The 144,179-nt window shown below is 31.6% G+C and overlaps 3 protein-coding genes across 5 annotated transcripts; 2 read left to right on the top strand and 1 right to left on the bottom strand.

Annotated features, from left to right (window-relative positions):
* Nucleotides 1-30,917: 30,917 nt before the first annotated feature.
* LOC143083660 (sorting nexin lst-4-like) lies at nt 30,918-76,337 on the bottom strand. 3 transcript variants are annotated; one of them, XM_076259942.1, is made up of 16 exons: nt 76,278-76,337; nt 69,406-69,492; nt 62,437-62,511; nt 59,633-59,902; nt 58,667-58,788; nt 56,358-56,454; nt 53,578-53,700; nt 52,862-52,976; nt 50,758-50,778; nt 47,701-47,831; nt 45,782-45,885; nt 43,163-43,266; nt 41,962-42,039; nt 38,523-38,689; nt 37,596-37,802; nt 30,918-37,116 (listed from the first exon to the last, which is right to left on the bottom strand). In XM_076259942.1, exons 1-16 carry the CDS (start codon nt 76,290-76,292, stop codon nt 37,069-37,071), a joined length of 1,764 nt encoding a protein of 587 aa, XP_076116057.1. In that variant the 5' UTR covers nt 76,293-76,337; the 3' UTR covers nt 30,918-37,068. The 3 variants fall into 3 exon arrangements, with proteins under 3 accessions (XP_076116057.1, XP_076116056.1, XP_076116058.1); XM_076259941.1 differs by lacking the exon at nt 76,278-76,337 and adding an exon at nt 71,639-71,762; XM_076259943.1 differs by lacking the exons at nt 50,758-50,778; nt 76,278-76,337 and adding an exon at nt 71,639-71,761.
* A 1,638-nt stretch (nt 76,338-77,975) lies between these two features.
* On the top strand, nt 77,976-79,960 carry LOC143081958 (uncharacterized). Its single transcript, XM_076257582.1, has one exon. It carries the CDS (start codon nt 77,979-77,981, stop codon nt 79,662-79,664), a length of 1,686 nt encoding a protein of 561 aa, XP_076113697.1. The 5' UTR covers nt 77,976-77,978; the 3' UTR covers nt 79,665-79,960.
* A 3,441-nt stretch (nt 79,961-83,401) lies between these two features.
* LOC143083659 (phosphatidylinositol 4-phosphate 3-kinase C2 domain-containing subunit alpha-like) lies at nt 83,402-142,177 on the top strand. The gene is made up of 37 exons (XM_076259940.1): nt 83,402-83,491; nt 89,882-91,489; nt 92,096-92,172; nt 92,569-92,717; nt 93,360-93,483; nt 94,407-94,518; nt 95,467-95,537; nt 96,279-96,348; nt 96,689-96,823; nt 97,297-97,358; nt 98,249-98,263; nt 100,841-100,983; nt 101,521-101,605; nt 102,525-102,650; nt 103,075-103,245; nt 107,770-107,875; nt 108,985-109,046; nt 110,195-110,275; nt 114,156-114,344; nt 114,934-115,027; nt 115,531-115,625; nt 118,202-118,376; nt 120,409-120,516; nt 120,931-121,023; nt 121,742-121,871; nt 122,682-122,818; nt 123,482-123,651; nt 126,493-126,649; nt 127,235-127,341; nt 128,388-128,513; nt 130,824-130,899; nt 131,557-131,693; nt 132,181-132,286; nt 134,636-134,723; nt 138,869-138,978; nt 139,410-139,532; nt 140,840-142,177. The coding sequence occupies exons 2-37, from the start codon at nt 89,927-89,929 to the stop codon at nt 141,035-141,037; spliced, it is 5,571 nt and encodes a 1,856-aa protein (XP_076116055.1). The 5' UTR covers nt 83,402-83,491; nt 89,882-89,926; the 3' UTR covers nt 141,038-142,177.
* Nucleotides 142,178-144,179: the final 2,002 nt, after the last annotated feature.

Raw genomic sequence — 144,179 nt, 5'->3', positions numbered from 1 at the left:
TTAATAAGGCAAGTTAATAAAATGGAACAAGACCATCCCCTTCTTGAAATTAGACTGTCCTACATGATTTTTTAGTTTTATGGAATTGAAAAATTTAACATAAACTTAAAATTTGTTAAAATGCATAAAACTCATAACAGTAGACATCGTTTAAATGTAAATTACCAAAGAGAAGATATTTATACAGGCAGTCAGAGGTTTTCAAAGATACTTTCACACATTTATCCATAGTTTTTTCCCATTTTGGTAGATATTTTACCTTCAGATTATTCCTTACCTATTCTTATTTTATTTTTTTCTGTTTACTTCTATGTTATTTTAATTATTTTTTAAGCAATGCAATGAGATGAGACCACAGTATTTATCTTGTAGTCAGGAATTAACAGCTGGACACTGGTATCAACAGATTTTTGACATATTAACCCCTCCCAAATGCCCATATAATTAGATTCGTTACCATGTGCTTTAACTAACGTAAATTCATTATCAATTTAATCCCTACTGTGATATGATTATGACTTTAGGATTTTTTTCAAACTGTGCAGAATAATACTCACTTCAAAATTATGTGATAAAAAATATCTTCCAAAGTCATTTTTGGCCTGTAGTGCTTCCTGAAGGATGCATATGAACTGAGTGGTTGATTCTGGTATCAGATATTATAATTTGCCCATTTATAGGCTACTGAAATTCTGTTTTCGTAATTGATTTGCGTTAACCTCTGACAAAAAAGTCTTAGAAACGAACTTTTATTGTATCATACTTATTCTTTATATATTTACAGATGCAATGAAAAAAGTGTAAATATCCTTCTTGTTGGAAAGGCAGGCAGTGGTAAGAGCACCATAGGTAATATGATTTCAGGGGAAAATTTATTCCATGTTTCTTCCCAAGCACAATTAGTAACGACGGAATGCCAAATAGAAACTGTTCACCGAGATGGTGTTAAAATTACTATAGTTGATTCACCAGGATCATTTAGTCTCGAAATGGAATCTTCTACAGTTCAGGCTAAAATCAGAAAATGTCTGGAAGATCATCCTAACATATTTCCTTTAATTTGTGTATTGTGTATTCCAGCTGGAGTCCGGTTTACAAAGGAAGACAAAGCTATGATTAATAATATTGAAGAAAACTTTGGTACATGTGTACTTCAAAACTTGATGGTAGTTTATACTGGCAATCTTCCGATGATCAATGACGTCAAAAATAATCCAAAATGGTTTAACCGATTTCTAGATAATATAGGAAATAGAACATTTCATTTCAAAAGCGATTCCTCTGAGAGAGAAGTTCAAGAGAGTTCGTTCATTAAAGCATGTCAAATGTTACTTAAAAAAACAGAATACCTGAATTACAATTTTTCTGATTATCAAACAGCACAACGACTAATTTAAAAAAAAGAATTGTGTCAAAAACTCAAAGCTATTCATAATTCAAATTACGTTTTGACTCTGATGCGACCTGGGAAAAAATGACAAGAAAGTGGTCGATGTAATTACTTGAAAACAGAGCAATATTGACATTTGTTTTGGAAGTTTAAGATTGATTCTCAGCCATTTCATCTTTCATCAAAGGCATGATATTGAACATTAAGTTAATGCTTTAATAAATATCAACATTGATTGAAAAGTAAGGTAGCTGATAATTTCAAAACTTTAAACAAGTACAAAATTTAAAACAGTCACATTGAATGAAAGGCAATTAATTTGTATAGCTTTAGCTTTTAAATGTCAATATTGCAACAGCTTATTAACTATGATATGAAGATTTTTTGTATTGTGAATCGGACTTTTTTTATAATATGTAATGCATATTATTTTTTTAACATCCGTCCAAATCAACCCTAACTCTCGTTTACAAAATTAGCAAAAAGATTTTTTTAGCTGATCAATGCAAGTTACATGTAAAGGATTTACTGAATTTCAGAAGAAAAAAACTGTTACTTTTTATAAATGGTAGGTGCAGTATCTTATCCCTGATAATGCAGATGCAGGGCTGGTATTCAAAACACTGATGTTTTATCATAAGGGTTCTTTATGGCTCATCTTGATTTCCTCTCTTCTTCTAAATATATATCATGTATACGATATATTATTAATTTTTCAAAGTTCCTCTAAGTAAAAAAATCATCATAATAATAATATCCTCTTTATTGATTTATATTCCCACAGCATATTTTTCGTTGTCCTTGATCTCCTTGTTATGTCCATCTAACGCTCAAAGTATGATTTTGAATACTTATTAATATAAGCAACGGGTAAACAACATATAATGTTGGAAATAATGGTCATGTAACAATGTATGTCTGGATAGACGGACCTTGATAGAATATGTATATGTCTGTCTCTCATTTTCATTGTCAATAAACGTTATTGTCGGGTACAAGATGCGATAGTGAACATGTCATAACATGTTATAACATAAACAAAATATTGCCTGATGGTTTAAACGATTACAACATGTGTTTCTTTTTATTACAACACACGTCATTAACTACAATAATAGTTTTATCAAAATTTGTTTGATTGTTCATGATAAAAGAATAATGTAAATGTGTTTGGCTTTTTTAATTACCAAACTAACAGTTTTTATAATTACTTCATACCTTTTAAAACTCATATAAAATTCTAATCTGATGAATTATGAGATTGAGTTTCCATTCAGAAACCATAGGAAAATGCTTTCATTCTGTCTTGTAGCAACAAGTAAACAAGACAGAATAGTGTATGTTATACATGCTGTAATTATTATGCACCTATCTTTTGCTTTTGACTACTGTTCTTTATCATTTAACAAATTTCATATGTATATTCTGCAATCATTTAAATTTATTTTCAAAATTTGTGCAGGAAAAAACATTTTTAGCAATATTTCGTTATTTTTATGACATAAACACGTTACATTTGTGAACTAGAATATTATAACTTGAATTTTCGCATTTTGTAATTAATAACCTGTACAACAATAACATTTACAGAATTACTACTTAAACCACATGAATACCCGTAGCCAGGGGGTTCGGGGGGGAGGGGGTTCGGACAACCCCCCTTGAATACAAATAAGCACTGTTAAAGTCAATGTTCTGTTCGAACCCCCTTCGGAAATTCCTGGCTACGGGCCTGACATGTATACATGTATGTCATGCAGAGTATCTGAGTTTGACTTCATTTTAATTAGCCATGGGTAAAATTAAGAATGGAAATAGGGAATGTATCAACGAGACAACAACCCGACCATAGAAAAAAACGACAGCAGAAAGTCATTAACTGGTCTTCAATGTAATGAGAAATTCCCGCACCCAGAGGCGTCCTTCAGCTGGCCCCTAAACAAATATATACCAGTTCAGTGATAATGAACGCCATACTAATTTCCAAATTGTACACAAGAAACTAAAATTAAAAAGGTAACATATAGAATTGAAATGAGTCAACCATATTCTTTGGCAAAACTAACGTTGGGTCAAATAGGCTTGTATGCATGTTTTTTTTTTATCAATTGTTAGTGACATTGAACTAGCTGTTAACTGCTACTCTGTTATCTTATTAGATGTATTTCTATTTGTATCCATCTGATGAGTTACGCCTTGTTCAACTGATTTTTATAGTTTGTTATAATATTGAACTGTTGCACCATATAGCAGGGGAGCATTGGAATCATTTTAACATGGTTAACCCCTACTAAATTTGTATGTTTGTGCCTGTCCCAAGTCTATAGCATGTATCTACGTAGGCATTGTTTGCTGCTGTGTTAAATGTTTGGGGTTTTTTTCACACGAGTTGTTACGCTCACCTGGCCCATAGGACCAAGTGGGCTTTTCTCATCACTTGGCGTCCGTAGTCGGTCGTCGCCCGTCGTCGTCGTTAACTTTCCAAAAATCTTCTCTTCTGTAATTACTTGGACAAAATCATCGGGGTATCTAGTTTAAAAAGTGTGTCCGGTGACCTGGCCAACCAATCAAGATGGCCACCATGACTAAAAATAGAACATAGGGGTGAAATTTAGATTTGGCTTATGTCTATGAAACCAAAGCATTTCGAGCTAATCTGACTTGAGGTAAAAATTGTCTATCAGGTCAAGATCTATCTGCTCCGATATTTTCAGATGAATCTAACAACCCGTTGTTAGGTTTCTGTCCCTGAATTGGCAATGTTAAGGAAATTTTGCCGTTTTTGGTTATTATCTTGAATTTTATTATAGATAGGAATAAGCTGTAAACAGAAATAATGATCAGCAAAATAAGATCTACAAATAAGCCAACATAACTAACATGGTCAGTTGAACCTAAAGAAGTCATTGCTCTTTATAGTGAATTTTTAACAATTTTCCAGAAATATTTTTAATCTTTCACAAAAATCTTCTCATCAGAAACTACTTAGGTAAAATTAACCAAACTTGTCCACACACATCATTCGGGTATCTGATTTTAAAATTGTGTCCGATGACCCCGCACGTGAACTAAGATGTAAAAATAGAACATTGGGGTCAAATGCAGCTTTTTGCTCATATCTCTGTAACCAAAGCATTTAGAGCAAATCTGACAAGGACAAATTTGTTCAGGTTGTCAAAATCTGTCTGCCCTTAAATGTTCAGACCAATCAGGCAATCCGTTTTGGGTCAAGTCAACGTGATCGTAACAGTCATTTGGCCCCTTATGGAGTTATTGCAATTTATAGTAAATTTTTAACAATTTTCATAAATTCTGTAATTTTTTACAAAATATTTACCACTGTAACTACTGGGCCAAGTTCATTATAGATAGATGTAAGTAGCAAGAATTTTAGTAAAGTTAGATCTACAAACACATCACCATCACCAAAACACAATTGTGTAATAAATCCATCGCTGTCCTTTGTTTAATATGACTAAGGTGAGCAATACAGGCTCTTTAGAGACTCTAGTTTGTACATAAATTAGATCGTTTGAATTTTTTTATTTTTTTTAATTGTTGATTCTAGCCGATGGCATCATTACACTGCTTTCCCTATTGTTGAGACCGTACGGTGACCTAAATTTCTTAATTTGTGTGCCATTTGGTCTCTTGGGGAGAATTTTCTCATTGCAACACACCACATCTTTATATTGAACTGATTCTCAAATATCTTATATAATGTTAAGTTTATTACTAAGATGCTTAAATAAAAACATTGATCTCAAAGTCCTTCGAAATTATTTCTTGGAAAGCATCGAATACACATCAGCGTATTCATTATTGTCCTCCTTCCTGTGGTACAGAGTAAAGATAATTTAATATTTTTTAAACTAGATCCAAGTCAATTCAAAATTGGGAAGTTGATAAAAACTGACAAAATTGAATGTTATCAATCAGTAGCACAAAAGAAGCAAAACAAACTTAATTGATTATCATTTATCTTGAAAAAAAGACTTTGAACTTCTCTAAAAAAATATTTTTTATAATAGATAAAACTTACGCTGAAATCATAATCACCAATTTTCCATTGAAAATCTCCTTTTTGAAAATAAAAAAAAACCTGATCAGCAATGATTCATTTCATTTCCACCAAACATATGTATGAATTTGATGATTTTGTCATATTTTATATTTGAAAAATTAATATACTTGTCTTACCAAAGTTGTTGATACATAAGAGAAAAAGCGATGAAATTTAGGAAGATAGTTTCTCAGTATAACAGTTATTTTATGGCAAGATGTTTGCCTGACTCTGTATGTTAGGCATACTGCCTATAAATGAATATTTGTGAGAATAATGAATTGAACATCAGTATTTAAAATGTAGCCATTTATAAAAAAATATATATAAGATTATGTTATAATGTTGCAGCAATAAAATAACGATCTTGTTTTTTATTTGGCCTCAAAAATTTGTTTTGCGTTCGTATAATGCTATCATGCCGTCATCCGAAGACACATTTGGTTTCCAGACAACTACTTTAGTTTCAGCAATTTTGGTTGCTAAGCAAATTTTGAAGAAAGTGTAATACTACAAAATGGGCCCAAAACAATTATATTTTCTAGTTTCAGGATAATTACTTGTCTATAAGTATTTGGATTGCTCTGAAATTGTACCACAATGTTTAATACCACAAGTAGAAGGTTGGGATTCATGTTTGTACGTGGTTTTTTGTTGCAACAGTTTAGAAATTTAGGGCCGAAAAGGGGCCAAAAACAAGCATTGTTTGTGGTTTATTGAAAATAACTCGTATATAACTGTATGGATGTCTCTTAAGTTGTATGACAAGGTTCCATATCACAAAAGGGATGTTGGGATTTAGTTTGGTTGTATTTGACCTTGACCGAATTTTCAAGGTTCAAGGTCTGTCTTTCTTATACTTTAGCAATGAACATAATTTGTCAACTATATGTGTTGAATTAAAATAATTGTACGCTGTACGTCTGCCTGACATGTTTAATTTGACTTTGACCTCATTTGCATTGTTCATTGGTCAACGTTTAGATTTCTTGGTTAAATCTGTTTCTTAAACACTAAGCAACAAGTCATTTACATTTAGTGTATTGAATGATTGTGAGGTGTAAATGTATTTCTTGTTTGGCTTAAATGACTTTGACCTCATTTTCTTGGATCATTTTAAATCAACATAATATTACTCTTTAGTTAAGAAGGCGAGACATTTCAGTGTATGCACTCTTATTACTTTAAACTCCCATACCGCCTTAAGTGTATGGATCTCTCTAAAATTATACTACAAGGTCACCTTCTACAAAAGAAAGACTAGAATTGAGTTTGATCGTTACTGCTCCAAAGGGGGTTCAAAAACTTGGGGATAGATGGACAATGAACATCTGCCAAAATAGGTGATTTCTTTAAGATTTAAAATTTTTTTAAAGTTTCAATAAGTAATCTTCAATTGCACAATATTGCGCATTAGATTTGTAAGATCTATGTTCACATTCATTTTGTGCCAGAAGCATATATTTTGTCAAAAATATCACGATCCAAATTCAGATAGTATCAAGCTTGAATATTGTGTCCAAATTTTCCCCCACTGTTCAGGGTTCGAAGTCGTATCAGGCTGCGCTCAGATAAGCGTTTTGTTTATTGAAGTCACACACGAGTTTAGTATATATCAGAATCATCACTGGCATGACTGGCGCTGGAATAAAAATGACAAAGTTAACACAACGGTTGACACACTGTCAGTCTTTATTTTTAAACAAAATGTTATCAAATAAAGCTACTGATGTTTATATTAACCTTTTTGCAAATATGGCCGTATTTACACTTAACATTTCACTTTTTGTACTGAAAATCCTGTGCATCTTGGAAAGTTTTTGAGTATTGCTGGGTCTCATTTACACAGTTTAAATCACCTGTTGTCTGCAGATGTCAATTGTCCATCTATTGTCCATTTAAATCAATACTATTCACAACATGTATTATATAAGGGGAGATTCTCAAACCTCTTTCCCGACTTAGTTTATTTTTGCACCTTCTGCAGGAACGAAAAAAAAACTGGAAAACAAAATCTAGTAGAGTTTATAATTTTCTAAAACAAAAAATGCAGTTACAATTTATATATCTAGTTCCTGCCAGCCCTTAAAACTTTTGCAATAGGTTTGTCTGTACTCAGAGTAAAATGTGTAGTGTAAATACGGCCATATCAGCCAAAAGGTTATGATGAACCTTAAAACTATTGTCTGATTGGTTGTAAGGTTGAATTTTCGAAAATTCATAAACATTTAAAGACATTCTAATAAAATATTTCTTGGAAGGGCAGACTAGATGTTTTTAGTAGTTAAAAACTATAAACCCTAGTTATCACACACAAAAGATATAATTTTTTGAAGATATGCATTTTCATAATCCAACTTGAAAGACTTTCAAGTACGTTTAGTAAAAAAATAGCTATTCGAAAACACCTACAATGTACTCTGTTTTTTGTGATTCATTAGATGGGTATTTCACTTGACCCACATATTTCATCTTTTAGCGCTGTAATTTTTTTATGTGATAAAGTCAACCTGTAGCTTTGATATATAAAAATGATTTAGTCTGAAGCGAGACGATGTATGAAATATTCTTGCCTTGTACGATAGCAAGACAAAATATTCAACTCAAACACGCCCTAACATTAAAAGGTGCACTCGATTTTCTCTTTTCGATACAGTTGTTGCCCTTTTTTAATTTTTTTCTTGAGTCACAAAATGGAAAGACAGACACAAAAATTACTGGACCGATAGATTGATGTGTTTTCCGTCTGGGGTAATTTTTTTTTTGTTTTTGTTTAAATCGGAGGTTATGTATTTTTTACACCCAACTTGAAAGACACCCATGTCGTCGACTTGATACCTAGTTGTTCTGTTTAACGATGTTTTAGATAAATTGAAAACCTATATATATGCAAATGGTGTTTTTATTTAAATTAAACACTTCGTAATTGAAAAATAAATTGTCACTATATTTGTTTCTATTAACTTTTAACTATAGTAAAAATTACAGTCAGCATTTATCGCTTTCTCTAACAAAGAGCTTCCATTCTTATCTATTTCACCCGAGTTTCTGACTGACATGTTGCGAGTTGTATTGATTAAAATTGGCAATAGATGGACAATAAACATTTGCTAAAATAGGTGATTTTAACTGTGTAACTGAGTGGACCGTATCAAATGAAAATCTTGTGTTTTGTTTATTTTGCTATCTCTTGCAGACTGCATGGCAAAATCCAGGTAAGTTTTACATTTTCTGAAAAGAAGACTTCTAATGACTTTGATACATGTACATCTATGTCATGTCTTAAAATGTTCCTAGATGCATCTATTTGTCTGCATTTGTAGTAGATTTTGTGGTGTAAAAACGGAAGGATGATGGTAGTGTCGGATGGTGCTGATGATTCGTGGCTTACATGGCTTGGTAAGGCTGTCTACCATACGGGTTGATGACTACTTGTGGTTTCATATGTGGGAATACAGATGGTGGAGTTAGCTGATAAGTAGTATGTGGTGGTATTTCATACCAATTTGCTGAGCATTGTTCATTGGAAATACATATAATTTGATACTTTGTAAGTATTGTTGTTTGCCCCAACTTGAATTTTGCATAATTTGTTGCAATCTATTTATTTCAACTGGAGCTTGAATATCAGTTAATTATTTTTTAAAGTATGCTTAAGCTCTAAGGTCATAGTCTACATTTGATGTTGGAAGTCCACTCATAATTTTTCAATTTGCTGTACCATTTTATCTTCTAGAGCACTGATACCAGTAACATACATCGCTGTTGGATTTGTATAATTATATCTCACAGGCGAAGTTAGTACGCTTAGCTTGAGAGATAGCAGATCAAGGTTCTAGCATATTCTTTGTTAAGCTCTTCTAAATATGAGATTTTTGCTTTATTTCAGCGAGTTGTATTTCTACGATGTTTTGCTCCAGGACCATATCTCTTTTCTTTGCTTTTCTTCGGTGTGGCATCATCATTTGGAAGAGCCATATTTCGTTGTTCATAGTTAGATGTATTTCTGTGGTTATTTCTAGAAATCTTTGAAGCTGTTGATATTTCATCTTCTTGTAATATATGCTTTTCTTTGCTTTTCTTCGGTGTGGCATCATCATTTGGAAGAGCCATATTTCGTTGTTCATAGTTAGATGTATTTCTGTGGTTATTTCTAGAAATCTTTGAAGCTGTTGATATTTCATCTTCTTGTAATATATGCTATGGTGTTCAACCCTGTTACCCTACCCCCTCCCCCTCTCTTTTCCAGTTTATTTTCTTTATGAACGATGGTTTTGGAGGGTACCAAAATTAGGTTCCATTTGGCACTTCTATATGAGTGATGTTCATTACTTGTTTTGGTAGACTTTCTTCTTGGTATTGTCTATATTAAAACGGTATTGTTATATCGGGGTTTCCTGAGTAGAAGCATGTATATGAATCATATGTGGTGTTCCATGTGATATACACATTGACACAGTTAGCATGCTTAACATTCAATGTCTTATGTATTTATTGGTGATCGTTTTCCGACTTCTAATTAATTTCCTTTCATTTTTAATTACCAATTGCAATAAAAGTACTAGATAATTGATCTGTCAGATTAATTACCCCGATAATAATTCTTAAATAAAACAAAATATAAATTTTTGCAATACACATTTATTACAAATCTACTAAAATTTAAGAAAACGCACGGTTAACCGGATAGAGTTTTTGTTATTCGGTATTCGGTCCTTCCCACGGGTGTCATTCGGTTTATCGAGAGAAATGATCGTGAAAGAATATCCAAAGGCGGTCAAGTATTGAGAGACATTCGTGAAACTTCTGATAACGAATCGTGAAAGACATTTAATGCACATTCTAATTCAGAATCTTTGAAAACATCGTTTAATTTTCAAAAACCGGAACAAATCCGAACAAAAAAATATGTCTGTCAAAATGGTTCAACATCCTCAACATAACTGTGAAAGAGAATAAAGAAAATATGAAGTTCTTTTTGAAAAAACACAAAAGGCGCAATGCGTGTCTATGAAATTAATTACAAATAACACGCTTTTTGTACCTATAATGGTCATGTTTCAGAATATCATGATATATTTGAAATTTAATCTTTGGTGTATCTGATAGTACAGCAAAATGAAAGTAGTGTTCTTCCATTAAAAGCGTTAATTTGTTTATGAAAATCTTGAATTTGTTGAATTTCCATCAAACTTGATCGTGAAAGATCGGGCAACGTGTTATTTCGATCGTGAAAGAAAATGCGTGACCTGACTTCATACTAGTAATCAGATATCAGTATTTCTTTTACTATTTGATAAATCTGCAAGTGGTTGAAGCCTGTAACTATTTTGATAAGGATGAACATTTAAGCTATTATCTTTTTTTCTATTCAACACTTTACCTCGAAAGTTAAACTTAAAGCTCTTTACCTGTATCGCTCAACTTGGTCTATGTGAATATTAAACAAAGGACGCAGATGGATTCATGACAAAATTGTGTTTTGATGATGGTGATGTGTTACTTTACTGAACATTCTTGCTGCTTACATTTTTTCTATCTATAATGAACTTGGCCAAGTAGTTTCAGTGGAAAATGTTAGTATAAAAATTTACAAATTTTATGAAAATTGTTAAATAGACTATAAAGGACAATAACTCCTTAGGGGGGTCAATTGACCATTTTGGTCATGTAATTTATTTTTAGGTCTCACTTTGCTGTACATTATTGCTGTTTACAGTTTATCTCTATCTGTAACAGCATTCAAGATAATAACAAAAAACGGCAAAATTTCCTTAAAATAACCAATTCAGGGGCAGCAACATAACAACAGGTTAGATAAACCGAATGACACCCGTGAAATATGTAACCGGTAAAATCATTATTTGCTATGAGGGAGCTGATTCATAGTTTCACGGTTTCATACTAAAAGGTTCAAAGGCAAATTTCATGAATTATTTAAAAAATTAAAGTGTACTATCTCTATTATGTTCGCTCTGCAAATTCTATATGTTTTGACCAAGATTAATTGTATTCTTGAATTTCACAGCAATACAACAAAACACAAAATGACCTGGGATTTAGTAAGCTTAATATATATCTAAGAAAGCTGCATAGTTTGATGAAAATCCAAGTTGATTTGAAGAAGTTATAAAAAAAAATGCTTATCTAAATTTATATAATAATTTTTATTTTTACCTATTGTAACATAAAATTCTTTCATTTCACAGCAATAAATCAAACTACCTTATAAGCTCGAATTTTGTAAGATCAATTTTTAATTTACTTAGATGGGCTGATTTACAACAGTCAAAACTAAATTTGAAGGTCAAGATTAGTCGAGACTAGACGAGACAGGTAGAGACAAGTCAAAACAGGTCGAGACAGGTCAAGCCTTGGTCAAGACCATTTCAGACTACACAAAGATCATCAAGTACTGAATCAGACTAATTAAGTTAAGTCGAGACCTAGTCGAGTACACTTGAGTACAGTCGAGACAATGCCTAGACTAGTCGAGTAAAATGTGTGCTCGATTTTACTGGTCGAGCACAAAAACTGGTCAATTCAGACTATTTTGTTTACGGCCATAGTTGTTTTGTTCCTTTTCAAGTTTATAAAGGTACAAAATGAAATCATACATGTTTCGGAGAGGAAACGTGCTTGAAATCTACATTTCTTATGGCTACCTATGAACTTGAGAACGAATATAAATGTGTGACAAATGATTTGTAAAACTAGTGATTCTTCTATACAAATTACGGTTGTATATGCCAATGCAATTGCATAGATAATCAAAGCCTCAATTTAATGTCAACAATTAACGTTGCAGTTTAGATTTTTATTTCGGTAATAGTCGAGACCTTTCAGAAAAGTTGTATTTTGTGAGAACGTAATTGGATGGAATCATTTCTATCACACTTGAATACTTTAAAAGATTTTTAAGTAAACAAATCACCAAAATGTTACATTAAAATGACAATCTTTTTCTCTTCGTCGAGTAATTTGTGATAGCTTTCTTGTTTTGTGATGCTTTATTGAATAATGCCTTCAAGCGGATTTGTCTGTGACCCAGTTTGTTTTCAGCGTTTGTATTTAATTATCATTTTAACATTTTTTGTCATAGTACACACATATCACCCATAACAACATTCAATCATAAGATATGTAATATGATTTCGAGTTTAAAAAAATACTGATAATTATGTTAACAATGTTTGTTCAACGTAGGACTTCATGGCCAAAAACATTACCATCGGCCTAATGTAAAAAAGTCTTCCAAATCTAGATCACCATCTGGGAGCTTTGATGACCTACTTTCACATCTTACTTTAAACATATTTTATTTCAAAAAATCATGTACATGGCATACACATATAAATACAGTGATAACATAGTATGAAATTCAAAACAGTGTAGCTGTGGCCATTGATTGACCCATCAAAATCATCCATTGACTGGGACAATTTACGTGAACGTTTGTCTGTAACAACCACTGTTCATGACGTACCTACGATAGACATTTAAACTGTGGGGTCAACAAAGGTTTCTTAACGCCTTTAATTATAAAATAATTCGAAAAATTAATCAGGAATAACCTTTGTGTTTTGATTTATATAATTGATATAAATCAAAATATCGTGTTATTTCTGATTAATTTTTCGAATTACTTTATTTAGGTGTTGAGAACCTTTGGTGACCCCATAGTTTAAGTGTCTTTAAAAAGTACATAGTGAGCATTGGTCGTTACATACAAACGTTCACCTAAATTGTCCCAGTCAATGAATGATTTTAATGTGTCAATCAATGGCCACAGCTACACTGTTTTGAATTTCATACTATTACAAAAGGATTCGGAAACAAGGTTTCCCTTATATTAATCCGTCTCCCTGTAGAAAAAAGATAAAGGGAAATAACTGCAAATAAAAAAGTAGATTTTTTTTTCATCAGATCTTTCCTATATATATATATGTACCGGCGGCGGAGTGTGTTTACAGGACTTTGTCAAGACTGTCTCACCCAATTACGATCTTTGTCATGCACGAACGACGCTATTAGCCAAAACGCTTCGAATCTACCAAAAATTGTTGCACTTGTTTAAACACGAGTACATTTTCCTCTTGATTGAGGTTATTGCAGCCAAATAGGAGTGTTTCTATATTGTATGGGAAGGGGATTTTTTCTATCGTACGTTTTCGGACAAGGGAGTAATTATTACACTCGAGGAGAAAATGCTTACTGCTCTCGATTCTACCACAGGTACAGTTTTTACTTTCTACAAGATTTCTCTTAAATAAATGTTCGTTCAGATTGCTACAATCCATCCGAAGTCTGGCATGAAGTATTTGTCCTTTCCTGTCTCCATAAAAATAATAATTGGCATTTTTCTTACATTTTGATTAAGGTAACCTTTAAGTGTTAACTTAGATGGACTTAGTCTGATATCGTCCGGAATAGCATTCCAGGATCGAATAACTGAGGGGAGAAAAGATTTCTGGTAAAATGCAGTTCTACACTTTATATGTTGCGTGTCATTCGTTCGTCGTGTGTCATAATTATGAATATTGAACAATTGTTGAGGGATAATGTCGCTTAAATAATCAGGGGTCTTATTGTGAAACATTTCATGAAATTTTATAATTTTGTGTTTTTTACGTCTTTCTGATAGTAACTCCCATCCTGTTTCGTCGTATAATTTATTTATGGACGATAACTTAGTACCACCAGTAACTATCCTAGCCGCTTCAAGTTGCATATTTTCTAGTTTGTCACTTAAATAGTCTGGAATGTTGTCCCAAATGATATCTGTATATTCAAATAAAGGTCGGATAAAACTTAAATATATAGTTTGTAAATACTTTCTTTTCAATTTGAATTTCAAGGCACGAAATAAATTTAATCTAGGTGTTATCTTTTCAATTATTTTATTGACATGAGAATGCCATGAACCATCCTCATGAAAAATTAAACCAAGGTGTTTATGGCTTTCTACTTCTGAAATCATATCATCATTCATATAAAGAGGTGGATGATGGGGTTTAACTGATTTCTTGGAAACTGTCATAGCTTCAGTCTTTTTTGCATTAAAATTTACCAGCCATTGGACTGACCAATTGTTGATAGTCTCTATATCAGAATTAAGTTTGCTCGCTGCTGCATATTCATCTTCAACTTCTATGAAAAGGGAAGTATCATCAGCATATAGTTTTATGTTACAGTCTATTTCGTTTACAATGTCATTTATATATACTAAAAAAAGTAAGGGGCCTAATATTGATCCTTGAGGGACGCCAGCATTTACACCAAAAGTATCAGAGGATTGACCTGAAATAACAACTTTTTGTTTCCGATTTGATAAATAGCTCATAAACCACTTTAATAGGTTTCCTCTTATTCCAGTATTTTTAAGTTTATAAATAAGACCTTCATGCCAGACTCGATCGAAAGCACGACTTATATCAAAAAAGACAACACGAATCTCTTTTCCTGCGTCAAGAGCTTTGCCAAATAAATCTGTTATGTGTAAGAGTTGGTTAATTGTAGAATCTCCAGGCATGAAACCTGACTGGGCACTTGTTATTATTTTATGTTTTGTTAAAAAGTTAAAGAAGTGCTTAAAAACACAACGTTCCATACTCTTACCAATGATCGACAAAAGTGATATCGGTCTATAGTTTGATACCAGTTCTCTATCACCACTTTTGAAAACTGGTATAACGCTTGCTAATTTCCAGGTTTCTGGATACACAGCTTCACGTATAGATTTATTGAAAAGCTGAGCCAGGGGCCTACTTAACTCTCGAGCAGCATACTTCAGAAGCCTACCGCTAATTTCATCAAGGCCCGTCGCTTCAGTGACATCTAACAAAGACAAGTGATCAAACACTTCCTCTTCGGTTATTATAATATTGTTTAAAATTGGTATATCATCGGACATGGGGGTATTAGGAAAAGACGCTTTAGAATCATCCACGGTAGCTTGCTTACAAAAAAAGAGATTAAATGCGTTTGATTTTTCATTATCGTCTTCTATATATTCATTATTTACTAACAAAGGGGGGTAATTTGACGCTTTCGAAGGCTGTCCAGATAAATTTCTTAAAAGCTTCCACCAATTCTTAACATTGGTTTCTGGATTCTCTAATATATTTATTTGTTTGTTGAAAAAGTCAAGTTTAGCTGTTTTTATGAAATTTATGCATTGATTCCTAACATACCGAAATTGTCGCCAAGAATCAGCAGTATTTTTCTTTTTTGCCATTTTATGAAGTCTTTTTCGGCGCCGAATTAGTTTTTTTATATGACCAGTTAGCCATGGCGGGTCTTGAGATCTAAACTTGACAAATTTACAAGGTATATATGTTTTGCAGCTATTTTTAATATAGTTTCTGTAATTTTTTCGCGGCAACATTTACGTCATTATTATTAATAGTATCATCCCAATTAACTTCACTTAGATCAAATTTATATTTAGTTAGGTCTGCGTGGTCATAGTCCCAAATCTTCCTATTAAAAACTTTATTTGGTGTTTTTTTAATGTTTATTATGCCACTCACAGGACAGTGATATCTTACATTAGCTTCCAAAATATTATCACCGACTTCAGTATATAAAAGTATGTCAGGATCATTTACTAAAATTAAATCCAGTAAAGATGAACTGGTCTCGCAGAAGAATTAATGTCGGCTGATCAATTGCTTGGTTCAGGCCGTTTTGCAAAATAATATTTGTAAGTTTTGTGTTTCGATAATTCAACAAATTTTCGTTGAAATCGCCCGTTACTACTATTTTATCAATACCCGAATTGAAAGCATTTTCTATGGACAAATTCATATTATCCCAGTATTGCGCATTAGAATCAGGGGGTCTGTAAAATACTCCAAACAGACATTTACATTTTTGTGTGTTAATTTCTATCCAGAGACACTCAAGATTTTGTATTTCAAGATCATGACGTCGTTTACTTGGTATATTATCTTTTACATAAACTAAGACCCCACCACCGATTTTGTCTCCATCCCGATCCTTTCGATATGGATTTTTAAAATTATCTAATTTTAATTGGCTATCAGCTATGCCGGACTTGAGCCATGTTTCGGTAAGTAAGATTATGTCCCTGTCCCCCAGCTCAGCTTCGACTATAGATTTTTTAGGGAGCAGACTTTGTATATTTAGGCATGAAAAAGTCAAAAGATCTTTATAACGATAAAAATCTAACATATCAGTTGAACTATCGTTATGGTTATGCAGGTAGTTATTCGGTGAGTCGGCCCAGGATTTAGTTCGATATCACCTGCCGTATAAATAATAAGAAAAATATATAAAAATAACTGACAAATCGATAAACAAATGTCATTTGTATTTTCATATCTACCCATCAAAGGAGTTGCTTTTTTGGTGTCTAAAACCCATCTTGTACTTTTTAAATACGAATTCAAACTTGATAGCAAATAGGTAGAACAACTTTGATTTTTAAAATTTGTTTTTAATTCGAAGTATAAATATATTGTGAGAGCCTTTGTGCCAATTTTGGCAAACAAATTAACTAATATAACGGTATGTAAATCGATCGAGTGAGACAGTCGAGTAGACCTGACATAGTGTAGCCCAACACGTGCCCTATATGTATTTAGGTCACTTCCCATTGTTTACATTTAGTGTAGACGAATATATTACAGAACAAAACACATGTTGGGAGCACTACAATAAAAATAATATTAGTGGTAAGAAAATGATAAGTATAACACTGATTCACACATCCGACGCCGGGACAACAAAAAGGAAGCAAATAAACAGTAAGTAACAAAAATGTAATTATATAAACAAGTTTTAGCATTTTCTTTGGCTTGGGAGTTTTACCCATGACAGGAAAATAAATAAATTGTACACAGATCACAATGCACGATAGAGAAATATTAATGCACATTTTAATTTCAATTTGAAGTATCCAAAGAAAGAGTAACCCTTTGTTCATTTATATCTGAATTCATAAAGTGATTATCATTTAGAAAATACCGTCTCAATTAGTCACACACCTTCAAAAAAAGAAAAAAAAGGGGGGTGTTACAAAAGGACAAAAAAACATGATCACCTATACATGCACGCTCAACTCGTTCTCAAAGAATCACTGCATCACTTAATATAAAGTGGGGAAATCATTGGTTTGGTTTGATTTGATTTGTTTTTGTATGTATTCCCGCTCGCCAGTTTACATATTACTGCCAAAATAAAATAAGCTCACCCACACATCCACACACATTGTATAAACACATTCATTCCCAATTCAATATGTAAAGGTAAATATAGAATGATTAATACAACAGTATGATGTAGCAAATAACATTAAAAAAAAACCAAAAACAACAAAAACACAAAGTAAATTAGACAGAGTCAAACTGAACATGGTTAATTTTATTAGCGTCCACCGTTTCCAACATCTCCGGTAATGACAGACATAGCATCATCATCATGTGTTAATAATCGTTCTCTAGTAGCAGCTGGTGCTTCATCTGGTTGTTCGGACCATTCGGTTGGGGGTTCAATTTCAAGCTCATCTAACATTGCAATGAAATCATCATTATTTCGTACTATGTGTTTGTCATCTTTGTTGTCTACAATATATATTTTGCCGTCGACCACCTATGTTGATTTGAGCTTCTTGTTTCGTACCAGAAATCTTGCATAGTATGCAAGTTTACTTCTCAGCATTGTTAATTCTTGGTTAATGGATATATTAGCAAGTTGAGGGTTTTTTCTGTTAAATTTGCTCAATCGAAGTAGAGATTCCTTAACTCTATGACTGGATAAACGAATGATGATTGGGCGCGGACGATCAGAATGTTGCTTCCCAGTGCGGTGACTTATTACTATGTCACTCTGTGACATTTGGACATGCATTTGGCTTGCGATTTGGAGTATTTTGTTGTCGGTGTTTTCACCATAAGAGAAAGGAACCCCTGTAAAACGGAGCATATATTTCCTACTATGCTGCTCTAGGTCATCGCATTTGTTTTTAAGATATTTTATTTCTGCCTTTAAATTGTTGCTGACTTCAGAACTTTTATGAACAGTAATAATATCCTGAAAACTTTCCACTTTTTTGTCAAGATCATCATATTTGATTTTTAACTCTTTTAACTCGCGTAGAACAGGTTTTTGTTTTTCATCAATAAGGTTATGTAAGTCACCAATAAGAAATTCTTTCACAGTTTGTGCTATTCTTACAATGTCTTCCTGACTTATGCTTACTACAGGTGCAGCTGTGGAATTACTCATGCTAGTTTCAAATAAATGCTCATCAGATGAAGAGTGTAATATATCCACAGAGTCTGTATCAAACGTTTTTTGCTTTTTATCTGTTTGTAGATTTTGGGGGGATGGTTGAGAAGATGGGCGACGTCTTCGCTTTTTAAATTCACTGTTTGTAGTATTAGATTTCTGCATCAAGGATTAAAGATCCGTTTTACATAGTTAAATACACAGATGATCTAATAAGTTGCTGGCATTAATAAAAATAAAAGTTCTTGTAGAACAATGGTCACGTTGGCATTCGGTCCACTCGACTGAGTATCAGGTGTGCATTATGTTTTAACAAATTATATGTCTTTTGAAAGTCTCAAATTATATACAGTTTATACAGTTTGTTTGTGCATGACTTACTAATTCTTTCCTGTCATTGGATAATTCAAAACAAAATGCTTATTCACATTATTTTACTGAAGATTCGACCTGATATATAAACACGTCTTTCCCATCCGAGCATGTACATCTTCATCATCCACTAGGGTTACATTACATAAGAACTATTCTCTTTTCACTGCCAGTTAATTTTCTGAAACGTTTGAGAGATTATACACTTGACAAAGGAGGCACCAATGCATTTTCTGCAATATACAGACTAGTCAGTATTATGTAGCTCTTTTCCGTCTTTTCAAACCAGTAAGATCGGAACCTTTACATGAGGAAAAGAGGAGATTCCTTCCTGTTGATTTTGCCAATAGAGGAATCGATTCAATCAATATCTGCAACGTTCTACATCACAAGGAGGTCATCTAAAATTCCTATTTATTTTCAGAATCAGTCTGTTCCTATTGTATCCTACAGTTAATACACCAAAACCATTGCACCTACTAAAATATTAAACTATAAACAGGCATTGCAGGACCTTGACTTAGAACAATACCTTAAAAACCCTCCGACATGCGACTGTTCCCACTCGCCTTATAATTACAGCCCATCTGGTCATGTTATAACTGGGAATCTAAACATAATTCAACATGAAAATCTCCCAAAGGTGATTTCTCATGGTCCTAAGTTTAGAGAACCCCAACATATCAGTTGGAACCATAACTTCAAAATAATTATGGATTCTATTGAGGACTAACCAGAGCATGGGCTAAGCGAAAAGACGTTGAACTGGACACTTTGTCAGAATGGGTTAAAACTATCAGGTCTCTGATAAAACGTCGCATTCACAAGTTGAAAAACTGTGTGAACGATCGACCAAAGTCCGTTTTCAGAGACAAAGAGGCCATGAAATGTCTATCAACTCTTAGTGATAAGTATGTTGCTGTTCCTGCGGACAAAGCTTCAAATAATATTGTCTTTGTAAGTAAATCGTATTACTACGAATGTCTTGTAAAAGAATTGGGTATAACGGAGCACTCAGGTAATCCCACATACAAAGACATATCATTTGACAAGGATGAGATTTTAGCAAATCACAAGTCCTTCATGGCTTCAATAAACATTACATTGAACACCAAATCGGAGGGCTTACCTTGTTTGTATTGGATACCAAAGCTTCATAAAATTCCGTACAAACAACGGTATATTGCTGGCTCATCTTCATGTTCCACCAAAGAATTGTCCGTTAGATTGACTAAATTTCTGTCCGCAGTAAAAGAGGGTCTTCAGAAATACTGTGAAACTGTTTACTCGCGTAGTCATATTAACCATACTAGAACACACCCGCGAAATCGCGGGCATTCATTAATGACTTGAGAATTTCAGGAAAAGTATCAAAAGTCATAGGTACTTGGGGACAGGAAAATGTTTTTTTTTTAACCCTCCTCCTTTATTTCCAAAATTCCCATTTTTTGTTTTCTATTTATTTCATTATGAACATAAATTTAGTGTACCTGTATTATGAACATTCCAGTCAGGAGCTTGTAATTCAGTGGTTCAGTGATATTTGTTTTTCTTTCTTTTTTTGTACATAAATAAGGCTGTTTAAGTGTTAGTTTTCTCATTTGAATTGTTTTACATTGTCATTTCGGGGCCTTTTATATCAGACTATGCAGTATCGGCTTTTGCCTATTGTTGAAGGCCGTAAGGTGACCTTTAAATGTTAATTTCGGTGTCATTTTGGTCTCTTGTGGAGAGCTGTCTCATTGGCATTCATACCACATCTTCTTTTTTGTAAAACATTTAGAAGAGGTATAAAAAGTAATAGGTAATTTGGGACAGGATAATTGTTTTTCTAGCCCGGCTCCTCTTTTTTCCACAAAAAAAAATCCTTTTTTTTTTTTGGTTTGTTCTCTATTAATTTTAATGACATATGAATAATTCTATAGCGCTTATCTGTATATTATGAACATTCATAAAAGGGGGGTCGGGGCAGAGGCGGATTTAGGGGGCCCGCCCCCCTTTCTGGAAAATAATTGGTGGCTTATATAGGGAAACACTGAAGCATGACCGGAGCGGCCCCCTCTAAGGCAGTCAACGGGCCCTGCGTATGAAAATATCTGGATCCGCCACTACGGAGTGGCCCTGATCCCAATATCCCGGGCTTAAAAACATGAAATCCCGAGGTTCTGAATTTATTATACAAATTAAATATCTCGACATCCCGAATTTGAAAAAAGAAATCCCGGATCATGAAATGGTCAATCCTGAAATTTCGATCTTAAAAACACCCGTTCCAAACGTCCCGAAAGTGTATTTTCTTTTTACAGTCAATTCTCAGTTTAATAATTGATCCACAGCGGTCATTGATTTATTATTCAGACCCTCTCTATTAAATAAACCCTGTGACTGCCGTCACAGTGGGTAGTAAACTTGAAAATGATATCAGACAGAAAATACACTTTATTCGTAGTATATGTATTTGTTTCAAAGTAAAAAGAAAAACGCAAACCGGAGGTCTAATCTGACTTAAATTTCGTCCAATGACGGATAGAAGACGGAAAATACACTGTATTCGTAGTATTAATGTATGTTCAAAGTATACAGAAAAACGCAAACCGGAAGTCTACTCTGACTTAAAATTTAATCCAATGAAGGAAACATATCCGGACGTCTTTTTTCTCGTCTTCACCCAAAATAACTCAATCTGAATAATCATATGAATGGATGACAAATGCGTTTATGCACTGTACCCATAGGACACAGAGGCATGATGATTAATTTATTGTGGAAAGACGAGATGCGACACCCAAAATGAGGTCTTCTCGTTTAATAGTATAGATGTGAATTCTTGAAAATTCTAAAGAACTTCTAGACAATTTTAAATCTCGGTCTTTTTCTGAAATAAGTTCCATCAAAACTTTTGATTTTTCAACCCTGTATACCACCATTCCCAATGTAAAATTGAAAAATCGCCTAAAAGAAATTATCCACAATGCCTTTCAACATAAAAATGGTAGCATACGCTATAAATTTATTACTTTGGGATTTCATAAGGCATATTTCGTTAATAGTGACAAACAAAAAGGTAAAACATGCTACACAGAAGAAAAAGTGGTAAGTATGCTGGAGTTTCTTATCGACAACATATTTGTTGAGTTTGGAGGTAGACTTTTCCAACAAATTGTCGGCATTCCTATGGGAACAACTGTACGCCTCTTCTTGCCGACCTCTTCTTATTTTCATATGAATCGGAGTTCTTCCAGACACTTGTCAAAAACAAGAGGATCAAAGAAGCCAGATTATTTAATTTCACTTTCAGATATATTGATGATGTTCTTTCCATAAACAATCCGAACTTTTCTGATTGGGTTTTATTAATATATCCCCCAGAACTAGAGATTAAAGAAACAACAGACACGGCTTCCTCCGCCTCATTTTTAGACTTATATCTCGAATTTGACTTACACAGTCATCTCAGTACCAGAATCTATGACAAACGAGACGATTTTAATTTTGAAATTATAAATTTCCCCCACCTTAGAAGCAATATACCAACTTCACCCTCATATGGGATATATATTTCCCAACTTATTCGATATGCAAGAGCTTGCAGCTCCTACTCAGACTTTGTAAAACGTCATCAGTGTCTGAGTAGAAGGTTGATGAACCAGGGGTATGTCAAAGAACGTCTCATCCTTTTTCTAAAAAAGTTCATCGGAAGGTACCAAGACCTTGTTGATAAATATTCCGTATCAACTTCTCGAATAATGCACGATAGTCTTGATGTAAAGATTCTGCGTACTGATGTTGTTTATCATCTTAACAACATGTTTTATTGTTCTTTCATTTGTCTTTGTTCTATTATTAATATGACTTTTACTGTTGAATGGTTTTATGTGGTATCCGTTTGACGTGGCTCGGTACTTATACATCTCGTCAATGTGTTTGTATTGGCTTTAATTTTTTGGTGATTTGTTTTGTATATGCGACTCTTTGTATTTATTTTGTTCTTATTACGTGACTCTGTACTTTGAAAGATCCCGTCAGTATGATATTGGTCTATTATATGTCATTATGATATAGTTCTATTATGAATTACTGACACGTTGAACCACAAACGTCAAAATCATTCAATCGCGTAGAGGAATTAACTATTTTTGGATTCTCATAAATTCTATCTATAACTTTTGGACTAGTTTGAATCTCGGTCTATTTCTGTAATTTATTCTTACATACTTTTGATTTTTTAACCCTGTATGCTTACATTAATTGCCTATGTAAATTTCAAAAAAAAATTGTATGAATATTGAACGACAAATTTATGTGACGTATAAATAAATTTCTGACGTCAGGCACTCATATCAATCAATGTGTTTGTAGATAGTAAATGTTTTTGTGTTCTGTTAAATTGTTCCTTTTAAGATTGTTATACGATGATTACTGATGTACCCATAGTTTGATGGGCGTCAAGTTGGTTACTTATTCCCTATTCCCTATTCGTTACCTATTCCCTATTCCCTATTCGTTACCTATTCCCTCGTTACCTATTCGTTACCTATTCCCTATTCCCTATTCGTTACCTATTCGTTACCTACTCCCTATTCCCTATTCGTTACCTATTCGTTACCTATTCCCTATTCCCCATTCGTTACCTATTCGTTACTTATTTGATTTTTAATATCCTTCCCCCTTTTTAATTATGGCATAGAATGGTTTAATATGGCTGCCGTTACCATGTAAACGGCACAATTGTGAAAAAAATCAGTTTTTGGTTTTTGGTGAACTGTTTGGATATGCTTCAACTCAGAATCATCATATTTTAAAACCATGTAGGTGCCTACTATATACAGGTGTTGGATGATTTTGGCGATCATTGGAACTACTATGTTGCCATGGAAACTACACCAAAATTTTCAAAATTCTGAAAATGCTCAAAACTTCATGAAACTTCACAGTAATGATGAGCAACATTGGTAGATGTGGCATTTGGAGTTGGAATTTCCAAAATAGGTCTTGTTACCATGGAAACAATGCAAAAAGGTAAAAAAAAAATTCAAAAATAAGAATTTTGAGCAAACTGGATGAAACTTTACAGGAATGGTAACTGGCATAGGCAGAGTTGGATTTTGAAGTTAGAATTTTAAAAATGGCCGCCGTAACCATGGAAACAGCAAAAAAAATCCAAAATTTCAAAATGTTCAAACTTAATGAAACTTTGCAAAATGTTACTAGACATCTGTAGATGCTCTCTTTGACTTTGAAATTGTCAAAATGGCTGCCGCTCACCTGGCAATAGGGGGAAGGGTGTCATCCGTTATTGCTAGCTATTACAAATCTAGTTGTTAATACTCTTATATCTGGTAATAGTTCTAAATTTGTTGAGGTAAAATGATCTTTTTATGACCTATTTATATGTGTTTGTGCTCAACCGATCCTTTTACTTCATGTTCGATACGCATTTGTTCCTTACTTGTTTTTTATACGTTCTACCTTTTAACTGCTTTATGTCCGTATGTTTGAAGATGGATCTTGGTTCGACGGGATGAAATCACCGTGTTAGCGCTTGCATAAAAAAGAAGATGTGGTATGATTGGCAATGAGACAACACTCCACATTAGACCAAAATGCACACATAAATTATCAACTATAGTTCACTGTACGGCCTTCAACAATGAGCATAGCCCAAACCGTGTAGTCACCTATAAAAGGCCCAGACATGACAACCTCACACAATTCAAACAACAAAACTGACGGCCGTATTTCATATACAAAAAAATAAACAGAAATATGTAACACAAAAACAAACGATAACTACTTTATTTCAGGCTCTTGTTTAGGGACAGGCACATACTAACATAATGTGGTGGAGTTAAAGATGTAAGCAGGGTGTACATCGTTTCGGAGCATGCTATTACCTTGTTTAATTCGTTCCATCACTCGCTTATAATTCGCTTATAATACGTGTATCATACGTTGCACCTTTCTGGGTTCTGTTATATATTCGTTACTTATTCGCTTTTAAAACGTTTGTTGTACGTTGACCTTTTAGAAAAGGATTTTCAATTGTGTTCATATCTCTGGTGGTAATAATGTGTTCTTAGAGATGAAATACCCCTATTAGCGCGTATGTACCCGTTCCAGCGCTCAGATAATACCCTGTTACTTATTCGTTCCTTATTCGCTTTTAATGCGCGGGGTATACGTTGCACCTTGAAATAAATCGGTTTTTAATTGTGTTCATGTGTTCACTCGGTTAATACCCTGTTACCTATTCGTTACCTATTCGTTACCTATTCACTAATAATACGTTTGTTGTACGTTGCACCTTTAAAAAAGGATTTTTAATTGTGTCCATGTCTCTGGTGGTAACAATGTGTTCTTAGAGATGAAATGACCCTATTAGAGCGCATGTACCCGTTCCAGCGCTCGGTTTATACCCTGTTACCTATTCGTTACCTAATTTCATCTTTAAGAACACATTGTTACCACCAGAGACATGAACAAAATTGAAAATCCTTTTCTAAAAGGGGCAACGTTTAACAAACGTATTATAAGCGAATAAATAACGAATAGGTAACAGGGTATTAGCCAAGCGCTGGAACGGGTTCATACGCGCTTATAGGGTCATTTCATCTTTAAGAACACATTGTTACCACCACAGACATGAACACAATTGAAAATCCTATTCTTAATGGTGCAACGTATTCAAAACGTATTATAAGCGAATAAGTAACGAATAGGTAACAGGGTATTAACCGAGCACTGGAACGGGTGCATACGAGCTAATAGGGTTATTTCGTCTCTAAGAACACATTGTTACCACCAGAGACATGGACACAATTAAAAATCCTTTTCTAAAAGGTGTAACGTACAACAAACGTATTATAAGTGAATAGGTAACGAATAGGTAACAGGGTATTTACCGAGCGCTGGAACGGGTACATGCGCGCTAATAGGGTAATTTCATCTCTAAGAACACATTGTTACCACAAGAGACATGGACACAATTAAAAATCCTTTTCTAAAAGGTGCAACGTACAACAAACGTCTTATAGGTGAATAGGTAACGAATAGGTAACAGGGTATTAATCGAGCGCTGGAACGGGTACATGCGCGCTAAAAGGGTTATTTCATCTCTAAGAACACAGTGTTATCACCACAGACATGAATACAATTAAAAAACGATTTATTTCAAGGTGCAACGTTTACCCCGCGCATTAAAAGCGAATAAGAAACGAATAGGTAACAGGGTATTATCCGAGCGCTGGAACGAGTACATACGCGCTAATAGGGGTATTTCATCTATAAGAACACATTATTACCACCAGAGATATGAATTTGATTGAAAATCCTTTTCTAAAAGGTGCAACGTACAACAAACGTATTATATTTGAATAAGTAACGAATAGGTAAGAGGGTATAAACTGAGCGCTGGAGCGGGTACATGCGCGCTAATAGGGTCATTTCATCTCTAAGAAAACAGTGTTACCACCAGAGACATGAACACAATTAAAAAAACTATTTATTTCAAGGTGCAACGTTTACCCCGCGCATTAAAATCGAATAAGGAACGAATAAGTAACAGGGTATTATCCGAGCGCTGGAACGAGTTCATACGCGCTAATAGGGTAATTTCATCTCTAAGAACACATTGTTACCACAAGAGACATGGAGACAATTAAAAATCATTTCTAAAAGGTGCAACGTACAACAAACGTATTATAAGTGAAAAGGTAACGAATAGGTAACGAATATTAACCGAGCGCTGGAACGGGTACATGCGCCCTAATAGGGTCATGTCATCTCAAAGAACACATTTTTACCACCAGAGACATGAACACAAATAAAAAACGATTTATTTCAAGGTGCAACGTATACCCCGCGCATTAAAAGCGAATCAGGAACGAATAAGTAACAGGGTATTATCTGAGCGCTGGAACGGGTACATACGCGCTAATAGGGGTATTTCATCTAGAAGAACACATTATTACCACCAGAGATATGAACACAATTGAAAATCCTTTTCTAAAAGGTGCAACGTACAACAAACGTTTTAAAAGCGAATAAGTAACGAATATTTAACAGAACCCAGAAAGGTGCAACGTATGATACACGTATTATAAGCGAATTATAAGCGAGTGATGGAACGAATTAAACAAGGTAATAGCATGCTCCGAAACGATGTACACCCTGCTAACATGTTTAACACCACCACATTATGTTAGTATGTGCCTGTCCCTAAACAAGAGCCTGAAATAAAGTAGTTATCGTTTGTTTTTGTGTTACATATTTCCGTTTATTTTTTTGTATATGAAATACGGCCGTCAGTTTTGTTGTTTGAATTGTGTGAGGTTGTCATGTCTGGGCCTTTTATAGGTAACTACACGGTTTGGGCTATGCTCATTGTTAAAGGCCGTACAGTGAACTATAGTTGATAATTTCTGTGTGCATTTTGGTCTAATGTGGAGTGTTGTCTCATTGCCAATCATACCACATCTTCTTTTTTATGCAAGCGCTAACACGGTGATTTCATCCCGTCGAACCAAGATCCATCTTCAAACATACGGACATAAAGCAGTTAAAAGGTAGAACGTATAAAAAAACAAGTAAGGAACAAATGCGTATCGAACATGAAGTAAAAGGATCGGTTGAGCACAAACACATATAAATAGGTCATAAAAAGATCATTTTACCTCAACAAATTTAGAACTATTACCAGATATAAGAGTATTAACAACTAGATTTGTAATTGCTAGCAATAACGGATGACACCCTTCCCCCTATTGCCAGGTGAGCGGCAGCCATTTTGACAATTCCAAAGTTAAAGAGAGCATCTACAGATGTCTAGTAACATTTTTGCAAAGTTTCATTAACTTTGAACATTTTGAAATTTTGGATATTTTTGCTGTTTCCATGGTTACGGCGGCCATTTTGAAAATTCTAACTTCAAAATCCAACGCTGCCTATGCCAGTTACCATTCCTGTAAAGTTTCATCCAGTTTGCTCAAAATTCTTATTTTTGAAATTTTTGACATTTTTGCATTGTTTCCATGGTAACAAGACCTATTTTGGAAATTCCAACTCCAAATGCCACATCTACCAATTTTGCTCATCATTACTGTGAAGTTTCATGAAGTTTTGAGCATTTTGAGAATTTTGAAAATTTTGGTGTAGTTTCCATGGCAACATAGTAGTTCCAATGATCGCCAAAATCATCCAACACCTGTATATAGTGGGCACCTACATTGTTTTAAAATAAGATGATTCTGAGTTGAAGCATATCCAAACAGTTCACCAAAAACCAAAAACTGGTTTTTTTTCACAATTGTGCCGTTTACATGGTAACGGCAGCCATATTAAACCATTCTATGCCATGATTAAAAAGGTGGAAGGATATTAAAAGTCAAATAAGTAACGAATATGTAACGAATAGGGAATAGGTAACGAATAGGTAACGAATAGGGAATAGGGAATAGGTAACGAATAGGGAATAGGGAATACGTAACCAACTTGACGCCCATCATATATGCCGACTATTTTATTAATTGTGACTGTTTATTTAACGCATCATGTAAATATAGCGGAATTTGATGAGACTGTTATTTAAGTGAGAGGGTTATCGCTATAGAACCAGGTTTAATCCACCATTTTCTACATTTGAAAATGCCTGTACCAAGTCAGGTATATGACAGTTCTTGTCCATTCGTTTTTGATGCGTTTTGTTATTTGATTTTGCCATGTGATTATGGACTTTCCAAATTGATTTTCCTCTGAGATCAGTATTTTTGTGATTTTACTTTTCATTTTTCTAACGGCAATATAACTGCATGCTTTAATCTGTTTAACTCTCATCAGTCCTGTCTTTGCTCCTTGAGAAGACTACAAATTTGAATATATACACTGTGGCATTTTGGGGGAGGGAGTGGAGGTTGGGTATTTTTTGTTTAAATATTTCATAAATCCTTATAAGGAAAAATCAGAGGTTTAGCTATAAAACAAGGTTTAATATACCATTTTCTGTATAAGAAAATGCCTTTACCAAGTCAATAACATATGACAGTCTTTGTCCATTCGTTTGATGTGTTTGAGCTTTTGGTTTTGTCATAAGCTAAGAGACTTTCTGATTAGAATTATCCTCAATGCTCCATATTTGTTATATTACTTTTTCCTACAACATTTGGTTTCAATTCCGGTAATCTGTAATTATTTATTAAATGTTACTAACAGATGATGGACTTAGTGGAGATTGCAATAGCACATTCTAGCTTTTCTCAAGGATCCTATAGTATAGGAAAATATTGCTCCGACAATAACAAATTTCGAGCAGCAAGGGACCCAACTTTAAATCTCACTTTTAATATAAGCTTACAAACCTATAATTGAAACATTTGGTTTAAGCATTTCCAAACTGAAACTGAAGTGACAAAGATAGACAGATGGATGATCATGGATTGAGTCCGATTGACAGACCAAACGAAAACATATAAAGTCATGGTCTTTTAAAACACTTCACACATAACAAAGGTAACATTTCTTTGCTATTACTGTGCTTTAATCAGGATAATGCAATGCTAAGGTGTACATTAACTACTTCAGATATACTGCACAGTTCAAATGTACTCGTACCTTTAGGGGCTAATCCTAGACTTTGAAAGTGGTATTATTCCATAAAATAAAAATAAACAGCTGCACCATGTGTGTAACGGTTACGAAGGAAATAGTCTAAGTTCAAAGAATAAATTTCAAAAACTTCTCTATGTCATATCACAAATTCATGAAATGTAAAGGGAGGTTATGTTAATAGATAAAAACCCAACACCAAAGTTCGGCCGTTAGGTTTTCTTGTTTGAATTGTTTTAAATTGTCATTTCGAGGTCTTTTACAGCTGACCATGTGGCATGGGCTCTACTATTGTTGAAGGACGTCTGATAACCTACAGTTGTTCTGTGTCATGTTGGTCTTTTGTAGAGTTGTCTCAATAACAATTATGCCACATCTTGTTTTTTAAATTAACGGAAAAGATAAAAAAAAATCTACACGCAAGTCGGAAAATATAATATTGTTTTACTAAACAGCTGTTATGTCTCATATTTCTTGCTATTGAGCAATATTGTGCAATTAGATATTACTTCCATGTCAGATTTGCTCTAAAAGCCTTAGTTTTGGAGATATACTGTAAATTCAGAAATTATTGCGAGGTTATTACTATTGCGAAAAATGCGACCGAATTATTATCGCAATAATTAAAACTACCATTTTAAAATATTTTATATGAATTAAACAGGATTTTTCTCAAAATCGTAAAAATTAGAATCGCATTTAGGTCTAAAATGACAAAATCCCAATAATAAATGCACGAAATAATTTCTAAATTTACAGTATGCCAAAATCTACATTTTACCCCTATGTTCTATTTTTTCGACGACAGCCTCATTTTGACCCCTAATTCCTAAACTACAATGTATTAAGACCACAACCAAAATCAATCCCAATCTTCCTTTTGTGGTTATAAGACTTGTGTAAAAATTTCATAGATTGTTATTCACATATACTTAAGTTATTGTCTGGAAAGCAAGTGTCTTTGGTCCTTTTGCAGTCGTATAAAAATTTCCTTAATCATAATACATCAATTACTGTTGTGGTCTTGACCTTTACATAATGCATAGGGTTCTTTCTCATTCAATGGATCTTGAACCAATAAAGTTTACTCAAGTTATAGTGTATGATATTTCTCTGTAAACTGAAATGTTGACAACTAGATATCTAGATGGCATTCATCATATTGAAATGCCAAGTACAGACTTAGTAGAAACTTATTGAAAAGTTTCTAAAACAAAAAAAGTTCAAACAGACACTTCATTAATTCATATAAATTTCTTTATTCAAGATATCAATAAAATATTTCAAGAATGAAACAATCTATTCATTATTAAAGAGGCCTGTTCACAGGCACATTAACAAGAATGGTTACAAAATATAGCACAAATGTTTGTAGGGAGCATGTCGTAACAACCAAACCAAATAATTACATAGGCCTGCCTAATGTATTGGTTAGTGGTTCGTCTAGCAACAACTGAAAAGAGGTACTAGTAGAATTATATCACTGACATTTTTTAATCAAACTTTTTTGACATGAATTAAAAATTCTGTTTTTGATCAATTTTGTCCACGGACAATCAATTAAACTTGCTAATACATGTTCTAATATATTAAAAAGTTATGGTTTTTTTTTTTAATTTTTCTGGTCTAAAAGTTGATGATAATTGGATTTTATATTTAATGTGTATCTTAATGAATTAATCTCACTCTACTCTCATTTACTCTAACAATTTCCACACTTTTATCAAAATCAATCACACACTGGCATACATGTAAATATTGTAAATGTGGATATACGAGCACATGTAATTTATAACAAATTCCAGTTTGTTCAGAAAAAATCAGAAACACTTCATGTTTTTTAATGAAGAGTTAAATTTAAATCTTCAAATCTACAATTATTATAGGTATTCAAGAGAAGTGCAGTTACATATAAAATAACTAATCAGTAATCTTAATCAGTAACTAGTCCTCATTAATCAATATCATCAACTAGTACACATAAATCTCAATCAGTAGTTAGTGCTCATAAAAAAATTACCATAAAATATATGGGAGATTTGAGAATAGATGAAAATTCAATCATCTTGTGTTATGTACAATGATCATTAATGATGGTCTGCAGTTGCAGTTATAAGCTGTACCTATAGGGTCTTATTATTTTACGAAGGTGTTGAAACTATAAGCTACTTCCTTATGTAAAATTAGATATTAACAAAATAATTTGATAAATGTAATGTTTAAACTAGATTTTTTTAACAACCAATTACAATTTTGTTTGTTTTTTGTTTCCCCCTTTTGACTTTCACAGACATTCGGTCTCAGTGTTTTATGTAGATTAACATGCTTGCTTGACATACAGACACAAAACAAAACAAAAGTAAAAAAAATTTTCATTTTGAAATACATATACTTTGTTCAGCTATAACAGAAAGCATAAATAAAACAATATTTTATCACAATTAATCTTTTATTTGTTTTCAATTATTTTATTCATTGCTGTATTTCTTAATTCTTATGAAGAAAAATAATAAAAAATACAGTATTAATTATTTTACAAATAGTAATTGATTTTTACCTGACTGGGCATAATTTACACTGGTACCCAATGCAGACATGTCATATTTAAGAAAAGGTATTTGAGTAATACATTGTACCACAATTAGTGTGGATACATATAGATGTGTTTCATCTCAACAATTTAAGCGACTGAGCATTTTCCTATTGGCTGGATTTCTCTAACAATACAAACACAAAGGAGAAGGTATGGGCGATTCAGAAATTAAGAAAAAGGGGGATGTGTGTGTTGAAAGGTCTAAATCCCTTTTGATACAACTTTAAATTAGAAATGGAAGGTTCATTGTGAATAAACATGGTTTTGAAAACCAATATTTTCAAATTGTCTTTCACACTCACCATACACACAATTCATTCTAGGATAGGAATATCACAACACAACTTTTGAACCTTCGAATCTGAAAATCACAAAGTTTTATAATCTGTCATACATCATCCTTCACATATTCAGACATAAGTGATGATATTCAATAATTCTTAAGTTTAGCTGGAAACTGTATAGCTATACTGTAAAGATTTGTTGTGCATAAATGAAATAAATCTGTGAGGAGGTAAAGCGGATGATTTTTAAAAGAATAGACTTTGAAAATGCAACAAATGAAAACAGGACATACATTTCTGATCTTATATTCCAAATACATTTCTACAACATAGGATGACCTTGATTCTTACTTATAACATCAATATTTATCAAACTTTAACAATGTATTAACAAAGCACTAGTATACAGCTAATTATATCATAAATAAATTCTGTAAATTCAGAAATTTTTGCATGCTTTTTTAAAAATAAACCAAAATTGCAAGATAAAATATTGCAATTTCAAGAAATGCTGCATACACGCAAATAATGCTTTCATAATTTAAATTGTAAGTTTTAATTTTTCCAAAACCTTTCCCATTGCAAGTTTGGCCATAATAAAAACATTGCAAAAATTTATGGATTTACAGTATACAAATCTACAGGTATTGGTGATTTGACTAGTTTTAAAGACTTTGTTCTGTGCTTGGTTAATCAAATGTGAAAAAGGGTATTACATTAGTGCTAATATCATCTCAAAGAGCTTAGGCTATATAACATAGATTTAATATTTCAAGGTCAAATCAACAAAATTTATATGATGCAGAGAATCATTCCATATTGAGCTTACCACAATCTTTGCAAAGCAATAACAAGATATAGCAAATAAGGTTTTTATCTCAAAATTGAATTGACAAGCATATGTACAACTGCTGATTTGTATCATATAATAAATTGACAACCAGTCCAGGAATCAGCAGAAAGTACACATTTGTTTTATTTAAAATAAAAGATTTTTAGTCAGACGAGTGATTTTGACAACTGGAAATTGAGGCGATTTTTTTGTTGATATTTCAGTTGCTTTGACAATTGTGGGTTGAGGGTAAAAATAATTTTAATGGATACTTGAGTAGTTTGACAAAATTTTTTATAGAATAAGGGAGTTCGCTTGTCATGTTTTGGAATTTTTGTCAGATTTTCGGAATCTTCTGGTTTTATCCATTTGAATGCCTTTAAAAAATTTGCCCATTGACCCCCATTTTTCTTTTTATAAATCTTTTACACGTATAATGATAAGCCATCTGTAAAAGTCTTATAAAATTTTAATTATTTTTTAATTGTTTTTGAGAAATTTAACTTGTCAATAATAAAGTTATGAAAAGTCAAGAGAGAATATTTTCCCGCCAAAATTTCAATGGCTAATATCTCGAAAACAAGCACCTTGACCTTTATATTTGTTTTGCTCTTTTTATTCCTTTCTTAATCCCCTATCATTATAAACTAGTGTTTTGAAAAGCTAATTATTTTGAAACTGAGAAGCGAACTCCCTTAAGGAAAATATTATTTATGTTGATCCTCTAATGGTTTCAACAAATTCTCCCAATGGTTTTGTAGTAAATCTGCATCATATTCTGCAACATAATTTGTTATAGATCAATAAATATCAAAAAATATATCCATTGTAGAATGAAAAACTTTTGAGTTGCTTACTTGAATTCGCCGTTTCAAAATCTAATGCATTCTGGGTAATATTTCCAAAAGCATACATCAAAACGTTCTGATTGGTGAAATACGTGATAAACAATAGAAATTCAACCAATGACGTAACGTTATTTTCATTTTAGTGTACGAACAATGAGATCACCCATAGTCCTATAGATTCTGAAACGGCGAATTCATACCGTTATATGATTCCCAATCTTGTGTACAATAAAAAAAGTTAATTTCTCTGTCTTGTACACAAAAGATCTTGTGTACATTAAAACATGTTAATTCTTGTATTTATTCCTTGGTATTGTAATCTATAGCTACATGCTGTTTTTTCTAAAAAAAAATCTACACCAAATATGTTCTGCTAAACTTTAAAAAGACAGACATGTTTTCAACTTTAATAATAATAGTGTAAATAAAATCTCTTAAAATTCTGCATTAATTCCTGGATACTAGATTTTTTAACAGTACTAAACTTCTCTGAACAGTAAAAGATTATGGTTTCTGTTAGGACCTAAGTAATGTACATATAATCAACCAAATAAAGTAAACTACAAAAGAAAAGAAAACTATTTGTCTGAAAAGGGCAAGAATTAGAATCAAAGAACTGTTGACTTTTTGAATATTTCCTGGGTACCTTTTCAGTCAATTATTTTGTCATTTTACCTTACAAAAACTTCCAAGCTGACATTTTTCATGTTCCATTTTCTACAAAAAAAAATTACCTAGTATATAGTTTTATTAGGTTTTAAAAATCTCAGCATTTACTATATTTGTTCTGTATCTCTTATAAATCTAATTAATAAAACAATAAAAATATAAATTCTCCTTCTTTGTGATTGAAAAACAAAATTTCTTGACTCCAGACAGCACTAATTTAAACTTTCAAAATGAGAGCTTGAGAAAAAAACATTTATTCTAGACTTAAGAAATATTGTTTACAAGTTTGGAGGATGTGTTTCTTGCATGTTTTTTTTTCAAAAGAAACTCTGGTGTAACACTTCTAAAAACATTTAAAGCAAAAATGGAACTCTTCCAAAATTACCAACCAATAGCATGAGAGCAGAATGAAATAGCTTAAAATCACAGCATTTGAATTGAGTTAGTTACTCTTATCTTGAGCAAGACAATTTGACCCATATGAGTTCCAAAGTATTTTAATCCCAGTTCAAAGTATTGTATTAAATAAAGTGATTAAGAAATTGAACTATTTGTAAATCATTCTTTTATATTGCCTTATCATAAAGGCAAAAAAACTCATCATTTGTTCAAATTTTGAGCTGATCTATCCATAAATCAAGGGAGGAATGGCCAATCTGAATTTCGACTTGACAATCATAAAAAACTATTAATAATTTTCTCCTAAGGAATTTCATTTCATTTCAATGTCATACAGCAGGAGTATGTTAAGGATAATGAATCAAGAAAAACTATGTCAATGTAGTTACTGATCACGACACTAAGACATTGTATGTTCATGGTTTAGTAATAAAATCTTCAGACACTGTTAACAAAAATACATAATTTCATTTTTGTACAAAATGGCCGACCATCCCTTAAAACAGACAACAATAACAACAATCAACATGGTTAAGTAAATTTAACAAGAAAATATGTATTAAGGTGGTACCCAACACTTTCACTAAAATTAATTTGGCTCGTTTAATTTTCCTAAAATTTTGTCAAAGTTATTTACTTTGAGACTTTAATAAAAATATAAAAATTTAAAATTTTTTTAACCAACCGTTTTGTCAGAAAAATTACACTGGTTATATAGCAATTTGACAAACACCAATTTCGATCATTGAGAAGCTTAATATTCCTCTTACAACACAACGTAATTAAAACGTTTAGCTGACTTTACAGAGTAATCTCCCTGTAGTGTTAGGTACCACCCTAAGTAAATTTAACAAGAAAATATGTATTAAATAGTTTTAAGAAAATATTACAATTATATAATTTGTTTTCATACATGATAATTTATAAATATAATTTGTCCTGAGATTATATAGAATTTACAATAGATGCAGTGAATAAAAAGAAAATTTTCTAGTTATCTCCCTTGTTTCTAATTTTAGATTTATTCAGAAAGGGGAAACAACTCATAAATAAGTTTTATTCCTCCATATACAAACCATATGGAAAGAGTATTTATTGACATATTTGATTTGCAAAGGTCTAAGGGGAACAACTCCTACAAAAATGTATTCACCCACATTAAAAATTGAATGGAAAGAGCATTTTATTATGTATTTAACCTGTTATGAACTTTCCTTGAAAAATCATTGAGTTTGTAAACCAATTTATAACATAAATCTGCATTGCACTTTAATACACAAACTATGCTCTTTCTACTTGCTCTTTATAGACAGAGATACAGTTTGTCAACCTAAGAGATGTTCCCCTTCGCAAACAATTCTAAAATTAGATACAAAGTTGTCAACTGGAAAATGGACTATTGCTGTACTCATGGTACTATGAAATAAATCTTAAATCATACAAATATGACACTTATGAATAATTTACACAATTAAAAGTTCTTAACAGCAGAAATGAATGATATTGATGAGTTTCATCTGCAATAGAGGAAGATGTTCTTTTCTTGATTACTAATCAATCCACTTGTTTAATCACTGCTAACTTCACATAAAATCCAAGCCTTTATTAAATAAGCTTATTTACTATCCTGCCTGCTCATTATATCTCTAAGCTCACATCAAAAAAGGCCTTAAAGGAGTAGATGCAGATGATGCATCTGAGCCCGCAGCAAGTCGAGATAATGCAAATAGTGTAAGCTTGAAACACATTATAACACAGAGAATAGCTAAGAGCTGTCCACATGGGTAAGTGCGTCTTCTAACTTTTTGGTGATCTGAAAAAAAATTCTAATATTGAAGCTGCATTGTTATTCAATACAAATAGTCAACCTGTATGTAAAAGTCCTCCTTGGGACCAGAAAAATAGTTCACCTTTTAAAACCTTTGGTATAAGTACAGCTGGATGTGAATGACACTATATGTAATAAGGTATATGGGTGACAAACCATTTTCATAATATAGATACACGAATATAATTTGAGTTTAATTCTGAATCACGTCAAATATTTTATTTTGTGAATTTTTCTCAACTACCATGGATCAGATGCTCTTTTCACTACAAATCTTACAACAAAAATTGATCGTAAGTTTATACACTGAAATGTTTATAACTTATGAGTATTTTTAGTGGTTTGATTTATAGATAAATCTATATTTTCACAATAATAACTACAGATGCATGCATTGCTAATTATTGTTTATACTTAAACATGAAATTATCTATGTGTATAGCAAATGGGAAAATCATCATTACCTCTTTGTAGAATTCTATCTGTCCTGACAAATACACTTGCATAGTATGTTTAAAGTCTGCTACTCTTTGTCTCTGAAAGTTTTGAACTTCGGCCATAGTACCGTATGATATAATGTCACTTTGTTGTATCACATTTGTCACTTCATTCTCTTGCATTTTTCCATCTTCCTGTAGTTTGACACATTCCCTAGCTTTACTTAATGCTCCCTAAAATGTAAAGTAAAAGTTATGCAACTTGATATGGTCCAAAGCTGAACTTAATTTTCCCTGAAAAGTAAAGGTAATTTAGTTCGACACAGTCCCTAGCTTTGCTTTATGATCCTTGAAATGTAAAGTAAAAGTTATTTAGTTTGACATGGTCCCTAGCTTTATTCTATGCTCTGCGAGATGTAAAGTAAAAGTGTAAAGTTATAATTTAGGAACATGAAATGGTGCTCAGTCCTACCTTAGGCTCCCTAAAATGTAAAGTAAAAGTTTAGGAGCATGAAATGGTCCCTTGGTTTACTTAATAAACCCTGAAATGCATAAAATACCACTTTGATTATGATTCATTATAACTATAAAAGTGACTGAACTAGTACAGTAAAAAATGTAGCAATGCATATAACAAGCAGTTTCAGCAATATGTTATTTTACACCCACAGGAAGCTTTCAAAATTTTAAGTCCTTATTCTTTCAGTTTTCTGATGAACCTACCTCATGAACTTTTAAAACATCTGGAAACACCCCCAATATTCCTTTATACTCATATAACATGTCATCCATGAACCTACCTCATGAACTTTTAAAACATCTGGAAACACCCCCAATATTCCTTTATACTCATATAACATGTCATCCATGAACCTACCTCATGAACTTTTAAAACATCTGGAAACACCCCCAATATTCTTTTATACTCATATAACAAGTCATCCATGAACCTACCTCATGAACTTTTAAAACATCTGGAAACACCCCTAATATTCCTTTATATTCATATAACATGTCATGCATGGGATCAATGTCTTTTTCGGGTTGTTTAGCGTACATTTCACCTATCTGGTTGTATGTATCGCCTGTGTAATCTATTGCAGCTGTCAAATCTCGGGAATCTGAAATAAATAAAATGGATTAGTAAAGATTCTGAATTTATTAGTTCAAGCACAGGTACTTGTGGACAGGATACCCTTTGGGTGCTCCTGAGTTGGTGTACCTCGAATGACCTCAAAATAGTTGCATTTTGATTCAATTTTTATCAAACGTTTATTTAAATTGTTTTCACCTGGAATATATATGTCAAAGTTACTGACAAATAGCTTTTGAGATCTCTATATACATGATATACATATAATACGACTGGCAGAAATCTCAAATGCTATTTGTCAGTAACTTTGCCATATATTCTGAGTGAAAACATTTCAAATAAACGTTAAATAAAAAATTATTCCAATTCAAACTTCATGGGAGGTCTTTCAGGGTACTCCGACTCAGGGGCACCCAAAGGGTATCCTGCCCTCAAGTACCTGTGAGTTCAAGGGGAAAGAATTTCTGAGACTTTATACCCTCAAATTATAATCAATTCCTATTTCTCTGAAATACTTTAAACAATGTATTTTCTCAAGCTATTCAATTGGGTGACTCTCTGAGGTTAAAATACCAATAAAATTAAGCTGTTACGGTGATTTCAAACTTGGTTCTTATCCTAATCTCTATAAGTTTTCTAAAAGGGGCTGAGTGCAAAAAGTGTCAGAAATTTGGTCTACACTATTGCCTTGAAGATGTTGCTTCATACAACTGCGCAATAAAACACAATTAACAGGGATGAGGTTTTATTCTTAAGATGAATATAATATAATTGTGTCCTGAAAAGAAAGGGAAAAGGAATCTAAAATCAAAATTTCATTGCTGGTAATTTTTACTGTGAATTTTTTAAAATTTTTATAAAAATTGCTCTATAAAGTTACTTTGAAACTAACAAACCATTTTTTTTAGTTTGTCTGCATTGTACAAAATTATGTAGCATCACAGCTGAAAACATTCGAAGTTTAAAATCCAGCGTTATCATTTTGTAAACAGCAGTTAGATTTGCGATAAATTGTTAAGTCATTGTAAACCTCAAAAACAGTAAATTAGATGAAAGCTGAAGCATTTTATATCAATTAGTGTTATTCAACGACACATATTTCTCAAATTTCTTTAAGAGATTACAATTCCTAAACTACACTCTTTAACCACATTGTTTTCTTTCATAAGCCCAACATTTTAGAGCAAATATATCAAGTCACCATCACAAGTTATCTGAAAAGCATCCCAAAGGTTAGCTAATTATTAACGATGTCACCAAACTAATTTTACAATAATATCTGCGGTTTTGTTTCTTTAAATAAGCTTTAAACTGAAGGGACCAGGATTTTTTTTTATGGAAAAGCCCCATGTCCAAAATTAAGAAAAAAATCAAAAACTTGGAAAATAAAATTCAAAAAAGGGCCATGAATAATGTTAGCCAACTTATTTAATTGATTTTCAAATAGGTAAAAATAATCTTTCCATTCAATCTTTAGAAATATAAGTTAATCATTTTTAGATGCAAGGTTATAATTAGGGGTCTTCTTTTATTAAGGAAATACTTATTTTTTTTCTATCAGTTTTTGAATATAAGTGAACATGACCTACTATAAATATATATCAAAACAAATGACAAACCATTCATAAAGCTTTAACATAAAAACCCAACATATTTGACGAAACTTACAACTATTAAAGAAACCCACCATTGCATAACCCTTGAACCCTTACAACAATCGATTATATTCCCCATCTATTCCAGCGAATATAAAAATACTTTCACAAAAAAAGTGGGCGTTTTCCATTTAAATTTGACTGCTTCTTATCCATTCAGTTGACTTATAAGCTGAAAAAGGTCTTTCAACATTTTTATATACATTAAAACATCTCACAAAAAAATCCACAGGTATTCCAGTATGTTTTCACTAACCAATTTTTTTTTTATAAATCAAGCTGTCATTTACAAATAAATGACAAATTGTACCATATCTAAACTAAAGGGTATAATAAAATAAGGGTTTTGTTGTGTTAGGGACACTGTGTCATGTGTTTAGGTGTACATCAAATCTTACCCGTATTATCACCTGAAATGCAAATCTTTTACTTATTAAAATAAAATCATGACATTATTATTTCAATTTTAAACAGACCATAACAAGAATGTGTTCATAGTACACGGATGCCCCACTCGCATTATAATTTTCCATGTTCAGTGGACCGTGAAATTGGGGTCGAAACTTTAATTTGAAATTAAAATTAGAAAGATCATATCATAGGGAACATGTGTGCTAAGTTTCAAGTTGATGTGACTTCAACTTCATCAAAAACCACCTTGACCAAAAACTTTAACCAGAACGGACGCACGGACGAACGGACGCACGGACGAACGGACACACGGACGAACAGACGAACGGACGCACGAATGGAGGCACAGACCAGAAAACATAATGCCCCTCTACTATTGTAGCTGGGGCATAAAAAAAACTTTCATTTGACAAATGTTTAACATCTAGCAAATTTTCTTTCAACATTATTCAGGATTGGAAGGTATAAAAGTCATACATATGTACTTAAGGACCCTGCTTTGTACTGGACCAACAAAATGGTCAAATCTTCAAGTTATGTAATATATATGGTGACATCACAAATGCCGGAAACAGCATGCACAGGTATCTTTTCTGGGACTTCATACAGACTAAACAATGGATTTACAAGTTTACATCATAAAATTGGAAAAAAAAAAAAGGAAATGGGGAATGTGTCAAAGCGACAACAACCCGACCATAGAGCAGACAACAGCCGAAGGCCACCAATGGGTCTTCAATGTAGCCAGAAACTCCTGCACCCGTAACCTTTTTTATCTCATTGTTTTGGTTCAGGTGGGAAAACACTGGCTATCTATCAAAACAACCAGACTGAGAATCTGCAGTCCATATATCAAAATCAAAAAGTAAAATCAATTATACAAAAAATATATTCTTTTATTTTCATTATCAAATACTGAAGACCATTACAGGGACTGTACCTGTGTCCCTGCATTTAATTGTTTCATGTTGCATGTATTCTTGTACAATGAGTGTTGTGAAATTTCAAAGTATCGCCAAAAAGGAAATTGTTACTGGGCAGATATAAAAATTTCTAACATGCTTCAACTCATCTTTATCAAGCTGCACAACAAATGTAAAATCATTTTGGTTTTTAATACTAGACAAGAAAACTTTAACAGCAGTTTTTTCCCCAAGGTCTTTCTAACAGAAGGACCAGTTTCTAGAGCTGCTCTTGTCTTTGGTGACGCAGGTAAAAAAATTCATTCACTTACATGATCCTATATCCATGTTAAATGTTGTTGCGGCTTCTTTGAAAGCACCACCAATCCTGGAGAATTCTTTCTTGAAAGCTAAAATAAGATCAATAAAAAATGTTAGACTTGAACAAGTTGTGATCATTAATTTCTGTATTCACAAAAAGCTGTTCTGGAGTTAAATGCAAGCAAGGCACTATTTTCAGGCCTGACCACCCCAAAATTAACTATTTTTCTTGTATTTCTTACAAAACTTTTATGATAAATGCGACTTTCCATATTCAATTAAAATGAGTGCCTCATATCACCCTAACTGATAAAATTTAAACGGTCCAAATAAAAATAAATGTTTTCATATATTCAAAATGACACGAAGGAAAAGTCTACAATAATTAAGAGGTAAATAAATAACTTAAACTTTTCATCAATTGTACATAAAATCCAGAATATTTTAATATAAAAAATATAAAATTTAAAGAACTTAAATCAAACAAAACAAAATTATTGATTTATGTACTTCAACAATTTTTTAAGCAAAATTGCTTTATCCAGTACAGGCTTTATAAAATGTATAGTTATGTATAATTAAGACTCTACCATTCAACCAATGCACACAGCTTTAAACAGCTTGCATTTGTGATAATGTCTGCGATTTTAATATCTAATTGACATCTAATTGACATCTAAATTTGTGATAATGACATCTAAATTTGTGATAATGTCATCTTATTTTGTGATAATGTCTCATCTAAATTTGTGATAATGTCAACTAAATTTGTGATAATGTCATCTAGATTTGTGTTGTCATCAAAAATTTACCAGCTGTGTGAGAAATATATTTTTGGTTGAAATAGACCATAGACACAACTATTAAAACAGATTTCCTATGACTATGTCTAATGTTCCAAAAGAGGATACCTTCTAAAGCCTTGATGAAAAATTGATGGTATAACTCCTTTTTGTTGTTACTACAGACAATACCCGAGTGCTATGCCATTTCAAAGAATGGGGTAGGCAAGTCAGTTTGTTTATAGGTCATGGGTCATTTACTGTTGAATGTCTATTAGATGAATGTAAAACTACTCATGGAAAGTGTGTTGATTGTACAGGAATATCAAGGTCTTCCTACCCAACCCTATCCATTTTAATGTAAAACATTGAGGAAATTACAAGAATAAAAAAATAACTTAATTGGTTTGATATATCTCTTCATACTTACGCCCTGTGTGTCTTTTTCTGTTATCATGGAAAACAGATATTAAATTCTTAACATTATCATCCATGCCTTTAACAAACTTTTGAAAGGTTTCCATTTTACTTTCACTGAAAAATACAAAGGTAATAATTTCTGATACAGTGAATTCATTTATTTTCATAGGGAGTGAGGAATATTTATAATTTCTCTGACATCTCATTTTGATGTCTGCCAAAGCCTGCATTTTAGAATTCATGGTTTTCCTTCACTCAAGAAATTTGATATCCCACCAATAATAATGAACAAAGAGTATTTATATTTAGGATTTACATCTAATAATGAAATCTTTGCTAAAGTACTGACTACCGAGGCAGTATTAGTACATAAAAAGTAAAATCACAAAAATACTGATCTCAGAGGAAAATATAACTTTTTATTTATATTAAGGTGTAATTTTTTTAATTGATTGCTTGCATGACTTTTAATTTTTGCAAAATAATTCTAATGCTTGCATTTCCTATCATGTTTTCCTCAATGAGGGTTGCCTCTAACAAGGAAGTTATTGAAGTAAATGTTTTTAATGTTAAAGCTGAAAAGTTTTACAGACTCAAGACAATTTGGTAACCAATGACCATGGACATTGTCTAGTAGCTGTAGTAACAATCCAATCTTCATTTCCTTGAATATTTCATCACCAATTGCAACTTACCTGCAGAATTTCACTTGCAGTGGGCAACATAATAGGTGCAAATAGTGAAGCAGGAAACGTTTTCAACCTTCAACAGCATCTCAATTCACAGTTTTGGGATTGATCCATGTCGGTTTTATCTTAAATTTTCTCCGAGTTGAGTTGGTGTCTATTTTTTTTTTTTTTATTTTTTTTTCGCTATGATTATGTGTCTTTCAATGGATTACGTAACTTTATGATCAAATAGAATACACATCCATAGAACACAAAGTGCTAATTGAAATGTCACATTTTCATATTAAGTGGCTGAATGAACATAAGGAGAAACAGACTAGAAGACAAACAAAATGAAGTATAAAACAGAAAACAAAACACCCCTGTACCCGTGTAGGTGGTGCATAATATGAACCTGCATCATAAATTTTGTAAACTCAACATACAAAATGAATCTACTTACACATCTCTAACATCTAGTGGCTGTCGAGGTGTATCTAATGTATAGAAAAATTTAAAACCAACAAAAATGTATAAACTTACACATCTCTAACATCTAGTGGCTGTCGAGGTGAATCTAATGTATAGAAAAATTTAAAACCAACAAAAATGTATAAACTTACACATCTCTAACATCTAGTGGCTGTCGAGGTGTATCTAATGTATTAACTTACACATCTCTAACATCTAGTGGCTGTCGAGGTGTATCTAATGTATAGAAAAATTAAAAACCAACAAAAATGTATAAACTTACACATCTCTAACATCTAGTGGCTGTCGAGGTGTATCTAATGTATAGAAAAATTTAAAACCAACAAAAATGTATAAACTTACACATCTCTAACATCTAGTGGCTGTCGAGGTGTATCTAATGTATTAACTTACACATCTCTAACATCTAGTGGCTGTCGAGGTGTATCTAATGTATAAACTTACACATCTCTAACATCTAGTGGCTGTCGAGGTGTATCTAACATCAAGTGGCTGTCGAGGTGTATCTAATGTATAAACTTACACATCTTTAACATCAAGTGGCTGTCGAGGTGTATCTAATATATAAACTTACACATCTCTAACATCAAGTGGCTGTCGAGGTGTATCTAATGTATAAACTTACACATCTCTAACATCTAGTGGCTGTCGAGGTGTATCTAACATCAAGTGGCTGTCGAGGTGTATCTAATGTATAAACTTACACATCTCTAACATCTAGTGGCTGTCGAGGTGTATCTAATGTATAAACTTACACATCTCTAACATCTAGTGGCTGTCGAGGTGTATCTAATGTATAAACTTACACATCTCTAACATCTAGTGGCTGTCGAGGTGTATCTAATGTATAAACTTACACATCTCTAACATCTAGTGGCTGTCGAGGTGTATCTAATGTATAAACTTACACATCTCTAACATCAAGTGGCTGTCGAGGTGTATCTAATGTATAAACTTACACATCTCTAACATCTAGTGGCTGTCGAGGTGTATCTAATGTATAAACTTACACATCTCTAACATCTAGTGGCTGTCGAGGTGTATCTAATGTATAAACTTACACATCTCTAACATCTAGTGGCTGTCGAGGTGTATCTAATATATAAACTTACACATCTCTAACATCTAGTGGCTGTCGAGGTGTATCTAATTTATAAACTTACACATCTCTAACATCTAATGGCTGTCGAGGTGTATCTAATGTATAAACTTACACATCTCTAACATCTAGTGGCTGTCAAGGTGTATCTAATGTATAAACTTACACATCTCTAACATCTAGTGCCTGTCGAGGTGTATCTAATGTATAAACTTACACATCTCTAACATCTAGTGGCTGTCGAGGTGTATCTAATGGATAAACTTACACATCTCTAACATCTAGTGGCTGTCGAGGTGTATCTAATGTATAAACTTACACATCTCTAACATCTAGTGCCTGTCGAGGTGTATCTAATGTATAAACTTACACATCTCTAACATCTAGTGGCTGTCGAGGTGTATCTAATGTATAGAAAAATTTAAAACCAACAAATTCATCCTTTTCTGCCTTTCGTTTTCCAACTTTCCATTTCTGAAAAAATCAATATGAATTTTAAAAGTGTTTATAATAAATGTGTAGTAATTGGATAAAATCCTTGGGGTAAAAAAATCAAAACATTAGTCACTGGTTATTTTTAACCCTTTCGCTGGTTATGGGACAAATGTGTCCACAATACACCTTATTGCTAATCCTGGCTGACCCGGCCGCTTGAACTTTTGACGCATACAACAATCACTTTTCCATTGTGGCGTCAGATATTTTGTTTTGTGACGTCAAAATTTTACGGGAACCTGTGTGATATTAAGTAATGGCAGACAAATAGCAATAAGGCGTATGGCTATGATAAAGGCACAAAAACGTCCATATGTTTTATTCTTGCAAACAACTATTAATTCCTGTATCTCTATCACAAAAAAATATTGAAGAGTAAATAAACTCATCATAGATACCAGGATTAAATTTTGTATATACGCCAGACGCGCGTTTCGTCTACAAAAGACTCATCACTGACGCTCAAATCCAAAAAAGTTAAAAAGGTCAAATAAAATACAAAGTTGAAGAGCATTGAGGACCAAAATTCCTAAAGGTTTTGCCAAATACAGCTAAGGGCAGTCTATGCCTGAGGTAGAAAAGCTTTAGTATTTCCAAAAATTCAAAATTTTGTAAATGGGTAATGTTTTTCTTCAATAGGTCTGCAATGTTACATTATTAGGATGTGATGTCATATATGAAAGCAAAAGTTAAGAAAATAGCAATAACGAAGCTATTAAGTATTCGCATAGTAAATAATTATTGCTCACATATAAAAATACAATTAAATGGAAGATCTCAGTCATATAAACTTTATTCTAATTGACATAGTATATGTGAAAAAAGTGGCATGTTTTAATATGTCATTTTGAATACTAAAGGTACATTTTTCCTATGATAGAAATTTTCTTATACTTCGTCACAGTGTAGATTTTTGCAAAAGTATAATATAAAGTATGGATCACTGTGTTATTTTTCAAGCTACAAGTCATGCAAAGTTGCCGAAATTACAGAGATTATTCATGAAAAATCACTGAGATAGAATTTTTAAAAAAGATATGTTCTATAATATGCTATAAGATAATAAATAGAAATAAATGGTGTCACCGACCTTGTTGTCCTACAAGTAAAAAACAAAATTTTTTCTATCATTCCTTAATAAAATTTAATTGTTTGAGTTATCTCCCCTTTAAATACTAGGTTGATAATTTGATTCAAAAAAACATAAATATCTGGTATTTGATAATTCAGTCCTAATACAATGTAATACAAATAAAAATATATGTGTGGTTCCAGTAACCCTACCTTCCCTACGTTTTCGGCTTAAAAATAGCCTACCCTAAAGATTTTATTGTCATTTTTCATCAAGCACTGTTAAAGTCAGAATGTTGCTCCCATAGACTCAATGTTAAAAAAACCCATCAAATAAAAAAAAATCCCTATCTACCTATCCTAACTTTTTTTCAGATGTAACTGGAACCACACATACTTTTTTATTTGGCCTAATCACTTATTTTTCATAATTCCCAAAAAAACAGTCTAACCAATTTGTTATGAAGTTTGCAGATTTAAGAAAAGAATTAGACCTATTGTGAACTTCTATTTTAAAATCCAAGATGGCAGTATACAGTTAATCTATCATAATAACCTGACAGTGAGAGGGCTGTGTAGCTAGTTAAAGTCGTTAAATACTTCCATCATCATCTACCTTAATTTCATATAGTTTCTATTACAATTGTAGTCAAAAAAGTGTTAAGACTCAAATCATATCGGTCATAATGTGTGTTGTAATGCAAATGATATAAGTTTTATTACCTTTTCGTCTGTACAAGTAAGGAAATGGTTAAATGTGTCACAATGTGATATTACTGGATGTCGGACCATTCTATCCATCCAATACTGTAATTGTTTCATTCTCTCATTTATAAAATCATCTTCATATCGACCTGTGAAAAAAAAAAAAAAAAACATTTTTTTTATTTTTAGCATATACCACAAAACAATTTAAAATGCAACCAGAGCTCCAGATAAGAATTCACAAATTGGGTTTTTTACCCACCATTTTCTTATATAATTGGGTGATAAAGTTTTTTAATTGCATTATCAATTCCAATTCACCCCTCATGTTAATATCAAATTGGGTTTTTCACCACCAAGCTCCTTAATGTATTGGGTTTTTTCATCAACACAATATTGAATATTTAGGCAATATCAACCCCAGATTTTTTTCCATCTTAAATATGTTTCTTTCTTTTTTTAGCTGTTTTATTTGGTTTAGGGTTAGGGTTATTTGCTAGCTGTTTTATTTGGTTTATTGACTGAGAAGCAATTGTAGGTTTAATTTGTGTTCCGTTTCAAACCTTCTGCCAGTTTTGTATTTTCTCATATAAACTGTAAAAAAAACGGATATGTGTATTCACAGGCACTCGTCTTATACCTTTATATAATAAATTCTGAGACCAGTGTCTGTGTGTGTATTCATTAATTAACTGTAAAATGAAAAAAATAGTATATAAACTCTAATTATACTGTTTTATTCCAATTTTCATAAATCTGGGTTTAGTTGTCTTTTATTAGAACTTTTAGTTTCTGATTCTTTATCATGTCATAATCATGATAATTGATTTGGCCTTTCATCTTTCCAACTGATTTCGTTTTTGAGGAAACCCTGCTTTTATTAGCAATGTTCTTGTTAAGGTACGCACACACGCCTGTGTGTTCGATGGACGCTTCCTAAAAACATTGGCTGAGTCTTGTTATCATCATAACTTTCCCTAAATATAAGCTTTTCAAAAGAAGCAGAAAACATGCTTCTATTCAATATTTTTACCGGACATTCACTTTTGTTTTAATTCAATGTATGTTATGATAAATCCCGAGCAATGCGAAAAAAATATGACTTCATGACACACGCTAATTGGATAAACGCCGAGAAGATCGTAAAGTTTTCAAAAACACGTGTACCTATTGAGCAACGGAAAACTCACCTACTTGATGCAGGGATCTATTTTTAGAACGATAGGAAATTTCCAATTATAAATATTATAAAAATAGTTTACACGACGACTGTAAGCAGATAAGGGTAAATAACGCAAATGGTAGCCAATAAAAGGGTTGAGAACTCATGGTTTTGGAATATAATTGGGTTTTCCTTTGAATTAATTGGGTTATTGAACCCTGCAATGGGCAATTGCAATGGGTTTTTTATTATTTGTATTGCGTGATCACGCAAATACGCAGCTTATCTGGAGCTCTGATGCAACTATATGATGATCAAATTTTATTTAAAATTTATATTCCATCTTAATTCTGATGACTCATGGCCTCTTTTTTTATATATTTTCTAAAAGGAAATGAATCTGAACCTTTTTTCCATCCACTAATTGAGATAATAGGGGGAGGAGGGGGTGCTTAATTTCTCGCAGACGACATCAGAGTTTGGGATACTAAAATTCTAATGTTACAATGAATTAAATTTCTACTTTCAGTGAAAATGAGGGCCTAGATGGGGTTTTCCTTTTTTGAATTTTTTATATATTTCTAGTCATTTTTTTTTATACTTTTTGTCCATTATTTGCTATTTATTGTACTTTGTGTTTATTTTTCTCTATTCTTTCTATTTTTTGGTCCAATTTTCTCTATTCTTCATTTTTTTGCTCCATTTTTCTCTAAACTTGGCCCTTGTATATCTATCCTGTAAGCCCCTTCCAGATCCTCATGAATAATAAATGTTCAATATGCATTAATGAGACAGCATCCAACTTATGACCAAAAAATACATCTAGAGGTCGACAAAAGTTTTTCAAAAACTTGGAAATTGTCTTTATATTAAATATCAGACTCATTATAGTCCTGAATCCAGAAAATTGTTATCAGAATTAATGGACACCATTAAAGATCTCACAGCAACACCAGATTCCCTAAAATCGAAAACCATTAAAAAAATAAAACTGCAAGACTTTGTTAAAATAAATGTTAGTGAGGTATATTTGCATAGCCATGCTGTAAGTAAACGGTCATTTATCAATACCAATAGCTATGAAATATGAAAGGAATGAACAAAGTGTATTAATGTTTTATTTCAAGGTTTTTTTTTTTCAGGAAAAAAATCAGACATGTTTCATTCCAGACAAAGACATCATAACAGGTTTAAAAGAGTTTTGTTTAAATTTGATACTAAACTCTAGCTTTAAAAAACAAAAGGTCACAGTGATACAAGAATTTTTTTAAATTTTTCTTTTAAAGGGGTTGTGGGGGGGAGTTCTTGTCATTTTCTATGCTTTCAAATATGACGAAAAAATGCACATGAGTTTATAAATTCTTATCAATCAAGTTCATTGAACAGCCAAAAGCAATGAAATTCTCAGTGAAAAGTTGTTTTAGGGGAGATAACTTGTGACGAAATGATTTTTTTTTTCATCTATAAGAGTTTTTTAAAGTTCTAACAGTTCATTATTGTATAATATTTTTTATAGAAGTATTGTAATTTGAATGGTTGAACCACGATCATTATATTATTTTGAATGTGGCTAGTTACAATTTACTATGAATTCATGAATTCAAAAGCCTTCCTATTTACAGATGTGTTTTTAAGTGAAAGCAGCGGTTAGCGAGGGACAGCATACTACTTTTAGCTTGTGCTCATGGAAAAATGCTTCTTGAATGAAACTTTTTTCAACTGACGACTGAATTTCTTTGATTTTTTACCATGTTACACACTAGTTATCAAACTTAACACACACATTTCCCATTTGAAATCAATGAAAAGTAGTTACATTCTCCAATAGTTCTGAAATCCAAATAAACCCTGGCCTACAGACAAGTTATACAGAATGAGAAAAAGATGTCTGAAAGTCATATGAATAAACAAACCTGTAGATTTTCTATACGATGCTGAAATATGTAATGAAAAATGTGATGATTTGATAATTTGTCAATATTTGACAGAAATAATGTAAATTAAGAAATTATTGCAATGGTTTTATTATTATTTTGAAAAATCCAACAGGGTTATAATCGCAATAAATTAAACTCCAATTTTTTTTATATGAATTAAACACGATTTTTGTCAAAATTGTCAAAATTAAAATTGCATTGTAGTCCAAAATGACCAAATAGCAATAATAAATGCACGCAATAATTTCTGAATTCACAGCACTGTAAAATTATTGACTATTAATTACATAATTATTTATTTTCATGATTTTTACGAAAATAAACACAACTGCGAGTTAATTCATTTTATTGCAATTTCAGGAAAGCTAAATTATGATATCTTAATCTATAATGAATTAAATGCAAGTTTTTTATATTATCTGTGACATATATTACATATACCTTTGCAGTTTTTGCAAAAATTAAACCGTGCAAAAGCTTCCTTGAAGTCATTATACATGTTATAAGGTTAGGTAACCTTTAAGAGTAGACTAATCCAACAGATAACCAATCTATAAAATAAAATTAACAGTAACAATTTTCTTCCACCAGATGCGCATTTCGACAATACATGTCTCTTCAGTGATGCTCATGGCCAAAATATTTGAAATCCAAAGCTTATATAAAAGATGAAGAGCTATAATCCAATCTATCTGTCTTTAGGAAAAGACCACTCTGAAAGGAAGGTAGTTTACCTAATCTTATAATGACTTCAAGGTTCAGCTAGAAAGCAAGGTGCCCAAAGATTTCCTTAAAACCTACATCCTGAAATCATTTACCATTAAAATGTAGCTGTTTTAAAGTTAACAATGAGTAAAATAAATGTGTTTAATTTTAAAGCCAAAGGATTTTTTCTTCAGAATTTTTAATTAACATTTCAAATATTTAAACACTACCTCATGCTTATCTTAATAAAAATCAGTTGATCATAAAATATAAAATTCCCTTCTTCCCACATTGCTGTAAAAGAAACTTATTATACATGGTCTTATTACATGTAGCAAAGCAAATATATTTTTGCAAAAGCCAAACTTTTTCTTTTCCTGCTATAATTTACATTTAAATATTTAAATATTACCTCACACTAATCTTATATAAAATCAGTCAATCTTAAAAAAATACCCTTCCTCCTTCATTACAAGTACTAATTGTACAATGTATATGGGCTAATTGTTACATAATATATTTCTTCCTGATTTGTGGTTTAAGTACACATAATGATTTGTTTATTTACAGTAAAGTCAATGTGATTTAATCAAAAATGACTCTTGGTGGTGTCAAGATATTCAACATGAAACAGATCTAGAGTGACTGTTAGTGATTGTTAGTGATTGTTGGTGATTCATTGTGATACTTATACAAATCTGATTTAGCATCCTGTTATATCATATCGAAAACAAGATACATATACAGTGAAACCTGTCGAAACCGAACACCCACAGGACTTTGCGTTTTGTTCGGTTTTCACAGGTGTTGGGTGGAGAGTTAAACGGAAGTCGACACCAAAATAATTTTGAAATTTTGTGGGACTTTGAAAATTGTTAGGTTTAAACTGAAATTCAGTTTTATCAGGGTTCAGTTTACCCAGGTTTCACTGTATGTCTTTTTATGTAAATTACCAACAACCACTAACATTCACTGTGAATGATGACATCATGAGTGTATTTAATGAAAAATAAGGGAGATAACTCTATGAAGTAACTAAAAATAGGGGAAATAACAGTTTGTAGTTTTTTGTAAATTAACAATTTGTGGTTACCGGAAAAAAAAAGGAAGATAGCAATTTGTAGTTACTGTAAAATAAAGGAGATAACAATTTATAGTTACTGTAAAATAGGGGAGATAACTATTTGTAGTTACTGTAAATAAGGGAGATAACTATTTGTAGTTACTGTAAATAAGAGAGATAATTATTTGTAGTTACTGTAAAATAGGGGAGATAACTATTTGTAGTAATTGTAAAGTAGGGGAGATAACTATTTGTAGTTACTGTAAAATAAGAGAGATAACTATTTGTAGTTATTGTTAACTAGTAATTTACCTGCAATAGCTTTATCTGGTAATGGAGGCACTGGTATACATATAAACTTTTCTTTTAACATTTTATGTAACCAATCAAAATGTTTGTATCGTCGGCTAACTTGTATATTACTAAACTGAAAAAGAAATTACAATAAAATATTATTTTTTCATACTGCATTCTCAATTTGCTACATTTATATCATTTTTTAAATTTTCTGCAGCAAGCTACTATATATTGATGGGATTTAACTTGCTCAGTTTTTTAAGTTTTCTATGTTGTGTTTTGTGAATTTGTTTTTCTCTGTGTTTTTTTTTCTGTTCTTTGCAATGATATTTTCAGTTTGTCTTTGATTTATGAATTTTGAATGTCCCCTTAATATCTTCTGTGTCTTTTTTTGTTAAAACAGTAAGACACCCTTTTGCGATTCAAATTGTGAAAATCATGAGTAGACGTTTTTGCCAATAGTCATTGTTAATGTTGAACATAAACATCTCATATTTATAATAAATGGTAACTATGGAAAGTTTATTTTTCAAACTATGTTGTCAATAGTATATTAAGCCACATATTATACAGTAAAATGTGGTACCTTGACTATATTTTTAATCAGTTACCATCAGAGGAACATAACTTTTGATGGAGAGACAAACAGACCAAATAAAAAAAATGCCATCCTACTTTTGTATTCTGGGCATAAAATTTGCAGAAAATAGAGTGGAATCCTCAAGTCTTACTGATGGAATAACTTGGTATGCAATAAAACTTTTAAGTCCTTTAAGTTTGGATTCTTTCTTTGGAGATTTGATTTCACATGTGTAGGATTCTGTGGCTGCCCAGATAGGTCCATCTCTTGTCTCCTAAAATGAGAAAAATGGTAACAGTAAGAGAATGACAAAATACTGTTGATTCTTTATTGTTCATTGGATACTAATTTTCGTGGATTTTGTGGGTACAGGTAAACCACAAATTAAAGGTTTATTGCAATTGGAGACAACTTTTCTATAGGCTTGTATGCAGACTTCGGCCAAACCACAAAATTCAATATCCACGATCATGTAATTTTTCCTTAATTTACGAAAAATAAGTACCCATGAAAATAAATGAATCCACAGGAAAATAATATCCAAAAATAGAACATGTGTGTTTCCTAAAAGTGTGCAATAGATAACTGTTTAAAATACAATACACTAAAAGGTTATTGTGGATTCAAATAGTTTTGCCAGTTCCAAATTTCATGGATTAGAAAAATTGAAATATATGAGATATTAAATTTGATTTCATGGTTTTGCAAAAGTCTGCAGGGTTCTCACTAAGGCCAGTCCATGAGTCCTGGACTCATGAAAATCTGTCTGGACTCACCAATTTCAAAAACTGGTGAGTCCAAAGATGCATCAAGATTGAAATATTTGTTATAAATTGAACACACATATCATCATTTGATAGCAAAAGTTTAAAAGTAACCTGAATTTAATGTCATTTCATTGCTATATAAGGTCTGGGAGACTAAAACTATACATTATATTGCAAAAAAAATTCTTCTTACTATTATCATGGACAAAAATGATGAGTCTTTAGACTAGCCTTCAAAAATCCTTAGTGAGAACCCTGGTCTGCATACAAGCTTATAGAAAATGTATCATTGTTGATCAACTTATTTTGTATTCCAGAAACAATAACAAATCCACTGTATTACCTTATATATGTTACAGGCATTTTCTAAATTTAGGCATTTTGTAAAATGACTGAAATTTTTAGGCATTTTCTAAAATGCCTGGATGATTTAGGCATTTTACAAATTGACTATTTTTTTCAGGCATTTTATAAAATGCCTGAAAAAATTGTAAGGCATTTTACAAAATGCCTAAAAGACTAAAACTAAATGGAATACAAATTTTAACGACTAGAAATATCAAATAAATAATTTTATTCTATCATTAAATATTGCATGTTATTTAAACAGTAAAAGTTTTATAATTTTAATTAAATCAATCATTTACATAAACACTGAAGATGACAATTATTTGTTGATACATGTAATGTTTGGATGACAGCGACTGTTACACATTTGTCCTGACTTTTTGCAAAGGCAACGTTTAGTGTTACATCTAGTCTTACCACTAGCACTACAGCCACATTTTGTGTAACCCTGACCATCACACAAAGAAACTTTACTGACAGCTTTTCTAAAGGATATTTCATTATTATAATTCACACAATGAATAGCAATAAAATTACTGTCAGATAGTTCAAACTGATTCCTGGTGTAAAGCCCACGTAGTATTCCATCTTTAATTCCAAGTTTATAACCATGCTCTTCCTTACCAGTAACAACAGCCATAAGGTTACGCGGGTCGCCTTTACCTCGATCCACATGGGGAATTGCAATTAATACATTTGCTCCAACATCCACCTCTGTTAAAACTCTTTCCGATAGATTTCTCATCCTGACAGCTTGTTTTGTCATTGAGTCTGATGCATGCCTTCTCTCATTTCTGATGACCTCTTCGTTTGAACAAAGTGACAAGTAATAGTATCAGATATGTTTCCTTTTGAACACAGCTCATGTACGTACTGCGCACAAGTCAAACACTGGATATTCGAAAAACATAGATTTTCACACACGGCACACATATGAACATCTAATTCTGTTTCCTGAGTTTCAGATAGATTTAATGCTGCATTTAGCTGGTTTTCCTCGTCAAGTTCGTTTAGCTTATCAGAGCATAACTCATTTGGCCTGTCATTGCTTATCTCATCTGGCTTATCAGAGCTTTGAAAATGCTGAATCAGATCTTCCTCAGTCTGTAAAGAACCAAGAATCTCTTGAGGTAGTGATGATGACGATAGTCCTATCTTAGCATCACAGCCAAACATTGCCTTGTATGGTGATCTGTTAATACCAGAATGATGACTGTTGTTTTTTTCAAACTGAACAAATTTCAACCCTATATTCCACTTTTTACTGTTGTTCTCTCTCATCCAGATAACAAGCATGTCTTTGATATCTGCATTTCCTCTTTCAACACTTCCTTGTGATTGAGGATGTCGAGGTTTTCCATGAACTATTGTACAATCTGTCCACATGTCTTTCAGTTCTTTGATAATATTGGCCGTAAATTCACGTCCGTTATTCTAATTAAAGACACTAAAACTAGTAAAACATAAAAACTTAACCTGCAGGCTAGATTTATAAAGAATAATCTTAAATTTATTTTAATCAATACTTTTTTGTAGCTTTACAATATGTTTCTATCATCTAATTCGTGTATTGCATGTTTACACAATTTGCCTGAAACAGACCAGGCATTTTGTGTATTTTTCATTAAAATTTTCAGGCATTTTACAAAATGACTAGGGTTTTTTAGGCATTTTACAAAATGCCTGTCAACTTTAGGCATTTTAGAAAATGCCTAAAAATTCAGTCATTTTACAAAATGCCTAAATTTAGAAAATGCCTGTAACATATACAAAATATAATTGTAATTTTATTGTATATACTGAATTATATACTTACAATAATTTTTACTTTATCTCCTTCAGATATATGTACTGGAGGAGTTGCTTGACCCATTAAAAATGCCTCTCCACCTGCCTTGGCAAAATTTGAAAATCTGAAATTAAACGTCAAATTATAGAAATTATCAAATAATGGTTAGTAAAGTTTTCTGACTTCTAAATTTCTTGTTACTTTATATAGATCACCATGATCACAGTCTACTTATATTTCAGAGACAATTTTGATTTATGCATTCTTATATAATTTGACACAAAATGTAAAAGATTTTTTTTTTCATTCTTCTTTCATGCCAGTTAATAAAAAAAATTGAAAATGTTGGAATAATCAGATTGCAGAAGCTGTAAAATATTTTTTTTTGTAATGTCAATACTGATCGTCTTTGGTATTTATATAATCTATTATTTTGTAACCCGAATAATTCAGTCCCTCCCCGTAATCGATCTCTCCTACTTGCGAGGGCCTGAATTCCTTACACGATAAAAACTCTTCACGAATCCTGGATTTTGATTGGTGCCCTGTAAAAGAGGTGACCAATCAGCAATTAGCTCAATTTTATCGAGATAGGTAAATCCCAAGCTAATTCCGAATGGTTGATTGAAGATTTTTCATTGTCAAGCAGAATATAACGACTGAATTATTCGGGTTAATTATTTTGATGCTTTAAAGAATTTGGTTACAGATTTTGTCGGATTCATAAATCACTTATCTATGTTAGAGTGGGGTGCTCATTTTCGCCATATCTTTCCATGTTTTCTTCAGTTTATGTTCAGGTTTTTATGTTTTTGAAGTGTACTGATATTTCTAAATGAAGATAACTTCAAGTGCAAATTATTCTTAGCTTGAAAAAGTGTTTGTTTTGAGAAAAATCATCTGAAAAGGGTGTTTGAAATTTCCTGATTTTTTGTCAACGGGGGACACATATTCGCCGTTTTTACACATCTATTTAAAACCAAATAACTGCAGCTTTAAACAATATTTATCAAATAAATTTCATTATAGATGAATAGCAGACATTCGAAAGGTGTAAAAAACTGAAATTTAGAGCAATCAGTCTAAGAATTACTAAGAAAGACTTATTTGAATTTTTTTTTCATTCAGGAAATTTGCTGAAAATCGTTGTCCATTTTTCGGTCCTTTGCGGTTAGTGCTGAAATTTTCTCTCATTTTCAAAAATAACCATATTTGTTTTAAAAATATAATTTAACGGCATATTTCTTCCAAACCAACCATCCTTTGAAGTTTTTACACCTCAAAATCATAAAACGGCGAAATTGTGTCCACGGCGAATATGGGCGCCCTACTCTATATGAAATTGATATCATATATCAGAAACTTTGGTGTGTGTCTAGTTTTGTACTATCTTTGCCATAAGTATTTTTCACTGTCCATTTAAGTACAGCATACAATGTTGCAAAACAAGAACAATAAACAGTCACAAATTAAAGGTTTATCTTGCCCTTTTTAAACTGAAACATATCAAAATAAATGGAGAATGTGTTCATGAGACACAGAAGATGGCCCAGCTTGTATATCACATATGTTATCAAGGGAGATAATCAGAGAATTGTAAAAACGATGCCACTCAAATAGGAACTGTCTGTGCTCTAGAGTAATTAGCATAGAGAATAAGTTTCATAACATTTGGTTGAGGCAATCTATAGTTAGACAACAGAAACCTATTATGGGTCAGAAAACAAATGACCTAGGGTAGCACTGGCAGAGTTGACTTAAACCTCTTGAGATAACTGAACTGACTTGAATTTCAACAATCAAAGTTTACTTAAGGTGGTACCCAACACTTTCACTAAAATCAATTTGGCTCGTTTATTTTCCTAAAACTGTAACAAAGTATTTACTTTGACCCTCTGACAAAAATATAAAAAATTTCAAAATATTTGAACCAATCGTTTTATCAGAAAAATTACACTGGTTATATAGCAGTTTGACAAACACTAGTTTTGATCATTGAGAAGCTTAATATTCCCTTAACAACATAAATTAATTAAAATGTTTAGCAGATTTTACAGAGTTATCTCCCTGTAGTGTTAGGTACCACCTTAAACCTCTCAAGTATATCCCTCTTACCCAATTATCCATTCTCACTGAGCAAGGGTTAAACTCAAGTAACTCTTAAATGACGCAAAACCAATCAGGTTTTGTTATGCTTGGCCTTAGCTAGAGTTGTTCCAAAATATCAAGCGAGTTCACCTAATGCTCTTGAAACTCTAAAATCGACTAAGAGTTTCAAGTGAAATCAGCCATTTAATGCCACCTTTGCCTAGTGACTTGAGGCATAAAATACCCACCTACTGACTCTGACTGTACCGTATCTTGATAAGTTTTCACCACCACCGCCAGGACCACCGGTTGGTGATATTTTTTCTCGTTTAGCAACTGACAAACCAAAATTACCTTGACCTTGTAAATCCTGTAGAATAGAAAAACAATCAATTTAATGTATACAGTAAACACTCAAAGAAATCAATTACTATAAAGTACTGTAAACCAAATAATATACATGAACAATTTCTAGTGCAAATTTGTTTAAAGTAGAAAATGCTTCAAATATAAGTTGTTCCTTAGGGTTTGTTTAAACAAGGATCTTCTAACATATAATTACATCTAAATGGTTACAAGAATAAATCACCAAGAAAGTTCCTGGAAATAGATGAAAGAAGTTTCCATGAAAAATAAGTTAGTTTATATTATTAATGAAATCTATGACATTTCCCAGAAATATTCAATTTGACAGGAAGCAAAATTTCTTTTTGAAATTTCTTAGAATTCCAATTTCTATTCTAAAAATATGTCATTTGCAATCTGAAAATGTCCTAATCCTTTTGACCTTACTATTTTTCTACCCCCAATTTATAAGAGGGTCTCATTGGGGTCTAAGTGTGACGCAGGATTGCCGATTTTTTGTAGGCGTGACACGTGAAAGTCGAATTATTATGCCGTGAAAACGGGAAATGGAATCTAGCGGTACCCGGGAAATTACAAAAAATTGAGAATTGCTTAAGTACATAGTGTAAGTGGGATACAGGAATCTGTCAAAACAGTAAGCAGAATCCCCACTGAGACCCCCTTATAACAGTTTATGTCCCGTAAACACTAATGTAAAAGCAGAAATTTTTGGTGATGATTAATTTCATGGATAAGTTTTTTTTCCCAAAATTTAAACTCAAAGTTTTAACTTCAATGAAAAGTACTTTAACAAACCACCAAAAAAAAATCCAGGAAATAAGTTAAATGTTTTCTGTCCATTTACTTACGTGGTTGTCGTGACCTGCCGTACTAGTTGATGATTGGTCATCGAAATCATCCCAATCATCATCGTCCCATCCCTCCTGTGAAGACTGCTGTGGTAATGTCTGCCCATGATTATCATAACCATGATAACCTTGACCTCCATTATACTGGTTGTCAGGGTAACCATTCACATCATCAGACGACTCAGACGTAAAGTGAGGTGCTGCAGGAGGGGCAGTAGGACCTGGGGGAGGTGGAGGGGGTGGAAATGAGGGCTCAGGAGGTTCTGCCAACTGAAATTAGAAATAAAGAATTTTTTATATAACATCAAACAGATGTTTTTGTTAATGTTTCATTGTGCAAAATGACATATGGACCAGACAGATGCTATGGACCAGACAGATGCTTTAAAGGTAACCAATGTCTTCTTCAAAACAATAAGAAATAATTACACATTAATTAATGAACACATACAAATAATTTTAGCATTAAGACATAAAGATAAAAGGAAACTTAAAGGAAACAAATCAATTTCTACATGTTTTATGAATAATTTTAATCCAGTGCATCATTTTTTAGTTGGCAGTGTGTATAAAATACACACACTTATAAAATGTACAAATGTTATCTTGTGTAAATATTGCTCTGAAATTTAATATGCTTGTGGATGATGCAATTGTTGTCTCATTAATACATGTAATATATAAATGTTTCCTTAACAGGGGAAGTAACATAGGGTGGACAAACTTATAGGAGATCCCCTATACCATGATACTCACCTTATGTAGAGGACACACACTATGATTGTTCTTCACCAGAATAAAATTTGCCAAAAGAAATTGACGTCTGTATTCAGTTTTTTTTTTAAATCTTAGATTTAAATTTAGTTAACAATAGTGGGCAGCTGCCAATGATGGACAAAATGAAATAATTTTTCAATTCAGGTTCTATTTTTCTATAATTATAAGCAATTTTTTTGGTACTTGTAATTTCCTCTTTTTTTTTTTTATTGTGAACATAATTCATTGCTTATTTCCTATACACTTGAGGTGCAGATGACACTTTACATTTTGATAAAAAAAATGTTTTAGTGGGGTTTATTAACCACAGCTTTAACATTTGACCAAAAAAAATCATAACGTGAGGTGCTGCGAATATAAACAAAGGCTGCTTGATGCATCCCTCCTAAATAAATTTGATAAATATTTTTTTTAGTGTTTTTGTTACCACAGCTTTCATTTGACCCAAAAAAATAAATTGTATGTGTGGAGGTGCTGCAAATATGAACATGGACTGGGTAATGCATCTCCCTACCAAAAACAATTGAATCTGGCAAAACCCCAGGGGTGGAGAAAGTAGTAAATCCCAATGTCAAATATATATATATTTATGCCAAAACATTTTTAGTACCAAATATTTATAGACGGTGCAATTATTTTTCATAATAAACACGACATGCACTTGGCCTACTTCATCCTTCCTAAATTGGGTCATATTGATAAACAATTGTCAAATTATATATAAATATGACAATGTACTGTAATATATTTTTACCTTGAACTCTTAGGGTTGTAATTACTTCTAAGTAGGCTACTCTGGGAAATATGATGATAGGATGTGTTAGGTTAATTGAACTTGATTCCTAGTAATATTTGGCATTTGAAACAACTTTTAGGGGATGGCATGCTTTTGGGATGTGGGATTTAGGTGGTAAAATAAGTGGGGCTGTGGGATGTGGGGTAAGTAAGTGAGAATGTGAGAACAAAAATAACATAAACGGTTGATACAGAGATATGTCATGGCTGTTGGCAGAAAATTAAGAAAAAAAGATAATCTTACAGCAACATGTAATTAAGTCAAAAGTTGCCGGAAAATTTAGGGTGGGGTGGGGGGTGGCCTTGAAAGATTTATCTTTGTCTATTATTAGATGTTCCTATCAAACAAACTTATTCAAAGAATGAAATCTCTCAATAGAAAATAGGGAATTAATTGAAAGTCACTGGACCATGAGGCTGAAAACGCCACACATATGTTTCAGAAATGAACATTCCTATGTTACCCCTATGAAATATCAGGTTGAATGCAATTTTAGGTAAAAAAATGTTTCCAATTTGTAAATAAAGATATTTCATTGTAGACAAAAGTGACTATTTCATCCAAAAGACATATTTTGAGACTGATAAACTGATTATTTCCTTAATAAAAATGCTTTCATGGTGTCTTCTAGGTTAACAATGGTGGAACATGGCTGATTCATTGAATAAATGTTACCTTCTCAACATACTCAACATGTTCAACATGCTCAACATGCTCCACATGCTCAACATGTTCAACATGCTCAATATGTTCCACATGCTCAACATGTTCAACATGTCCAATGTCCAGCTGCAAATATTACAAGTATTTATTATAGATGTGCATATTCAGAACAATATCATACAAATTGATGAGACAACTTCTACTTCTAATATACTGGAGACATGTTCAGACAAAACTCATACCTCTTTCAAAATTTAAAATTTAAAATTTTAGTTTTGGTTTTATTTTAATTTTTGTACATCTTTTGTAATTAGAAAATCCTCATAAAAATTTCAAACTTCACAATCATGGCAGTATATATATATGCAATACAGGGTGACATACATGTATTAATGGTCTTTGATAAATTCATTCTTTTACTCAGAATAACATATATGATGTAGTTTGGTTTGTTTTTTTTTGGCAACCACCAGTTAATGTTAGTACACATTTAAAAAATCTTGTGAACATTATCATGTCCTTATGACATCCATGTCAAGAGGTCAGTGACCTTTGAGGTCCTTCTCACCTGTACATAAGCCTCAGGTATCAATCCTTGGTGTCCTAGGCTATTTCTTGCTTCCCACCAGCCATCTCCAATATCCTAAAAAAGAAGGTACATTTATTAATATAGACCATGATCATGTATAAAAAGTCAATGCTCTAATACTATTTACATATATAAACCATGTTTATGATGTATAAAAAGTCAATGTGCTAATAAATCAGACAAAATATAGTTTGGGTTTTTATATATATATATATATCTGTGGTATCGGGTTGAAAATAATTTTAGTATATATACATTGTAAATTACAAAATCTCCAATATCCTAAAAAAAAAGTACAATTAGGAGGGAAATATTTTATGTTTTCTGCTGATTTTGTTGTGTATAGAAAACATAAAACAGCGAATTATTGACCCTAAACGTAAATTAGTCCAATACAAATCATAAAACACTTCCGTAAAAATGTTTAAAATTACATAAAAGCTTTTAATTCAAAAACATGAAATTGATTTTTTTCTTTCCTCACCAGACAAAATCAATACGACATGATAAAAGGTTTTAGTCTTTAAAAAATGATTCTTTATTTTCCTTATGTCATGAGTGTTCTACAGGTGAACAAAAACTCTTATATAGATCATTGTCAAGAAAAGAATTTATTAAGTAAACCATGTAATAATCATTATGTAACTACATGTATGAGGGTCTAGAATCTCTAGAAAGTTAAGTTCAACATTTTTTTAAAAGCTGCATGTTAATATGGCCTTTTTTGAGTAACTTTCAATTTGATATTCTGTAAAACATTCTTAATTGTAATACTGCAGGTTCACGATTAGAGTCCTTCATTTCTGTGTTCTAAATTTTTAACTATTTTTTCTATATTTTTTTAATTATTTTGACCATTTCTCTCTATTCTTTATATTTGAGCACCCCATATTTCTCTTAGGCTTTATCATTTTTCTATTTTCTCTTGTTTCACCATTATTTTGAAACTTTTTGTCCAATAGATCTATCCTCTAATCTGTAAACCCAAAACTAAAACTCTTTAATATGTATTGCCTGACATGTAAGAAACAATAGCCTGAAATTTTAATTTCAATAAAAATTTGTCAAATTTCGGGAAAAAAACAAAATTAACATATTTCATGTTCTTTTTTGGTGATATTAATTCATGTCAAGTTTATCAACACATTTAATCATAACAACATTCCAATAAATGACCTTTACAATGATATCTGGTTTGATGTTGGGCCCCAGGCCCTGAATCTGGCTTTTCTCACACTTAATATGTTGTTTTTATCCAATCATGTGTGTGTGTCCTATAATCTGATACATTTGTATGTCAACAAAAGAAACAAACTTTTTCCCACATAGATAAAAAGTATATGTCCTGATTCTATTTTCATAAACTGGTAATTTTCTTCAATTCTTTTAAGATTTATAGCATTTCAGAACCTCTTTGAAATACAAATTATTCTTAAATCAATGCTAATACGTCCCACCCTATCACGATCAAATCAATGCCTAATTTTACAGAAATTAAAAGACTATGAAAAGTTGTCATTTGATTTCTATGCAGTAACAAATATAGCTTGAAGAAAGAGATCATTTGCATACTGTATAAACAAGCTATAATTTCAATATTTTTTTTTCTTTTTAAAACACGGATCCAAAGTCATTGAAGGTCGAGAAGGTGCAAAATTGAACAGTATTCTATGCCAATTAAACTGACCCCAGTGACCTCTCAAACTCATTGGCTGTTTCAGAATCTAATGCATTCTGGGTAGTATTTTCAAAAGTGTACACCAAAGTAGTGTGGTTGGCTAACAATGGCCTAAACAGTTGAAATTCAACCAATGATGTGATGTTATTATCATTTTGGGATACAACAATAAAATTACCCAGAGTCTATAATTCATGAAAGCCATAGATTTGTTGGAAATTTACACATGGCCTGGGCCGTCATATTCGAATTTTATCCTGAGCGTTAGTGAGAGATAAGGTTATCGAATATCACGGCCCATGCCATGTGTAAATTACAACAAATCTACGGCTTCATGATGAATTATTTCGATTCTAATAGGACAAATAAGTTCATTCAAATACTGAAGTGAGGGTGGGTATGCTGTGTGTGTAGCTGTTATTTTTTACTCCTTGTTAGATAAATCTCAAATATTCTCACAAATCTTTAGCTTGCACTGATTATTTCGTTGATAACCGTTAGAAAAAAATATGTTTAATTCTCAAACCCAATATTTGCGATTTTTGATTTACATGTTTTCTCGTAAGCTATCGTGAAATCCAAAATTGACATTTCGTAATGAAGAAATAATCACCTTAGCATTTGACAAAGCCAGAATAAAACATTTTGGTGTATACAAACATTGTTACGTTTTAATAATTTGAACTTGATAGATAACATTATGAGTTATTGAGTATGCATTTTCATTTTAAGGTTTGAAAATTGTGTCTTTGAAACGAAGTCAAAATTAGTTCGATTTGGACAGCCAAATAAGCCAGATAAACCACAAAAAATGACCAACTTTAGGGGGCTTTCATTTTAAGTCTTTGCAAAATTTTCCCTAAACTTAAGTAAAAATAGCTTGTAAAGAGTCATAAAGGACACGTAATCTAACTCTCATGGTTTATAACTATTTTTAATTTATTCCAGGTGCATATTTATTGAAATGTAACAAAAAATTAACAAGTCGTGTATTCTTGGGAGGTACATTGCATACTAGGAAAAGGCCCGAAAAATATCCTTTTCTGCATGGAATGGGTCCAAAATATTTTTGCCGAGCGGAGCGAGGCTATAATAAACTGCCTCCTCTTACAGGGCAGGCAATTTACAGCCCTGTTATACGAACTTTAATGGTTACAAAAAAGTTTATATTTTTGTGACATTGACTTAATATTGTTTTTATACTGCAACTTAAATTAGTATATTGATAGCTTTTAAAATCTTAACATAAATGTCAAGCTTATTTTCATCCCTTAATGAACCCCTGATTGTGGAGAAAGTGTTCCATGATGAAATTGACATTGCACAAAATATAGCTGTGTTACTATATTTAGGAAATAAACACAACTAGTTGCAGTATATTAATTTCTTTTTATTATGCATCAGAATAAGAATAAAAGTTCTTTTGAAATTTTGTTTTATTATAATTTCTAATACAATAAAATTGGCATTTTAGCGTTTGCAAATAGGTTCAAATACATGTGGATTTACGTGGGAGGTATATTGTAACATCCATTATTATGTATATCTCTCTGATTCTGCGCTAAGTATAGATATATTGAGAATTTTCACACGGTGTTGTTTACAAAGCGAAAGAAGCACGTCATATTAGCATCTACAACATTCACAGCCTGTTGAATGCCATATATTCACGAGTTCTTTTATTACCTAAGACCACCAAGACCACAAATCAGGTGGTCTCAAATAAATTTGGTGGTCATACTTTCATGAAGTTATCAAAAATAAAATTAAGCAAATTTACTTTATAATTATATACTTCCATTTTCAAAAATTGATATAAAACTGTTATTGTAATTAAGAGCTTTACTAATCCCCCAAAAGGAACAAAACCACCACAAACATTCAGTTGTACACTACAATCTTAGTGGTAGACCAAACTGACTTTTGGTGGTCAGGACTGACATGACATGACATAGTTATTTCACCCTATAACCATGATAACTGTCATTTATAACATGGATGCTATGATCTGAGATATTTTTTTTCCTGCCATGCAGGTGTTAATTAATACATGAACTTGTACTGTAAATTCAGAAATTATTATTTTAGCAAGCGTATATTATTACGATTTTTGGAGAATTACGAAAACTGCGATATTGATTATTGTGATTTCTTGAAAATCGGCAATTTGCAAACAGATATTTGTACAGTAAGGGAGCTACCATTTGATTTTTATGGGGGGGCTAGGATGAAAAATGTTGTCCTGCATTTTTTTTTAGCTGTAATCTCTGTCCTACCTTTTTATTTTTCACTCTATTCGGTCCTGCCTTTTTTTTTTAGTTTATCCTGACTTTTTTTTACCTAAATTGTCATCCTGCCTTTTTTTTTACTCAAAACTCCTGTCCTGCCTATTTTTTTCAAATTTCATCCTAGCCCCCCCCCCATAAAAATCAAATGGTAGCTCCCTAACAGTAACAGTATCAAATATCAAAATGTGAGTTCTTATTATTGAGATACTCACACACTGTTGCATTATTCGCATTAATAAAAACCTCATAATAATTTCTGAGATTTCGATGTTTCAAAGTTACCTGAGTCTGTGTTTTATCTGACACTTTAGCAACACAATTAGCTAATGTAAGTAAAGTTACATGTAGCAATTTTATAGTAACATAATCAACTTTTAGGCTACATGACACTCAGTCCAATATATAATCCTTTTTAGGAAACATTTTTTATTCTATAAATAGTTTATTGTATATTATTTTTTTTCTTTATTTTAGAAAGATTATTACACTTTGATTTACATTATTCCAAATTTCATTGATTCAATGATTAATTTATTGATAATCCTGATAATGGCCAATACAAATCACTTGAAGATAATATCTATTAAGTCTGTTAAGTGTCATCCTTTAATTTGACCCTTCCAAACATTGGAAAATGAAATCCCTATTTTGATAAAATTTTAGTAAATAATAAAGCTACTAAAATCAATTATAAAACAATATAACATCAAATTCATTTGAACTTTAGTGTATAGTTGTCTTAATGGCAATATGTTGCAATTATAAGAAGGCTATTATAATTTTTAGGATAAAAGGCAAAAACACAAAAAAATGGTAAAAATCATCATTAAAGGGCAATAACTCTATGGACAATCTAGGCATGCTAGGGAAGGGGAGGGTTCTACTGATGATTTCAATCATGAGACTTTATTGTTTAAGATAATAGGCAAAGGTACAAAAAGAGTAAATTTTTAAGTGGCAAGATTAATAAGCGTGGATAGTACCAGTACATGTACTAAGAGACTGTCAACTGTCATCTTCAATATTTCAAGTACTTCAGTCTATACTTAATCAGAACAAAAGTGTTTTATTCCTGTTCTGAACAGGAAACTACGAATCTGTATTGCTACTTATCTATAAAGATATAATTTAAACACTCTATAATGACATATAGATATATATATTATACTTGGTAAAAATATTGATGAATATATTTTCCGTGAAATAAGGAACTTAAACTTATAAAGCTTTAACTCATTAAGGAAACCCTTATATCACACTCTGTTTTAGCCAAGAGATTAATTCAATAAGCATGTATATGAAATAAATTCTAATCTTTCCAATTTCTGTTTAATGTGTTGTCTCTAAAGTTCAAAGGAAATCTTCATCTATTTTCAGTGAATGCATGTTATTATCTTATTCTTGAATTAGATCATGACTGCCATTTGATTTTTCCTTTTGAATTTTCTTCAGAGTTCAGTATTTTTGTGATTTTACTTTTCAGCCATTTCTTTAGCTGATGTCAGGGACTTTCTATTTTGCAATTTCTTTAGAGTTCAGTATTTTTGTGATCTTATGTTTTTTGTCTATATCAAAATCTGGTTAATACATTCAGGGGATAAATATATACATGATATAAGTACAATTGGGTAATGTAAGATCATAGAGAATAAAATTTGATTTTCTAATTTTTTATTTTTTATTATTATTGCCTTTTCATATCTTACTGAATGTCATATTTTTTTTACATCCATGTTTAAATTCAAACTTTCCTAAAAAAAAAAAAAGGATAAGCCAGCTTCCTGTTACATAATTATAAAAGTACTTTTCTTCATATCAAAAACATAACTGTTCCTGGGGCAAAAGGTCTATATGATATATAAAATATTATATATAAAATCAATATACATTGAAGGAAATGTGGGGTATAGTATAAAGTCAATGAGGACACATGTATATCATGTATACTAAATAAGATATGTCTAACGTGAAAATATTGACTACGTGCATCTGTAAAATAACTATGTACTGTATTCTGGAAAGAAAAATAGTTTAATACTTTTCCTTTTTTCAGGGAACGGTTGACAACAATTTTAAGTACAGCTTTTAAAATTTCATAGTTCAACTTATATAGTTGGAAACTTAAAGAAGGAGAAGACTGTAATATAATACCACTTTCAATGTAGAATAAATTTTAATATCTTAAGCACAACATTAAATGATCTTCTTTATATATCATAGTTGCCGGTTTTAATAGACAACTTTCGAGTTTGATGCATTTCCGTCAAAAACTCTGGTTTTAGTGAACGTCATTTGTGCGTTTAGAGGCGTCGTCACTTCTGTTCCAATGTCGAGCGAGTGGTTTGAAAACTATAATTCTATATTGTACGAATTATTCAGCAAATTGAATTCTCAAAATTGACAATCAGCCTTGCTGTCATTAGGGAATTGTCATTAAGTACCTACAGAACAACCATTATTTCTAGTTTATCCTGCACAATGACGATCACTAAGACGCTTGATGAACGTAAATAGTGCAGGGATACAGGCGACCCCCTCTATCTGGTAAATGACGTCATAAAGGCACGTATAATTGACGAGTTTTTTCGAGTGATGGATGAACTCGAAAGTGGTCTATTGGTTGATAAAGCAAGAGTACCAAGAGAAAACCATGATAATTGATAGGAAAAATTTGTCAATTAAGATTGAAGTTAAACATATCCACGAAAGGAGCTGGTTTCAAACTACACTGACTATGGCTGAGGGAGCCCAGTGTTGAATGTTCGGTGATCACTGTAAATTAACTAATTAGACCACTCAGCCACTGATGTCCATGGTAACTTTAAAACACTGTACTTTACAAGAATAATCACCAAAAACAGTTTTTGAGACTCCCTCATCCAACGTTTAAGTCTCCCCAACTTTAAAGAGTAGAAAGTCAGATTTCACACTTCCCACTCCTGGTCAATCCACTCCTCTACCCTATTTCTTCAATCTACTCACCTGTGCTGTAACTGTTAATTCTTCTCCTGCTCTGACAGACAATTCTCCATTATCTGGATCACCATCAAAATCATATAAAACTTTAACCTGAAAATAGAAAATAATATAGATATCAAAACTGTTGCATATATATAGTCTTAATGTAGAAGAAAGCAGTTGGGACCAGTAGGATAACTCTTCTTTTTGATTGACATTTGAAGCCAACATTTTGACATTTTTGATTTTATATAGGTGTTAAAATAATATACATCTTCATCATAGATCCAGAGCATATTCACTGATTGAAACCTAATAAACTAATACCTCTGATGGATTAAATATTTTGTAAAAAAAAGAGTGGAGCTTAATTATACCATATGCATACCAGATAATTTCCTAATATTGATAGAAGACTGATATATATTTTAAACTGGTTTTAGTTATAGGTTTCACCGATTTTGATGGAATGCAAGTAAGTTAGGCTGTTTGCAGTATATTATTGTCAAATATATACAATAAAATTGAGAAGGGAAATTGGGTTGTCAAAGAGACAACAACTCTACCAAAGGACAGAAAACAACAGAAGGCCACCACAATGGGTCTTCATTGCAGTGATAACATATGTTTCACTGTAGATTGAAGAAAAGCAAGTTTAGTGGGCTGTTCCAGTATACAATGTAGGTTTCACTGTAGTTTGATGAAATGTGAGTTAATCATGTTTTAATTAGGCAATCATTCTAAAATATCAATCACTCAATATCAATCATCCAATATTGATTACGGGGCATTTTTTTTTAATTTCAATCTAAAATTCTCGCCTGAGTCATTAATTCATTTCCTTTTAAAAGACGATTAAGATTTTTTTTTCAATTTGTAAAATGTTTAAATCCCTAAAAATAGCAATGAAAAAAGCAATTTATCTTTAAACATGTGTTAAATATAACTAGTACTGTGTATCTTGGATTTAATGTTTCATTGATTCAATACAAAAGTTCTGTTTCCGCTAATAAACCTTTCAAATGTTCTATTTCTTTCGAATTAATCGAATAAAAAGGGGTGGAGTACATATAACATAATTGATTTCATTCATACGACAAAACAAACTAACTCTGATACAGATTGTTTCTTATGACATGTGAGGTGTCATTGTAAAAGTTGTCCATGATGATTATAAGAATATATGTTGGAATAGGTCTTTTTAAAGCTGTTGTTTTAGAAAATTTCAGCTGAATTTATATAATGAATTGTCATATGAGCGTTTGTTTTTTTAAATTACCAGAGATGGATTTAGAGTTTTTTTCAGGCCCCCCAGTGGGAAAAAATTTGGTTGATTATACAGGGAATTACTGAAGCATGACTGGAGTTGGCCCCCTCTTAAGCAGACAGTGGGCCCCATCATATGAAAAATTCTGGATCGTCCACGGATTATCATGAACAGGCTATTATTTGAACTTGGAATTATTTTTAATTATGGAATTAGCATAATTTCTTGTTCTTGAAATTTTTAATAAATTCCATGTTTATTCTGTACTTTAAAGTTCTGTGCTGCGCACAACAATTTTTATTTCAAAGAAGATAGTACAATTTCAATAGAATGTACTGTGCCGCGCACAACACTATCTCATATACAAAATACATTGTATGGAAAGTGTTATGAACCGCCTAAATCATGTTAATACCAAATAAACATGGAATTTATTAAAAATTTCAATCACAAGCAATTATGCAAATTCCACAATTAAAAATAATTCCAAGTTCAAATAATAGTCTGTTCATTACATATTTAAAGAATATAAAATTGAAATCTTATATTTTCAACATCTGCTTTTCAGAAAGGCAATAAAATGTAATTGTCAATTTGCATGTTACATATATATATATACATAATATATAAATGTAAATTATTAACTTATTATTTTCTGTATGGTTCATCTAAACATAGATACATCTGTTGGATCCATGGTATTTCATTGGTAATATGCATTGGCATACAGTTCTTTTCTTATAAATGCCTAGAACAAGTCAATTTATCATATATATTAATACAGAAATAGTCTCTCTTTTTCTTGCCAAAATACTGTCCTTGTTTACAAATACATGTACTCTCACATAAATATATTAATTAACATAATATATAAACCTGCATCTTTAAATTCAATATGTTCGATACTTATAATTGTTATACATACAAATATCATTGTCTATAATCGATCAATTCGGAATATCGATATTTTTCACACAAATAATATTTTACCTTCATTCCTTTCTGAATCATTTTCCAATAAAAATCTCTCTTCCTATTTTCGTGTAAAATTGAATAATAATAACAAATTTAAAATCACCCCAATTGAACTGATCAAAACATGAGTCACAAATTATACTAAATGATTAAAACAGAACCACCTTATTAGTAATAAATACACTGAGGTGATATTTAAATGACTCAAATTAACGTCTCGGTCAGTAACAAGGGTTTATTTACCCGATTATTAAAGATGTTCTTATCGTAATTCATCAGAATTAATCATTTCATTTTTTTGTCTGTTTACCTGTTGGTTGATGAAGCATTAGTAATATTTATTCAGGTTTATAACAACCTTAGGCTAGAGACGTGTTGAGAAAAGTATACTGAAAGATGTGAAATAAGAGTTTCAAGGTTTTACCTAGACCTGCTAATTAGGGACATAAATCCTGATACATAATGTATTATCTATGTAATTGTCAGAGATTCAAAAATGCAATGTTAAAGTCTTACAAGTTAGCATTTGGTTAACTTAAACCAGGAACTTCAGAAATATATTTATAAGGTTCTGGAGTCTGGACATGGGGTCCTATATTCATGTCATTCAGAACTGTAATTTCTTATGTCATTTTTCTCTATTCTTTATATTTATCATGTTTATCCCCCCTGTTTTAATTCTCTTTTCATGCTTTTGTTTATTTTAATGGCCTACTAGCTCTTAGTCTTTTAATTTGTTAGCCTAGGCCTAAAATAAAATATTGTTTGTTTCCCCAATCCCGACCGACCCTGCAAAAATGGTGCTACTCATAAAATTTTATTGTCAAAACTAAGTCAAATATTATTTTATTCATTTCTGATTTACAGGCTTGCTGGATCGTCTGATAATGTTCAAGCTTTTTGGAAAAATAAAATTATTTCCCTACCTACCTACCCACACCTGGCTTGGCAGGGTCGGGATTGGGGAAACAAACAATATATATTAATTTACATGATTTAGGCCCTACTTATAATTCTTTTCTTTATTTTTTAGCCCTTTTTTATCATTGGTAGGTTACTATCTAATATATGTACATGTATACTCTATCCAGACACTCATATAAGGGGGAATTCATCACATCCTCATTTCAACCATACAGCACTTAATATAATGATTTTTTAAATTAATGAACTGTTATGGATGCTTTATATGGCACTTGTAGAAATGACTAGAATTACAACAAAAGGACTTTTTTTCTAAATAAAGTATTGATTTAAATTTACATGATTTGTGTTAACATGATCATGATGATTAAGACAAACAAATAAAATCACCTTTTGCACTTTGTGAAGCATCAAACTTTAAAAAATTTAAAAAAAATTCTGTCACCTGAGCATGATGAGAAAACATGTCATATTGCATAAAATTAAGTGGATTTAAAACATTGTAAAATGTGATTAATATTTTAAACATAATTATGTGACTGTCTATTTATTTAGCAAAATAGATTTAAGAAGCTAGACATGAAATATTCAACTTTATAAGACATGTAAGAACTGGACAATTCTGACACCAGAATAACGACAAATGAACTAGGAATAAAACCAATTTTTCCATCAATTCATGCCTAATCAAAATTTAAAGAATTCTTCTTTTATCATGTTGATCTTGGACTGAACATATATACATACACATGCATGTATACATTTAAATGTAACCATGATAAGAATAGATTCTACCACTCAGCATCAAGTGTGATGCAATTATATTTACATGTATCCCCTCAAACATGTCAAACAGACAAATTTTAAAATTTAAAAAGTGAAGTTCAACGAGATATTTATCTGTCGAGATTGGATAAATATCGTATTGCATGAGATTTGTTGGTGCCAGGAATCAGTTTCTCTATTGATATTTATACGATAAACAGACAATCTTCATCCTTCTTTTGAATGATATATAAGTATCATCATTATAACATGATATCACTATAGGAAATTTAGAGAAAAGTAAAAACAATTGAAGCCATAATTAAATTTTTACCAATGAAGAACAGTGGTCTAACAATCACACATTGTTTAAATGAAAATAATCAACAGGTCAGGAAAAAGTTGAATTTAGTAGATAAATAACAATATTGCTAAGATTCATCAGATGATGGGATTTAAACCTTTCACCTTTTTAGTCAAGTCATGATTTTTGTTTACATTGTTGTGTATGTATATATATAATCTGATAATATATAAAAATTGGAAACTAAATATACATGTATCATGACTGACATGAATATATTGATGTAATTGTATGTACTGATCATGATCAATGTTTTTTATATATATCATAGTTTTCATGGTTTTTGTGCTGAAATGTTGTGTAAATTACTTTTACATCAAAACTAACTCTGATTTTTCACACAAGTTTAGTTTACTGGTTGAGACGTCTGTGAACACATTTTTGAATAAATGGGGAATGTGTACATTATCACACATGATGCCGTGGTGTAGTGGTTAGTGCATCGGACTGCACTAACACAATGGTTCGTGGTTTGATCCTCGCTTAAGTTAGTAACTTGATGCTCCCTCAAATACGTCTGCATAATAAGAGATATTTTCCCTCATTTTCACATTTTTAAAACAATTTCCCTATATTTATGACTGCAAATTTCATGAAAACAATATCCATACAATATCTGTATAGCATGTATAGACATGATTAATAACATTACCCTTTTACAAAATATATGTTCAATTAAACAATTAAATTAACACAACTTTCTGTAAGAAGGGACATAAAAAATTGTGTATTTCAAGTATACATGTATACAATGACATAAGGGCACAATAATCATGATAATAACTGTGGGATTTTAATTGATTAAATAAACTAATAGTAAGTGTTCCATGTACCATGTGTACTACATGTATGAGAGCCGTGGTGCAGTGGTTAGTGCATCGGACTACTAACACAAAGGTTCCTGGTTCGATTCCCGTTTGGGATGAAAATTTCAGGGACTGAATTTTCGGCTCTCCCTTGACACCATCTGCGAGTATGGTCTTGAGGAAACGATGATAGTCCGTCGGAAGGGGATGATAAATGGCTGACCCGTGTTAAGAGAGAGCCATATCTCTTGCACGTTAAAGACACCCTTGTAGATTTCGAAAAAGTGCAGGCTAATGCCGCTACAAGGCAGCACTCGCACCCGCAAAGTGGAAAGGGATTAATATAAGTTGCAAAACTTGTTTCCCAATCCACTATAAATAAAAATGTTTAAACTAAACTACATGTACTATCATGACTATGAAGTATGAAATTCCTTCCTGATTAGTTCTTTTAATTGTTTCTTTTTTATTGTATGAATCTTAAGTTAAAGTCCTCATACAGAACTGTCAGACTACTATACTACCAGCATTTTGAAGACTGTTTATGTACATGTAGAATAGATAATATATGGTCTCTAGAGAAAGTTGGTTAGAAATCAGGTAAACAAAAATTTAAAACTCAGTCAGTCAGTGTCAATTGTGTGTTTTTATACTTATATGTACATTTTGAGATACCAAAAACTGCTTGAGGTTTACAGCGATTTTAATATTTCCTTGTAACTACAATGTACATGCAAAAATGACATGTATTAGAACCAAATTATCAAGAATGGAAAACATTATCTAGCTTAATCCTTATGGGAGATAACTATGTCATCATGGCCTTGTGTGTATTAAGTGCATACATATAAGGATTTTTTTTTAGACCAGGGCGTATCATGTCATTGCATGTAAGATTAAGGTTTAAGTTAGGCACAAGTAAGGGTTAGTTTAGAGGCTAGGGTTAATTTTGTATCGTCATACTACCCATGTTCATTTGTTAACGAGTTACTGTCTTTACAATGCATTCCCTTGATTAATCATGTTAATACTAATCAGGAACATATATATATAGTTAAATATACTGTTCCCAGTACTAATAGAGTATAATTCTATGGTTATTTAGAGTAAAGTCCATAGACAAATGATAGAGATACATTGTATATATAAAGGTTTTTAGATTCCGATTAATTCCAACCGTGTGGCAGTCTATATTCAGACACAGGGGCTTATTTAGTGTGCAGACGAGGTTTTACTGTAAATGGTGGTAGTGACCCCCTTTGACAGTAAAAACCTCATCCGACCCATGACTGCCATTGACAGTAAAACCTTAACTGACCCACAACCGCCATTGACAGTAATATCTTGTCTGACACATGACTGCCATGGACAGTAAAACCTCTTCTGATCTACCAAACAAGCTTCTGTGATTCAGAGAAAAAAAGTTATTGGTCTCTAAGAGAAAATCTAAATATTTTTTTAATCATGGATATGATGGAAATATGTTTCAGATTAGGACAACATAACTGCCAAATTAAAGTTCTTTAAAATATATTCATAACCATTGATTTTATTCAAACTTAAGTGTTTATACAATTTCATAATAATCACATGAACTGTCATGTCAATTAAATATTTTGAAATCGGACGGGGGCGGGTTCAGCTATCAATTTTGGCGAAAAAATATATTTCCTGTTGACTTTTAAAATTGACAATTAATTCCAAAGGATTATAGTGACTTTCTTCTCACAGAGATCATAAAAATAATCTTAAAAAATGATTTTATCCCTAAATGATTGGCTTAAAAGTGACTTACAGTGCTCTCTGCCATGACAAATTGCAAATTTTAATACGCCATCTATAAATATTGAGAAATTGTACAAGAGAGATAACTCTACTGCAATATGGGGGTCTAAAAGGAGTTTCAATTTGTTGAAAACATAAACCTTTTTTTTTTCGATATGTTTAAGTAAATATATGACTCATGTATATGAAACATATGGATCTCTACAAACGAAGATTTCGAAATAAAAGCCAAAAGAAGTCAGCAAATAATCCTATCGTAGATAGACGGAACCTATGAAAACTGGTATCGGGTCTGTTCGCCGTAAATACATGTTCGCCCTATGTTCTTTCGCCCTATTTTTTTTTTTTTGTATTCTTTTTGTATTCCTTTCGCCTTAGCTTTTATGATTTATTTAACAATAATTTAATTTTGGAAGTATAACGCGTCTTCTGATTGGCTGACGACAGACGTTATTTAATTATAAGAAATAACATAAAAAATGTGGTGCACTTTTTTATGTTATTTCTTCATAGACAGAAAAAATATTACAGTCATTCCTTAAAAGATTTGTATACTGTTGTATTTTAATATCAAATAATTAAATATCTAAAAATATATCTATATAAAAGACCTACCAACTCGCACAACTAATGAAAAGCAGTTTAATCCTGCTGAATAAAAACTGTGACTCGCTTCACAAAGTGAGAATTTATTTTTCAGTATCAGAAGAAGAAGAAGAAGAGTCGGACTGATGGGCGACGGACGTTCGGACGACGAAAACGACGGACGGGCGATGATAACGGCGACAGACGTCGGAATGACTAATGAAAAGCAGTTTAATCCTGCTGAATAAAAACTGTAACTGATTCTCGCTTCACAAAGTGAGAATTTATTATTCAGTATCAGAAGAAGAAGAAGAAGAAGAAGAAGAAGAAGAAGAAGAAGAAGAAGAAGACGAAGAAGAAGAAGAAGAAGAGTCGGACTGATGGGCGACGGACGTTCGGACGACGAAAACAACGGACGGCCGGCGATGATAAAGGCGACAGACGTAGGAATGACGGACGTTTGGACGACATTAACGACGTCGGACGGACAAACGACAGACGTCAATTGATGTCAAACCTTTTACTGGCCCTGTTAAGTCAGGTGAGATAAATTATAAAGAAATGCTGTGAGACTCACAACAAGCATAAAAAATACTACTTAATTCTCATGTAATTCGAAAAAATTAAATAATAGAGAGTTGAATAAACTTCCTGAATCTGTAGTAGACATGGTAGAGTCCGGATCACTGACGTTAGTATATAAAAGTCCCAGATTACGGTAATATCAAAACTGTTATAATTGATTACACTTGATTCGTTATACCGATATTCTGATTCTGATTCTGATTCTGAAAGTTAATTTGATAATTCCGTTTCCATGGTTTCAGCATCAGCAAAAAAATAACTGATATAGGACAAGTGAAATTATTTGGTTTCCTTCTTAAAAAAGCAACTGGGTGTCGAAAACTTGTGGCATTTAACGGTTTCATCATTGTACTGAACTTTGTTCATGTTGTTGGTTGTCTATCTATATCAACTGTATATTCTATTCTTATTCTAGTCTATATCATGTATATGTACGGAGTGCGTCCTTGTGTCATGTTATTGATTGTCTGACAAAACTTGGTGTATTTATAGTTCCCTATAAGATACCAAACAAGGAAGTAACACTAATTTAGATCTCATAATGGCGTCCTCTTCGTCAGAGATTCAAACTCCCATCAATTGCCAATTTTGTGAAACTGAGAAATTGATTAAATGGAAGTGTTTCGACTGTGAACTTTTGATTTGTGATAAATGCAAGGACAAAATACATTTGAAAATTAAAGGGGGACAAGAACACAGGATACTAGATATCGAAGATATTGGAGACCAGCCAGAAGAATTGGATTTTACGAATTTTAAATGTCAAGAACATTCTGGAAACATTAACTGTCTTTTTTGTAAAACCTGTGACATTCTAGTGTGTCCAGTCTGCATTGCTAAACTTCACAAGATGCATGATTTAGTTGAAATACGAGAAGAATACAATTTTAGAATAACCCGACTTAGACAAGGCCAGGGTAAAGTTCAAAGGTATAAAATTAAATTAGATACTGATTTGAATAACTTAAAAGAAATGAAAACTACTAATCATTCGAAGTATTCCAAAGTCAAAGAGGATATCCTTGCACAAGAGAAATCCCTGAATGATGTATTGAGGAAGTATGCAGTGATGCTTATCGATGAGTTAGATCATCACGAGAAAGCTGTTTCCGAATCCACTGATTTCAATGTAAAATATGTCAACATAAGTAAGAAATATTCTGATGAAAAGTACAAAGAAGTGGAGGAATTCATTCGAGTAACTGATGTTTCAAAATTCTTTAAAGAGGTAAACAAAATGGAAAGGTCTATGGATGTTTTGGTTTCAGTACCAGAACCAAAGTCACTAGTTCGGTCCATACCTTTCTTTGTTCCAGGAACAATCACCCAGTCTCATTTTGGAATACTTAGTGCTGATAGTTCCAACACTGAAACCAATGTTAGGGTAACAGTCAACGCAGTGTATCAAACTAAACTTTCCAGAGTAGGTACTTTGTGTCCATGCCCAGATGGTTCGCTATGGATAACCAATAATTCTGATGGTATATTACAGAAAGTGAAATCAGAAGGAACTTATTTGAAAGTAATTACCGTATACAACGTCAATGTCACTGCGATGGCAATTACTAACACCGGTGATCTAATCGTAAAGGTTTTTAAGAAAGACAGATTACAACAGCTCAATATTTCCAATGGCTACCTTTCAGACTCTGTATATAACGTAAAACCGTTAATTATAACATCCATCCATGTGACCAGCGACAATAAAGTCATAGTTGGAGTCACTAACAACCTACAAGAAGGAGCATTGGTGGTGATTGATGAAGCAGGAAACCATACAAATAAGTATGAACATGATCAACATAATCATCGTATATTCACTTATCCACGGAGACTAACGACCACCAATATGGGAAATATGCATGTGATCGATGGAAGTCCAAACTCTGACAGGCATAGAGTTGTGATGTTAGGACAGAACGGTGATTTAATCAATACATATAGTGGTCATGAAGCAATCAACAAGACGAAGCCGTTCAGACCAGTAGACCTAGTAAAAACTGCAAGAGACAATGTTATAGTTGTGGACATGTTCACCGAAACCCTCCACATAACTAATAATATTGGACAACTAATCTCAATTTTCAAAACAAACGACATAGGAATAAAATGTCCTTTTGCTCTTGCATTTACACATACAGGACAGCTTTATCTAGGATGCACTCGACTAGAAGACAGCACACCAAACTATGCTAAGGTGTTTGAAGTGAAGATATCAGGATGTTAACATTGCTAAACATATTGAAGAACTTTACATTTTAATACTACATGACGCATTAAAGTCTTTGTGTATTTATGTGTTGAATGCTTAGAATTTTAATTTCTATTTATTTCAATTTGATTCAATATTTCATTATACAATTGTTATATAAAGACTTGATTAAGGTGTGTGACAAGACATAAAAACGAGAGCAAAAACCAATAACACAGACATATAAGACAACTAGCCAAGTTCCTATTTGCCACAATATAATTCATATTATAATATGTAGTTAATTTCATAATAAAATATGGTATACACTATGACTAGTCTAGTTGAAAATATAAGTATTGGCCAACATTAAAAATGTTGGCATCTTAATTGGTCCCAGTCCCGATGCCACGTCCCGGCTGGTCTAATTTATGAAGGTTACTGTGGTTTTGATTTGACTTTTAAAAAATCTAATTGTGTTAGATATCAGACAAACCATTATTATGGGGTTCGTGTTGTTTATTCTTTAGTTTTCTATGTTGTGTCATGTGTACTATTGTTTGTCTGTTTGTCCTTTTAATTTTTAGCCATGGCGTTGTCAGTTTATTTTCGATTTGTGAGTTTGACTGTCCCTCTGGTATCTTTCGTTCCTCTTTAATTGGACTATAACCTTCTTTTTTTTGGGGGGGGGAGGGGGTACGCGCATGAATCTTAAAATGATATAAATAACAATGGGCTCTTTAAAACTGGAATTGCCAAAGTCACCCGGGGAAAACATTACATTTAATTTTTCATTTTCACTTTTTTTTTTTAATAAAGTAAATTAATGAATTCAACACTAACAAGTATGACAGTATTTAAACATCACAAAAGAAGATACTTTTGATGAACATGAACACCACCGTCCCAAGTAATCATGAATGTTAATTAGGCCATTAGTTTTCTAGCTCGTTTGCATTGTGTTACATTTGTCATTTCGGACCTTCTATACTGCCAATGCAGTATGGGTTTTGCTCATTGTCTAAGGCCGTACGGTAAGATATAGTTGTTAAGTATGTGTTTGTTGTCTGCTCTATGGTCGGGTTGTTGTCTCTTTGACACATTTCCATTCTTAACACAATTGAAGGGCTAAATTCAGAATTGAACAATAAAATTGAGAAAGGAAATGGGGAATGTGTCAAAGCGACAACAACCCGACCATAGAGCAGACAACAGCCGAGGCCACCTTTTGGTCTTCGATGTAGCGAGAAACAGTCCCGCACCCGGAGGCGGTCTTCAATTAGTCTTTTGTAGACGAAACTCGTGTCTGGCGTAAATACAAAATTTAATTTGGTATCTATGATGAATTTATTGACAACCACTGGTTCGATGCCACTGCCGGTGGAGTTTTACTTCCCCGGCCGAGGATATCACTAGCCCAGTAGTCATGCAGTACTTCTGTGCCGACATGAATTATCATGGATATGGTCATATTTATAAATTAACTGTTTACAAAACTTTTGAATTTTTGAAATACTAAGGCTTTTCTAACTCAGGAATAGATTTTGGTCCTCAATGCTCTTCATATTCGTACTCTATTCTGCCTTTTTATTTTTATTTTGATTCGAGCATCTCTGATGAGTCTCAAGTTTGTAGACTAAACGCGCGTCTGGCGTAAATACAAAATTTAAATGGTATCTATAATTAGTTTATTTAGCTTGCATTGGAGGTGTTAGATGATCTTAGATCTTTTGTATAACCAGGTTTTAAATTTACGGTATTATTTTTTTTTTTTTGGTAACTGATCCTCTCGTAAAGTTGAGTTTAATTACTTTGAGTCTTATCGCCAACCACTGAGTCTATTACAGCATTTGAAATCTGAAAAAGAAAGATGTAGTGTGAGTACAGATAAGATAACTCTTTGACCAGAGATCAAAATGATGTAGAATTAAGCAACAAATATTAATCGTCGTATCGCTTTCAACGCCATGAATAGAAAAAACAGCCATATCGTACAACAAGCTATAAAAGCCCTCAAAATGACAAATGTAAAAAAAAATCAAATGAGAAAACTAATCGCCTGGTTTATGTACAAAACAATAAAGGAAAAAAAAACCAAAATGATATACAGCTACAAACGACAACAACCGATTAAAGGCTATTGACCACGAACAGACACATACAGAATGTTGAGGGGTAATAAACATGATATGTTTGCAATCGCCCAATCCTCCCATAGAAGAGACGGTGGTGTATATAACATGCAGCATGCACGTGTACACACCATGAGGACAAACCATACAAATCATGCAGTTGGGAAGGGCTTAGTTTATAAGATCGATATAATGCACAAAACTGGAACAAAAACACAAAGTATACTCACACTTACTCAGAAAGCAATTATAAAAGCCAATATTAGCGACTAATACACTGAAAAATCATTTACTTTATCCAGACGGTATATTGATAGACAACATCACCGTAAAGATTAAGACGTGCTATATCCTTTTGTAAAAAGTTTTCTAGGCCAAAAATTGTAAACCAAATCTTTGCATCTATTGAAGAATTTGTTACCGGTTTTACGTAATTTGTATAAACGAAATCTTTGGTTTACCAGTAATTCACAGATTACTTTCACTAAAACCAAAAACATCACTATAAAGACACGGACATATGGTGAACGATCTGGGGTAGTATCCAAGTTAGATGCACAAGGGGCTTCAGGGTTATCACGGTCCGACAAAGGAAAACTAACAATATAGGAAACCCAAAATCCTCACTTTTGTTCTGAATCATTGAAAACTGAAATATCATACATGTTCTCAGAAGGTAAACGGGAAAAAGTCACTACCGCGTTCGGCCGTTCAGAAAAAGATTCATATTTGATAAATGCAGGAGGAAAGTCACAAATCTGATCGGAAATAATGTCCGTTTTTCTTTGTATCAATGTGTAATTGTATTCAGTTATACAGAACTTTTCAAAAGTAATTTTCATGAAAAACCTTTTGTTATAATCTTGGAAAATTTATTTATTTACCATATACACTGTAAAGAAACATAGAATTTATACCGTATGCCCCTGTATTTTAACATTTAAAGATGTTGATGTAAAATTGAATAATATTCAGTTACTATATGCTTTACAATTTCGAAAACCGTGCTCTTTCTTTTGACTTTTTCCATATAAAAAATACATTTAATGCAATAGATAAAAAAAAAAAAAACTCTATTATGTTCATTGTTACTTTATTTTCTGTGACTTTTTTTATTATGCAAATTTTTTATCCGTAAATTTTTCCTTTTGACTGTTTTGAAATTTCTAAATTGTCTCATAAAGCCTAATGATCCCTTATGTTACATATGTATATAAATTAGAAAAATCAGAAGAAGAACAATGTTAATCTGAACTTTTAAATGTTGTTTCAAAAGATAATAGTATATAACGTTATTCACATTTTTTCTGAACCTATTTGATATTTTAGCCACAATAACAGTTGATTTTTTATTCAGATTTACGTTCGACATTCCTCGTTGGGACCCTCATAGAGACTGTGACCTAAGAACAGTTAATGTAGGCCGAAATGAGCATTTATTTGACAGGGGACCATGAATTTAGAGTTATCGTTCATTCTAGTAAAAGTGTCAAACGAAAAGATAACATTAGTGATACTTACAGGACATCGAAACAATTGAAATATCAATTGTAAGATAAAATTGATTCACATTATTTCTATGATATTTAACTTCTACTTAATATCACACCTCAAGCATAGGTAGTTTATGAAATGTTATCAGTTATACTGTTAACCGGAAGTGGGTTGATGTTGTTAAAAAAGTTTGTGGACATGGAAGAATCTTAGCTAGTTCGTTTCTAGTTTCAATGGGTATGATCTTCATAAATCGGAGACAACAAACTCTGCTATAGAAACATTTTCCACTTTCATTTTCACTTCTTCAAAGCACCTGTGTTTTACATCCTGGTCATGTTTTTGGTCAGTGGATTTTGAAACAATGTCATAATTTTATGTGACTAGGGCCGATGTGACTACAATAACGGTACTTACACCAGTTAACTGACATTATAAACCCCGTTCTTATATTCCTCAATTAATACTCAGGATGAATTTTAAAGACCTTGTCTTGAATTGTTTAAGATGATTGGTTAATTTGAAGAAGTACTTGCTGGATTTTTGCATTGTCATACTCGAAGTCCTAGTGTTTGCACTCTAGTTAGACATTTTTAATCAAAGCTGCAAGGTATAATTTGCACTTAAATAGCAAGCACTTATCCATCGTGTTCATGTTAGATAAAAACAGTCAGTGAAAACATTATTACTGTCTCATCATGCACTTTGACACACCTCCTTTATTAAATTTCGTTGACCAAACCATGTCTAGACAAGGTACAACAATTTCTGGGGAACTCCCAAAATCTTAATATGAACTAAAGAACCAAGAGATATTAACCAAACCTTGTTATGAACCAGAGAACAAGGAATTATTAACCAAAAACTGATTTTTGATATGGTGAAAATTGAACATGTTGAAATACATGTAAGTTGTCATATCAATGAAATCATATTGAAGTAGTAAAATTTTATATTATTTACAATTTCTTATGCCTTTTCTGAGATGGACATACATGAACATGTCCTTTGATAGTCAAAGTGGATAATTTCAATTGCTTTAAAAACTAATCATGCTAATGGAGCAGCTTGGCTGAGCGCCAGTGTCAGAATGCTAACATACATTACAATGTATATTACAAATATGTAGAAATGAGTATATATTATATATACATGTACAGTATGTATCACACGTACTGTGACATACATGTTCCATTTCTCGATCATACTAGAAAATTTATGTACAAAAATGAAAATAACATTATATCATGTTACTTTTGTATATCGCTATACATTTGTACATATACATATCATATGTGTAGACTGACTTTTTACATATTGTATTAGTAATATTTATGATGTTCTACCAAACTTTAATTTTGGTAATAATTAAATTTATCTTTTGAAAATTTAGATTAAAAAGAATGATTTTTGTTGAGCCTTCGACTTTAGTCGAAAAAGGGAGACATAGCGATCCTACATGTCGGCGTCATCGGGGTCATCATCGTCATCGTCAGCGTCCTCAAATATTCACTCTATGGTTAAAGTTTTTGAAATTTTAATAACTTTCTTGAACCATCCTGGATTTGTACCAAACTTGGACAGAATAATCATAAGATACAAAATGTAGTATATATCCAGAAGTAAATTTTGTAAAAAAAAAAATCCATTTTTTCCATATTATACTTATTTTTTTCAGGAAACAGTGATTCACTCTGAGGTTAAAGTTTTAAAAAATTTAATAACTTACTCATACTATCCTAAGATCCTGGATTTTTACCAAACTAGGACTGGACAGTATCTTAATGATCCAAAGCTTATATCTAGAAGGAAATTTTGTTAAAATTTTGTACCTGTTTATCTGTACATGTACATGTATTTTACTTGTAAATGGACCTAGTTTTTCTTCCAGTTAACCAGTTAGAGCTCAGACATAAACAAGTCGATTTTTGTTTTCGACTTAAAGAAGTCAAACTATGTATTTATTATAAAATTGTGATTTCAATTTTAGACTTATCTAAGGGGTCATCCATAATTGTCAACCATTTTCCAAAGTGTACAAAACGTACACTTGGGGGGAGGGGGTAAAAAAATCAACATTTTTACCGTACGCTTTTTTTTTAATTTCCGGAATTCATATCGTTTCCGCGATTTGTAAACTCGAGAATAGGCTTTGGTGTGTTTCTCTTCTTATTTTTTCTTTATTATTTTCACTTGATGATAATGATTTCGATATCATAATTCTACTCAATCAGGATTGAACGATTAAAAGATCATATCATATGAAAACTAAATCTTTCAAAAATGTGAACTAGTAAAATTATTTAAACAAAAAGTTTGCAAGCATTTCTCAGTACCCCCGATTGTCAATTTCACCTGCTTTATTATTGATCGATATCGTTTTACTCTGTTTAATAAACAAAATTGATGGAAACACTAAATTCTTTGAATGTTTTGATTTTGACAAGACGCCATTTTGTGAAAAGATTTTAAACTGGTCCTTCGATTAATTTCCTTGTAATGCATTCCAAAAAAATAAACCAGTAAACCGGAAGTAAACTTATTTTTCTTAGTATAAGCTTATTTTAATTAGGAGCACCTCCATATGAAGTTTAACCTTAACTTAAAAAATATCCAATATATGTACACGTTACAGTATATATACATAAACGATAATAGTGCCATGAATGGTATATTTACAGGGACCTTTTAAATAGAAATACAGGCGGGAAATTTAAAAACTCAAAATGTTTTTAAAACATTACACTGTTATTAATTGCTGTCTTGAGCTCTGATTCCATCAACAACTGTCAGTCCATACTTTACCAATGCAATATAATCATGTATTTCCCTTTCTTTGATTCTAAGCATAATTTATGTGCTCTTTTGTAAATCTTTTGCATGCTCTATGTCCCCTTTTTATTGGAGTTACCATCATCAAGTTCCCACTGTGTGATACGGGAAACACTAATCTGTGTACTCTTTATTCTGACAAAACACAAGCATCACAGATAGATGTCATCAAATAAAACAGTCAGATCATGTTTTAGTTTTTTTTTCAATGCAAATTTCTATATTAAACTAAAATATAATAGACAGGATCTTCTTTTTATTAAAAATGACTGATTCTTCTCTTGAAATCTGAAAATGGTTGATGTACACTTTTTGAGGGAGGGTGGGGGGTCTGAAAAAGTGTACGTTTTGTACACTTTGGAAAATGGTTGACAATTATGGATGACCCCTAAGTCAGAAAATGACAGACTTGTTTAGGTCTATTTATGTTGATGAAAAAACTTAATTTTACTTGGTGGCCAAAGTACACCACCTATGACAGCAAAAACCTGTCTGAGAGTTCACAAGGACTTGAGCTATCTATATTTAATTATCTAATTGAACATCCTTACTAAACACAGATGTTTTACGTCATTAAGTGTGGTTCCAGGTGGTTGCATTGTTAAGGTTAATAAACATTATCTCTGATTTTTTAGACTCTCATTCATATTTAATTATTTTTCTTAAGAAGACAAAACATTGTCTTTCAATGTTGTCATTATTTGATTTAGATGCATGACCTTTTTATAAATATGCGCGGGTCTTGAAGTTAACCAATTTTGATAACTTATCGACTTGTAGGAGTCGATATTTGCAACTTTTTGATTCTGGTCAATTATTTCTTGCTAAACAATATTGGACTTATTTAATTTGTATTTTGTCTTGCATTAAAGGGAGACAAATACTAAAACTTACAAACTTAGACCTCTATGAGTCAAAAGCAGATTCAGACTTATTTATGTCTGAGCTCTGACTATTAACATTACATACAGTCTGCATTTAAAGTTTTGAAACATTTATTAGATTCATAAACTATCCTGGATTTTTACCAAACTTGGACAGAAGCTTCTCACAATCAAAAGATCAATAAAGATAGTATCAAGAGGAATATTTTTATTGATTTTTTTTCCTCATTTTTGTTTTAGCCTGCGATTTACAGCAAAAGTAGGCGAGACACACTCTTACAAATTTTATTATACATGTAGTAAAATCTCAGTATGACATTATGTACATGTAAAAAAAAAAATTACGAAAGAATATAGAACTCCATCATATTTTGCCATGAAAAGTCCACAGGTTGCAATTAAAATCCATATCAACACAATTAAATCCATAAATATTAATTGATGTCATCTGGTTTACACAAAATGGGAACATTCAGATTTTAATTCTAATTTTTATGTAAGAAATGATGATTTCTATAAAATTGAGAATGGAAATGGGGAATGTGTCAAATAGACAACAACCCGACCAAATAAAAAACAACAGAAGAGGGTCACCAACAGGTCTTCAATGTAGCGAGAAATTCCCGCATCGGAGGCGTCCTTCAGCTGGCCCCTAAACAAATATATACTAGTCCAGTGATAATGAACGCCATACTAATTTCCAAATTGTACACAAGAAACTAAAATTAAAATAATACAATACCAACAAAGGCCAGAGGCTCCTGACTTGGGACAGGCGCAAAAATGCGGCGGGGTTAAACATGTTTGTGAGATCTCAACCCTCCCCCTATACCTCTAACCAATGTAGAAAAGTAAACGCATAACAATACGCACATTAAAATTCAGTTCAAGAGAAGTCCGAGTCTGATGTCAGAAGATGTAACCAAAGAAATTAAACAAAATGACAATAATACATAAATAACAACAGACTACTAGCAGTTAACTGACATGCCAGCTCCAGACTTCAATTAAACTGACTGAAAGATTATGATTTCATCATATGAACATCAGGCACAATCCTTCCCGTTAGGGGTTTAGTATCATACCATCATAACATATATGAGAAGAACATAACCTGTGTCATGCCAACAACTGTTTTTTTAGAATAAATGTGTTTAGTTCCGATGCAAAGACCTTATCAGTGACTCAGTATTAACGCCAAAATATGCAATCTTTAATGACTTGACAACAGTATCGTAATTATATCCCTTCTTAATAAGTCTATTCAAAGGTTTTGTAAGTTTCTGAGGTGAATACTGACACCTTTGTGCTTTATAAAGAATATTTCAATAAAAAATTGGATGTGAAATACCTGAACGTATTAGAAGTCTGCATGTTGAGCTAATTTACGAATGATGTCTTTATACCGATGATAAAATTTAGTAAATGTTTTGACTAGTTTGTGATATCGAAAACCCTGGTGTAATAATTTTTCAGTAATACATAAATTTCTCTCGTTAAAATCTAAAACATTGTTACATACACGAGCGAATCATACAAGTTGAGATATATAAACACCGTAAGATGGTGACAAGGGAACGTCACCATCTAAAAACGGATAATTAACGATAGGAAATGAAAAATCATCCCTTTTATCATAAATTTTAGTATTCAGTTTTCCATTAGTGATATAGATATCAAGATCGAGAAAAGGGCAGTTGTCATTGTTAGTATTAGCTTTATTTAAAGTAAGTTCAACAGGATAAATTTCATTAATATACATACTGAAGTCGTCATTATTGAGAGCCAAAATATCATCCAAATATCTAAAAGAATTATTAAATTTGTTTATCAGATGTTGTTTGGATGGGTCTTTGCTTATTTTTGTCATAAATTGTAACTCATAACAATACAAAAACAGGTCCGCAATAATTGGTGCACAGTTAGTCCCCATTGGAATTCCGATAATCTGACGATATACGGAATCCCCAAAGCGAACAAAAATGTTATCTAGTAAAAATTCAAGGGCATATATAGTATCAAAGCATGTCCAATTAACATAGTTTTTTTGTTTATTGCTACTAAAAAATGTCCTTAAAGAATTTGAACATATATATTCACATTCTGATTTTTTGAATGCCCATTTAATTAGGTGTGTGAATTTTTTTCTTAATGAGAATGTGAGGCAATGTGGTATACAGGGTAGAAAAATCAAAACTTTGAACAGATTCAAAATCACCAATATAAGCATGCAATTTATCAAGTACTTCCAACGAGTTCTTGACACTCCAAAAGTAATTTATATTTTCGAAGGCCTTATTTGAACAATTTATTATCAGGTTTTTTATTGTACCAAGTGTGCTGGTAAGAAGAATAGACAATAAACAATGGCTTGAAGACGAAATAAATCTATATTTGTAAGGGGTTTTGTGTAGCTTCGGAAGCCAATACATACAAATGTAGTTGGGACTTTCATTGTATTTGGCTCTGCTTGTAAAGCGGTGGCTAAAAGTTTATGTTTGTTACAGATTTCGTTTTCTGAAAATGGAGTCAGTTGGAATGTTGGTGAATTAGCATGATTAGGGATTTCCTTTTTCAGAACCTCAAAGTAAAATTTACGTCAAACAATAATAATATTATTAGCAGCTTTATCGGCCGGGACAAAAACAAATTCCTTGGCTATTTCTTTTAGTTTATGTTTGATACGAGAAATAGGTTTATTGTGGTTATTGTTAATAGTAAAATATGTATGAAGACTCTTAATGCAACCTAAAATTCATCTGTTTTATAGAAATTTTGAGGAATGACTTAGTTGAAAATCTTCAAAAGGAAAAGTTGGAAGGAACAGTAATAAAATGTTGTCATATCTTGCAGTTGATTTATAACATGTATAAAGAGTTTTAAATGTTAAATGATATTTTTTCTATTACAGAATCTTGACAGATGAAATAAAGATTAAATGATAAGATCTTGAAAAATGGCATTTACAAGTTCCCAAGGGATGGACGGAAAATCCCTCAACTACCAACAAAGGGGTACAAACAATTCCCCAGTGCCACAATTAAACCCTCCACCACCAATACCTCAAAGATCGCGAAGGTCAGATCCGCCTTCAATGGGATGGAATATTCCCGATTTCTCAGACACAAGAACAAATTCTACAGTGGATCAAAATTTCATGAACCCAGCATCAGACCCATTTGGAGATTCATTTCAAAATAATTTCACAGGAAATTTTTCAATGCAAAATAATACAAGTTCCTCAGGAACTAGCATACCTAGAAATAATAGTCCGTTACAATTGACAATGCCTGATCCTACTTCTAAAAATAGAGACTCTTTGATAGCTCTGTCCCCTGACCAACCCACAGTTACACATGAAAAGGACTTTAGTCATATTAAATACAGCATGGATTTACAAGGGCTATCTTTTGACAATTCAGGAAGTAACGAAAATGTTAATAAGATATCATCAAGTTCGTCATCTGAAAACTTGTCTTCCAATCCAAACAACCCAGCATATCCTGATATTAGTCATGCATTTAGAGAAGTAAGAAGAGAACCATCAAGAACCGATTTTGGTGCTAGATTACCGACCCCCTGGCAGTCCTCTGGACAAACTGGAAGTTACGGATGGAACCAAGAACTTTTTAATCCAAACTTTAATAATGCATCTAATGATCCTTGGGCTGTGAATAGTGCTACAAACATGACAAATGTGACTACTTCTGGACCCCCATTACCTCCTAGAAAAAGTCTTTCAAATGTCCCAATTATTTATCCTACAAATTTACAAATTGGACATGGACTGGTTCAGGTGCTTCCTATGCATCCACCACCTCCGAATTTACAACAAACTGGAAACCAGGCTGTCATGGCTGGTAAATTTCAACATCAGTTTTCTCAACCACATCCTTATAATCCTACACCAAACATTAGCTCTACAATTAATACAAACAGGCCATCTAGTATGCATGGTACTGATGCATGGTTAACACACAGACTTAATGTGCCTCAAGCAGGTATTCATAGAACTGCTAGTGCTAGTGAATTTGACAACATAAGGGGAGATAAAAAACAAACAGATTCTGATGTTTTTCAGGACAACTTTCATAATCGTGATTTTGTGGACGATGCGCTACCACGAAGTCGTAAAGGAAGTGATTTGATTGAATTGTCCGATGAAGAAAGAGATGAGGTTGAAAAAGAATATTTATCTTTAGAATCATTTGATCCATTGTATAGACGGCAAAGAAGCGAGTCTGTTTGTTCAAGAGAAGGAGTTTCGGCCGGAACACCCAAAGGGGGATTTCCCTCTTTTGTGTTCGCAGAGGCAACAGATGTGCAACCTGTTCACAGAGGTAATAAGGACAGTGGATACAGTTCATCATTATATCCACAAATTCCAGACGAGGATGACGAGAAGGGGGTTTGTCCAATGGCGAGCCATGATGAACTAGAGATGTTTCTTAAGAGTGCAGTACCAGTTGTAGAAGCAGAACAAGAGGCACCCCCTCGTCCACCCCCTCCTAAATCACAGGTATGACTCAAATGTATATTTGAGTTTAAAACTAACAAGATATTTTATCAGATCACAGATCATAATTTGTTTCTTGCCTTCTATTTCCAAGGTATGCATAGTTATTTTTTTTTAAAGTTTCTATTGTTAAGAACATGATGTATACAAGGTGATGTAGGATATGTATGAACACCAATGAGACAGCAACCCACAACATAGACCCAAAAGACTTGAAAAGGTCAATATTTAGTCTTCAACAATAGTAAGAAAATTTTTGTTTATATAAGAGAAGTGTTTTGTTTACACAAGTTCAAATGGTTGAAAAGTACTGAAGAAATATATAAACTACAAGTTTTAATTCAAGAGTAGTATAGAAAGATTTCAGGTTACACATATACAGGGCTTACAAATGATTTAGATACAAAATGTACCTGTAACCTTGTATGTCATGTATGACGTAATTGGAATGTGTTTTGTTTTCTGAATTAATTTTGAAATTTATATAATAAACATGATAAGCATAATTACACATATGTTTTTTTCATGTCAATTTCAGAAAAAAATCATTATATATACATTTTTGTAGTTACTTTTGTAACTGATCATGCTGATGTTTGTCTATTTCAGGATAAATCGTTTGAGAGGCTGAGGCAGCACATGTTTGTAGATGATGAGTCCAATGCATTCTGTCAGATGGTTGTTGAGTATGTGTTATTCCTGGATTGTTAAATCATTAAAACTTGTGAATTTTGTAGTGTTTAAACTAAAAAATAAAACTGAAAATGTGTTGCACAATAATGGACATGAAAGATAAAACATAAAGTTTCACTCACCTTGCTCACACCGAAAAAAAAAATGAAAAACTCAAAATCTCTTCATAACAATAAAAATAAAAAAAAAACGGGTTACAACCTTCATGTATGTTGAAAGTGGCTAGAATATTGTTATTAACGTTAAAATAGCAAATTTTTCTTTCAATTTTGATTTTATCATCTTGTACGAAAGATTACTATTTGTAATAATTATATAGAAAACAAAAGCTAGATAAATTTAAGTTAAACCATGACTACTGTTTAACTTTTTCTGGCTCTATTTTGCAGGTTGAAATCACGATACAAGTCAACGGACACAAAGACCAACCTAGGATTTATAGTCAGTCCCCTGTGTACCAAACAACAGTGTTCCATGTCTGTTAAAATTATTGTATACTCTGACTTTGTTACTGAGCCTATAGTGTTTACATGTGAAGGTAAGTAAATGGACTAATTCAAAAATCCAACTTCCATCATACATGTCATAGTTAAGTATGTTAAAGTTAAAAATGGAAATGGTGAATGCAAAAATGAGTACTAGTTCAGTGAAAATGGAAGTCATATTCTAAAACATATATGATCTAACATAAAAAAAATCACACATGACTAACAAAGGCCAGAGACATAGTCTTAGTACATGTATCATTATATATGAGGTTTGGACTGAGGTGAAGTTCAATAGAAATGAGAAGATGTGGTATGAGTGCCAATGAGACAACTCAACATCCAATTTGAAATTAATAAAAAGTAAATAGTTATAGGTCAAAGTACGACCTTCAACATAAAGCCATGACTCACATCGAACAGCAAGCTATAAAGGGACCCCAAATGACTAGTGTAAATCAATTCAAACAGAAAAACCAAAGGTATATTCTATATAAAAACTAAGAAATGAGAAACACTTATGACATTGTATGAACCACATCAACCAACAACAACCACTGAACAACGGGTTATTGACATTGTATGTCATAGATGTAAACTGGAAAATACTTCTGAGAAGATGTATATCTTGCTCTAAAAATAATTCATAAGGAGAATAACCATAGTTTATTAATTTGTGTTGTTTTCTATTTTAGTTGAAAATCCCACAGAAATGGTGATAAGCCATGTACTATATAGTTCCTTGGGAGCATCACAGAAAGATTTAAACACATCAGACTTTTTACTAAAGGTTTATGACAGATCAGAATATCTTCTCAAGTAAGTTGATGAAAAATTGAGACATAATTGTACTGTTACCATCTATATTTGTAGATATATATATCTTCTCATTAAGCCCTTTCTTGCAAACGTTGCAGCCATTTATATACTTCGGATTCATTTATATTTTTTCATGTTTAACTATATTCATGGATATTCAATTTCATGGATTTGCTTAATTTTAAAAAAGAAGATGTGGTATGATTGCCAATGAGACACCTCTCCATAAGAGACCAAATGACACAGAAAGTAACAACTATAGGTCACCGTAAAATGTTCAACATTTAGCAAAGCCCATACCGCATAGGTCAGTTATAAAATGCCCTGAAATGACAAATGTAAAGCAATTCAAATGAAAAAAATGAACGGAAAACAAATATGTAACACATCAACAAGCAATAAATGAATTACAGGCTAAGTCTGTTTATATACAAGCCTTTAGAAAGTGTGTACTTTGTTGAGCATTTAGAATCTAGGGAAGTATCGATACCGACAAAATCATCCAAAAATTGGTATCCCACAAACAAAAATGAATCCACAGTAAGCAATTTTGTAACTTTCAGGATGTTACATACAAAAGAAGTTCCAAGTTTCATTTATATTACCTATATTTTTCCTCTTGCAAAAAAACAACTATTAGATTAAAAATGCTTGAAACTTGTTTATAGTATGTTTAAAATTGTAGAACATTAATTTATTTTCTGCAGAAACATTACATAGATCTGTGTCACTCATTTATGTAAATCCTGAACATTCGACACCTTGTTAAAAATACTGACAATGCAAGAGAATAATTAGAAAATCTCTAAAAGAGATGAAAAGAAAATTCAAATTGAGATTAAAGATTTGTTAAACAATTTATCTTAAGTGATAGTTAATGCCTTTTTAAAAAAGAAAATAATTTAACTCACAATTATTTGCAGTAAGTTTCCACTGTGTCGATATGAATATGTCCATAACTGTTTGAAGCTTGATGAAGATATAAAGTTTACCCTAATGAGAAGACAGGAAGTCTTATTACCATTTCTTAGAACGGTAATTTTAGAAATGAATAATACATGTATTGTGATGCATTACAACTCAATTCTTATTAGATGCACCAAATTTTTTCTATGTTATCTTATTTACTCTGTAGAGTTGCCAGACCATTTGTTTTTGTTTTTTATGAGGCCTGAAATTACAACCCATTGATATGAGCAGTAAATAAAAATGTATACAACAAGGAATTATTTGAATCTGGAATTATTTTCAATTCTGGAAAATTGATTAGAAAATGATGAAAGCTAACCCAGCTAAAATGTATTCAATATTTTTCAAAATCTTAGTCAGCTATAAAATGCCCAACAATGACAAATTTGGAAATCATTCAAATGAAAACCATAAAAGAACTAACTGTAATAATCAGTTGATAAAGGCTTGACTCATCTGCTTGGTATGAAGCATAAAACACAACTTGCATGAAAACAACAGAGAAAAAGCTTGTTCAAAGCTAATTAGAACTAAATAATAAATCATGTTCTTTCAAGTACACATATTTATTTGATTTGATGTTCTGTAATAGCTTCCAATTGTTAAAATAGAGAGGCCTAGAATATCAAAGGGATATTGAAACTCAAGTCAAAAAAGAAAATAAACTAAAGACAGCAACACAAAAAATGAGAATGATCTCAGGTATGCCTGAGGGTTAGCAGATCCAACTCCACTTGGAGCACCTATCATGTTGTTTATGAAAGAACAAATCTTAATTTAAGGTTAGGGCTATTCCAGAAAAAAAATGTAGGAGGGTTGGGGGGGTTGGAAGGCAGTTTTTGTCCAGACAATTGTAATTGAGAATTATAGTGCATTATAGTGTGAAAAGTTGCTCTGATACCCATCACTCATGTATTATTAATACAATGTGCCTTCCAACCCTCCCATACATTTTTCTGGAATAGCCCTTACTTCAGTTGGATCATATTTTGAAGTAAAAATAACTTTTTTCAGATTGATGATGATAGCCAATGCTTGTATTTTCCTAAAGATTATGTAAAAACAGATGAAATGATTGCAAACAAGTATGTATTGATTATCTAATATATGTAAATAAATTATTTAAGTTGTGCTAATGCAACATTGGACGTTAAGCAACCAACAATCAATTAATCAATCTAATGCATCTAAGGATTTTATATGTAAGAAAAAAGGTAATATATAAGCTCTTCTAATGAAACATATATGGAACTATATATTTTAAAGAACATTAGACACGATGAACCCATCCATAGAAATAATTGATGTCAGTCAAATAACTTTGAAAGAGATATTTGGTGACAACTCCACATATATAATTTAAATAGAAAGTTTCCGGATTTATCTCCCTTTATTAGTATTATAAAGTGCTACCAGTTTATACAGTATTATGCACTAGCTTCATGGTTCATGATTAAGGAAGCATAACATTTATGTACATAAAACACACACAAATACTATAAAGTGGTTTGTTTTGTGGAGTTTTGAATTTCACAATTTTCAACGGTCAAATCTTTTTGCAAGGTTTAATTTTGCAAATTTTCATTTCATGTTCTGACTTTTCTTAAGGTTAAAATAAATACAGAAGGATATTTTCATGATTTTATCTTAATTCAAAATTAGCCAGAAAATAAAACCTTCAAATTATTTACCTGGTTACACTAGCTAGTTTTGGTAGTAGCTTAATCTTATTGTATTTGCTATATTCTGTGTATTCTTGGAAGTTATCTGCACTTTTAAATGTTTTGTTTTTTGTGTACCATAAATGGATTATTTTTTTCCTCCAGGGAACAGATGGAGATTCTTCTGAATGCGTTTTATGTTGAAGTTGAGAAATTAAGAGATCATATCCTAAAGGTACTATAAAAGTTAGAAAAGAAATACAATGTTAAAAAATATTGTTTGTTTGTATGTATATCAGATCAAATGTTTAGCATGTTTAGAAGACAATTTAAAACAAAAATATCTTATGAAGATAGAAAATGTCAGATGAAAAAAGAAACACAAATATTGGATATATTATTTCCTGTTCCTTTTGCTGAAGAAAGTCCTTATGTATAGAGGAAAATTAAGGTTATATTTGTGGATAAATTAAATTTATTTGTGGAAAAATTCAAAAAAATGTAAGTATTTTATTTTCCAATTAAATGACAATGTTTCCTTTAAATTTATGTACAATTCTTTCTTATTCTTTCAGAATGAAACAGCCCTGATCAGATCTCAGCAGTTAAGCCAGGCTGTGAAGGCCATATGTTTGACTTTATGTAAGATAGAAACTATGGACATAACAAAAACTCTTCAGAGAGTAGAAAACATTGTAGCACAGCTCACAGTAAGTTTAAAAATTTTGGTCACAGTATGAAAGTATAAGGAGATGCGGCATTATTTTTAATTAGACGACAGTCCAACAGAGTCCAAAAAGTATGGATGTAAACACTTGTATTAGGCCTTCAGCAATTAGCAATGTTGAGTAAAATTGATAATTGAATTGTCAGCTTTAAAAGATCCTGACATTGCAAAAAAAAAAACAATTCAAGTGACAAAACCAACAATAAAACAAATATAACTTTCAGCAGCTTACAACAATAATTGATTTACAAGTGAATCAGCAGTATGTTAAATACTGTGGATTCATTCTTATTCAATCGACAACAATTTTTTACGGATTTGGTTGGTTTCGGGACAACTTAAGCAAAACCTTGAGATCAAACATCTATGAAAATGCATTTTTCTTCAATCCAAGAAAACTGAAACCCACGAAAAATAGATGAATCAACAGTATGTAAAATATTTGACTTTTTATAGAGCCAGGAGGGTCAAGTTATGTCTAAAGATACAGAAGACTATGCCACACAGCAAGCCATAGGGTGAGTTTAAAATGACGATTGTTTTGGATAGGATTTTGTGAAACCAGACATCAGAATAATATCATAATTTATATTCAGAAATGCATTAACAAAATATCAAGTGTATACTTTAAGAGCTTTAATAATTTTCAGTTTAGATTCCATAACAAATTACAAAATGGGACAAAGTTTTTTGGGGTCTTTTCCTGAAATAAACGTATGCAGGGTCAGAAGTCACTTTTTTTTCAAGTTCCATAATTCTGATATTTGTGAAAATAACTTCCACACATCAATTTTAATTGAAGTGCCTTCTAACTCCAACACAATTCTGGAACAGTCCAGAATACAGTTCACCATAACAACCTTTAAATAACAAAATTTAAGACCAGCGACCATTTCAATGTATATTTAGAAAACTACTTTTCCCTAAGCTTGTTTTATCATATTTTTACTTTTGTATGTTCCTTTAATTTGCATTTATGTTGTAGTACATATTTAGTTTCTGAATTGAATGGGTTTTGTTCTGTTTTGATTAATTTAACTTTTGCTTAAAGGTATATCCATTTGCCAGAAATTTATCGTGACAGTTAAGGAAAGATCTGCAGTAACCCGAAAATATAAATTTACTATTTTGAGGTCTTCATCGTTTATGAAAGGGTCCATATTCCTTAAAAAGAGACAAACACAATCCTAAAACAATAGTTGATATGATTTTGTTTTCTTTTAGACTCATTTTAAGTAGCTTTTATCTGAAACATGTTTAAAAAAATTATATTCTTTCTGTAATTGCCTGTTTTCACACAGTTATTTAAATATTGAAAAATTTCCATGATTTGGTGAGTTTTGTGGCAAATCGTTACACTTATATTTTTTTCCCTGAATGTATACATGACTGTTATTTCATCTTTAAGGTATCTTAAACATGGGTAATTATGTTTCCTGATTGAAATATATATTCTGTTATGACGAGGGTCTTTTCTCCTATCGTGCATTAAGCTTTTAGAACCTTTTCTGGTCTTATTTTCTTTAAATTATTGATATTAATATAAAAGCTATGTATTTCTTATAGAAATGTAGATTATCAAAATGTAGATTCTCTTTTTCCTCTTCAAACCTTCATTTTTCTGCAAGTGTTTGTCATATAGAGTAAACACTAAGTGATTAGTTTAACCTATCTTTTGCTGGTATTGGATAATTTATTTCTCTGTGAAATAATTTTATCTTCCCCATTAATTTTACTGGAATAGCCATAACAAAAAAAGTGTAAACTGTACTCTCAATTAATCAGATGTCTATCTAAATAGAAGAACATAATTGCATGTAAACTGTTTTGTTTGAACTTACAATAACCTGAAGTCTTGAAAAGAAGAATCTACCTACACAGTGTTTAAAGATGCTATTGAAAATTCATTATCTTATTACACAGCATATTTTGTGAGTTGATTTCTTGCACTCATTCCTGTCATCATATTGTACAACTCAGCAATTCATCATAATCAGAATCAGATGCATTGTGGGTAATTTTCCCCTAAAAATACACCAATACAAAATGATTGGCTGAAAACCTCTTAATAAGAATGAGTGTCAAAGAGTTAAATCCACTGTTTATATGTTAATGTTTAATGAGATAACTAACCGACGACAGTATTTTTAAACTCCTTGTATAAATATATGAACTTAAGCTGTTGGGTTGCTGTCTCATTGACACATACATCATGTACATTGTTCTGTTAATATAATCTGTTTCTTGTTAACATTTCTTTAGTTTGGTAGTAGTCAACCCTTTGTTTATATTCAACCTATCTAGTAAGCAGAATTATATGGAATGGTAAAATTTTAGCCGTTATTTTGGTCACAGCTTTTTGGTACTGCAGCTTTTTTTTTCATTGGTAAAATCTGAATTTCTAAAAGCAGGCTTGGATTTACTGAAATAGGCTCTTACAGTAACTTTAATATCTAATAAGTAATGTTTCATACTTTTATTCTTGAAAACATGTTATAAGAAAAATGTGTGTACCTGTGTCTCTAAACTCTTGTTTTTTAAATGGATGTCTACCAATCCCCCATTTGAGACAAGTATGGTACCTTGAGAACAACAACACAGCATTTATTTGCAATAGAAATTACTTTAATAAGCTATATGCTAGCACTTGCCTAAAAGAAATAAATTTATTGTCTATTGTCCTCTTTTTAGAAGAAAACTCTTTAACAATAGTCTTCTATGCTTTATGGAGCAAGTCCAAGCCTGTTTCTATAATAATTTCAACAAACTAAGCTTTTCTGTGTATAATGTACAAAAAAGTCATAACATGTATTGTAGCAACAAAACTAACATTATTAGAAAAAATGTTTTATGTATAACGAATAGATTTTTATTATGAAATATAATTCTGCTAGGCAGTCTTAACTGCCAAAAACTAACAAAAGTGCAGTGGCGGATCCAGGAATTTTCATAAGAGGGGGCCCATTGACTGCTCCAGTCATGCTTCAATGATTCCCTATATAATCAACCAATTTTTTTCCTCAAAAGCGGGGCCTGGGCCCTATGAAAAACCCTCTAAATCCGCCACTGAAGTATAAGCATCAGTACTATTTATATGTAAAAAGAGTTATATTATCTTATAGATACCAAATATACAACGTAGAATAGTCGTACGGTTTGGGGTTGCTTTGAAGAACACTTGCTAATCTTATTACTTAGTATTCAACTCTGTTGCTATGATATTTCTTCCAAGCAGTTGAGTTTTGTAAATTATGTTTTGTTATTTTATTTTTTATGATAAACATTACAGATCTGCAAACCATTATTCTCACATAATAAGCAAAATGTCAACTATATTTAGTTTATGGAATTATTGAAAAGTGAACATGTCCGTCTGACATGGTTCATCTGACCTTGACCTGATTTTCAAAAATTGTTATTTGTATAATGTTAGTGAAACAACATTATCTGCAATAAGTGACCTTTTCACCTTGAATTTAACCAATGACATTTAGAACAATCACAAAATATGTGGTTAACAGATGAGTAAAACATATTGTAAAATATAGTTTTATTATAGAAAACATTTTTCAGAAGCTTTATCCATAAATTGTGCTATGTAATTGCGATCATATTTCATATTTTGTTTTCATATTATAGACAAATTATACTGACATTTGGTAATCCATACCTGGTGTATAAACATAACGTTCAGATATTTAAACATGTGTTTTTATGAAAAGGTCTGAAAGATTGATAGTCATTTGAAGATAAATAGTGTTATTGTGGTTTATTCACATCATTATCATCATTACCAATTATTTGTCCTTTTTAGTCATTCTTTTTCAATGCCTAGACTTGTAAAGTATTGTATATTTTGAAAGACTGCATGCTCATTTTAACATTGGATTGTTTTATACTGCAATTCAGAGAGGAATTCATATATAGTTTTCTTGTGTCTAATCCATTTTACTTAGGATTAATAAAAATATATGTTTAACTTATCTAAACTATATTTCAGTATGGCAATTAAATGTTCATTGATAGAAGAAATGGAAGAGGCTTTAGAACAGCTTTTGAAGGCTGTGAAAGAATTCATTAGAATGTACTGCATAACATTCCATACAGATTTTCTGATTGGTTCTACTGTCAAAGCAGATTGGGGTAAGTAGATGTAACAGATTTTCTGATTGGTTCTACTGTCAAGGCAGACTGGGATATTTAAAGTAGATGTAACATACTCTTTGATTGGTGACGACAAAGATGAAATAAAGAGTATACTTAATAACTGTCTGATTGGTTCTGTTCTTGTCAGTTTGATTGCGATGAATAAATGTAAAAACATTGGCCACTCTTACTTAGGCTAATAGATTTGTTTTAGCCCTTTTTTCCAGGCATTCTTGTTCGTTTCATTTTAAAAACTTTACTATTATTTTTACTCTTTTGTCACCGTTTAAGGGCATGAATGGGCCAACACCAGGCAAAATTTTTCTGTTTATGCCCCACTTCTGATAGTAGAGGGGTATTATGTTTTCTGGTCTGTACGTCCGTTTGTCTGTTCTCCCGTCTGTTTACCCCAATTTCAGGGTCCATTGAACTTAGAAAATGAAAGTGGACACATTCTTGTTTCAAATTGATTTGATGGTGTACTGCTTAGCTCTTTAATACACTGCAAATTGTATGATTTATTTTTATTTCCAGGCAGCAAATCAGTAACCACTGTTGAAGATAATTTCATATTGCATATAGCAACAGTACACAGAATTCCTCCATACTGGTCTACTAAGTAAGTTCCCTATTTTGTTGTGTATAATATGCTGAAAAGTTAGTAGTTGATATAGTTTGGAACACAAAGAAAGTATGAAGTCATAGATTTTGTAAAGAAAGTTGATATGTTTTTTTGTCATTTACCAAAAATACTCCAATTTAACCATATTTTATATGAGGTTTATATATAAATTAATTAAATCATTGATATTACCATATACATGACAGACTTAAGAACTTTAAAGAGGGGCGAAAAATATGAAAGGGACATTTAAACTCATAAGTTGCAAAATAAACTGAAAAAGTCATAGCTGAAGAAGAAGAAAATCGGAATTTGTTATTTTTTTAATGTGACCACAGCAGCAGAGGGAGCATTTAGTGTTTCCCTTGTCTGTCTGTATGTCTGTTGATATGTCCCTGGTTTCTGTTCTCTTATTTTAGTTTTCCTTAACCAAATGTTATGAAACATTACCATAAAACAATGATCAAGTTCAAATTTGGAAGGTGTCACATTGAAGATTCTTGAGTTATATCAACTCATGCCTTCATTTTAAATCTTAAGACTTCAGAATGCCTTGCATTGTATGCAATCAGGGGCATCTTTTGTGTCCCATGGACACATTCTGTATTTATTATGTTTAAAGCATCTAGTTCACAATAAGTAAATAAAATGCATACTGGTACACTTATTTCAGAAATACCTTTTGGATATATCATGTAAGTTGTCAGGGTTAACATGGTTAACGCAATTTTAAGTTTATATTTTAGAAGATGAATTATTATGATTATTACTGTTTGTTGATGAAGAGATATCTGTACAATTTACGACAATAGATAAACTTAAATGATTTTCAATCAGTAGGAGTTGATGGTCTTAGAAAAACAGGTAACACTTCCGGAAGTATATTTAATATCTAATAGCCCTAATCTAATTTCAGATATGATGAATATAAAGTTGTATGTTCTCTGTACTATGCTAACAAGAAGATTGAGCTGGACAGAATGACAAGCTTTAAAGCTATCAATAATACTGGCCTGTGTGATAGAATACTGTGGGACGAATGGTAAAGTAGACAGATCAATAATGTTATAAAATTTCTGTAATTTTAGGAAAGAAATACAGTTTTTATTGGTCACATAAAGTTAATAACTTGTTTTTTTACAGTTTGCTAATATATAAGTGGAATTGAAATTTTGAATAATAAAAATCTTACTTTAATATTGCCTTTTAATTTTGAGTGAAAACACATCAATCCCTTTCTACTACTAAATCCTAAAAATGCACAAAAAAAAAAATTTTGAATGCACAATTTTTCTATAATTTTGAAGGCTCATCAAAGGTTTGGAAGCTGTTGTTGAAGCTATTACAATATAGTACATTTGAAAGAATCAAAACCTAGCTATATAAGGTCCTAAAAAGTACAAGAGATATTTTCCAATATCAGTGATATTAATAAGTCTTACAATTTGTCAATCTTTTATTTTCAGGATTAATTTTGAAAAAGTGATATTAATGGCCTTGCCAAGGGAGACAAGACTATGTCTGACTTTGTATGGTCAGAAATCTGTTGCTACTGGTAACAACAGTCCTGCTAATGCTACTGATAAATTACAGACTGTTCTGGGTGGAGTCACTATACAGCTTTACTCACAAAAAGAGTATGTATCCGTACCAGTTCAGACTGGTTTAAAATTGAATTGTTGAAATATGATTTATAGTGAAATTAGTCCTGTAAAAATAAATGTGGCATGATTGCCAATTATACAACTATCCACCATAGTAGAGGTATTTTTTGCTTTGTCTAATATAAAATGATTGAGATGTTGTATTATTTCCAATGAGACAACTATCCCTCATAGTTCAAAGTGGATGTAAGCAATTATAAGCAACAGTGCCTTCAACAATGAGAAAAACCTATACCCTATAGATTGCCATTGAAGGCTCTGACACAAAAAATATGAAACAATTCAATTTAGAAAACTTATTGCCTGATTTAATTTATTACAAAACAATTTACCAAAAAACAAATATGACAGACATGAACCAACTTAGCTTATTATTTACTTGTGAATAAAGGGGGAAAAATGAAACGGTTGTTTTGGTTTTGTTTATTTCCACTTTTTATACACATATACAATTTTCTTACACATACTTTAAGGAGAAAGCAATCCACGTAACACAATATAATAGAATTCTTACCATTAGGTAAGCTGCAGGGACAATAAATATGGTGTTTTTGGTGAAAAATTAATTATCACAGAACATGGATTTTTCAAGAACATTTTGTGCCAAATTGTATGTGTTTCTAAACAAATACTCTCATATTTTGAAAGTATCCATTCAGTGATATTTAAAAAGATAAAAAAATTATGACTGCATTTTTTTTTCAATTTCTGTCTAGTTATACAAACCATAGCTGTATCAAAAAAAAAATGACAAAAATCTGTGACTGACCATTTACTGTGTGACACAGGGCTTCCAAAAAATATTTGAGCCAGCCGGACATTTCATATCTGATCCCGATTTTAATCCCTTAAGACTTAGTCACAAAAGACAATAGTATAGTAATCAGATGGCCATTCCAATGATTGACATTACATTAAAAAAAAAGATTATAAACTTTACTTTGATATGATATGAATTTGATGTTCAGATGTCACTGTTAAATTTGCAGTGCATCATTCAAAGTGTGCACATCTGCGTGCTCAAATCTGTCTTATACTCTTTATTTGTGCAAAATGACATTATCAAAAAATTTACTTTCGTTTTTAAAATCACAGTGTTCTAACCGGATGTTGACTTGACAATGGTAAAACATGGACCATAAACGGATACGTAAAATTTGTGTACATTTACACAGCACGACTGAGCGAAGAAGCTCTTTCCACGTTATTTCTTCAACAAAATACTTAAAATGAACGTTAGATACAGGTATCAATGATAACTTTAGCATTTTTGAAGAAATGAAGGATGCATAATTAAATTTCCCACCTGTGCACATGCGCACACGTGTTCTAGTTCAAACGACGTAGCTCTGACGATTTTTCATTTAAAACCTTTTTATACGACCGCAAAAATTTTAATTTTTTGGTCGTATATTGCTATCACGTCGTCCACGTCGTTGTCGTCGTCGTCGTCCGAATACTTTTAGTTTTCGCACTCTAACTTTAGTAAAAGTGAATAGAAATCAATGAAATTTTAACACAAGGTTTATGACCACAAAAGAAAGGTTGGGATTGATTTTGGGAGTTTTGGTCCCAACATTTTAGGAATTAGGGGCCAAAAAGGGCCCAAATAAGCATTTTCTTGGTTTTCGCACTATAACTTTAGTTTAAGTGAATAGAAATCTATGAAATTTTGACACAAGGTTTATGACCACAAAAGGACGGTTGGGATTGATTTTGGGAGTTTTGGTTTCAACAGTTTAGGAATTAAGGGCCAAAAAAAAAGGGCCCAAATAAGCATTATTCTTTGTTTTCGCACAATAACTTTAGTATAAGTAAATAGAAATCAATGAAATTTAAACACAAGGTTTATGACCAGAAAAGGAAGGTTGGGATTGATTTTTGGAGTTGAGGTAACAACAGTTTATGAATTAGGGGCCAAAAAGGGGCCCAAATAAGCATTATTTTTGGTTTTTGCACCATAACTTTAGTATAAGTAAATAGAAATCTATGAAATTTAAACACAAGGTTTATGACCATAAAAGGAAGGTTGGGTTTGATTTTGGGAGTTTTGGTCCCAACAGTTTAGGAATAAGGGGCCCAAAGGGTCCAAAATTGAACTTTGTGTGATTTCATCAAAAATTGAATAATTGGGGTTCTTTGATATGCCGAATCTAACTATGTATGTAGATTCTTAATTTTTGGTCCCGTTTTCAAATTGGTCTACATTAAGGTCCAAAGGGTCCAAAATTAAACTTAGTTTGATTTTAACAAAAATTGAATCCTTGGGGTTCTTTGATATGCTGAATTTAAAAATGTACTTAGATTTTTAATTATTGGCCTAGTTTTCAAGTTGGTCCAAATGGGGGTCCAAAATTAAACTTTGTTTGATTTCATCAAAAATTGAATAAATGGGTTCTTTGATATGCCAAATCTAATTGTGTATGTAGATTCTTAATTTTTGGTCCAGTTTTCAAATTGGTCTACATTAAGGTCCAAAGGGTCCAAAATTAAACTAAGTTTGATTTTAACAAAAATTAAATTCTTGGGCTTATTTGATATGCTTTATCTAAACATGTACTTTGATTTTTGATTATGGGCCCAATTTTCTAGTTGGTCCAAATCAGGATTCCATATCAAGTATTGTGCAATAGCAAGAAATTTTCAATTGCACAGTATTGCACAATAGCAAGAAATATCTAATTGCACAATATTGTGCAATAGCAATTAATTTTCAATTGGAGTTATCTTTCTTTGTATAGAATAGTAGTTGATTATATATGTTGGAAATTTGCCAGACATGACTATGATGTCATTTTCTATTTTTATTTGCCAATACCTTTATGTAAATAACTTCATTGGAAATTTGCCAATATAAAATGTTGCTGATGAAGCTTTTTTTCCTTATCTTATCTAAAATGTTTTTAGATAATGTATGTTGGACATTTGCCAGACATGACTATTTACATTTTGGATATTGAACCATAATAGTTTGATATTAAATTTAAAAACTTTAAATTCTAATTTTCATTTCTTAAACCAAATTCATAATGTGACATAAACCTATGTTGTGTCAACTATTTAATCACAATCCACATTTATAGCTGTATCAAACTTAAAAGTTGTGTCCATACTTGTTCTCATTTCAGATTTCATAAATAGAAAGAAAATTTCTTCAAACATTTTTTTGACAGAATTAATATTCAACAGCATAATGAATTGCTCAAAGGCAAAAAAATTTTTAAGTTCATTAGACCACATTCATTCTGTGTCAGAAACCTATTCTGTGTCAACTATTTAATTTTAGATTTAGATAAGTTTGAAGAAGAAATCTTTAATTGATTTGTAAAATCTTGACATTTGTTTTGTGTAAAAAACCATATAATGTCAAAAATTTGATCACAATCCAAATTCAGAGCTGTATCACGCTTAAATGTTTTGTCCATACCTGTCCCAACTGTTCAGGGATCGACCTCTGCGGTCGTATAAAGCTGCGCCCTGCGGAGCACCTGGTTAATTTTTTCATCAAATCATGTTGATAAACTAATTTCTTATAATTTTAATCTTTTAGACTAAATCAATTAGATACAAACCGCTGAAATGTAAGGAAATAATTGTGAATAAACCGATCAATTTATACGATGTCCGGTACTGAACATAGTTCACCTGTCACCTGAACAGTTAAATTTCAGCTGTCCAACTACTAATTAGCCTTGATTAAAATTAGAAAGTATTGAAGTAGGTGTTGTTTAGATAGTAATTTATATTTATGACCAGAAATGTGTTGATGTAAAAGGCAAAAGGTTGGCTCAAACAGATCATGAATTATGCTAAAATGACCAAAAAAGCCTTGAAAACTAAAAAGTATATGACCGTTTCATGCTTTGCCCAGCCGAACTTTTACCGGACATTATGCAAATGACCGGAATATATGACCGTTTTGGAAGCCCTGATATGACATATTTACTGTATCTTTACCTTAAGTTTAAAAGTAGAAGGAAGCAAAAGACTTATGCCAAACATAATTTTTCCAAAAAGTGCTGATATTTTCTGCTTTAAATCCTTGTCACTCTTTTACTAAAATGTATAATAATCTATTCAATATGGGGGGCCGTAAATGGGGGTATCCGCATGGAAGAACGCGAATTAATTTGCCATTTCACGATGAACTAACAATTAAAAATTTCCTGCATGTTGATCTTTTTACCGTTTTCACCAAACACGGTGAATCACAAACCTTTTTCACGGCTGCATGTGAAATAAAAATGGCAAAACACGTTGCATGAAAATAACCCTTTACCCCCCTCTTCAATATAAAGAAAATAAATTCCAATGAGCAGGCCAGTTTTGCTAATTTAAATGTATTTTCATGATAAGAAATTAACTCCAACAAGACTTGGAAAATGTTGTACAAATGAGTATGGTGACCTATAGTTGTTAATTTCTGTGTCATTTTGATCTCTCTTGGAGAGTTGTCTCATTGGCAATCATACCACATCTTCTTTTTTATTTTTGTAGAGAACTAATACGAGGAAGTCACCTAGTTCCATTAAGAATGCACGCTGCAGCTGATCCATTGTTACCTATTGGTTCTGTTATACAGAATGATACTGTATTGATGCAGGTAAAGACAGTTATAGTATTGAACTCATATAAAAACAAAGTACAAAAAAAAACTTACAGTTAAGAATGAAACATTTCGTGGGGCATGCTGTTGGAGGCAATTTTTAAAAACTTTGACAACCCGCGAAGGAAAAATTTTCATTGGACTTATAATTCTTAAAAAGTTCTAAGGGAAATGCGACTGCACAAATTTCATTATTTTGAGTGCCGCCCATCTACCTACCTTATAAATTTTGGAATAGTTCTTTTTTCTATCCATAATAGAGATATAAACTTGGCCTTAACATCCAAATTTTAATATTTAATTTGATAACAGATAATGCTTCTCTAAACATAACAATTATTCACAGTTGTAATCAAATAATTTAATTTTGGATGTAACGCGTCTTCTGATTGGCTGACGTTATTTTGTTATAAGACCATAGACATAATTTAGTCATATTACCGTGACGTCATCAACATTTTTTCATGGTTTTCTACGGTTTAAAATGAAATTTAGAATTAAATTATAAGAATTGACTAATATTTTTTCTGTCTATTCAAAATAACATAAAAAATGTGGTGCACACTGTTAAATAACCCGCTACACACGTTGTTCAGTGTGCACCAAATTTTCTATGTTATTTCTTCATAGACAGAAAAAATATTACAGTCATTCCTTAAATAGATACTGTGGATTCATTATTGGATACCAATTTTTCGTGAATTTCGTGGGAACAGGTGAACCACAAAATTAAATGTAATGAAACATTTTCCATAGGCTTGTATGCATACTTTGGCCAAACCATGAAAATAAATATCAACAAACATTTTTAAAAGTTTTCCTCAACCCACGAAAATTGGTACCCACGAAAATAAATGAATCCACAGTATGAGCGCCAATGAGACAACAAGTCACAATGTGTAAAAAGTTAACAATTATAAGTCAAAGTAAAGCCCTCGGTATGGAGTATCGGCTCACACATAATCCAACCATTTTTCATTTGAATTAATGCCATTTGATTACCAAGATGTTCCATTGCATATGACAAGACTTGAAATGTAATATATAATGAATGTATTAAATGCTTTGACTTTAAAATTGATGGGTATATTTTTTTTGTCTTCCAGATAAATTTTCCAGATTTTGGTTGTCATGTTGAATTCCCTACAGTAATGACATCTAAAATTTCGTAAGTTGGATATTTTATCATTTGTTACTTATTTAATGAAGGTGTCAGAATAAAAAAAATATGGTTGTGATTTTAAATCCATACCAGCTATCCCCATCATGTAAAGTGTTTCTTTGTAAGAATCTCAAAATTTTGAAAAGAGGGTGATAATATGAAATTCAATATGGCCATCTTCTTCATCAAATAACAGATATAAAAAAAAAAAAAAATTAATAGCTTTACCATAATTTGTTTTGCAGAAAAATTAAGTTTCTTCTGAGCATTTTAGTGCGCTAGGAATATAACAGTATTCAGTCTTAAGTTGGTACCTAACACTACGGGGAGATAACTCTGTAAAGTCAGCTAAACATTTGAATTACTTTGTGTTGTAAAAGAAATATTAAGTTTCTCAATGATCAAAATTAGTGTTTGTCAAACTGCTATATAACCAGTGTAATTTTTCTGATAAAATGGTTGGTTCAATTTTTTGAGATTTTTATATTTTTTTCAAAGGGTTGAAGTAAATACTTTGAAAATTTTATTAAAATTAAACGAGCCATATTAATTTTAGTGAAGGTGTTGGGTACCACCTTAAAAAGATATGATAGAGTTATTTTGAATATACATTTTATATTATCAATTTTAGTGGTAATAAAAGTCAATCTACTACAGACAAAGTAATTTTTTCCATTAATTTAATTTCTCGACTTGGACAAGAGGAAAAAATATTTTAAATATAAATCGTGCTGCCGAAAAGTTGGATTACAGTAAACAAAAAGAGACATGAGGCAGATATCAGTGACACCGGAACTAAGATTTCAATTCAAAATATCTGCAAGACAATTAAAAGATGAATAGAATTTTTGTTTTTATGCCCCATTTATGGGCATTATGTTTTCTGGTTTGTGGGTCTGTTCATCCGTCTGTCCCGCTTCAGGTTAAAGATTTTGGTCGAGGTACTTTTTGATAAAGTTGAAGTCCAATCAACTTGAAACTTAGTACACATGTTCTTTATGATATGATCTTACTAATTTTAATGCCAAAGTAGAGATTTAACCTCATATTCAGGGTCCACTGAACATACAAAATAATAGTGCTGATGGGCATCCATGTACTTGGGACACATTCTTGTTTTATAATATTATTACTATTTATTCATGTTATTGTAGACAAAAGAAAAGTTTTAATTCATTATTACCAGAAATCCAAGAAATTATTAAAGCTGTGATGGAGAAAGATTGTATTTCATCGTAAGTAAAAGACTGTAAAAGTTTCTGATTAACTGATTCGTACAATTATTACAATGTCTTGTTTTTTTGGTGACTAATGATAGTATTTCAGAAAGATTTCATTAGTAGGTGTTTTTTACTGGTTGCTCCTGCAAATGCATCATAAAACACATGTCAAAGTTATCAATAGATATTATCACAATTTTGCAATTTGCATCTCTAGACATGAGAATCTGCGCCCCTTAAACTATTGATGACATACAACAATCCTTTTTATACGACCGCAATTCAATTTTTTGGTCGTATATTGTTATCACGTTGGCGTCATCGTTGTCCGTCGTCATCATCGTCCGAAGACATTTGGTTTTCGCACTCTAATTTAGTAAAAGTAAATAGCATTCTATGAAATTTAAACACATGGTTTATGACCATAAAAGGAAGGTTGGGATTGATTTTGGGTGTTTTGGTCCTAACAGTTTAGGAATTAGGGGCCAAAAAGGGCCCACATAAGCATTTTTCTTGTTCCATTAATATTGTGGCCTCAGTTATTTTCTATTGTGGTGTCAAAATTTACAGGAACCTTTGTGATGTCAAGTAATGGCTGACAAATAGCGATAAGGATGTGTAAATCAGATAAGACGCAGTTATTTAAAGAAAAACTTATAATGTTAAGGAAGTTCGCTACTCAGTTTCAAAATAAATAAGTTTCCATAACAATAGCATATATTGATAGAGGATTATTTAAGGAATAAAAAAAAACCAAAAAATGTAGAGGTCAATGTGCTTGTTTTCGAGATATATGCCATTGAAAATTTGGCGGGAAAATGTTCTCTTTTGATTTTTCATAGCTTCATCATTGACAAGTTAAAGATTTCAAAAACTATTAAAAAATAAAAAAGATTTTATAAGAATTTAACAAATGGCTTATAATTATACATGTAAAAGATTTATAAAAAGAAAAATGGGGGTCAATGGGCAAATTTTTTGAAGGCATTCAAATTGATAAAACCAGAGGATTTTGAAAATCCGACAAAAAATCCAAAACATGAGAAGCGAACATCCTTAAGTTATAATCTGCAAAACATTTGACAAATAAACATAATATAGATGATTAGTATAACTATTTTTTTCCAATTTACTAGATTTATAATTGAAAGGTGAGACTTTTCCTGGTAAGAAATTGTTTTTTCCAACTGTAATTTTCTTGGTCCATGTATTTGTACTACTTATTGTATATCTGACTTGTGATTGCATTGTAAGGACTTTAATTTACTTCATGCTGAAGAATGTATTTACTCCTCTACAATATAAGACCTCTGAACTATTTTGAGTGTAAACAAAATGAATATGATCTGCAGGAAAGTTTATGGAGAGTGTGTTACTTAGTTCACAAAAGTTGCTATCATTATTCTCTAAGGCTCGTTGCTTAGTTCATAAAAGTTGCTATCATTATTCTCTAAGGCTCTGTAAGTTTCTGATAATTCAGATATATTTACTACTACATAGTAAATAATATACTTGCTTGTTTCTATCAACATTAGCTAGGATATGCATTCATAATCTAAAAGGCATATTATTTTGATCAGGGGTAGGAAAAAATAGAAAAAACACAAATAACATGTATTTGATTATATAAAATTTCAAATGAGAAAAGTTGACAAATATAAATGGAAGAAAATGTGTGATGTTCTATTATATCTTGAATGGAAATTTTACATTTTTCTAACTGAAATTCTTTGCTTGTCTAATTTGTCAAAATGGGCTTCAACTTATCAATACAACACTTTAATATATATAGTTTAAATCTTCACCTTTCATATACAATATATACAAAATTCTAGGACATGTGGCCATTATTTTTAGTGGCTTTTTCTAAAAAAAAAAATGAGATTAAATGGTTGGTACATTTTACTTACAAGTTTATTTTAGAAGAATAAACAATGGTAATATTAAAAGGCTCAGTTCTATTATGAGGGGGGATAGGACCTTTATCAGGACTCTGGGATCGAGTGTTTTTATGCTCGGGATTTCGGTTTTGACCCTTTCGGGATTCGGGAATTCTTTTTCTGAATTTCGGGACCTAGGGATTTGAGTGTTTTTAAGCCCGGGATTTCGGGATTTCGTGTTTTTAAAACCGGGATTTCGGGATCAGGACCCCTCCTATCCCCCATCTATTATGTTATTCTCAGGAATCTGAAGGGCTGTCTTATATTGTACTCACTTTTGCTTTTATCTGATCTTGCTGCCTAGTTATATGATATGTTCTTATGGTTTAGACTTTAGTATTTATATGGTAAGTCAATATTTAACAAAACTACTGTTGTGGTTTTAAACAGCAAAGGATCAATTGTCCTAATGGAATACAATAACAGAAAAAAAGTTTTAAATCACAATTATCATCTTCATCTATAACCATTTCCAATAATGAGGGGAGTAAAGGGGGGGTATCTGCACGGAAGAACGCGAAATAAAATTGCCATTTCACGATGAACGAACAATTAAAAATTTCTTGCACATTGATCTTTTTACCGATTTCACGAAACACGGTGAATAACGAACCTTTTTCACGGCTGCACGTGAAATAAAAATGGCAAAACACGTTGCATGAAAATAACCCTTTACCACCCTCAATAATGTATCATTTTCTAGAATGACAAAGTGGCAGACAACTCAATAATAATGTTTTTGTAGAGAGTTTTAGAGCCAATGATTAGTGTGTAAATATTTACCATAGACTAAGTACTGTGGAATCATTATTATTCATTTGATACCAATTTTTGTGGGTTTCGTTGGTATAGGTGAACCACAAATTCAAATGTTCAATGAATTACATTTTCCATCGGCTTTATAGTGAGTCTCATTGGGGTCTAAGCGTGACGCGGGATTGACGATTTTTTATAAGGGTGACACGTGAAAGTCAAATTATTGTGGCGTGAAAACGGGACCCGGGAAATGACAAAAAAATGAGAATTGCTTACATACATAGTGTAAGCGGGATACGGGAATCTTAACAAAACAGTAAGCGGGATCCGGGATCGGAACCCCCCAATAAAACCCCCTTTATATACAGAGATTGGCAAAACCATGATAACAAATATCAATGAAAATGCAAGTTTTCCTCAATCAATTAGGATTAATACCCACTAAAACAAATGAATCGACAGTATGTGTCTTTTGCAAGTCAACAAAATAAGATATTTACAATTATTGCTATTTTGTGCATTTTTCCTTTTGATCTTTATTTGTGATAATCTTCATATTATGCTACTTGCTTGAGATGGAAAATTATCGCTAAAAACTAAGCATGCACATGTCGTTGCTAAAGAAATTGACATAAAATTTACAACGTCGTCATAGGCAAAATAGCGATAAAAAGATTATCATTGTTCATCTCAACTCGATTGCCTTTCTCGCTTTCGCCGGTCATTCTCGTTGAGATGATCACCAATAATCTATAAATATACAATTTTTCCACAATCCATGAAAATTATTACCCACGAAAATAAATGATCCAAAGTAGACATTATAAATACATTCCAATACACAGAATAAAACAAACAAACTCCTTAAGAAATATTTATGTTTGATAAAATTGAGAATGGAAATGGGGAATGTGTCAAAGAGACAACAAACCTAACCATAGAGCAGACAGCAGCCGAAGGCCACCAATGGGTTTTCAATGCAGGGAAAAACTCCAGCACCTGGAGGAGTCCTTCAGCTGGCCCCTAAACAAATATGTTACTAGTTCAGTGATAATGGACGTCGTACTAAACTCCTAATTAAACACAAGAAACTAAAATTAAAAATCATACAAGACTTACAAAGGCCAGAGGCTCCTGAATTGGGACAGGCACAAAAATGCGGTTGGGTATTTACTTTTATGTTTAATATGTATTTACAGGTGCCAGGCAGATGAGTTAGGAATATTGTGGCAATATAGACATTATTTATATGACTATTCGAATCTGTTACCATGGATACTACAGGGACAGATAAACTGGGACTTTTCACATTTATCAGAAATCTATGATTTATTAGGACTATGGAAGAAGTTAGATCCTATGCAGTCATTGGAACTTTTACTTCCTCAGTAGGTTTTTATTTGTTTGTTTTTGTAACTTGACAAATTCTTGATTATAAATTGAAAAAAATATAAAAATAATGTCATTTAAAGAAAAAACAATGTGGTTAATAAACTGCTTAGAGAAAAAATTACATGTTATAATTATGAAGAAAGAAAATATACAAATTTTTGTGTTTTTTTATGCCCCACCTACGATAGTAGAGGGGCATTATGTTTTCTGGTCTGTGCGTCCGTCCGTCCGTTCGTTCGTCCGTCTGTCCCGCTTCAGGTTAAAGTTTTTGGTCAAGGTAGTTTTTGATGAAGTTGAAGTCCAATCGACTTCAAACTTAGTATACATGTTCCCTATGATATGATCTTTTTAATTTTAATGCCAAATTAGAGGGTTGACCCCAATTTCACGGTCCACTGAAAATAGAAAATGATAGTGCGAGTGGGGCATTCGTGTACTGGGGACACATTCTTGTTTGTATAAAAGTTAAGATAAAAGGATGTTATGAAACTTAAGGCATCACCAATTTATATTGTTAAGTTGTTTAGAAGCAGAAAATTTGAGCAACGTATAATTGTTGACTGATTGATATATCTTTGTTTACAGATATTCAGACACACACGTGAGAGAGTTTGCATGTAGATGCTTACAAGATATGCCAACTGATGAACTCATAGATTTTCTTCCTCAGCTTATACAGGTATGAAGTTGTACTTGATTTTTAAGTAGTATTTGAAGTCCTTATACCTATCAAAAGAAGGAGATGTGGAGTTAAAAAAAATTATCAGTCACCAAACAACCTTCAACAATGAGAATAAAACCTCACTGTATAGTCTACTATAATAGGCCCAGACATGAAAAGATGGGAAACAATTGAAAGGAGAAAACAAATAGGCTCATTTATAACAATTTTTTTTACGAAAAACAAATATGGCTAATATGGCAAAAGGACAGCCTTACATACTAATATTAATACTTTTTTTCATGAATAATGTGTCTCTTTCACTAAGCAAGTGAATAGTTTCCATGAAATCATGACTATGAAACAAAATTTAACGGTGAATAACTTTTATTTGGTTGAAGACTTTCATTAAAGTTGTGGGTGGGACCAACAAAAAACAGTCATATCTGAAGACAAAATGATATGCTATTGGCTTAAAATTAAATATAGTGAGAGATAAAAGAAATTATTATTCTTTTCAGGCATTGAAGTTTGAAAGTTATCATGGATCAGCATTAGCTAAACTGTTACTGGAGCAAGCTTGTAAAAGTATCAGATTTGCTCATCAGTTATTTTGGTAAGAATAGAAAATTGCAAGTAACATAAAGGTAGACTTAAGGTCAAAATGGGGAAAACCTATACCTATAAATGAACAGGCTTGAAACAAATCTGAACGAACGAAGAACTTCCCATTGTTTATGAGTTAGTAAAACCAGCTTCAAATTTTCTTTGATAAGAGTCATTTAATGTTCTATTCATTAGTTGGAAACTGAATATGGCACTGGCATTTATTATTTGATACCGTTAATTTAAACAAATTCTTTTCGCCATATTAAGAAATGTGTATACTGTGAAAGTACTTTAATTCGTGGGTATCAATTTTCCTGGTTTGGGCAATATTTACATGTTCGTGGGTTTTTAAATTCATGGATTTTAGTTTTCTTTCTAAAAAAAAAATGAAAAATTAAAGCATTAAGAAACGAAGGTTACAAATAGTCTGGATTGAGGAAATTGCAAAGTAGACATTGACAAGTGTAAATCGTAGTGATAACACTAATTAACCCATAATAAAGTTATCAACAGATCAAAGACCATCAAAGGTGTTAAATAGGCCATAAACATGTCACCTAAAGAAAACAGTAACATAAACAAATGCTATAAATGTTTCTTGAATTGTCAAATAATTCTCAGCAAAATCAAGCCCAGCATGAAATTATAATTTCTCATATGTACGAGAACTATGAGGATATAAAATGAACACTTTATCATACTAGCATATCAATACCGGAAATCTGACTTTCATCGATCAAAAATATTTGTTTAAGAGAATTAAAAGATCAAAAGTTGTAGTTTAGCTTATTAAAGATTATATGGGTTTAATCCTGCATGCGGTTGTAGTTCTGTGACTGCTTTTAAAGTATTTTCAGATTTGGCGTTATTCAATATATTCCTGAGATCATTTCAGTAGTGAAACCTACCGATGGGGATCTTTCCATGTCTTGATTTGGACAATGGTTGTTTTATTTCGTTAGACACTTAAATTCTTGGGTAAAGTCATCCACGAAAACAACGAAAATTGGTACCCCACGAATAAAAGTACTTTCACAGTATTTGGTTTTCATAAAAAAAATAAGGAAATGTGTTATTATTGCCAATAGGACAACTGTCCATGAGGCCTTAAGGAAGCTCGCTTGTCATGTTTTGGAATTTTGGTCAGATTTTCGGAATCCTCTGGTTTTATCCATTTGAAGGCCTTAACAGAATTTGCCCTGTGACCCCCATTTTTCTTTTTATAATTCTTTTACATGTATAATGATAAGCTGTCTGTTAAAGTCTTATAAAATTTTAATTACTTTTTAATAGTTTTTGAAGACTTAGACTTGTCAATGATAAAGCTATGAAAAGTCAAGAGAGAATATCTTCCCGCCAGAATTTCAATAGCTAATATCTCGAAAACAAGCACGGTGACCTATATATTTGTTTTCCTCTTTGGATTCCTTTATTAATCCCCTATCTATATAAACTAGTGTTTTGAAAAGTTAATTATTTGAAATTGAGAAGCGAACTCCCTTAAGGTCAAAGATATATAAAAATAAATCATCTTATGGTACAGGGTTCAATATTTAGCATAACACTTAATGCATATTATAAACTAATATTTTACTGAATGACAAAATGTGAAGAAATTGAACAGAGAAAACAAACAGCTTTATTTAAGCTACATGTACAATAAATTAAGGGAGTTCTCTTCTCAGTTTCAAAATAATTAGCTTTTCAAAACACTAGTTTATATTGATGGGGGATTAAAAAAGGAATCAAAAGAACAAAAAATTATATAGGTCAGTGTGATTGTTTACGAGATATTAGCCATTTAAATTTTGGCTGGAAAATATTCTCTCTTGTCTTTTCATAGCTTTATCATTGACAAGTTTAAGTTCTCAAAAACTATTAAAAAATAATTATAAATTTTATAAGACTTTTACAGATGGCTTATTATTATACATGTAAAAGATATAACAAAAAAAATGAGGGTCAATGGGCAAATTTTTTTAAGGCATTCAAATGTATAAAATTAGAGGATTCTGAAAATCTTAGAAAAATAAGCGAACTTCCTTAACAAAAAACAAATATGGTAGAGAACAATTACAAATATGGTAGAGGACAATTACAAATATGGTAGAGGACAATTACAAATATGGTAGAGGACAGACAATTACAAATATGGTAGAGGACAATTACAAATATGGAGGACAATTACAAATATGGTAGAGGACAATTACAAATATGGAGGACAATTACAAATATGGTAGAGGACAATTACAAATATGGTAGAGGACAATTACAAATATGGTAGAGGACAATTACAAATATGGTAGAGGACAATTACATAAACTGTACCAATTTTACGACACCAACTGTGCATTTCGTCAGATAATGTCTCCTCAGTGATGACCAAGGCCATAATATTTGAAAATCTAATGTGTAAAACCAGACTTAATCAAACTCAAAAGGACCCTTGGCTTAGAAAAATCCAGACAAGGAATCAGACATAAGCTTAGCATAAAGAAGATATTTCCCTTAATTTTAAATGATTTACAACTTATGACAACCACTGGGTTGCAGGGGCATTGATATATCATTCAATACTTATAGGTTGTTAAAAGGTGCGGCTCAAGACCAGGGATATAAAAGACGATACGAGTTAATGTTTGTGGCACTTGTCAGTGTGGCTGGAGATGCTCTGTATCAAGAGTTTAAAAAACAGGAAGAAATGGTTAAATGTCTGACACAAACGTCAGAAAAAGTCCAAGTATCTAAAGACAAAGATGTAAGTAAATCCCTTGCCTGCACAAGGGATTATATAAGTTCAGGGTTGATATGGTGTGTGATATTGAAAATTTAAAGGCCTTTATTATATACATGACAAATATTTTGTGCCTCAATGTTTTTCATGTCACATAACAGAATACGTATTAGGGGTTTGATAAAGCCTTTGTAACCATGACTGATACTGAGTAAATATTAAAGTATATCATATGGCTTTTTAGCTCACCTGGCCCAAAGGGCCAAGTGAGCTTTTCCCATAACTTGGCGTCCGGTGTCGTCGTCCGTCGTCGTTAACTTTTACAAAAATCTTCTCCTCTTAAACTGCTGGGCCAAATTTAACCAAACTTGGCCACAATCATCATTGGAGTATCTAGTTTAAAAAATGTGTGGCATGAACTGGCCAACCAACCAAGATGGCCGCCATGGCTAAAAATAGTACATAGGGGTGACATGTAGATTTTGTCTTAAATCTCTGAAACCAAAGCATTTAGAGCAAATCTGACCCGGTACTAAATTGTCAAGATCTATCTGCCCTGAAATTTTCAGACAAATCAGACAATCCCTTTTTGGGTTTCTGACCCCAAATTAGTAATTTAAAATAAAATTTTGCAGTATTTGGTTATTATCTTGAATATTATTATAGAAAGAGATAAACTGTAAACAGCAATAATGTTCAGCAAAGAAAGATCTACAATTTAGTCAAACATGACCAAAATTTTCAAATGACCCTTTAAGGAGTTATTTATAGTCAATTTTTAACAATTTTCATAAATTTTTGTAAATTTTTAGAAAATATTTTCCACTGTAATTACTGTTCATTATAGATATAGATAATTGTAGCAACAAGAATGTTCAGTAAAGGAAGATCTACAAACACATCACCATCATCAAAACACAATTTGTCATGAATTTATCTGTGTCCATTGTTTAATATGCCCATAGACCAAGGTGAGCGACACAGGCTCTTGAGAGCCACTAGTTCATTTTCACATCTGTATCAACCCGAGACATCAATGTAAGCCCAAGAATCTTACTCGAGGGATTATATTGGTTTAGGGTTGATATCATTGCTGGTAGTTGATACAACAGAATGACATTGACCGTATTACATATGCAATTCATCTCTATTTACTACAAAGTATTTATCATATGTTTAGTAGTAAATACAGTAGTTTTGCATATTTGATAAATAGCCTGCTGTTTAATCCACATCGCGCAACTTTCATGCGCACCCTTTATCGCATACCCTTTATCACACTCCTACCCTTTATCACACCCCAACCCTTTATCACACCCTACTTTTTTTTTTTTTTTTTTACATAAAGTCAGTTTTGTTTTTTTTTGCTTAAGAAAAATTTTCCTCAAAACAGGTCCAATAGAACGGTCCCTCGGGCGTGACGCAATTAATTGAATGACGTCATTGTTTGGTATGTGACGTCACGAACGTCAAGTTTTCATATTTTTTGGCACACTAAATGGAACTTTAAAAAATACAAAACACACAAAAAAATACAATAATAAACAAAATATTTTTAAAACAACAGCACGCAAATGGTATTAAAGGTAACCTAGGTGCTTCGGATAAGTAATTGAGCAGTTCTTTTAAGGCCTTTGAAACAAAACAAAAGTAGAACTGAAGGTAACCCAGTGCTATGGATCAGAAAACAGTTCATATAATATAATACTCTTCTGTTGAAATATATGATAAAGCGTATAAAACATGGCAAAATCCATATCACATGCCGTATCACCCTCGACCAATATCATCCCTCCGGCCTAAAGGCCCTTGGGCTGATATTGGTGTCTCGGGATGATACAACATATGATACGGATTTTGCCATGTATTATTTTCTATATAATAAATGACGTTTACATATTAGGGGTTTGATAAAGCCTTTGCAACTGTGACTGATATCAATTATCATTGATGGCTGACAAAGCAGGATTGTCATTGATTATATTACATATACAATTTACTACTAGGTATTTGATGCTGTATAAGATATTTCCTAAGTTTTTAATTTTTATTTCAGAATACACTAAAAAGAGAATTACAAACTGTATATGAGTTATTCCATGACAAAGGAGACGTTTTGATGCCTTACAACCCTGGTATATCAGTTTGTGGTCTTGATCTGAAAGTAAGTATTGGAGAACATGGGAGTTGCATTTACTAATAGAATATTATACATTTATTTCCCGTACACGATTTAGTCCTGACATGTCAGATGGGATTTGATATTCAGAAGTGAATATGAAGTTTTGTTCGAAGTCATGTGTGAATGTTTCAACCAATCAAATATTGATTTCACTATCAAAATCAACATGCAGTGGAATAATAAAAAACGTCTTTGTATGTAATAAGTAAAGATGTTGAAAAAGTCTAATTTGTTTTAAAATGTACTGCAAAACAAGAAAATTCTGAATCTGCAAATAATTCTGTATATATAATTGTAATATATTGGAACCATATTTCAATAAATGACCAAGCAAATTTTATTATTTGCCAGTATATTTAAGATGATAATAAGTTCAATATGTTTTTTTCATTTCAGTCATGTTCATATTTTAATTCCAATGCCGTTCCATTAAAACTTGTGTTTAAGAATTCCAAGGAGCATGCTGATCCTGTTTACTCTATGTTTAAGGTAAGATTATTCATTGATAAAGGAATATATATAAAGACATATTGGTTGTATTATGATTAGACACAAATTATTATAAGATTTGGACCCGACATGATGGGCAAAAGTAAAATTACAAAAATACTAAACTTTGGTGAAAATTCAAAATGGAAAGTCTCTAATCAAATTGCAAAATGAAAAGCTCAAACACAAACTCAAACGAATGGATAACAACTGACATATTCCTGACTTGGTACAGGCATTTTCTTATGTAGAAAATGGTGGATTAAATCTGGTTTTAAAACTTGCTTTGAATTTGTAACTGGTTTTCACTGATTTTTCTTTGAATAAACAGATCTATCCTGCAATCGACCTTTCTACTCTACTGATACATGTGTACAGATAGCATGAAGCATTAAACCTATACTAGACATATATAGTCTACTGGTATCCTGTGTCTGCTGCAAGCGAACAGTTATGTCAAATTACTGTTTTTATTACAGTTCAATTTAGCTTTTTATTGCAGTCTGTGTTTTAGTCATGTCGATTTTATTCAAAAACAAATAACGATTTGGATGAGGAAAAAAAATAAAAAATTAATTGCTGTATGTTTTCACTGGAGCTCGCATTACACCTGTTTCTCAGCCTCTTACAAATAAATCTGATATATAAAGACACTAAACAGTTATTTCTGTATAACTTAATTTTGCATAATAATGACACTAATTTTGTTTGTTTGTAGGTTGGTGATGATTTACGACAAGACATGTTAACCCTACAGATGATTAGGATTATGGACAGATTGTGGTTAAAACAAGGATTAGATCTTAAAATGATTACTTTTTCTTGTCTTGCTACAGGACCTAAAAAGGGTAATATAATAGTGTATTGCTAATTATGTGATTATTAATCAAAATAGTTGGTGTTGTATACCGTAGTGAGACAGCACCCAGAGAGAAAGAAGAAAAAAAGCCAACCAAAATCTATCAACTTACACAGTCACATTACTGTAAATTTAGAAATTATTGTGATATTTTTATTATTGCTAAAAATGTGACAGGGTCATAATCGCAATAATTTAAATTCTTATTTTGAAATTTTTTATTTGAATTAAACATGATTTTTCAAATTTAAGTCTAAAATCGCAAAGTCACAATAATAAATGCACACAATAATCTTTGAATTTATAGTATTCTAACACTATAACTGACCTTTTTCTGGTGTTCCCTGCTTGATGAAGAATAAGCACATCTTAATTTGAAATCATTCCTTGCCAAAAAATAAAATTTGCCATTTGTTTTGAGATGGACAAGGTAGTTTGCATTTTTTAACGACAAAGTAAGCTTTTTATTTAAAACTCATCTTTGTATATTGGTGAACGGAACCTTATTATTATGAATATTATAAGTAATGTTCAGCTAAACTACTTAAATGTGTATTTGATACATGATTTTTTAAAACAGTAGTCTATTCCAATTTGGTGTTAAAATCATATTTATTGTTTTTAACAAATTGACATACATGTATATTTGTTGAATATCTTAAAATATTATATAAATAATATTACCTGTATTTATTTTTTTTATATCTTTGTACTTGATAAGGATACGATATAAAACCTGTTGAAAGAGGTCACAATTTAGGTTTCCCAAAAAAAATCAGTTTTACTGTTTTATTTCCAGGAATGGTAGAAATAGTAACAGAATCTGACACTTTACGAAAAATACAAGTATCCTCTGGGGTCACAGGGTCATTTAAAGATCGACCAATCAAAGAGTGGTTACAGAAACATAATCCAACAGAACTAGAATATCAGAAGGTAAGATTTTGTTTGTAGTAACTGGAGAACTTATTTAATCAATTATTCCAAATTTTGAGATAACAATTATAGAACTACTGTCTGCACCAAATATTTTTCCTGCTACTAGTTTGAAGTCCAATATTCCAACACTTTCTTATGTGTTTAATCAAAGAAGTGCAAAAACTTACTAGTCAAAATTAAATTTTACTTGTCTGGGGCATAGGACTTGTGGCTAGAGGTGCAGACTTGAATTAAAATAAACCTGGCAACAATGGTTCTCTACACAGTGTCATAATAAGCAAAAACAAACTTCAGGGATTTGAATAAAGAGGAAACACCATATAAACCAAAACATTTTCCACACATGAAAAGACAAAGTAATTTCTTTTAAGTCACTTGAGGAAAACACCTTTTTAATTTTGCAACATTTATTTTTTAAAGGACACTTAACCCGAATTTTTCATCTGATACTTCTGTATAACATTTTGTATTTGTTAATACAAGTTATTGCATTTTGTTTTTTATTATAGCATATATGACACACATTCCTGTAAAATTTAAACACAAAAGAAAAATGTTCAATATTGCGGCACAAAATCAAGTCAGTTAGGTCAAATCTTGCAAAATTCAAAATAACGATTAGATCTATAGTTATGTAATATTTTGTATTTTTATTTTTAGGCAGTAGAAAATTTCACTAGATCATGTGCAGGCTACTGTGTAGCTACCTACGTACTTGGAATCTGTGATCGACATAATGACAATATCATGTTAAAACAGTCGGGTCACATGTTCCATATAGACTTCAACAAATTCCTCGGTGATGCTCAAATGTTTGGAAATATTAAAAGGTATGGTTAGTTTTCTGTAAATGTTTTTATACGACCGCAAATTTTGAAAAAATTTTCGTCGTATATTGCTATCACGTTGGCGTCTGCGTCGTCGTCGTCGTCGTCGTCGTCCGGCGTCCGAATACTTTTAGTTTTCGCACTCTAACTTTAGTAAAAGTGAATAGAAATCTATGAAATTTTAACACAAGGTTTATGACCATAAAAGGAAGGTTGGTATTGATTTTGGGAGTTTTGGTCCAAACATTTTAGGAATAAGGGGCCAAAAAGGGCCCAAATAAGCATTTTCTTGGTTTTCGCACCATAACTTTAGTTTAAGTTAATAGAAATCTATGAAATTTTGACACAAGGTTTATGACCACAAAAGAAAGATTGGGATTGATTTTGGGAGTTTTGGTTTCAATAGTTTAGGAATAAGGGGCCAATAAAGGGCCCAAATAAGCATTTTTCTTGGTTTTTGCACAATAACCTTAGGTTAAGTAAATGGAAATCTATGAAATTTAAACACAATGTTTATGACCACAAAAGGAAGGTTGGTATTTATTTTGGGAGTTTAGGACCCAACAGATTAGGAATTAGGGGCCAAAAAGGGACCCAAATAAGCATTTTTCTTGGTTTTCGCACTATAATGTTAGTATAAGTAAATACAAATCTATGAAATTTAAACACAAGGCTTATGACCATAAAAGGAAGGTTGGTTTTGATTTTGGGAGTTTTGGTCCCAACAGTTTAGGAAAAAGGGGCCCAAAGGGTCCCAAATTAAACTTTGTTTGATTTCATCAAAATTGAATAATTGGGGTTCTTTGATATGCCGAATCTAACTGTATATGTAGATTCTCAACTTTTGGTCCCGTTTTCAAATTGGTCTACATTAAGGTCCAAAGGGTCCAAAATTAAACTTAGTTTGATTTTGACAAAAAATGAATCGGTTGGGTTCTTTGATATGTTGAATCTAAAAATGTACTTAGATTCTTGATTATTGAAGTTTTTTTGGTCCAGTTTTCAAATTGGTCTACATTAAGGTCCAAAGGGTCCAAAATTAAACTTTGTTTGATTTCATCAAAAATTGAATCCTTGGGGTTCTTTGATATGCCAAATCTAACTGTGTATGTAGATTCTTCATTTTTGGTCCTGTTTTCAAATTTCAAATTCTACATTAAAGTCCAAAGGGTCCAAAATTAAACTAAGTTTGATTTTAACAAAAATTGAATTCTTGGGCCTCTTTGATATGCTGAATCTAAACATGTACTTAGATTTTTGATTATGGGCCCAGTTTTCAAGTTGGTCCAAATCAGGATCTAAAATTATTATATTAAGTATTGTGCAATAGCAAGTCTTTTCAATTGCACAGTATTGTGCAATGGCAAGAAATATCTAATTGCACAATATTGTGAAATAGCAATTTTTTTTTTAATTAGAGTTATCTTTCTTTGTCCAGAATAGTAAGCAAGAAATATCCTATTTGTGCAATAGCAAGAATTTTTTTTAATTGAAGTTATCTTTCTTTGTCCAGAATCAACTTAAATCTTTGTTATATACAATATACAATGTATATACACTTTTTACTACCAACTGATAAATTTAAATAATCTTTACCATTCAGTGATAACAAGCAGTTTTTTTACATCTTAATATTTTATGATGTATTTAAATGAGTAGTTATTGTTGCAAACTCCATTAGAAATTTGAATTGATATCAGTTTTGAAAAAGGGAAACGGGGATGTGAAAAAAAAGGGGGGGGGGGGGTTAAATTTTTCTCATTTCAGATTTCATAAATAAAAAGAAAATTTCTTCAAACATTTTTTTGAGAGGATTAATATTCAACAGCATAGTGATTTGCTCAAAGGCAAAAAAAACCTTTTAAGTTCATTAGACCACATTCATTCTGTGTCAGAAACCTATGCTGTGTCAACTATTTAATTTTAGATTTAAAAAGTTTGAAGAAGAAATCTTTAATTGATTTGTAAAATCTTGGCATTTGTTTTGTGTAAAAAAAACCATGTAATGTCAAAAATTTGATCACAATCCAAATTCAGAGCTGTATCATGCTTGAATGTTTTGTCCATACTTGCCCCAACTGTTCAGGGTTCGACCTCTGCGGTCGTATAAAGCTGCGCCCTGCGGAGCACCTGGTTTGCTGAAATCCTCAATTAGATAGTAAGATAACTTTGGTGTTATTACAGTGAGGGTTGAGGATGATTGCTATTCTGTTTCATGATAACAAGCTTTTTAAAAAAACTTTTATAAATTGATAACTAAAATATATAGTATATAAATAACACATTACCATCAGTCACGTCTCAGTCATTATAACTGAAAGAACGTGCTGGGTAAGCTCACCATTACCTGCTACCTACGATGATGGTTTACTGATAGATGGATCAACGACAAATGTACTTCTTTTGATGACATAGAAACCAATCCAACGCTGTACAGACTACATTAGGCTTAGATATGATTGTCAATGAGACCAACTCTCGCCAAGAGACCAAATTTCACAGAAATTAAAAACTTTAGGTCATCCTGATGACTTTCAACAATGAGCAAAACCCATACTGAATAGTCTTTAAAAGTCCCTGAAATGACAAATGTAAAACGGTTCAAAAGTAAAAACTAGCAGTCTAATTTATGCACAAAAAATCAACGAAAAGCAAATATGATACACAGCAACAAACGACAAACACTGAATTACAAGCACTTGAATTGGGACAGGTGAATACATAATGAGCAGACTTTGTTAAAACCACAAAATCAAATATCCATGAGGATAAAAAAATTCCTCAATCTACGAAAATCGTAAAACATTGTCATAGTTTCAAAGTATTTGTATGTTTTATTTCCAGAGATCGAGTTCCATTTGTGCTGACATCTGACATGGCCTATGTCATCAACAATGGTGAAAAACAAAACAATAAATTTCAAGAGTTTGTTGATATGTGTTGTCAAGCCTTCAATATCCTTAGAAAGAATACCAATCTGTTCCTTAATTTGTTTGCTCTTGTAAGTAGTTGTTTAACTACTTATTTATTCAATTTTTTTAAATGTTCGGTTTTTCAATACTGGTATATCAATATTTATTTTAAGATAACTAGGCACTACAATATGTCAAGCACTATGAAAAGGATTTGATTTCATATTCATCTGTAGTTTGGTAATGTTGAGTTGTAGCATTTATGATATATTTAGATCTCCCATACAGCTACTATAAAATCCTGTCTTGTACAATGAATTTCTCATAATAGTGCTTCAAACCATATAAATATGCATATGAATGTCGAATACTTGATTATACAAATTCGAAAATGTGGTATGATTGCCAATGAGCACTCCCCACCATAAACCAAATGATTTAGAAGAAATCTGTTAAAAAGCCTATTTAGATCCGCCACATGTGCTTGTGTCTGTTCAATGACAGGTACATGAGCAGTTCAGTTTTTAATTATTTCTTTTTTATTACATGTATTATTTTGGGAGTGTGGTATTGGTGGCGGGTTTTTGAAATAAAATTCTTTAGAATATAGAGATTCCTTAAAATCCTGGCATATTGTATAGACACCAATTTGAAACATTTGTTTAAATTTTCAGTTGTCCAAATCTGGTATCCCAGGTATCCATAAAGATGCAGCTAGATATATACAGAGAGTACTGTTACCCAGTCAGACATCAGTTCAGGCCTCGGCTATATTTACCAGGTATTGTACAAAGCATTCAGATTATGTGCAAATGCATTTAAAAGGGTTATTTTATAAGATGAGAAATATTGGATTCTTTACCGTAATTACAACTTTTATATTCACAATAAAAAGTCAATATTGTCATTCAATGAATTTCAGATCAGACCTAGGCTATCATAGACAACTTTCTAATTCATGCACTTTTCCATCACAATGCTTGTGTTATTATGTTCTTCTTCTTCCAGGTAAGGAACCGGATTCATTGCTGAATGTTAATGGTTCCGCGCGAAAACTTTACGCAGTGTCGGGCAACACAGAAAGATTTCTCTTGGCTATTTACAAATTACATTTAAAACGTTCGCAGAAAAATATACAATTAAAATTATTTACAACTGGTTTTCCTACTTCCTTTCAGAGCATGCCTTCAGGGCAGCTCTGAATCCCTCAACGGTGTTGGTCGCTGTAACTGTTGTTGATAGGTTGTTCCAGTCCCTGATTGTCCTCAGGAAGAAAGATTGGCCGTAGGTGTCTGTACTTGTTCTTTCTTGGAAGAAGCGGTTTTTACCTCTGGTCCGGTTATCATTCGGCGTCAAATATTGGTGACGGTCTATATCTATAAGTTCATGCTGGATCTTGAATAGCATGTTACAGTAAACCGATTTGTTTGATAACGCTTTTGATGATTGCCCTCAGGAGAACTATTTTTTTTGTAATTCATAAAAAATCTCAAGATTGGTGTATTAACAGGTATTGCTGTAATCATTTTCAATTTTGTATGTAATGTAAAGGGTATTAAATTCATAAGTTGGGATTTAAGTAAAATTAAAAAAAGTACCATATCATATTAAAAGAAAAATTGGACATCTTTATCATTATCAATATCACATACTTTATTCAAAGTCACCTTGTGAGACCTCAGTTCAGATCTCATCTATTTATCTACGAAACATCTGATAAACATGATTCCCAATTATGTTATATATTCATACATATTTTTATTGCAGATACAGAACTTTTTAATCAAATGTTATAAAATAATGAAATGTATTATTTTTTTTCCACAGAATGATAGAAGAGAGTCTGAAGTCTGTGTTTGTCCAGTTTAATTTCTTCATACACAACCTAGCTCAGCTCAAATTTTCCAGCCATCAGGAAGGTGCTCTTTTATCATTTGTACCTAAAACTTACAGGTTGGTATACTTTATCGATACATTTTATTTCTGTATACGAAAAATAAGGAACGTGTCACATGTATGGTACAACCATCGAATGTAAAAGGTGAAAATACCATAATTTTCTAAATAGAAAATTATTAACTTAGCTGAACACCAGAAAATGGTAGCCCAAAATTTCAAACTAAAGGTCTGTGTAAAAAGATGATTAAAGAATAAAAACATCCAGATCAAATGATTACAGAGGGAAAATGTCTATGAAAGGTACATCAAGTCTAGTCAATGAGAGCGTGGATGCATCAGTTGACCTGCAGAATAACAAAAATGATAGCAAGATTGTAACATCAATTAAAAAATAAAATAATAGGCTAATTTCAATTTGCACAAAGGCAATCCATATTTTAAAGCCTACAGGTTAGATTTAAAATATGCAGCTGTACATTCTAAATGATTGATAGGAGTTCAGATAGACATAACTCCCTGAAGAGTGATAAAAATGAGAAATCTTGTATTAAAGTTGATTTGATAATTTCGAGATTTGTTTAAGAAATACAATAATGAATCAAATGTCCTACAACTGTAGTTTTCAGAAAGTTGTTACAGCAATATCTCCAAGCAGGTATCAAGAAGTTTGAGTCTCTCAGCATGAACAGTTCTTTGTTTTAAGCTGGAATAAGGGAATGATGACATATCATACTTTCTAACTTCTTCTGTTTTTTTGTGATGCTCAAGAATATGAATATTGTTCTGCAGTTGAATAGTTGCAGACATCAATAAGAGAGTTGACGGTCACAAATATATATTTTACTGGCAATGATTCATATTGCCAGCTAAACTGCTCTTCAACTACAGCACTGTTGTTCCTTAAATGTGCTATATATTGACCAAATATTTCTACTGTAATGAACACATACAAATAAATTAACACATACAAATAAATTAACACATACAAATAAATGAACACATACAAATAAATTAACACATACAAATAAATTAACACATACAAATAAATTACATACAAATAAATGGACACATACAAATAAATTAACACATACAAATAAATGAACACATACAAATAAATTAACACATACAAATAAATTAACACATACAAATAAATTACATACAAATAAATGAACACATAAAAATAAAAGGTGAATACTTTTACAACATATATCATTTATGTGGAACTTATATTTTACAAGAGGTCTATTCTATTTATTTGGTTATAAAAGCCTTGAAAAATATCAAAGGTAGACTTAGATAACTTTCCTTACTCTTAAAACTTTCAAATGTAAATATAAAAAAGAAGATGTGGTATGAATGCCAATGAGACAACTATCCACAAAGAACCAAAATGACACAGACATTAACAACTATAGGTCACTGTACGGCCTTCAACAAATAAAGTTTTGATTTCCAAAACAAAATATAACCAATTCTTAAACTAACACTTTTAAATGACCACATACAAAAAATGGACTTATGCTGTAACATACTTGCATGTTCTGCATCAGTGTATGGACTTGTACTTTCTGTATCTCATAAACGTTTGGAACAAATGTTCTCATGCATTTAGTACTATGTGTACTTAAGAACATATTTTCTAGTACATTTACAGCTAGTATACTCTTGAGGATCTTTTTCTTTGTTACTGTTAGGTAATTGTTTCCAAACAATACAAAATTTGAATGGCTAGTAAAATTTTAAACATTATTCTTGATAATCATCTAATTTTTTACTGCCTAGGTTACTGTTTCTAGTGATGGGGATGCAATATGAGCTTTTCTGAGCTATTCTGATTTTAATGCAGACCATCTGTCCATGCTTTTCTTGGAAGATCTGACAAAATATTCTTTTTCTCTTTTTTTCAATGACATTTGTGGAATAATTGTGATTTGTTGTTATGTTACATACCTCTATAAATTTGGAGGCAAAGTAATTGTAAGAACAGAAAAAAGGAAAAAAGACTACTATTTCTCAGAATTGAATTGTAAAAACATATCTTTTCAATAAACTTGCACATGATATATACCTGAAAGAAAAATCTGAATGTTTAGTTTCTCATATATCTTTTTCTTGGTCAAAGGAATTAACAAAGTCTCAGAATTAACATTTTCAATAAAATTGCATAATATATGGTAGAAAAGTGAAACAAAGTGGCACCAAGTTGCATCTTAAATTTTATTATTATTCTAAGAAGCTTATTATATAGTTGGGATAGCATTTATTACAGAAGTGTCTTGCTTAGTATAAAACCTATTTTTAAATGCAAGAATATTTGTTTGTGTGGTGATTCATAAGTATATTTTATGTTTGCTTGTTTTACAGTTTAAACACAGATGGTAAAATAAGTAAAGTTGAAGTCCATAGTTACCAGAAACGATATACTCCAGAAAGACATTATGTAAGTACACTTATCATGTTAATCTTGGTGATGAATAATAGAATAATAATCAAATCAAATCAATATATTTGATTTTGATTTGAATAATAATATATACGATAAATTGAAAGTGGGCATGGTACAAATCAACAAGACATAATCATATTAAGCTCTTCTTTTTTTTCACAACACATGTGTTAAAATAAGGAATCTGTGAATGATGATCTGAATTTTTCATGGTATTCCAGTCATCTAAGTAGTCAAACCACTAAATCTCTAACCATTCAACACTGCGGTTGTGAGTTTGAATCCCGCAGTGCATGAGCTGCCATCTTTAATAATTGACTAGGATTGTCAGTTTTCCTACCATAGACTGGTGGTTCTCTCCTGACACTCCAGCTTGGAATTCCTCCACCAAAAAAACTGATCTCCACGAAATACCAAAATTGTGCTAAAAATCTTTATTAAACACCAAACAATCAATCTAAAGTTTTACTTAAAATGTGCGTAATTATACCAGAATCTTATAACCATTTATTTTCCCACATTTGAAGATTTTCATCTCTTGCACCTATTGACAGTTGGCTTGTAATATAATCATTGATATAGTCTTTTTTTAAAAAAAAAGCGTATGTGCAGATTAGATTTATTAACCGTATATGTTGTATTTGATTACAGATATTTATCCTGAGAGTTGAGAGAGATAATCAGAAAGTGCCAAGCTATGTCTTCCGTCATTTTTCAGAATTTGTAGAATTTAGAAATAAATTGATAGAGATGTTCCCGTTGATACCATGGCCACACCTGTCTAGCAAGTAAGATCATAGAATGTTAAAAAATATGTAAGACTGTGAATTCAGAATTTGCAGAGATATTTTTTTTTTATTTTCTAAATTGGGGCAGGTTGCAACATTCTAAATCATAAAGTCTATATTGTATTTGATGTTATCATATTATTACCCTATTGCGGAAATAACACCCAAAAAATATCCAATATAAAAGAAAGGAGATGTGGTTTGACTATCAATGAGTCAACTTTCTACTAAAGTTGAAATATTAATAATATGGATGTTAGCAATTATAGGCAACCATACGGCCTTCAACAATGAGAAAAACCCATACCTTGGGGTCCGCTTCAAAAGGCCCCAACATAAAAAATATGAAACTATTCAATTGAAAAACCAACAGTATAATTTACAACAAAACAATTTACGAAAGAAAAAAAAATATGAACCTACAACAACCACTGAACTACAGGCTCCTGACATATTTATTTATTATTTTGTAATTATTTATTTACAGAGTAATTTGGGGCAGATCTCACATTAAAGCTGTAGCAGAAATAAGGAAAAAAGAAATTGAAAACTTTTTACAAGATTTATGGACAAAGGCTGCAGAAATATCTGAGGTAACTATGAAAAATTCAGACGTTTAATACATAATGCAAAAAGGTCACCAAATAAAAACAGCAATGATTTCAACTCTTTGTTTCAATTTTACTAGGAAAGCTTTACTTCAAGGTGTATAAATATTATAATAGATAATTTTGCCAGTACAATAGATGAGCTGCAAAAAAAATCTCATCTTTTATTTAAACAAGAACAATTAAAATGCACCGAATATTGCCTAGAAATAAACAGCAAAAATTGAACCCATGGACTTTTCTGTATCCCTATGAATAAACTTAAAGTATTTTTATACGACCGCAAAATTTGAAAAATTTTTCGTCGTATATTGCTATCACGTTGGCGTCGTCGTCTGCGTCGTCGTCTGCGTCGTCGTCGTCGTCCGAATACTTTTAGTTTTCGCACTCTAACTTTAGTAAAAGTGAATGGAAATCTATGAAATTTTAACACAAGGTTTATGACCACAAAAGGAAGGTTGGTATTGATTTTGGGAGTTTTGGTCCCAACATTTTAGGAATTAGGGGCCAAAAAGGGCCCAAATAAGCATTTTCTTGGTTTTTCGCACTATAACTTTAGTTTAAGTTAATAGAAATCTATGAAATTTTGACACAAGGTTTATGACCACAAAAGAACGGTTGGGATTGATTTTGGGAGTTTTGGTTTCAACAGTTTAGGAATTAGGGGCCAAAAAAGGGCCCAAATAAGCATTATTCTTGGTTTTCGCACAATAACTTTAGTTTAAGTAAATAGAAATCAATGAAATTTAAACACAATGTTAATGACTACAAAAGGAAGGTTGGTATTGATTTTGGGAGTTTAGGTACCAACAGTTTAGGAATTAGGGGCCAAAAAAGGGACCCAAATAAGCATTTTTCTTGGTTTTCGCACCATAACGTTAGTATAAGTAAATAGAAATCTATGAAATTTAAACACAAGGTTTATGACCATAAAAGGAAGGTTGGTATTGATTTTGGGAGTTTTGGTCCCAACAGAATAAGGGGCCCAAAGGGTCCAAAATTAAACTTTGTTTGATTTCATCAAAATTGAATAATTGGGGTTCTTTGATATGCCGAATCTAACTGTCATGACTGTGTATGTAGATTCTTAACTTTTGGTCCCGTTTTCAAATTGGTCTACATTAAGGTCCAAAGGGTCCAAAATTAAACTTAGTTTGATTTTGACAAAAAATGAATCAGTTAGGTTCTTTGATATGCTGAATCTAAAAATGTACTTAGATTCTTGATTATTGGCCCAGTTTTCAAGTTGGTCCAAATCGGGGTCCAAAATTAAACTTTGTTTGATTTCATCAAAAATTGAATAAATGGGGTTCTTTGATATACCAAATCTAACTGTGTATGTAGATTCTTCATTTTTGGTCCTGTTTTCAAATTGGTCTACACTAAAGTCCAAAGGGTCCAAAATTAAACTTAGTCTGATTTTAACAAAAATTGAAATCTTGGGGTTCTTTGATATGCTGAATCCAAAAATGTACTTAGATTTTTTATTATGGGCCCAGTTTTCAAGTTGGTCCAAATCAGGATCTAAAATTATTATATTAAGTATTGTGCAATAGCAAGTCTTTTCAATTGCACAGTATTGCGCAATGGCAAGAAATATCTAATTGCACAATATTGTGAAATAGCAAATTTTTTTTTAATTAGAGTTATCTTTCTTTGTCCAGAATAGTAAGCAAGAAATATCTAATTGCAAAATATTGTGCAATAGCAAGATTTTTTTTAATTGGAGTTATCTTTCTTTGTCCAGAATCAACTTAAATCTTTGTTATATACAATATACAATGTATATTCACTTTTTACTACCAACTGATAAATTAAAATAATCTTTACCATTCAGTGATAACAAGCAGTTTTTTTACATCTTAATATTTTATGATGTATTTAAATGAGTAGTTATTGTTGCAAACTCCATTAGAAATTTTAATTGAGATTAGTTTTGGAATAAGGGAAAGGGGGATGTGATTAAAAAAATTGGGTTCAATTTTTCTCATTTGAAATTTCATAAATAAAAAAGAAAATTTCTTCAAACATTTTTTTGAGAGGATTAATATTCAACAGCATAGTGAATTGCTCTAAGAGAAAACAAAAATTTTAAGTTCATTAGAACACATTCATTCTGTGTCAGAAACCTATGCTGTGTTAACTATTTAATCACAATCCAAATTTAGAGCTGAATCCAGCTTGAATGTTGTGTCCATACTTGCCCCAACCGTTCAGGGTTCAACCTCTGCGGTCGTATAAAGCTACGCCCTGCGGAGCATCTGGTTTAAAATAGTGTTAGTTAGGCAACTATGTAGCAAAACATTTATAAACATGACATATTTACTTTTTCAGAGCGATATTGTTTATACATTCTTCCATCCATTGCTCAGAGATGAACAAGAGGCTCAAAAAGAAAATCTTGGGATACAGAAATTCAGAGGTACTGGTATTAAATTGACATGATAAGTTGTAAACAAATTTATTGATTAGAAAAGTTGACATATTTTATTGCATGTAGATAGTACATTATTTGGAAGTCATTATAGCTTTAGTTTACAGATGAAATTGATTTTGCCAAGATGTTTTTGATCTTTTCTAATTTGGATAGTACTTAATTGTTTCACAGAATTTTTGTCTTGCTTTCATTTATTTTATTTTTTTTCTATAGATGCTGAATCTGGTTTTAAAAGTACATGTATTTGCTTCTTTTTTTAAAATAATAAAGCAAAACTATGCTTCTTAATTTGTTTAATTTTTGCATTTTAATTTTAAAACATAAATTTTTCTTTGCAAGCAAAACAGCATCTGGCTTTTTCTTTGACAATATACAAAAAAATAGACAAATTTTTTGGTCAAATCGACTCAAATGTGTATCATGAATACATCATTAAGATAAGTAAAAAATACTGGGAATGGCAGGCAAAATATCAATATAAAGATGTAACGCATTATGAAGTAAAACATCTAACAGTGGAAACCATGGTTATATTTCTGTTCAAGTTAAAATTATAAATCTTCATAATATATCCATTAAGCGCTGATGCAGCATTTAACACTAATCAATGAATCAATCAAATTTTAAACATGCTTTTTGCAACCTTCAAACAGAACAAGAAATTGCATATACATTTTGTGGATATATGTTTGTAGAGCTTCCTTCACCGAAAGGTAATTTTATGATCATGTTTTAGCCAGGTCCATCCAACAGCAGCTTTACTTTCACTGTTTACATATGCACTTTTGTCATGCAGGTTATTGTAATTAACTTTTAGGCTATTCTGAAGACTGCCATGAAGGTTCTAAGTGTTCTAATGCTTTCTTAGAAAATGCGTATATAAGATTATGATGAATAGAGCTATGCTGCATTTTTTGAAGTGCATGATTAACAATCATGATAATGTGTGCTAGGAATGTCTCACTTAAGCTAATTCTTCTCTTTTTCTTTATACAGTTTTCCTATTTCAGTGGAGTGATATGAAATGTTTTTAAATTTTTATTAACTTAGTGCAATAGATTTCAACATATATTTTCCTATGCTCATGACAGAAATGTATCTCTTAGCATGACTATGAATGTAAAATCAGTTCAGAAATTTTGTAAACAACTTTGGTAGACCTATAATTATTATTGATAATTTTCTCAGCATGTTGGATTTATTACTGTATTTAAATAGTTTTCTATATCAAGGTATCAGAAAGTAAAATGTTAGGATTGATATAGTTTATAAATTGTGTATAAGTGATCACATTGCATTTAAAAAAAATACACAACACCTTGACCATACATAGCTAAAATGGTTGCACAATAAATGGAAAATAAATACACACTCTCACAATACAGTGTCTTAACATATACACATATACACATGTACTTACACCATGTCTTAATCATTTGTGTTAACAAAAATTTGTGTGAGTTTGAACATGTGAGTTCTGCTTTAGAAATACCTATACACTCCTCAAGCCAATAGACACCTTTCTTATAAGGTCACTTTTATATGGTCCAGAGGGTGACGGTTAAATAAAGATGCTTTTGACTCTGATGGTAATAGCCTAGCGTTGCTAGTTTTCCTGACAAGAGTTATGTTTCTTCACCAAGAAACTGGACGCATTAATATTTGAATCTACATTATTCAATTTGTGAGTGAGTTAGCTAAGTTGACATAGCAATAGTAGATTTTCAAATTCCTGCACTTTCCCATCACAATGCTTATGTTATTTCAAGATTGATCAATGACATCATTGACATGGATTGCCCACTGGTCAACTCATTCATCTAATTTAAAGACAACTTGAGATTATTGTATGATCTCATTCAAAATAACCATAACTACTTGTACTTCTAATGAAACACAATAACAAGTTTATCAGATCCAATATTAATTAACATATTACCAAAATAATTTTGACTGTGTTCGTATTAATGCTAGTGTTGTCTTGAATAATAATAGTCTTTTATTCAGAAGCAATACAGCTTATAGAATTTACATATACAAATATAATAGCATCAGTGAATAATTACATACGTGTTTTATAATTACAAACAGTTTGTATCAATGACAGAGAATGACAACAAATAATATAAATAATGAAATATAAGTATAATATTATGAATAACGAATCTTATCAGCTAAATAAAGGTATTTACCTAGATTGTTAAGCTCTTTGATGTTATGAACAGACAATAATTGTATAAGTTTATAACCAGATGTTTTTTTCCAATAATATGGTTTTATATATGTTTTCCTTATATCAGAATATTTCTCACATACTAAAATATAATGGTATTCATCTTCAATCATGTTTTTATCACACGTATTACATAATCTGTTTTCTCTTTCAATATTACAAAATCTACCAGTTTCAATGTTAAGGCAGTGTGCAGACAATCTATATCTACTAATATATGGCTTAAACACATAGTTTACAGGTTTTTGTAGGTAAAATTGTAGAGTATCTGGATCGTGTATATATATCTATAAAAGTTACACTTTGATGACTCATTGAAAAAAGCATTCATTTCACTGACAAAACTACCTTTTATTCTATTAACAATTTCCAGCAAAAAATTATCAACATTAATAACCTTTTGGTGTAACCATACATCTTTACAATCATAATAATATGTTTCTTATTTCACATGCCCAATTTTGTTTGTCACAAGGTTTTAATATCGATCTTTCTAACATTTCTTGGTAGCAAGATTGTAAAATACAGTTATCTGTTTTCAATAATGAAACCAGTTTGTATATGTTTTAAATTTAGGTTGACATGATGCCCTTACCAATGGAACATAGAACATTGGAGTCATAAAAGAATGTACATTGAAAATCAGGACGGGAAAAGCATTTACCTTAATAATAATAATATAGGGTTATTGCATGAATATTTGGGAATTTTTCCTGATTAGAATTTTATATTGCACGAGCTTGCGAGTGCAATATATGTTCTACGAGGGACAATATGCACCAATATTCATGCAATAACCCTTTTATTGTATAGCAATATAATATTTGAAAGTAAAAATTGGTTTAAACTAAGATTTTGTCCTTGATCAGTCAGGGGCATTACTTAAACAAGTAACAATTAAAATTACCTATACAAGTAATGTTGAAAACGAGGCTAATTTAAATATAACTTATATAAGTTATTTTTCTTAATATTATTTTTATAGGTGTCCAAGAATACAGATTTTACTAGCTTTAGATAATTTTCACAGTTATCTGGTTATTTTTCCCTTGATATATAAAAACTAATTCTTCAGAAACACTAATTAACTTTCCGACTCACTTATCTTTCATACCGACGCTTCTGGGTCAAAGATTGGTCTCTTGGGACTATTAAATTATCATTTTCCTCTAAAATCTTGAAGGTAGACTGATATAAATAGATAGATACTTGTGAATTAATTAAGACCTGAAGTTATTTATAATTTGTAACCTAAATCAATTACATATGTGCCTTAGATAAGTGTAATTGCTATTTTTTTCAAAAATGTATAAAATAACTTATTCAAGTAATATTTTTGTCATTATTTTCAAAGTAACCCTTTATCTCTATACTCCTCTCAAATCTGATAAATTCTTTATTTTGTGATATAAAATGTTGTTTAAAATCATGAAGACTACATTTAGTCTATGTTTCTATTGAAAATTAAAATAACTCTATTAAGTAATTTTATTATTTTTAAAATAAAAAATTACTTATATAAGTAATTAAAAAAAATAACTTGTTTAAGTAACGCCCCTGACTGTTGATGACGTCATGAATTTTGAAGATTTATTGCACTAATGCAATATTGGAATTTATTGCACGCTAACTTTTGATTACTTTCTGTGGGAAATATTATATTGCTATGCAATAATACCGGATACAATCTTTCATTGTCACCAACATTTTAATTTTTGACACATATTTAAAAAAAAAAATACAAAACAGGAAAATTTTTCTGGTGCTTACTAACTTTGATTTTTTTTAATTTACAAGATAGAATTTCATATGATTACAGAAAAAGATGACTATCTACAATTATCTTATAATTATCATATAAATAATATAATTGAAGCATTTTTTAATCATATTTCAGAAAGTCAAGTCCAGTTAGTCCCTCAAGGCTCCCCATTTGGTCAAGTGAAGCTGTCGCTTGAATACAAGAAGAGTACTCTAATGATAATGGTGATGCATGCAAAAGACTTGGTGAGTAAAATTGTTGTTGTTTTTGTTCCCCCCTCCCCCCCTTGCCCAAGATGGTTTGATACCAGAAAGACTAATTAAATTTCTCTTGAACAGTGGAAGTATTTGTATGCATTTCATAAACTTTAAAGTGTAGCTTTATCCTATCTTCTTAATTGTGATGTCTTTTATCCGTTATTAAACAAATCAATATTGGATAAATAAAATATTGATAGTTTTATGGTAGCACTGTAATTACAGTATTAATTTTGATATTTTATGTTATTCAATGTATACAACAGATTTTCAGGTTTCCTATGTTTTAAGATTTGGCTGAAACCATTTTTATAGGAAAAAGATAGAGTATTTAACAAAAACTCATACTTTTTGTGTGTGCATATTTCAGGTTTAATTAATTAGAATATTCTATGAATATGCAAATATGTCTATTTCAGCCTGGTGGTTCTACATTGCCTAGTCCCTATGTGAAGATTTACCTCCTACCAGATCCAGATAAACAAACTAAAAGGAAAACTAAAATTGTAAAAGACTCCACACATCCAACATATAATGAAGTTGTAAGTTTCATTCATTTATTTTAGTGGATATGTATTTTCTTGGAAAGAGGACAGCATGTGTTTTCATGAATATCTGATTTCAAGGTTTTACCAAAGTGTGCATACAACCTTATATGAAAATTTGTAATTTTGTTGAACATTTAAATTTATTAATCACCTGTACCTACCCACTAAATGTATGCAAATTGGTATCCAACAAAAATTAATTTAATATAGTGAATATTTTTCTGTGTGTGTGTATTACCAAGTGGTTCAGATCAATGAGGCAGCTGGTTAAGCACAACAAAGTTCTGTTGGTTTTGAAACAATAGGTCATTTTATTCATTGATAAAGGAGTAGGTCCAGTAAGACCTCTTTTTGGCCCCAAAATATAGCAGTTTTACAAAATTGTTAAAATGTAAACTTTTAGTCATTTATTGGATAGTAGAAAGGTTCTGTTACATAAATATGGGCTCTATTTGACAATACAATGCACATATATTGAGAACTAGCACCATTAATTCATGCTAAATTACTGAAATCTTCACAATTCCAGCATTTAAGTTAAATTTTAGACGGTTTCCGTGTAAAACGAAAGTGGCCGCATTTGTGTTCATCCAAAATATTGAAATGGAAGTTGTATTTGATGATAATACATAACATATATAAAGATTGAGGATGAACACGGATGCGGCCACTTTCGTTTTTGACAAAAACCATCTGAAAAGTGACATTTTTTCGCATATTTGGTAGATTTCTCATATTTGAGCCTGAATCGGATCGTTTTTAATGACTAAATAAGTTAAATTCTTTCACATAAATTAATTGTATCATATGAAATAGACACTTAAGTGTTTAAAAAGTGGTTAAAATTTTTCGTCAGATGAAACTGAAATTTGAGGCCAAAATCGGTCCTTACCGGACATACTCCTTTGATCTAAGGAAAAACTACAAAGGTTAAATCAAGTTTACAGTATAAATGTAGTACTGGTGTCTGCATGTAAAAACATTATAGTTTCTTTTGAGCCAATAAACTCTGTTTGATAATGACCTAACGAGTTACCTTGTAAAAGGTCCAAATTTAATTTGTTGTCAAAGGTCAAGGTCACAGCTGCATTTGCAGAACTTAAATTGGGGGTGAGAGGTAGGATAGAATGATAGAAACTTATTCAGTTATATAATGGGAATTAATTGCAAATTGTGAAACCACCCATATGAAGAGATAAATAAATTTTCAATGGTATTAATTTGATGTCAATAGATAAATAGATTTTCAATGGTATTTTTAAACATTTTGTATGAAACTAACTATTGAATTCTATTTACAGATTGAATATAAAATGTCTGATAACGATATGCGTATGAAGACTCTACAAGTCAGTGTATGGGACCACGATATGTTGGGAGAAAACAATTTGATAGGTGCTGTCTACATCAAGTTACGGAACATTAACCTAGAGGGCGATAATGTGCAATGGTATAATTTAGACAGAATACAAATTACTGATGCTTCCATGTTGGCATGACAACTGTACATCCAGATCTTTGTATTGTTTTGATTGGCATGACAACAGTTCATCTTGATCTTTGTAATGTTTTGATTGGAAAGACAACAGTTCATCCTGACATTTGAAATGTTTTGTTGCAGAATTAAGATGATGATTATCTATAGATAATCTGGATTTGTTAGTAGAAATTATAAACAATACACAGTTTTGCTGATACAGAATTTTAAGGACTATGGGTAATTTCATGCTTTTGAAAATAGTACCCAAAATGCATTAGATTCTGAAACAGTGAATTTGCTACTGGTATATTTATTTTGTATCTATTATGGACAAGAAAAGTCTTATCTTAGAATTTATGTAAATCAAATAATAGATTTAATAATTAGAAAAAAACAATGAAAAAATAAATGGTGCTTCCATATTTCCATGACAACAACTCATCTGGATCAGTCATAATTTGTTTATCTTTTTGAATTAAAATTAATTTGCATTTCACATAAAATTTCTGAAATTTAATTTAAAAGAAAAAATTACAGCTAATTTATTTAAGCTCTGGCATTATACAAAAATTTGAACAGAAAGGGAAATTTGTTTTTAGGAACTCTTAGTATCTTGGTATAAAAAAAATATCATATCTTTTCTGTTGCACATGTATTTCTGTGATATTTGCAATCTACAAAAAGTTCAAATGGCAAGTTTTTTTGTATGAGATATTTACAAGGTTTGAAAATGGAACTTTTTTCTTCATTCTTGTAAGAATTTTCATATTTTTAGGTAAAAAATATTGTTTTCTCAGTAAAATAATTTGTATAATTTCAGTTTTAATGTCATAAGTTTGTCTGCATTCAAGCTTATTGAAAATTTGTACATCGTTGAACATTTAAATTCTCAGATCACCTTTACCCACGAAATTCACAAAAATTGGTATTCCCACAATAAATAACAGCATATGATACTTAATATTGCTGCAAACAATGTGTTATGTATAATGGTATTTTAGATTTCTTTATAAGCATTTATATGTGCACATATCTCAATCTTCTTTTGAATAATGCTTTTGTGAAATTAACATATTTATATCACATTTTACATAGTTTTTAAAGTTGTTTTCTTCTCAAGTAAGATTTTTTCATTTCTTTCAAAAAAATATAGTAATTTTTATTTAGTAAATGTTTTTTAACCTAAATATCTGATAAATTAAAATACTTATTAATGTATAAGTTTTGAATAAAGTTAGGTTTAACAAGATTAAAAATATTTGACCAATTAGCATGATAACGTACAAAAAACAAAGATGGTTTCAGCAGGGCCCTTTTGGGATATTGTTGCTGCTTAAACAAAATTGATAATGTTTCGCCAATTTCTTCCTATCCACTTATATAATTTGATACTGTAGCTATTTATATGGATACCAATAGTTTTGTTGATTGAGAGATAATTATATATTCATGAATACTAGATTTTAAAAATTTTGTATACTCCTATTAAATAATTGTATTTTATTTAAACTTTTGATTCAACTTTATCTTAGTTATTCATAGAAAATAGTATCTCAAGAATTAGTACAAATGTACTGTAAATTCAGAAAACATTGCACTCATATTTTCATTGTGATTTTCCTTCGAAATGGAAAATAATTGGTGATTAGTGGTTGCGATTACATGAAAACTGGTAGACAGATATATGTATTAGATATAAGAAGGTGAGGTCTTATTATCGCTATACTCACCAAATTTATATACTTCAACTCAACTTTATTTACATTAATAAAATCCCTGCAATAATTTCTGAATTTACAGTTATTAAGATATTTTTTTTTTGTCTTTTGTATTAAATAGATATCTAACCTAGTCAAGTATTATGTGATTATATATGTGCAATATTTAGTCTGTAAATACTAAATATATATTTTTGTACAGATTTGCAGGAAAAACATGGCTTCTGTTGAGCAGATTGACTATACATTTTCCCTGACATCATGTTTTTAAGAATTGATAGATGTAATGAATAAAGGATTGATAAATGTAATGAATAAAGAATTTATAAATGTAATGAATAAAGAATTGATAAATGTAATGAATAAAGAATTGATAAATGTATGATAAATGTAATGAATAAAGAATTGATAAATGTATGATAAATGTAATGAATAAAGAATTGATAAATGTAATGAATAAAGAATTGATAAATGTAATGAATAATGTAACTTAGCAACATACTTTTTTTTTTATCTATTCATATTTTTGTGGTTGCAAAAGATTTCTGGCCCTGCTGTCATAAATGTTTCAAGCATGATTATTGTACACAAGACTTTCAAAAAGTCAACCAATCAGAAAACCAGAATTGGGGATTTTACTGTAAATTTTTATACTCGTGAGTACTAAGTAAAATTTTATGACAGAGAGCCCAGGCCACTTTCAAGTGTGATTATCGTACTGCAGATTGAAATTAACGAATCAAAATTGTACTCTGAGTATGGAATTGTTGGATGTATTTTAAGGATCCTAGTCCCATAAGGGTTTTAGTATTTAATACGAAATATATTTCAGTTTTTAGTGCAATTTTTTATTATTTTTTAGCTCACCTGGCCCAAAGGTCGTCCGTCGTCTGGCGTCGTTAACTTTTACAAAAATCTTCTCCTCTGAAACTACTGGGCCAAATTTAACCAAACTTGGCCACAATCATCATTGGGGTATCTAGTTTAAAAAATGTGTCTGGTGACCCGGTCAACCAACCAAGATGGCCGCCATGGCTAAAAATAGAACATAGGGGTAAAATGCAGTTTTTGGCTTATAACTCAAAAACCAAAGCATTTAGAGCAAATCTGACATGGGGTAAAATTGTTCATCAGGTCAAGATCTATCTGCCCTGAAATTTTCAGATGAATCGGACAACCCGTTGTTGGGTTGCTGCCCCTGAATTGGTAATTTTAAGGAAATTTTACTGTTTTTATACGCCCGTCAAAATTTTGACGGGACGTATTATGGTATACAAATGTCCGGTGTCCGTCCGTCTGTCCGTCCGTCTGTCCGTCCGTCCGTCCGTCTGTCCATCTGTCCGGCGTAAACATGTCGCACCGTAACTTGAGAACGACTTATCCAAATCTCATGAAACTTAAAATAGTTGTTTCTTATGATGGTCAAATGATCTGTATACTTTT

The sequence above is a fragment of the Mytilus galloprovincialis genome, chromosome 7 (genome assembly GCF_965363235.1).
Source record: "Mytilus galloprovincialis chromosome 7, xbMytGall1.hap1.1, whole genome shotgun sequence".
Classification (NCBI taxonomy): domain Eukaryota; kingdom Metazoa; phylum Mollusca; class Bivalvia; order Mytilida; family Mytilidae; genus Mytilus; species Mytilus galloprovincialis.
This window is presented reverse-complemented; position numbering and strand designations above follow the sequence as displayed.

What these genes read in the sequence shown, in the direction of transcription:
- LOC143083659 (XM_076259940.1), top strand. Translation starts at nt 89,927, where the DNA reads ATGGCATTTACAAGTTCCCAAGGGATGGACGGAAAATCCCTCAACTAC. An exon ending in ACATTGTAGCACAGCTCACA is followed by an intron (nt 96,824 to 97,296) that starts GTAAGTTTAAAA and finishes GACTTTTTATAG; the next exon opens with AGCCAGGAGGGTCAAGTTAT. An exon ending in AGAATACTGTGGGACGAATG is followed by an intron (nt 102,651 to 103,074) that starts GTAAAGTAGACA and finishes TTTTATTTTCAG; the next exon opens with GATTAATTTTGAAAAAGTGA.
- LOC143081958 (XM_076257582.1), top strand. Translation starts at nt 77,979, where the DNA reads ATGGCGTCCTCTTCGTCAGAGATTCAAACTCCCATCAATTGCCAATTT.
- LOC143083660 (XM_076259941.1), bottom strand. Translation starts at nt 71,659, where the DNA reads ATGATTCAGAAAGGAATGAAG. An exon ending in TGATTCAGAAAGGAATGAAG is followed by an intron (nt 69,493 to 71,638) that starts GTAAAATATTAT and finishes TTCTATTTTCAG; the next exon opens with GTTAAAGTTTTATATGATTT. An exon ending in AATTAACAGTTACAGCACAG is followed by an intron (nt 62,512 to 69,405) that starts GTGAGTAGATTG and finishes CTTCTTTTTTAG; the next exon opens with GATATTGGAGATGGCTGGTG.